Genomic DNA, 115,172 nt, shown 5'->3' on the forward strand with positions numbered 1-115,172 from the left:
CTCTTTGGCTATCTTGAGGCAAAATGGCAATGACCAGATGTTCGGACCATCTCTATTCTGGCTTTGATTGTCTCAATTTAGCTATGGTCAGAAGCTCGGACTAAGTGCCCCCTGAGTCGTGCCTTCATTCGGACAGTTAAAGTCATAAATATTTGTAATAAAGAAATACAAAGGACACATGCCGGGCTACTTATCTTCAGTCAAAACTTGTTTAAACAATACACAAAGAATACAGGGAGATCGAGACCAGTTGAAATGAATCAGCGAGAAAATAAAATGATATTATGAAGCGTATTATTTGATAAGTTAGAATTGTAATGGAGCGAGACCGATTCATCATTCCGCTTAGTATTTCACAGCCTGTTTTGTAACGGTCAGTTGAATGATGTTCTCTTGTTATTGCCCTGGTCATTTTTTTGGTTAGTCCGAGAAAATGGTGTTTCAATAAAACCAATTTAAGTAGTTTACTATAAAACTGTATTCCGTTATTTAATTCTGTAACACTCCAAGCAGTAATTTGCCTCAATCGAGCAATCACATTTTGGTACTGGAATAGACACCTTTCTCGTATCAGAGAATGTAGCGATTTGATTGGATTGTACGCTAGCCAATATAGCCAATCAAAGCTCTTGACAGAAATACATTATGTCTTGCGGTTTACAAAGTGGCTGCATTGGTTACTGTACCATCCAAGCAAATCGCTACATTCCCTGATACCAGAAATGTTGCTATTGCAGTCAAGGTATTAGACGCAGTTCGTTGGTCACGTGATTGTTGCCCACTAATCTACCTTTTTGTTTCCCAATTTGATAGATGTTTTTATTGAGTGAAGTTTATTTACGGAAGAGAACTCTCGAATTACCTGAACAATTCAATCAAATGATAAAATAAATAAATACTTGAGACTTGTAGATTGACGGTGAAATCTGACACTCGCTGATTGAGAAGCCAAGAATTTTAACATGCAACATTTCGTAGAAGTTTGGAATATTCCTACTGTAGATTTCTCTCTCCTGTCCAGAGAAGCCAAGAATTTTAACATGTAACATTTCCTAGAAGTTTGGAATATTCCTACTGTAGATTTCTCTCTCCTGTCCTGAGAAGCCAAGAATTAAACATGCAACATTTCGTAGAGGTTCGAATATTCCTACTGTAGATTTCTCTCTCCTGTCCAGAGAAGCCAAGAATTAAACATGCAACATTTCGTAGAGGTTTGGAATATTCCTACTGTAGATTTCTCTCTCCTGTCCAGAGAAGCCAAGAAATCAAACATGCAACATTTCAGCGAGTTTATAGCCTCTGTATTGATGGTGATATTTCAGGAACCCCTGATGCCACTTCGGCGATGTATGTCAACTCGGCACAGAGAGTCTACATAGCTAATACAGGCCATAATTGTGCCACCATGAGACTGGGCACACCATTCAGAGAGTCCACATTGCAAATATCGTTATTTTGATATTTTGTATAGAAACAAATCGAAGATTTGGCCCATTCAGAGAGTTCACATAGCATATACCGTTAATACCGTTATTTTGGTATCCTATTTGTAGTGAAACAGTTTCACCTGCAAGAATGTAAAGAGAAAAAAATTGACCCGTCTAATTTTATAACAATGAGATACGAGGCAAGCATTTTACACGACGCGCATACATATGTTATGTGTGTGTACACCGATAATACTGGTAGTTGTATGTACATTGTATATGGAAGGCGGGTAGACAGGCAAGGCAAGGTTTAGGTTGTCTATCGCCGTCGTCTCAAGCCATGTGTAAACCTTAGACGAGTTGAGATACAGACCGTCGTTTATAGCTGGACCAACCAAATACTGTCATTAAAGTTAGTCAAACGCCTTGGACTGAGTTTTTAATGTGTGGTTGATTCATTCATTCATTCAGAACTTGACTGGCAACTCGAATTTGTTGGGAATTTATTTTTTTAAAATATAATAAGTGAAAATGTTCTGTGTAGAATTTGGAACTGGTGTATATAATATCGGTGAAATGTTTCTGTATTTGTGGTACAATGTTTAACTACAGTCAGTAAAGAATATCAAGATTTGGGATAACGGATAAAGGGGATGTTTTCTTGGCTAAATTACTTGTTGAAACTTAATCCTAGCAATTTAGTGACTTAATATTCACCAATCACGATGGTCGATTCTATTATTTTAGCGTTTTTATTGTGTTTTTATAGAAGACTTATGAAATAATAATGTGAACCGTCAATCCTAACTCTTCATTATTTGGATTTCGTTCTAGCGAAGGGAATGATGTGACAACAATTTGGATATTTTGTGGTAAAAATTTTGCTACTTCTGAATTTTTGCATTCGTAAAATGTTTGACGAAAAAACTTAGAACCTCAATTTTTTTCTGATTTTGGAATTTTTAATAGATTTTTGAAAATAATTCACTCGAATGTATATAAGCTTATATTAGATTTATAAGTCAAAATAAAAAAATATTTCAAAAAATTTGCAACGTTTATTGACAAAAGAATATTTTCAACGTGGGTTATATAACGTATAAGAAAATTCATCACCGAAAGCAAAGACCGGGCAACGTGAAATTTCTCGTCGAGGGCAAAGGCGAAAAGAAACTCGTAAATTTATCGGACGAATCAAGGAATTTTGCTTTTAAGTAAGCGACAAAGCCAAGGATTCTGTTTCTACGAAGGACCAGGGAATTTAGTGTAAGGCATCGAAATCACACATCAAGGAATCCAATAAAATTCTACGAAAACACAGGCCGAGGATTCTGTGTGAAATTAATAGTGTCTATGTATTAAGAAATTGGAGTATATCGCATCAGTATGAGGAGAGACGGACTAACTTGGGTACTATATCTTGTGATTTTTATATTGTGCTTTCAGAGATATAACTCTATTCGCTGGTTGTAAGTATTCCATTTTTTATTATTAGAAATATTAAAACAGAACCTAAAACATGTTATTTGAGAATTTCACGCTATGCGATCTTATACTGACTTATTTCAGCTTATTAATTAGTATTTTCTATTCCAAAATTCTACCACAAGTCCCTAAAACATTCCTTGGCCCATAATCACATGACTTGATTTACTAATTTCATGTAAACAATATTTCATGTAAACAATATTTCATGTAAACAATTTTTCATGTAAACAATTTTTTTAAACTATAGTTTGTGTAAACTAATTTCATGAAAATTACTTTACCTTCTTTCATGTAAACACATTTGTAATGTAAATTAATTTCATGTCAACCTTAATTCATCTCTATTTCTTATAAATTTTGATTCATGTGCACGTTTATTCTTGTAAACTTTTACTCGCTTTAACTATCTTTCACATAATCTTAATTTCATGCACGTAAATTTTTATGCATTATTTTGCTTGAAACTGTTGGTTTGTATAAAAACTTTACTACCCTCTTGAGCAATATTTCAGTTGAAATATGGCGAGATTTAAATGAAAATCTGCCTTTAAAACTCAAGCTATTTTCTATATCATAAAATTCTAAAACTAGAGAATTCTATCAAATTTGGACGCCTTGAAATGTATTTTTTTTCATGCATTAATTCTTAATATCCAACAAGTAGAAAATAGGTTGTTCGCTCTAACTTAATCCATAAACAACCAATAACTGGCATCAAAACAAACATCATGTGACTTTTCTTTTGTGATATAGAGCAACAACAAGGATCAATTTTCACAAAGTCGTAAAAACTTTCCCAAAAACTTAAAAGCTTGACAAATCTTCATACACAAAGCTACATCATTGAAGGCGTATTTATGATATATTATATTTTATTCTCTTCAGTGAAATAGGACAGTTACACAAAAATGCAAAATCTGCCCAACTACAGTGTAAAAAAGACAATAACATAGATTCTTAGTGATATGTTCAAAATTATAATGTGGTCGAACGTTTTTACAACATTCAGATCCAGAAACACAGCATTAACTAACATAAAACTTTATATAAAGCATTTAAACATCAAATCCCATTGTAAAAGTACATATTTATACTGTATATATTTATAAAGGATTATAACATTATACAAAGCATTTAAGCATGAATTTATAAATGATCGAACGATTTTTCAACATCCAGAAACACAACATCACTAATATGGAACATCAAATCCCATTGTAAATGTACATATTTGTACTGTATATATTATTGAAGGATTATAAATGATCGAACGCTTTTACAACATCCAGGAACACAACGTTACTAATATGAATCTTTGTATAAAGAATTTAAACATCAAATCCCATTGTACATGTAGATATTTGTACTCAGTATATTAATATACGAAGGATTATAATAATACAATATTTTCACTGTTAAAATAGTGCTCAATACATTTTTGAGCGACATAGAAATATAAAACAGAACCTGAAACATGTTGAAAAATAATAAATGTAAATTTTTAGTATTTATATTTTTGACAAGATTTTGACCAAGTCGACCAACCTGTTTTAGTTTTAAGGATAAATTCAAAATTTGTAATTTATCAAAACAAGTCTATATTATGTCCTAGCTGAATCAGTTTTATTACGTAAAAATAAACAAAAAATAAACATATGTATTTAAAGGCATTTATTTATTCCTGAATATATGGAAAATTTGTTCATAGTTTATGTTTGATTTACAACACGGTTTCGACATACATTTTGCCAATGACATGGAAATTGTTGAAACGTTGTTTATACTTAAATCGTTTGGCTAGTGCTCCCCAAAGCCATTGTATTACTGTAATCATCGAAATGTTTCTCACAATAAAAAAACTCGAGCTCAATAGGACGAAAACTGAAGGTGAAAAGGTAAAATGTTGAAACGTTGTATACAGTAGATTGTATGTTGTAAGGTTAAAGTATAACATAATTTTTATAAATGGGATATAAATAATGTATAATAGTTTTCCGTCTTTCACATTTTTATTTTGAAGGGAAGGGTCGATTTGGGTTTGGGAAGATGTGTGAAGCTTAAATCATTTAAGGGAATTCGAGTCTGACGTCATTCTTTGATTTGGGGTATCAACTATTTACATATTAAGTTTCAGTTATCACAAAATGTTCAATTTGAAATGCAAGCATATTTAAATATTATTCTCGCCCAGATGAAAATAAAATTAATAATGTAAAAAATAAGATTAAAAAAAATCGTTTTTAAGAAACGTTTAGCAATTTTAATCCTTTTGAAGTAAAATGCACAAGGGGTTAATAGAACGTAACAAATATGCAAAGAGAAATGTGTGAAAAATGTCGTAAGGTAAACGTTATAGAGCCTGATTTAGAATAAGATTTAAAGGGGAAGTGTGTATCAGAAAATGTTCTCCCTGTGTTCAATAATGTATAGGTTTTTGTTTACACTGATATGTTTTTTTCAATATCAGTAAAGGGATAATCCTTTTTTATGAGCTTCATTTGGTCATGAATATCTTAAAAATTAAATTACCATTAGCTTATGCCTTTAAGGCAGGGCATGTCTGTACGTAGGTTCATGAGAGTCTTCTCAGAGAGTCCACACAGCATATAAAAATGCTTATAAAAACAGCTTTTATACATGTAACCTGTAAATTGAAGAATATACATTGTAAATTGAAGAATATACCATGTAAATTGAAGAATATACCATGTAAATTGAAGCATATCTCCACCATGATATAAATGTTTTTAAATTGTATCATGTAAATTGAAGCATATCTCCACCATGATATAAATGTTTTTAAATTGTATCATGTAAATTGAAGAATATCTCCACCATGATATAAATGTTTTTAAATTGTATCATGTAAATTGAAGCATATCTCCACCATGATATAAATGTTTTTAAATTGTATCATGTAAATTAAAGCATATCTCCACCATGATATAAATGTTTTTAAATTGTATCATGTAAATTGAAGCATATCTCCACCATGATATAAATGTTTTTAAATTGTATCATGTAAATTGAAGCATATCTCCACCATGATATAAATGTTTTTAAATTGTATCATGTAAATTGAAGCATATCTCCACTTTAAGATATTGAAGGGGGAGAAGGTTGTTTATTTAATTCTAAATAACAGTTGTAAAAGATGTTGATTTTACTCGCTACAATTCTTTGATCTGCCTGTCAGAAATAAGCAATTTTAATATATTATCAATTCTGTTTACTTGAGAACATTTCAAAGGATTTTTGACGGTTTGTAAACATTTGCTGCGAGTCGTAAAATAGTTCGAAATACTCCAACCTTTGTCGTCTCCATTAGAGTGTTACAAACTAAAAACTGTCAGTTCATTGAAAACTGTAAACTGTAAATGTAAACTGTAAAACTTTATAAAACTTTATAAAATTTTTGACGGTCTGTAAACATTTGCTGCGAGTCGTAAAATAGTTCGAAATACTCCAACTTTTGTTGTCTCCATTAGAGTCTCACAAATTTTTAAACATTTAACATTTGAAAAATACATGTAAAACGTAAAACTTTTTGCAAGTTCAAAAGTCTCAAACTTTTTCCGTTTCACAAACTTCTAACTTAGACATTAGCAGGAATATTTTCCGAATTAAAGTGCAAAAAAAGCAACATGTGCTGTATGACTTCAATAGTTCGAAATCTTCCCAATTTTCTTATGCCCTTTAAATATAAGAAACTACGAACCTCTTTTATTTTTCATTCGTTAGTGTTGTATAGATTTTAGTCATAAGACAAACCTAATGCTGAGTTATTTGAGAAGATCTTCAGAGATATTGTTATATGAAGGCCCATTATTGCCAAAATCTCTTATAAAACTCATTCCTTTCCATTCGTGTAAACTAGGGTGAAATTGGGTAAAAAGTCAGACCACATGCCGAGAACACCTTTAAAATTCCAACCAAATTAACACGTTAAATGAAAGGCTCAGTATATTGCCAAAAACCTCTAATAATACCTAATCCTAACAGCTATACATGTAAATAAATTTATCACATAGATAACTCGGTGACATATACTTGATAAAAATTGAAAATTATCAAATTATTTGACTGATCCAAACAGCTTCAAGCTCTATAAATTATAATAAGAAAAAAACAATAACAACATAGACTTTAAATACACTTTATATGATATTGAAGGAAATCCAAAACTGTGGCACAATAAATTTGACTTCTCTGTTTCGACCTTAATATTATTGACTAAATTTTATTATTAATTGGACCTTCGGTCATTGCAAAGAAAACTTTCAACATGAAAAGTATTTTTTAACAGACTTCAAACCTTCAAAGAAAAATTACAACTTCAGGAGCACCAATTTTAAAATTGTTATGAAAGCTTAATGCCAGGCAGTGCATGGTTGCACATAGGTTTGAGGCCGTCCTGTCAGAGAGTCCACATAGCTTATACTGTATTATGGTACATGGGTGCAAGCCACCGCTCCCGGAAAAAATATCATCACTGCAACTAAACGCCATTACTGATTGCCCCTCCGAATATACACCCCCTACCCCCGATTAATCAAGTCTAACTTTGAGTCTGACCCTAGGTGGGTCGATGTGATCATTTCCAACTTATTAAAAATCTTATCTTTCATATACACACGACACCCCCACCCTCTTTTTACAAAAAACCACAAAACCCATGTACACTGGGAGAAAGGATCCGGTCACACTTCCCCTTTAACAAATCTTATCTTTCAGCCACAGTCGTTTTTATCTTCAGTTTTCTTTAGTTGTTACAATAAATCCTAGGAAAAACAAAGTGTTGTTAAAAAATGGAGTTTAAGTTGTAAGTCAATCCAGTGTATTGGGTATTAAATTTCAGTTTTTTAATTATTTAAGGAGGGTTGACTAAGATATATGTATCTAAATAGTGAAAATATTTCAAAGGAATGTATAGTTGTGTTGAATGGGCGAAAGTAAACAATGACATAATGTGCTATTTTGTTAAAAACATGACTTCATAATGCAATAAATTGGATAAAATTTCAACAAGGCGATTTTTAAATCTGCACCCAGTTTGACTTTGGTATTTCTGTTACTTAAATATGATTTATACCCGAATTTAAAAACGGTAGTTAGTCTATATTATACCAGACAATTCATGAAATGTTTCTGTTATGAAAGAATAAGTGTAGTCTGTATTATAGTAGACAAATCATGAAATATTTCTGTTATTAAAACAATGTAGTCTTCATTGTACCAGACAAATCATGAAATGTTTCTGTTATTGAAAACAATGTAGTCTTCATTGTACCAGACAAATCATGAAATGTTTCTGTTATTAAAACATTGTAGTCTTCATTGTACCAGACAAATCATGAAATGTTTCTGTTATTGAAACAACATCAGCATTCAATTATGTTCATGAAACTGGTGTAACACAGGGATATTTGCTGTGACCATATCTTTTATGTTATTTGATTATTTTCTAATGTTTTAAGTTAAGATTAGTAACTTTGTAGTAGTACAATAATAGTAGATTGTTTTGTTTTAGCTTAGTAAAATGTGTTTTTATATCGTATGCTATAACTTTGTCCGTGTATTTATTAATATTTCTTAAAGGCAAGGTGATGAACCCGTCCCCCGACATTATTAACCATTTCATTGATGAAATTTACAATTCCCATACAGAGAATTTAAAAATCAAATAAACGTGAGATGTATGGAAATACTTGGTTCAAAGGTGTTCAAGTGCTACATCGCTTTCAATTGAAAACCAGTTTTGTTGAACTTTTTCTTCGTTTTCTTGAAAGCTTGTATAGGCGGAGTACCTTTTCGACATAATTTCTGCCTTGGGCTAAGAAGCTGCGACTAACGAGTGGCTTAACGCCAAACTTTGATGGAGTACACTGAGAAGAATGTGAAGTAGGCCGATAGGTAGAGACTACAATAAAACATTCCCTCGTCAATTGCTCTGAATATTGTAAAAAAGCACACTTGCATCGAGGTCATGACATGGGTAAAAATCCCCGATTAGAGAAAAAAAACCTGAGCTAATTTTGGACTGACATGCTAGAATGTGATGTGAATACAGATTTATTAAGTTTTTTATTAGTAGTAGGAGTTGTTGTGTCTATATTTATGTGTGAATACTATCTTAGGCTTCAGAGCTTTGGTCATATTTCAAATTTTTGGAAAGAAAACTCTGTAAAGAAAATCAATTAATAGTCTTTGTTGAAAAAAAGCATGTTCTGGATGATCAAAAGTTTTTCATGCTCAAATAGGGTTCATATTTAGGTTGAACAATTTGACTAACAATATATTACACCAAATGGTAGTTTCAGCTAAACTAACTAATTAGTTTAACTAATTAAATTTAATTTTGATTCGCATTTCTTAAAAATTCAGTAGCAATTTAGCATGTACCAAGAGTAAATCTTGACTGATCAAAAGAAATATTAGATCACAAAAGGGTTCATTTTGAATCGCAAGGTGCGATGCGATACCGCTTAAATTGGACTCTGTACACAACTCGAGGTAATTATCCACAAAATTATCAAGACAAAATCACAAAAGTTGTCTCCAATCTATCATGGCAAAATCATGAAAACCTAGTTGTACCAAACCATGCTGTGTAATATTTCAAATTTCAAAAGAAACCTCAACAAATTATATAGAATTAATTGTCTACACGGAACATTATCCACAAAACATTCAAGACAAAATCATGAACAAAACCATGCTAGGGCATATTTTGTACACGACGCAACCATCCACAAAACTATCATGGTAAAATCATGAAGTCCAAGATTAACAAACAAATGCTAGGGAATATTTCAAATTTCAAAAGAAACCACAACAAATTATTTAAAATTCATTGTCTATGTTGTACACGAGCCCATCTATCAAGGTAATATATGTATGGTAGTTGAGACAGGTAAATTATTTCCTCGACACGGGTTCAAGTCAGTTACCCCTGTGTTGTAAAGGGTCCACGGCGATAGATAAATATCTCTCGTATTGTTTGAAACTTGTTAAAGGACCAGGTATAATATGATGGATGACTGAAATATTAAAATTCTGACCCCTTTTGTTGATGGAGTTTAAACAGATTGACCTTTTAAGAATTATAACTACATGAAATTTATTAACTACGCTCTACTCTTTGAAATGGTCTTAAAAAATTATGATGCTGCCATGTTTGGCATCTCCGCAAGCTCAGTCTAGTAGTACTTGCTGACCCGGAAGAGTGGGCATACCCTGCTTCGTTGGATGAAGACAAGCAAAGCATTTTAGAATAAGGTCAAATCGTAAATAGATATCAATGTGTAAAAGTCATTAGTAACATTGATGAAAAGACAAGGGCAAAACGTCGCCCTGGTTTACTCCGTAACGTCTTTCATGTTAATTCACCTTTGGACAGGCGTGCTTTAAATGCTTGGATTGAATGATCTAGAATTTTAATTATTGATACTCGAATTGCATATTATGGACAAATCTCTGATTTTGTTTGGAATAGAGTGTCCTGCTTTTTCTCGTGATATCTTGGGGACGCTTGCAAAACTGACTTTAACCCCGAAGTATTTTAATAATACTGTGCATCTTCCCCTCCACTTTCACTAGCTGATCGAGATTGGAACCTACAACCACCATATGAATACCCATACAGCATTTCAGTCTATCTAGACCACCTGCAAAGTATATATAACCCCTAAGTTTTTTTTTGGTAATACTGTGCATGTAACCCGAAATACCCTCTAACATTCCGTACCCTATCTTGGGTGACGGGTTAATAGTCCCTAAAAGTATCCCGGTTATCATTTAAACTGGGTATTATCATGCTAATCGTCCGCCAATAGACAATTTAACATTAAACATATTGTTCGGCTTAACTCGACGTCCCTATCTGAGCGAAATCAGTGTCACTTTAATTCATTTCAATCCTATCGCTCCATCTTGAATATTTCACGCTTTTAGAGGGTCACACTCTCCAACATCTTTTTATCCGATTTTCTGATGAGAAATGAGGCCGAGCTTGGTTTTCAAAAGTTAAAATGCTGTGAGCAATATCGACAAGACCGATGCAAAGGTTCATTTTTTGGCTCTGTGTAGACTTTTGAAAAGGGGTCATCTTTTCTGTAATGCAGTAAAATATTAATGCTTTTTGCGTGGGTTGTTTTCCTACGGGTAACTTTGGAAGTCTTTTAACCTGCAGAAAAAACACCAAATGAAAATCCAAAGCGGAAATTGACTCGGATTGGACATATACAAAGTGTCATTTTTGGGTCAAAGAAGGTTTTTGACTTTGTGGGATAGCTCTCTTTTGGAAACCTCAATACCTCTCTGCTACAGTTCATTTGGTGCTATCTTCCGACGATGACAACTTGATATGTCCTATAGTCGAATGCCCAAAACACCGTCGATGGTAGCAACCTGCTCTCAAATGATCCACCCGTAACCTTTGAGGTCAAAGGTAGATGTATTTCAAGTTTTAAAACGCAATCCCTTTGAAGTTTTTAACTGTAAAAGGGTCTATGTATGAACAATATTCGCTTTACTCTATCTTATACATTACAATTAATTTTTATTGTACAGCCGTGCTTCGTCATAATTTACTTTTAATCAACAATGAGGACTCTCAATGCGTTATCTAATAGTCTACTTTGACTGAAGAGGGGCGTGTCTAATCTTTCATTTCAAATTATGAATATTAATACTCGATTATGACGTAATGATTGACAGTTATTACTAGAAGTGTTAGCCAATAATAATCTGTCTCTGTCGTGTTATAATAAAGATGGCGGCGACTGTAACTAGGGGTGATATATTGGTGCGGGGTGACAGGAAGTTAATCCGTGTCGTTATTATTTAATTCTGTCACCTGACACAGGATTAAGAAGTACATTTGTTTCTGCCTCTGGGGGTCGTTGCTGTTAATTATTGTCACCCTCAGTGATAATTCAAATTTGCTCTTCCCTACTGACGATTAGGTTTCGTACCCAAAACTCATAACTTAAGTGCAGGTAAAAATTGATATAACATTTGAAAAGGTGATTGATAAACATTGCAATCATAGTGATGAATAATCTATCACATTGTATTATCGTGAAAAGATTTATTTTATGATATTTGTGAAGCCGTTGGGCAAAAAAAAATAGCAATATTGAAGGAACTCTAATAAACCTCCTATTTGACAATTTTAATTGCCCAAGAGTGCTAACTTTCCTGGGGCACTTGATGACACTTCTTACCTGAGTTTGTCAACTTGTCAAATCAGTAACTCAGTACACATAGCTAATAATGTTTATTTTGGTAATTTTTATGACATGCATAACCATAAAGATGTCAGCAGTTTTGGGATATCAAAATCTTAACAAAAGCAAAGCAAGGTATGTGGACAACTGACACTACTATGCGATTGGTTTTGTCTTCTAGAGAGCTACCTTAATGTCACTAGCTAGCATTCCTTTCGGAGAGTTCACATAGTTATAATTATTAATTTAGCACAACCGCATCCAAAGGTCTTATATAATGAAGTCTGTATTGTGTGGACATAGTCCCTATATGGTAGATAGGTCGGAGTTGCGAGACAAGATCTGCGAAAGCACAAGGAGTCAGTGTTCGACGAGGCTTGTGAACCTCTGATAACAATCGCTGTCAATTACGGGCATTAACTTGGCTTAAACTACAAATAACCCGGGCTTAACGCCTGTCATATATATATATATGTTAGCATACTCATTATTTATTACTCTCTTTAGCTTTAAAACTATGTTGACACTGAATATGTACTGCGGGGTAGAGTTTAGTCATTTCCATAGATGCTTCCTTTCAGGTCCGCGTTTGCATAATTGATTACAGTCCGTGTTTTTAAAACTTTTTTGACACTGAATTTGTACAACAGGAGTTTCCATGGATGCTCCCTTTCAGGTCCGCGTTTGCATAATTAATTACAGTCCGTGGTTTTAAAACTTTTTTGACACTGAATTTGTACAACAGGAGTTTCCATGGATGCTCACTTTCAGGTCCGCGTTTTAGATTTTTGATATGGATGCATACTGACATAGTTCTAAGTCAATGCAAAATACCAACGAAACATTCTAACCAGAGCCTGTTAGTAGGATAAGCACGCCCTGCATCGGCTCTATGATGATTTGAAGAATGCAAAAATGTTCAATGCTTAAAGCTTATAGTTCGAAGAATATAGAAAAGTTTGAAGAATGTAATTTAAAGCTGATGATTTGAAGAATGTACAATTGTTCAAGGCTTAAGGCTGATATTTTTAAAAATGCCAAAAAAAGCTTAAAGCTTAATAGACAATGTATGTTTTTTATAACATGTACAATATGAAGTCTATTTATTTTGACTCATATTGAAATGGGGTAGGCCAGACTTTGACCTCACTTTCAACTTTCAAAATATTTTAATATTAAATATTGGCTTATTTAATGAATACCTCGAGTTCCTTTGGGATAAATAGCTAAGGACATGGAGTTTTTAATTTTAAAAGCGTTATACCCACCATCAACTGGTGAACCCCGACTACCCATTTAAGGTATAAATTGTGACAAAACAGACCTTGAAATGATGTAGTGTATTTGTTCAACTCGAGGGTTTTCTAAACATCTTCAACTGATATAATTTTAGCTATAGAAAGATAGAATAAACATTATCTATTACAAATTCTTCTTTAAGCATTCCGGGGCAAAGTGGCTTAAAGGTATTGCTACCTGTAAATTTATAGTCGATTTTAGCAATAGAAAAATGGAAAAATTATGCATTACCAATTTTTCTTCAAAAAATGGACGAATAGCTTAAAGGTTTTGCTTTTCGTAAAAATGATTGATGATACAATTGGGTAGCATATATTTGGTTAGCTTGAAGGTATTGCTTCCCGTAATATTTGAGAGTCGATGCAGATGGAACATAAATTGAAGGTATGGCTTCCCGTAATATTGGACTTGATGATACGGTTTGGGTAGCTAGAAATATAGAATACAAATTATTCTCAAAAATACAGTGGACAAGTACCTTTAAATAGTCTTTAATACTGTCTGAAGTAGTTAATGCGACTCCTTTAAAGCGGTGCAGAATTAAATGTAGACTATTTATAAAAGTCCACTTAGTTTGTACCCCCTTCAATATTATTAAAAACCGACGAATTTGTTTGCATTCATTCAATTCTACTATTGCTATGTACTTTACCTCAGGCAACGAACGGCTTCAAAATAAATATTCATTTTTATAATCCTATTCTGTTTTCTCATTTAAAATTAATATGAATTTTGATATATTTTGAGCGTAATGCAACATTTTTTTGATATAAGTATAAATACGAGGAGGAAGTTTACATATTTTTAAATAAAATTTGCAAATAAAAAGCAATTAATCTGCATCTTATTAGCATATAATTTGCATAGCTACTCTATGAGTATTTTATATGAGTTTACTCGCATTTTAAGCGTAATGCCATTTTTTTTTCAATATAAGTAAAAATTACAAGGTAGAAGCTCGCGTCGTAGTACTCGTACATACAATTAACAATTAATTTGCATATCATTAGCATATACTTTGTATAGCTACTGTATATTGTACGTCTGCAAATTATAAGGCTCGGTATATTAGAATACCTACCTTATAATACTCTTATTTAAGCTAATTAAAAGAAGGTAATTTGAATAAAATTTGCATATAATAAACATATTAACTAGTATTCTACTCTGCTACACTTTGGACCAATGCTTTATCAAATTACAATACGAGATAGCTACTTATTAGCTTATTCAATCAATAATATTTTTTAAGTAAACCAGCAATCACGTAACACCCTATTAGCATATAATTTGCATACCTACAAACATAAGCCAACTATATATTTTGCTTTTAATAATTGCAAAGTAGCAAGTAATTAGCAAATTAACCTTATATAATTTCTGTAAATTACTACCAATTAATTTGCATAAAATTAGCATATAATTATCTGACACATAACTCGACTATATATTTTTCTTCTATAAATTGCAAGGTAGCAATGGATTAGCATGTAAGCTCAGTGAATAACCAGCAATTAATTTGCGTATAATTAGCATAATTATGATTATTTGGCACATAACTCCATATTTTGATTCAGCCAATATTGCAAGTAGCATATGCACAGCAAGTAAGCTCTACAAATAACTAGTAATTAATTTGCATCTTATTAGCATATTATTTGCATATCTACAAACATAAACTAACTATAAATTTTGCTTCTACTTATTGCAAGGTGGCAAGTAATTATCATATTCACTTCATTTTCACCTTATGTAATCTCTGCAAATAAAAATCGATTAATTTGCATATTATTAGCATATGATTAGCATATCAAGGTAATAAGTGTCTTTGATGTGATGTAGATTATGTAAGATGTAAATAGAAAGGTGAAATGTGGTAATTATTTATGAAATAGATTCTAGTTTATTTAAAAGAATTGTGTATTGTATTGTCAGGTCGAGGGCTAGATGCCATTTATCTCATTTTATTTTATCTCGAGAGTTTTGGCTATGATAGATCGCTTTCTAAGTGAAATATATTTCTAAACGTGAAACAAACTGATAAAGCCAAGAATCTTACTAATATATAGCTTTAAACTTAAAACCTTTTCTCTTTTCAAAATAGAATAGTTTTAAAACTAAGACTAGGTCTTCTACAGACTATATTAAAATATCATAGTTTTACGTTTGAAAAAACAATAGTTTTAAAACTAAGACTAGGTCTTCTACATACTATATTAAAATATCATAGTTTTACGTTTGAAAAAACAATAGTTTTAAAACTAAGACTAGGCCTTCTACAGACTATATTAAAATATCATAGTTTTACGTTTGAAAAAACAATTGTATATAGTAGATAGTAGACTATATCTAGATGTTACAAATTAGTAATCTATACAGACAACTGTACAAACATCAGATTCAAAGAGAGAGTGATGTCAGGTGTTCTAGAGCGGCCACATTCCCTAGAATATAGCTGAATAAAGAGTAGACTAAATCTAGATGTTACATCAGATATAAATTAGTAATCTATACAGACAACTCTATGTACAAACATTGGTAACTTTAATTAACTGTACATTTGAATTAACTTATTAGGTCACGACGGCTGTTGGGTTTATTTATCACAATGTGTTGGATTTTCTCGGGTTGGATTTTGAACTAATATCTTGCATGCCAACTCTTTAAAGTAATCCTACCTCTTAGAATTTACATAAAATTCAAACTAAGAACTAAGTAAATAAGAGTATATATTCATCAGTTAGACTTACCAGGTACCATGACTAAAGAATAGAATTTCTAAGCGTGTTTCAAAATTACTTAGTTCAATAAAGTATAACTTAGTTTTATGGATTTAATGGATTATAGAGACATTCTGTCATATGGTTTTGACACCAGACCGCGTATTCTCGAAACGATCTTAGTGCTAAGATGTCCGAGAATCAATGTTAAAAGATAAGAACCTAGGACATCCTAGCGCTAAGATCGTTTCGAGAATACGGGGCCAGATAAGTCCACTGATGAACTCATTTGACCAATTTTTAAAATTCCATCTTAGGAGGAAGTACACCTTTAAACCAATGATAATAAATTGTTAGAGAAAATATTTAGAATATAAATAAACTTAACAGGTAGATAAATACCTAACAATTCGCTACACGATTTGCTTTCAAATCTCGTACATTGAATATATAACAAGTCCTTCACATGTACATGTAGTATGGAAATCTTTTATAGAACAGAACATTTGATTGGTTAATTTTTAAATAACCCAGAACGGAACTTGCATAACAATCTCGTAAGATCACAAACGAGAAGTGGAGTCACCCCCAGGAAGAAATATGAATATTTTAAATGAAAGTATCCCATAATATTCTGAGATAAAGTAATTCTGACGGTCGACCCATATCGTTACTGCACCTAAACACCAAACCCCACCGCCCACAAGAATATATAACTTGCTCCCCTCCACTATAAAATCAATCAAGTCTTGCTACGGGCTTGATTTTTTGTGTGAGACATTCCCTTTAAACGAAACCTGTATCAATTTTATTATGTAACACAACAAGTATGAATATATGAGTAATTGAAAGTATAGAATATTTTGATAAGTAACATATTGTCAGGTCGGATGTTGATTTTGTAAGGTATACGCATATTTGATACGGTGGTTTATATACGCTGTTGAATGTAGATACACAATAACTCGAGCCGTTGGAAGGTCCCGTGGCCCGGGGTTCAAATAAACAATAGAGTACGGGGCATGGGTGCACAAGTTGCGAAAGTGTGTCAACTTCGTTTCTTTTTTAATTTTCCTGGTAAGAATTCTCTAAGTGAAAAGCTTCTAGGATTTTTTTTAATGTAGGCCTATTTTATTATTTACTATTCCTATATCTATTTGCGCCATTCCGATTTTCCGTCAGACGTTCGTGGCTCCTGCAATTCCATTAAACTATGCAATTTAGGAAACCACTATTCCAAAAGCTGATTATAATATCTATAAGGACCTTTTTAAGTGGAATTGCAGGAACCATAGATATCTGATTAAAAATTGGAATGGTGCAAATTAGATGCCATCAATGTCCCTGATACACTCAAGATGTTTTACAAAACTATTTCAGTCCTGTTAAGAGAGCCTATAACGACCACGGGTACGAAGATCTAGTATGTGAAATGTGATTTTTGAATAGTGGCTTTGGTAGTTAAATGGCTTTTCTCATTTGGATTGTAAAAAATGCACAGTTTGTTGACCGTTGTTTGTTTGTGTCAGTTGTTTATGGGATGCAATAAAAAAAATAACAATAAACCAACTGTATATTATTTACTTATTGTCATAGTTTTATACCGGTTGGTCTACTTTCATTTTTTATATTATTCATTCGTTCATTCGTCTTTCCTACCTTCATTCATTAATTCATTCATTAATTCATTCATTCAACAGGGTTTCGTCATTCATTCATTCATTCATTTATTCAACAGAGTTTCTTCATTCATCCATCCATCCATTAACTCGTCTTTCCTGCCTTCATTCATTAATTCATTCATTAATTCATTCATTCAACAGGGTTTCTTCATTCATTCATTCAACAGGAGTTCTTCATTCATCCATCCATCCATTAACTCGTCTTTCCTGCCTTCATTCATTCATTCATTTATTCAACAGTGTTTCTAAATTTTAGATTAATCTAGTCAAACATGTTAAAGAATATCATTCATTCATTCATTCATTCACGTATTCATTTATTCAGTCATACTAACCCTATTAATTCATTTATTCATTCATTCATTCATTCAAAATTAGTCTAATTCTTTATATTTGAATTTTCACATTCAAAATGAATATTTTCTTAAAACTTTTCGTAAAATCTTCAGCTGGAAAATAAGTAAAAAATAATTTAAGACCTTTTAACTTGGAACAGTAACGTCACGTAGTGGACTAACGGTACTTTGTAAGCTCTATTAAATTAAAACTAATTCAACCTAAATGTGAGAGGTGTGTCGAATTTCTCTGGCCAATTAACGGTATGTAGCTTGACCCTTTCACAGCCCACTAGTCAACTGACTTCAAAGACTTCAAGCTCGTGTAAAGGATTCGAGATAAAGGGGGTTAATTTAAAGGAATTCACTGCACGTTTTGTTTTGGTCATTTGATCATTATGCACTGGAAACATCACGAGCTTAAAGAGGCGGTCGTTTAGAAATGACATACAAAATGGCAGGAGTGCTGAGTTGACAATTCCTGATGTCATTGTAAGTTTTGTGGACTCTCTGCATCATAACTTTATTATTAGCGCTCTGAAGGAGTTGTAAAATCGAATTACCTAATAACCAATAGTGTCCATGTGAACTCTATGAAAGAGATACGGAGTTACTCAATTACGATAGCAACATTATTAGCTATGTGGACTCTCTGAAAGGCTGAAATGAATAACATGTTCGACAAATGACCAACCCAATGATCAAATAAACATTATGAGCTGTGAGTTTATAAACGAAATACCAAAAACATGTATTAATTAATATATATTTGATACCTTTGAGTAAAGTGTCAAGTTGAAAAACCTAGGCACAGGGTGTCATCAAGTGTTTCTTAAGAATAAGATGTTCACTCGCTATTTTAAATTGTTGCAATGAGAAAAGAGTTTTACACCTAAAGATCCCGACAATTGGGGAAATGGGGCATCTTGTTCGAAGGGCAAGCTCCTTTGAAACGGTCAGCCATTTTCTAGCCATGCAACTCACTGAGTTTATCATTTGCTAGCCTATATAACAGTAACCATGCAAGGAAACGTCCAACTCACTGAGCTACACCGGTGCCCAAAGCCCCTTTAAAACAGTCCTTCATTTTCTGGCCACTATAACAGTATAGGGTGTCCTGAGTATAAGGTATTCGTTTGATGTTTCAGGTACTTGAAAACTGTCGAGTTCATTTCGGTAACTTTCTCACATAGCATTGCTATCAAACCTGTTCAGTTTTCTTTACTATGTAAATAATGGTAAAACTACTTATTTGTTTTTACAGTCATCAAAAACTGAATCTGTTTGAAAGTTGCGATCGGTTTTTCTATTTGCATAAAAATGTGATAACAAGTTTCATTTCATAACATTAAGTGATGAATGCAAAATATTATAATTTTGTGATGTAGTTGGCATAAATATACCACATAAATATATTTGCTATGTTGACTCTCTGTAATGTGAAATACCCAGTCGCAAAGTGGCGTGAGGTGTCACAGAAGAGTTAACATACTCTACCTCGCATGTGACACACACCACAATACATAATATAAAGCAACTAAAATTCTAGTCTTTGAAGCTAATAGGACGAAAAATGACCTTTCGTATCCCCTAAGAAAAATTTTCAAATCTTGTGCCGAGATGCTTTAACGTGTTTTGAAAATCCAAATTCTGAGAAAAGTTCAATATTTTTCTAGTTCAGATACAGACCACCCAAAACGTTATTCAGAAAAATTCCATAACATTTGATAAATGGATAGGTTCAGAAATATCCAGTTGCACATTCACGAATTGGATACTCGTATGCACATGCATGCACGCTATCATAATGATTGTTTACAAATACCGACTCCGTGTTGAATGAATGAATTGAATGGAAGGCGTTGTTGACTATTTGTATATCTCAACCATTGTTATCAAACCTCTATAACACCTCAATGCTAGCTGATCTTGTGACGGGGTACAACAAGGATCACTTTTATCCCCCTGTTTCTTTATACATTGTGTACATAACATTGTTAAATCATAGTTAACACGTACTGGAGAACAGGCTTGATGTTTTTAACGATCCCGTATCATAGTCCGAATATATCTACCCAAAATGTAAGACGAATTTATCTTTGACCAAAAAGGAGAGAAATTTTAAAAAACCGGAGCCTTTTTGATATTTAGGTTTATATCAACTCTCAATCATGACTCTGATTTAAAAAAAAATTCAAAGTAAACCCTATATTGCCGTGCATTCCACTTTTAAAAGTGATTGATGACATATGCTCTCTGGCTTTCTAAATGAGTACTATGGTATGAATTATATCTTCTACAGACATAGCATATTATATAATTGAAGACCAACCGAAGGTCTGATTGTCGTTTTGAAAAGTGACATAGATGGCTGAGATTACACTCTGATAGCTGTTAGAAAGAGGAACGGGAGGGGGAGGGGGGGAGGGGGAACAAGCTTCTACTATTTTGTCCCAGGATCAGTTCCTAGGGTCAGTTATCTCGTTAAAATGAACGATGTTGTCTGACCAGTGGCTCAACTACATGAGACTGGCACGTTGACTTAAGTGGATTGGGGGCCCTCCCTCGGAATATTCTTTATATGCTCTCCCAGACTTTCTGGGGTGGGACCTCCTCAGGGGTAGGGGCCCGTGGACTTAGTTCAACTAGTCAGTTTAGATTTTATCTTTGACCAAAAAGTAAAGAAATTTTTTGAAAATCGGAACCTTTTTCCACCATTGGCTTTGTATCATCTCTCAATCATACATACACTTTCATCGGCACCCCCCCCCCCCCCCCTCCCCCTTTAGGGGTAGGGGCCCGTGGACTTAGTTCAACTAGTCAGTTTAGCCACTGTGCCTGACTCTGCAAATGATCACTGTGGATTGTTTCTTCTTCAGACATAACATGTGATATAATGTAAAGTTTCGATTCATAAAATACGTTTATTTCATGTTTTTAACAGCTGTTGTTACAACATAAAAATACTTATTATTTTTATTACTTTAAAGTGGCAAACCAGATTGTCGAGCAGGGCATTAGAATACAATATTGACAGGAGCTCATTTTGTGCTGTTGACACATGTTTCGGATATTAAGTCCTCATCAGGATAACTCGTTTGAAATTTCGATGTAATAATCAAATCCATTTTTGGACTGTAGTATAGTTAACAAATAAGTAAGCAGACTGGTGTTTGAAATAGAGCTGATTTATAACTTCGATATAATGTTTGAATATAGAGCTGGTTTACACTGCTTCAATATAATGCTTCAATATATTGACTTTTTTTTATTGAGCTGGTTTATAGTGCTTAGATATAATGCTTCAACATTATGTTGAAATATAGAGCTAGTTTATAGTGCTTCAATATAATGCTTCAATGTAGTGTTTTGATATAGAGCTTAACGATAATGCTGCAATTGTGTTTTATGTAAAGCTGATTTATAGAGCTTCAGTGTAACATATTTTTTAATAGAGCAGATTTATAATGCTCCAATATAATGCTTGAATATAGAGCTAAAATGTAATGCATAAATATTGCCCTATAATATAGCTTACAAAACTGAATAGAAAAATAAAACTCCGTCGACATGTATCGTTGCTTGATAATCCGGAAAGGCATGAAAGTTTATATTTCTCCATTGATTGTATGTCTTCGTATTCTGTAGTTTGGTAATTAATTGGAGCATTCTTTTAATTTACCATCAATGAAAAATTAGTCCTTGAATTTTGCCTGTCTTGGGATTCTGTAATTGAGTAAGATATTCAGTCTGCTTTTCCCTTTCGTTACATTGTGTATGTTAGTCGTTCGGATGGGACAATAAACCGTGTGCTAAAGGCTGTGCACGTTAAAGATTCCTCGCGATTGGTAGTCGAAAAAGAGCAGGCTAATGCCGCTGTCCTGGAAAAAATTCCTTCATTGCATCTTGTATGGCGTTGTCCGTCTTCATTAGCTCACATGGTGCAGAAAAGTAGGACGTAAAACTCCATTCATTTCATTTTTACATTGTGTATATCTACCGACTAAAGAGTTGCGTCCATCCTTCTCATATTTGCACTTTTGTCATTCCGTAAGAATGCCCGTCTCCGTATTTTTCCTGCTCAGAAATTCAAGTTTCAATTTCAAAAGCCCTTCTCTTTACATGGTGTATATCTACTGACTAAAGAGTGTAAATAGCTCTACCAGATACAATATGTCATCGTACAATTGTTTATGGCTGTAATGGAGCATATCTGCCAAATTTTAACTCGTAACAATCATACAGACGCGGCTTTTTATCAGAGGCAGCTATGCGCTATTACTATTGGATAACATGTACCAAGTAGGTAACAGTGACTGTTTATTGCCTTCCACGTATAAACAATAGCATTATGACAATCTTCCCGCTACATATGGCGGGAATTTGGCCTGGAATTCACGTCTGTACAACTCAGATGTCGGCTGCTAGAGACATAAAGACTTAACTAATGTTTTCAAGTTTTTTTTTCAAAAAGATTTTTCGTAACATTCGTACCAGTTTTGTTCATTCGAAATGTCATCCGGTGCTAAATAGATATACTTATGTCTTGTTCATTTCATTAAGTTAAAACGTCTGAAATGGCTACAAATGATATAATTACATATTAAAGAGGACCTCGGAGAAAGCACCTATATTGCCCTTATCTGTGGAATTAGCAATTTTGTCAAATTTAAAGGCTCTCGGAAGTTAAGTCATGTAATAAGTGATTTGCCATTATGCTGAATCGGACTTCAGAGTGAGCACCCAAAATGTCCATGCAAACTTCATAAATAATTTGTGTGTGATCATACGTCAGCAAGAAGAAATGTTAGTAGTTATGGCTCCCATCTTTCATTTGTCGCAAAGATTGACTTTTTGCTCGACAATTGAAGGTTGACTTTAATATGTCTTCATTATTCGTTTATGAATCCAATGTTTAAATACTTACCGTAAAGCGGTCGAATTTTTGTCTGTTGTCGTAAAAATTCTAAACGTTTTACATAAACCAATAAATATTAAGCCTCGATCAACAGGTGTTAATTTGTGATAAGAATATTGTTGTAAGTCTTGTAGTCAGAGACTATTCAATTATATTTTACGTTTTTACTACGTCTGCTAAAAACGGAAGTTCTCAATGGGATATCGGCCATCTTGGCTATTAAAAGTGCACGTGGATTTTATGTCGTTTGATTTCGTCAGACACTCCCGTCGTTTTATGGCAGTGGGATGAGAAAAGAGTCGACGACATCTGTCAAAACATTCAACACCTTAGATACCTAGATACAGACGTTCTTAAACTCACGAGCTATTTGACGTAAATCAAGGGACATAACTCAGTGATGTAGCATGAAATCCCAAAGTGAGTTTGTATATCTAGAAATATGGCAACCATTCCCGGCCTTTTACATTTTTCCTTCCAATCTTAATTAATATCAGACAATTGTTCTGACTGCCCTCTAGTGGAGTATTTCTGATTAATTCCTAACGATTTATGTCTATTTATCTATTTCATGCCTTGGAAACAAGATGGCGGCCTGATTATGTTTGATGGTTGTCGTTATCGAAGGTGATATCTACCAATGTACAGGTAGAGCTACACACGTGTTCTAATTAAAGTGTTTTTACATTCAGGTGTTCTTACTTGAAATAATTCTGCGATTTGGTTCGTTAAAGGACCACCGCGATGTACGACCACAGATAAATATGGGAAGCCATATTGTTCTTGCGTTAATTGTTTGATTTATTGATGTTTCTAATGAATAATTGAAGTAGTCTTGAGTTTGAATATTGTGTATGGACGTCGAAAAGCTTCGGGAATCCGAGGAACTGAAACTTGGTTTAAAAAAGTTAAAACTACTAGTTGTAACTAGATACATGTAGCTACTCCAAGGGTGTGAAGCCTGAAAAAGGTTGGGAACCACTGATATACGCGGTAGTCTCAAACTTACTACATGTATTTGGAAAACTCTTACCTAGCTATAGATAGTTAGAGAAAAAAGGCTGCAATAAGTTCACAACGAGTCGACATACAGACAAATTAACCCATATTACTGTAGTTTGTTATCACTTAAAATTCATTTCACGTTTAAAATGTATTTCATTATCCTAGTAGTCTACAGTGTTTTTCACAATGGGAGCTCATTATGGCATCATATCTGTCTTCATTTTGACAAATCGTTCCTTCTTTGATAAATGTACAGGTACATTCTGACAGCTTCGTTTAAATTTGACGTTTTACTATTTTCTACGGTGCTCTCGTGCTTCGGTTCTTGTGTGTTTAAAATTGAGTCGAATATTAAAAAAAGTGTATTGAATAGTAATCTTAGTATTTTTTTATTTTTAACGTCTTGTGATGCGTTGAAATCCCATTGGTGCAATCAGGTTCCACGATAAGATAAGGACGTTAAGTTTCATTTTCAAGCGCGGACCTCCGAGTAGGTATCCTAACTTAAGGCTGAGAAAGTGAGGTTACAATGTTTATGCCTAGATTCCTCGATTTTATACATTGTTAAGAACGTTATAGATTGAAATATTACCGACAACAGATCTATGTGGAAAAGCTACTTTGAGTAGCTGGTATTCGTGGAAATGAAATTTGAAGAAAATCATCCTTTAAATGGCGAAAAGCAAGGTCGAATATGTATCAGCTCCTTCTGATAAAACTAAGATTTCACTAATTCCCCCTGACAGCGATGACAAATTTAGCCTCATTTAAACAATATCTTCAATAATTTATCATTAGAAGGGTGTTTATAGTAAAAACTATTGTAAAATACTTGAAAACTCGAACATTAACAGTTACTGCATTGTAGTTTATCTTTTGTTTATAATTTATGTTGTGTTCTTCGTAGATTTATGTTCCTATACATTGAAGTAGCCTTTCGTTTTGAACTCAGTGCCTTGGTGAAAAAAGCAAATTTGGTTTGATAATAGGGCGGACCTCAGAGTAAGCACAATGCATATCGATACAGTTACTGCATTGTAGTTTATCTTTTGTTTATAATTTATGTTGTGTTCTTCGTAGATTTATGTCCCTTTTCAGTGAAGTAGCCTTTCGTTTTGAACTCGGTGCCTTGAGAATTTGATAGGGCGGACCTCAGAGTAAGCATTATGCATATTGATACAGTTACTGTATTGCTTATCTTTTGTTTATAATTCATATTGTGTCCTTTGTAGATTTATGTCCCTATACAGTGAATTAGATCATTCAAAGGTGACAAAAAAGCAATAATGATTTTATTTTGTAGCGGACCACAGAGTAAGCACTATGCATATCGATACAGTAACTGTATTGTGTTTATAATTGATGTTGTGTTCTTGGAAGATTTATGTTCCTTTACAATGAAGTAGCCTATCCGTTTAAACCTTTGCCTTGGTGAAAAGATATGCAATTTTGATTTCATTTAAGGGCGGACCTCAGAGTAAACATACATATAAGCATATCGATACATTTATTGTATTTTTATCTTTTGTTCATAATTGATGTTTTGTTCTCTTTAGATTTATGTCAATTTACAGTGAAGTAGCCTTTTTGAACTCAGTGCCTCGGTAAGAAAAGGCATTTTATTTTTCATTTAAGGGCGGGCCTCAGAGTAAGCACTGTACAAATACTGTATTGTTTAATATTTTTCAGATTATTTATGTTTTAGTCTATTAATAACTATTTTTTTGAGCACGGACCACAGAGTAGGCATGTTAATCTATATATCTCTTTACAAAGCTAATGAACACAAGTTAGATGTATCTAATAAACTTTTGTTTTTTGTGATCAATACCTTTGATTTTTTTGAGACTCTTCGAAAGAATATGTTAAAGTTGCAGTGTGCCTGAACGGAGTTAATGAACCTAGCACTCGCTTTCCCTTAAACATTTGTTCCTTTTCAATAACACCCACAGTCGGTGCTTTCAGACTGAAACTAAGACACCTGAAGTTTTCTGAGTGCAGAACAGTAAATTCTTGGTACTTTGTCTCGGTAGATAAAAGATAGATTAGAAGTTTCAAGTATGTATTATAGTCTAACACGGGGTCAAGGACGTGCTTCTGAAGGCAGATAATCTTAAAGGAGAGGTCAAGACTAATTTTCCTATCATTCGAAGAAAATAATGTTTTTGTATAGTCAGGTAGTTGGAAGGGAAGCTGTCTTCGATCATGTGACCTAATGTCGGAAGTTAATCCATCAAACAGATATCAGTCCAGGCTTAGGCACTAAAAAACATCCAAGGACAAGTTTGGCATCAGTTGCCACCGCTATTGTTTGAAACAATATAAAGCAGAAACGTGAAATTGTGATAAGTTAACCCCTGTGGGTGTCTATAATATTCCAGACATCAAGACTATCACCGACATGGAAGGGTTAATACTTATCTTCTTTAAAACACAATCACTTTACACTTTCTTTATAATCTGGCACATTTTGATATCTTTTTTTGGAAAATTTAGATTTTTGAAGGTATCTTAATTTACTCTCAACTTGTATCTTTAGCTTTTGAATGACTTATAGATAGTTCTTGGGTTCAATTGCCCGTTTAAAAACACTTCATAATGTTCGTTTGTGTCTGAGAGAAATACGGTTATCGTTTGAAAACGTAAGAGTTTTGAAGGCGGCTTAGGTACAATACATGTATATGAATTAGCATCTTTACAATTTCAAGCTATTACGATCTGCGCCTAATACCTTGGCTACAATAGCCACCTTTCTTGTGGTATGGAAGTTTGTAAATGAAGCGATTTGATTGAATTTTATGATTGTGTAGATTAATTTAACGCGGACCACGGAGTAAGCATATCGCATAAAAAGACAGACGTTATTGAACACAACATTTAATATAAAGGAATTTTTTGGTCGAGGAGGAGAGGGGGAGGGGGGCTAAAGTTTTTCGGTTTCTTGGAGTTCACGAGTCGTTGATTTACAGCATCGAAGTATCAATGTATTTGTAGTCTGACAGTAATCAAGATGGTACCTGGAACCAATCAACTAGTAATAAAGATACTATTATTGTTTTAGTACCACGATTCATAAAGTGATACTTGGCATTTACTTCACTCTGATTCCATTCAAAATATATCTACTGGATTTTAAAGATGCACTTTCTCGAAATCTGTTTAGCAAGTTAGCTAATTTTGCGTAGAACGTCTTCGTTTTGTAGCATATTTTCGTTGTTGACTTTTCGATGCTAATTTCTGGTCTTATTTTGGAGAGTTAATCCTGATGAGGATTGAAGACCCAAAACTTAAACGACACCAGAGTGGAGGATACATGCACCAAAACCATTTCTAGGCACAGAGACATGTCAGCTTACCAGACTGTAGTCTAATATCGTATCCATTACTGCCCATAGTTAATTAGTATGGAGGTTACACGCAACAGAAACCGTGTCTAGGCATCGACACATGCCCTCTTACTAGACTGTCTGTATAGTATCGTTTATATTACTGCTCATTGTTTATCACTATGGCGGTTACAAGCAACAGAATTCGTTTCTAAGCATCGACACATGCCAGCTTACCAGACTGTAGTCTGTATAGTATCGTTTACAAGCCATTACGGTGTAGTAGTTTTAACTAATGACAACCAGACCTACGATACATTATCTTATAGAAAACACCTCGAAACCTTTTCCATTGTTTGTATAGTTTATCATCTGTTTATTTTTCAATTCTGTAACACGTAATAAAATGAATGATTACATATTGCCGATTTCCGGGTGGAATTGGAAGTTAAAATGGCATTTTTCTGGTGAACTGCAAATGTAGTTTTTTACCTATGACATATTTATGTAAAAGGTGCCTTTGGGCCATTGGTTTTAACCTATGACGTTTTTAAAATGTGGTTGTCTTAAAGTGGTGAAACAAAAAACGTTGCAAAGCACAACGTTTCTATAAAATGAAATGAAATGGAGGTTTACATCCCATGTCACCATATAAATTTATATATTTTTGGCCATTTTAGAGGCAGGACTAGTACACACTACCCCTTTAAGAAAAAACTTGCCTTTTTGTCATTCGTAGAGAATGTCACATGTCTTGTTTTTACGAAGCCGACACACTTTCCCTTTAAATCAAAACACAATTTTGAATTTATAAAGTCTCAAAGGTTCAGAGTTCATCAACTACCACAGAGAATAGTTGAACCAAGTCCACGGGCTCCCACCCCCTGAAAAAAGGGTCCACAATTTATGCTGGGGCCCTATCAATCTTATGTCTATCTTTATAAAAAACATATTTCCTAGGGAAAAAGGCCCCATTCTGCTTAATACCATGGGCCTCCACTCGAATTAGTAGTTTGCAATATGTGTCTTATAATATGTACGAATTAGCCCTACGTCACCCTATGTGATAATTTAAGTTTGAAGAATGCTTTTCCTGCTAACATCCGGATTAGCACGGCGATTAGATTAATGATAAACATGCGGTATATTGACTTATTGTTTTTAGAATTTCGTCAATGACTTTGTTAAAGATAACGGTAATCTGAACGAGGTTTTAAAAGACTCCCCAGACAGTATTGACTGGTCGACATTCCTGTGAATCCATGCGATGTCAGGTTTTTTTTTACCTCCATTGCCTAATCTGTGGAGATAAACTTCTTACATGTCGGCCTTTGAGGCCCAATGCCCCTTGCTGAGGTTTGACACAGGTGTGCCCAGTTTAGACATTCGCGGGAAGTTGACACCTCTCAACTCGATATCTCGCTAAGGCTATACATTGAGACCCACCACCCTCCACAGATGTGCCAAGTTTCTTTGTTCTAGGGCTAGGGTAAGGTTTTGAAATCTACTGCCCCCCTCCCTCCCCTCGCTGGGGTTTACCACAGATGTGCCCTTTCTCTCGTTTGTGCTCATATTTCTAAATCCACGGGTTTTCTAGGGCTAGGACACCCTCCCACCCCCACCCCCACCCCCACCCCCACCCCCACCCCCACCCTTTGAATCCACATAGCCTAAAACAAGCTCTATGTCTTTTGTTGTTCTCTGAGCACACAGTTCCTTCCGCAAACAAGCAATGTTCACTTCTGGAATGGGGTACATGAATAATAAATCGATCTCTTTGGTAAAAGAGTTCCAGTGAAGGGAGATTACTCTGTATCAAATCTGCCAAAAACATGACGTTATCTTGAGTGTTGAAACTCAGATGGTATCGTGAGATATCGTGAGATAATGCGATAGCGTCATAATAATATAGAACTGTGTTGAGAGGATGGCTTCATTATGTCAAAATATCTCCTTGGTATTTACAGGTTTTGGCAAGGTGAAAGGTCAAGGTTGTTTTCAGAATGATAATAAACTGCACTAACTATGTTTTAGAGGATTTACCATTGCCTGCTAATGGGACTACTTAACAAGGCCGTAGCGTAATGGAGGCAAATGCCGCAAACGCTTTACTGGAAAGATCATGTATTTTAAATCTACCCAGAAACCCCTTTGCCTCATTTTAGTATGGATTTTACCGCGGTCTTGCTTAGTATAAGTGTTATAGGCACTACATCACGTGACACATGCGGAATTCCAATAAACAAAAGAGACGAAACTTTAAGGTCGTTAACAGTTGAAAGTCAAATTGGTACCCAAAGTGTATTTGTAAGACGTAAAACTCCATCTTTGGTCCTAAATTCCTCAAAGATTTTCTACAATGACACACACATAAGTCTAGACAGTTCAAAGGAAATCGAGGATTTAACCCTTTGATGGCTACAAAGCTAATGAGGCAGTGTATTGCGGTTTGTGTATTTTGTATTTGTAAGGTTATGGTTAACCTTTGACCTAGGATAACCCTTAAAGATAATTGGTTGATGTAACTTTTTAAAGATTAAAGGGAGACCACTCCCGATAGTTTATTCACAAATCTCTGTGAAATTTTGAGAGTATGTACCAAGTTGAAGATAACAAGCTTGGAGTTTTTCAATGGAAACGTTTTTCTTTTAAAGTCCTGTTCCCCAACTAGAGATATTTTCACTTTCTTTAAAAATGAATCCAAAAATGACACAGAATACAATCCAATCAAATTGCTGCATTTACCAACAGTGATACAATAAAGGTGTCAAGGTATAAGACACAGTTCATAATAGCTTGACATTGTGGAGATGTCACTTTTGCAGTCAAATTATAAGACGCACTTCATCATAGCTTGATATTGTGAAGATGTGATACAAGAAAGGTGGCTATTGCTTTCTAGGTATAAGACGCGGTTCGTAATACTTTGACATTGTGGAGATGGGACATTATGTAACCCCGGCTTCAATGTCGACAAAATTCGTATCCCCTATAGCAAGTGAATGGGGGAAAGTTTAAACAATCTAACACGTTCTGTCAATATTGCTGCGTACCGTCCAATGTTATTGTATGACAGTCTAGTCATTCAGGGTACATATTTGTACGATAAAAACGGGCCAATATTTGCCTATTAAGAGGTGTATTAAAAGTTTATATATTTATCTTATGTATAATAAAACCCACTTAATTCATATTACTTTGTCTAAACATTCATTCAATATACACTTTTTATTACTAGATATTTTTGAATTTGTAATTCCCTTTCTTTGCTAAAAGGTTCTTTTTTATTTCCTTGCGACCAATTAGGTGCAATATATTAGCTCCTAAAATATTTTTACAATTTCTTAGAGTGGTTGAAAAGGGTGCAGATGCATGCATCGGTCAAGTACTTTTGATATTACTCTTAATACTTTTCCGGTTTAGTGACGTCACGAATCCTTAATTATATAGCGAAGTACTCTCAAATGAATAATGGAAAAACATTTAAATGATTTAAATGAATATTTAAGATTCGGTGTACAAAAATGGCTAAAATTCTTTGATTTTTGACAAGATGAATTGTCGTCTGCTACACAAGATGGCGAACACGATGGCGAACAAGCAGAGGTGACAGGAGTCAAAAATGTCGTGATCGATCATGACTTGATTTGTAAAGAAAAATATTCATGTTGAAAAAAGTTTGTATATGTTTTCTTGACACTGATCGGTCAAAACCTGAAATCTGACATCTGAGGTACAGGATAAACCATGTCGCCATCTTGTCCACCATCTTGTCAATCGAATAGTTCTCTGAATCAAAAATGTTTTTCTTGTTTTTGTTGATGTTTATTAATTTACTTGAAGTAACGATTTAATTCATTTCAAATTTGTGGTCACATGGTAGTGTCTTGGGTATGTTTCAGTGATTGGAACCATCGTCAGTAATGTTTGGATTTAAGAAATATAAGAACAAATGTTTAACAGTACGTGTACATCATTATGAGTTTCGCAATCGATATGCATTACTGGATGTCAAAAAAGGAGTGGTCATGAAATGTTTTATAGAATTATCTTCGTTTCTTTTGTTCTAATATTTGTACGCCACCGGTTTATTAATATCCGAAATATTTTATCAGAAAACGAAACATTTTTTCTCCAGACACAAATACTCGTAAATTCTGTTTGCCCTTGCACAGTATGGAATCATAAATTCTAAATTTTGTCACAGAAATCGACTATAATTCTCCCCTAGAAACGAAGATATCAAAAGCCTCTCTTTGAACTTTTATCTGATCGAGGCGGATCGTTCAACTTTGTGCTGTTTTATGATGTAATTTTTTGTTACAATTTTAATTAAAATCGTAATGTGTGATATAAAACAGAATTCATTAAAGTCACAAAAAATGCTTCTACGAAATAAAAAAAAAATCTCCATCTTTGATCGTCTGTTAAAAATTTCATCAAGCGCACTTCCGGTCGTTAAACGTCATCGTAAAATGCAGTCAATGAGAAAAATGGAAGCTTTTTATGCGGGATTGATCATAAATTGTGAATAAAAAGTCTGATTTGTGATAGAAAATGGCGGAGTTATAGACTTCCTAGGGGTGTATTAAAACAGAATTGAATCAAAATCGCGCCAATCAAAGTTGTTAAATAGGAACTAAGAGATTAATTTGACGAAATTTGTATTTTTTTAATTTTCCATGTCAGGCTGATCGCTCGTCAAATTTTAAACCGATTTCAAATACAGACAAATTTCTAATAAAATCAACAACTCATAAATTTCAAGTCGTAAAGTTTGGAATTTTTGGACGAGTATCAGGAATTTGCCGGTACCAAAAATAGTTCGTCACTCCTAAAACACATTCCAATGAATCCAATAAATTACAATTTATTGAGCTGCAATTTTTGTCTAGCCATCATTATTCCACAAGAATTGAAATGGAGTTTTACGTTCAAATAGCTTTTAATGAGAAAGATTCACACCAAAGGAAAATCGCAATTTGTTTAAATCGATTGAATAAAATGTGTTTACAGAGCGGATAGTTGTTACACAATGCTACTAATCCACTAAATTCAAAATACATTTTCTGAGCATTATATTTACAGTGTTTATTACACAGTGTAATCAATAACGCTATAATAAGCACTATATAATATGTCTCAAAGCCTGGGCACGTATTCTCGAAACGATCATAGCGCTAGGATATCCCAGGAACAATGTTAAAAGGTAAGGACATCCTAGCGCTAAGATCGTTTCGAGAATACGGGGCCCGGTTCCCAACCTGGTCAACTGGTGTAGGAGAAGAATTTATTTTGAATTGAGAGAGCACCCCACATCAACACATGCTGAAATGTGGATGAAACAAATTTTTGGGGTGTGAAAGGTCCATGGGATTGCTCCGGGTTGTGAAGGCTGAAAAAGGTTGGGAACCACTGGTTTATAATAACAATACATGTCTATACAGCACAATCTTATTAATTAATTTTTAATACTTTGTTATCCTTTCGTTTCATGTTATAATAACAGTATTTATTACACCGTGTTATTAACTCACTAAACATGTATTGTATATAATAAACATGTTATGATAACAGTATTTATTACACAGTGTTATTAATTCATAATATTTTGAATTGTTATTTCTCTATCCTTTCACGATATTACCAAAATTGTGTTCTAATATATTATTAATTCTTTATCTTTTCACTATATTTCCAAAATTGTGTTCTAATATTTTGCTATTTCTATATCGTTTCAGAGCATTATATAAATCCAAACACAAAACGTGGGAAAATCCAAAAATGTGTTCGAAAGCTTTAGGATTGTTACCGCGACAAAGGCGTATCTGTAAACAACATTTAGAAATCATGTCTACTATAGTTGGTGCCTCCTTGTTATCAGTGGAAACGTGTCAAAATCAGTTCTCAGATCGGCGGTGGAATTGTTCGTCCATATCTCAGGTTCCTTCCGTTCCCAGAGATTTATCTAGAGGTAAGGAATTGCTTTAATTTTTTTTAAAAAGGTTGCCTCTCTTGGCAGTATTTAAATCAATTATTATTTCGTTTCATGTGTTTTTAAAAATATAACCTAAAATATTAAAAAAAGAACTAATTATAAGAGCTATTTAGAGCAACCATTTGCATCAATATCAAATGGATGTTCGTGGATTCACACTGCTCTAGTCGACGAACACACCACAAGAGCAGCTGATGGCGTATTGTAGTAACTGACAGTTTTCAGTCGTCGGTACGTTTAGGTCAGCTGAATCCAACAATCCATCAGATTCTCTCAGATGGTACCCGCTGAATGTTTTAAACGAATAGGCCCAATATGAACTCAATCGAACCAAATTACGACAAAATCTTAAATAGAGATTCAAAATGCATCTGTAAACTTGAATTTCCATCCTACGTAATTTATAAAATTGAAATGCACCGAAGAACAGCCATAGCTTACGATGTTTTAAAGTTTCTATATACCTTCTTTTGATTTAAACCTGGCAGTTTCACTTGTTAAATTTATTCCAAACAGATGGGTGTGCTTGTATCTTTCAATGTTATTATGAATTTAACTTAATGTATTTTGACGATTTTATTGAAACATGGTACCCATCTTTGCCATTTCTTTTCGAAAATTTCACTTTTTTCTTTTTTTTCATGTGATGGTACATTGTAAATGGCCAATGTAGAAATTTTTTCAATAATTTCCTGAAGGTTCGAATGACCAATCGAGATCGAGACTTTTTTAGAGCGTAAATATACGACTTTCATTGCGGAGTGAGACAAGGCGACGTTTTGACGTTTACGTTATTTTATATAAATGCCAATGAATTCTCCAAAAAATTCAAAACTTCTACTTTAACATTTGTCTTTCAAAAAAACTGTTCCCTCTTGGATCATCAACTTCATCAAAGTAAATGTTGTATGTGCCATGCAAGTGCTTGTCATTAGTTGTCTTTATTTTCAGGCATGTCATAGTTTTTGCACAAAAATGTTCCTTATTTTTTTACATAAACCGTTTTCTTTTGCAGGTACAAGAGAACAAGCGTATGTATATGGCATCGCGTCGGCAGCTCTGACACATTCAGTGGCCAGAGCTTGTAGTATCGGCGTTACCAGGAAATGCAGCTGTGGTGCTCTGCCAAACACTGCTCCAACTGGAGCCTTTAAATGGGGAGGCTGTGGTGATGACCTCCATTTTGGAATGGCTCTGGGCAGAGCATTTACTGACGCTTCTTTAAAATCTAAAAAAGGGAAATCCAAATCATCGAAAAAAGCCATGATGAATCGACATAATTTTGCAGCGGGTAGAAAAGTAAGTACTGGAAAGATTTTAGTAAAAAATAAGTGCAAATTTGTTCATAAATAGATTCTGTAAAAACGTAGATTGATTGCAGAAACCCAAAACTCCCAACACCGGCAACCAATTAAGCAGGAACTTTTCTGAAAATTTCGGCTCTTTAACATGTTGAAGACATTTTTTTCACTTGAATAAGAATATGGAATTGGTTAAAACGTCAAACAATAAAATGAGACAATCGATGGCTTGTTTAACATAGAAAATAATTTAAGATACAAACTAATACCAGTAAGCCAAACTAGATGATTTAAGGGATAAATGAAAACCATATTTGTATCTATTTAAATTGTTATACTACAATATACTAGCGAGCCAGCCTAGAGGTTGTAATGGATCCGGTATAGAATTGATAATTAAGAACCATTAGAACCATTTCTGTATTCAATTCCACTGGTATCACCATTACATAACGCATAAAAATAACACTTAGTCAGTGCACGTTCGTGCATGATGGAATTAATAGACCGAAAGTTTCCGCTGCATCAAACATCAAAGCGGTGATATTTTATGGCCGGGGTTAGATACCAATAAAACGTTTAAAAAACACAGTGTGTAGAAGGCTAGCCTGATAAACACTGCAGATGAAACGTTTATCATTTCTCTATGCCATAACTTATCTAATTGTTACCTTACACATTTTACGACCTCTGTTAGATTAATCATGGTTTGGGAAATTATGACTATTCACAAAGTGCAGTTACTTTGAGAAATTTTTATCGACGTATAACATCTGATATCCTAGCATTATAGCCGTCTTCAAAGGGAAAAGATTATATTTTTTACGTCATGATGAGATATTGCAGAAGTTAGCTGCGGTTTTTACGATGCATTCATTGCTAATGCATCTAATGCACGCACGTTAAATAAAAACGTGTATAACGTCCATGTAAACAGCGTTATGCCTATTTTAAAACGTTATTCTTGAACATGGGGGTAATTTTGAAATTTTGAGGGGGTAACGAGGCGCCTTGTAGTCTAACACATTTTTTTTGACAGGTTGCGCTATTCAGTCAGGCTATATTCTGACGTGAAAATATTGCAGGAAAATGCTAAAGGAAATTAAAGAATAAGTAAGGATTAAAAAGTGAGACGAAATCGATGAAGGATTCGAAAAGGGTAACAGAAAAAAAGGCTGAAAACCTCATCATTGTGCCTTCTTCAAAAAAAAAAAAATTGCTAGAACATGCTGCTTATACTTCTGAGAATAAGTTAAAGTAGCATTTTGCGCTATTAACAGGGTAGATTTTGAAATAAGTTTATCATAAAAAGCTATTTTTTGAACAATTTACAACCCTTTAAAGTTCAAAAAGCAGAAATTATTCCATCTTTTGACATTAATTAAAATTAAAACAAAAATCACAATCCATTATTCAATAAATGGACGGCAAATATCCAAATATAAACAAAATCAAAACAATTTTCTTTTTTATGTAAAAATTGTTCAGCCTAAATTAAAACGTTAATAGATCTTCAGTAACACTTAAAAGATCGAAACTCGGATCTTATGAGCAATCTGATTAACATCAGACCAAACTTACTTACCGTTTATTATTAACTTTTCAATGTAGGCAGTAACTGCAGTGGCTACATTAAAATTAAAAGTGATAAAAGACGGAACGAAAGTTTGTTTGGTTTAATTTTATTAGACTAATCTTACGCATGTCTTTAAATTGATTTGATATGCAAAATTTAAAAGAAAAATGTAACAGAGTATTTTAGATATTAAAATAACGGTCCTTAAAATGATATATTTAGTGGGCAGACGATGGCGGGAATTTATGATCTAATTATCACGTTCTTAACTCCCATTAATCTTTTATCTGGCGCTTTTTAACAACAAGGTGCGATAAATATTATTTTATATTTCTTTATAATAAGCATCTATTATATTTATTTTCATATTTAACAGATATCTGATAAACCCCGCATAATGGCCCTCGATAAATTCTCAAAAATCGGCGAATTTTTGAAGAATTATCGCTAAAATATGTTAATTTTGTCACAAAATATGCATACCTTTGAAAATTGGCCAAAGTAATCAAGTTTTCGCGACTGTGTGCCGAGACTCACGACCATTACTTACCCAGATAACGATCAAATTCAGCCAAATTTCAATTAGATTTTACTTAATAGGCTCACTATGTCGGCGTCTTACAATGTTAAGATCCGATAAAGTCGTTTGACATTTTAAATTAAACGGATCATATTGGGGTAAGATCCGTCTTTGTACCAAAATTGTCTTCGTAAAAAATGGATTTATGATAATAATCGCTCTCATATTTATGAATAAAATAGTTCAGATAGAAAATATCTTCACGACCTTCGATAACAATTCTGAAGGAATCTATATAGCATATGAATGTATGGCCTGATAGTCCAAAGCTACAGCGAATTGTTAACGACATACGTAAGAACCTAAGAAATTACATTTTTGAATTGAAAATGTGTTTCATTTGTTCAAAAGATATCCAATGATATCATAGTCACCTTCTAAATAGTTTCGTTCCGTTGTTTAAAATTTGATCAACCATATTATCAGTAATGCCCATTTTTAGGCCAATATTGGTCCCAACTGACCTGTTTGTGCTGTTAGTCGGTTGGGTTTTCATACCCACCCTGCTTTCTCAATACATGAATACGAGAAGAACATTTGAATTAATCAAAATTATAATAATTTTTAGATATCTTTATATTTTCGTTTCATAAATATACTTATTCCATATTTTTTACTTTTCTCTTTTACAGATAGTAGAGAGTAGTTTAACGACGGCTTGTAAATGTCACGGTGTGTCCGGATCGTGTTCAATAAAAACATGCTGGAAATCACTGCCTGATTTCGACTCTATTGGGGCTACCTTAAAAAATCGTTACGCATTAGCCGTGGAAGTGAAACGAAAACGAAAGAAAAAACAAAAAGTGTTAGTTCCTATTATGAAGAATAAAAAAACAATTAGAAGTGATGAACTTATTTATTATACTAAATCTCCGGATTATTGTAGTCCGGACGCAAAAAGTGGTTCCATAGGAACTCATAATAGGTAATTTGTTTACAATTTTTTCAATTTTCTTATTCAGGATTTGATAAAATTTTTCATTATCCAACATTTCTTCGACAATCTCATATTTTTACAATTCTTTATGTTATTCTGCAATCAATAAATTTGATTTCGAAAAAATCTGTTATATAAGCGTGTCTTGTACAAATCGCGGCTTAAGACAAGGCGACGTTTTAAGCCCTTTTCGTTTAAAACTTGTATCAATGACTCAACAATTAATACGGATAATGTCATCTCAAAATTATGTTTAAAAGCGTACCTAAATTTCACTATTTATTTTCTTTTGCAGGTTATGCGACAAAACTAGTCGGGGTTCTGGCGGATGTGACGTCATGTGTTGTGGGCGTGGTTATGACAGTTTCAAAATGGAGGTTATGGAGCGTTGTGAATGTAAATACTATTGGTGTTGCTATGTGAAATGCAAAACGTGTGTGAAAACGCTCAATCTCAGTAAATGCAGATAAAAAAAACCATGCGTTTTTATACGTTTTTTACCAAGCGACGTGCGACATAATGAATTGAAAACTTCGTACCAGAGAAAAGGAAATTTTCTGGAAAAGTTCATAACTACTGCCAAAGATTCAAGTACGGGAGTTTCGCACAAGACTGTTGTGCGAAGAAGCTTTAATGTAAAAGACAAATATCTTCAGTCGTTCAAGATTTTAAGTGCTTAAACGTTTGATATGAAAATACCACTAAACCTCAAGATCATAACCGGAACGTGACGGTAGGATCACGCTGTGATGATGTGACGGTGTGACAATGTGACAGTCACGCATTGTGTGACGATATAATGATGTGACAAATGTGATGTCACGCACTGTGACAGAGAGATGCATATATTTGTAAATAGTTTTGTATATATATTGAATTTAACAGATATCTTATTATTTATCAAAGAAGGTGTTTCACTGGGAAAAGTTTGACAGAAAATTGGAAGGCATACCAACTCACAACTAGATACATGGGAGTTTTCTTTCTATACATCCATGTGCCACTAAAGACACATTTAGCTATTACTCAATATCGAGTTTAGTCGATGCAGTGCAGTGGCGGAGCCCCGAAAGCAAGTTTATTCGGGCAAAAATCTCATAACTAAGTTAGAAATGCGGGCAATCTCAGATATTTCGCACCTCGGACGTAAACCTGGCTCCGCCACTGATGCAGGGCCCCTAATATCGATCTAAATCGCATTATATGTATTTATCGTTGTTGAACTAAGGCAGGCATGGGCTTCCATATACGCATTGAGTGGGATATTACAAGACTTTCCAAGTGAAACATTTTTAATGACATATTCTTTGATAAAGATGGAATCCAAGAGAACTATTTGATGGTGATATTTATCAGTGTTTGTTGAAATTAGAAATCGTCTAGTATATTATCTTATTTATACCACATGGCCCCCGTTTCCGAAAACACCTTACCTTAGAAGTATGTCGAAGTATGGAATTTTACATTCATAAATACCATACTTACGACAAAAAATTAATTGCAAGATTTTTCGTGAAACAGGGCCCAGTCGTCATTGACTATATCTTATTTATACTGCATTTTTTATAGCGAGAAATTTCGCCATTGGCCATATCTTTCAAGTCCTCCCTATAATATATGAATATATGTGGTCCGTAAAAGGGGATGCATAGTTGTCCAACCCAGTCGGAGAGGGGCATCGGGGATGTACATAATGCCACCTCAAATGTCCATAACATCGCGTTTTCAGTTAAACATTGTTACGGTAACTCAGTTTTCCACTTTTTCACTTTCACTTTCTACGTGAAACGTAACGTTATAGTAACTTATATTTTTTTTAACTGAAACGTAACGCTATGATAACGTCATTTTTCGTCAAAATGTTACGTTATGGTTACGTCAACTTTTAACTGAAACATAACGTTATAGTAACGTCATTTTTCGTTTAAAATGTAACGTTATAGTAACGTCAATTTTTAACTGAAACGTAAAGTTATAGTAACGTCAATTTTTAACTAAAACGTAAAGTTATAGTAACGTCAATTTTTATTTGAAACGTAACGTTATAGTCACTTCTATTTTTAAATGAAACGTAACGTTATGATAACGTCATATTTCGTTAAAATGTAACGCTGTGGTAACTGAAATTTTTCAGTAGTAAAACTTTACGTTATGAATTTTTCAGTAAAACGTAACGTTATTGTAACGTAAAGTTGTCAGTTTTGCGTTACTTTATGGTTACGACAAACATTAAGCTATTTTAACGACATTTTTCAGTGAAACGCAACGCAACGTTGTCGTATTCGTTCATATTAAATACCAATAATTGTGACAATGTTTATGTTGCAATAATAAACGTGTAATATTTCTGTTAAAATGTTATATTGAAATATATAATAAAAAAAGTCATTTGAAATTTTATGATTTGTGTTTATTTTATAAAAGAATTGGATCCTAGGCATTAACCAAAATATATACAGATGGGATTCGAACCCACGTCGCATTAACACTGCGAGAAAGATCACTTTGCGCAGTCGCGTTGTTTCTTCGCTATTTAAATCGGGAATCCTACTTGAACGTTCTCGCAAACGCTGTTTAATGACGCTCTTGTTTTTTTTTTATCTTCACAAATATGACGCCCTTAGCTACAGGGGGCAAGAGAAGGTGGGGGTTGGGTGGAGGAGCAACTTCTCCCCGAGGACATTGGATTGCCTCCCCCCCCCCCCCCCCTCCCTGAAAAATTTTGCCAACCGACCAATTCCATTACTGAATCGGCCAATAGGATGGTATATCACTAGAATAATAAATTCGCTATCTATAAGATAGGTTTTAATGTTGTCTTTACTCCCGAGTTTGATTCCACCATGAAATTGTCTTTTTCTTATCTTGAAACACATGAAAATTGGAAGAAATAAAACTGAGTCTCTTTTCATCTTCCTCGCACTGAGTTAACCATCTTTATTGGTTGTTCTTGATTATTTTGTTTTCATGGTTTTAACATTATAATTAAAAGTTAGATCTATTATGATACAATATGAGTCATTTCGGGCTTAGTGACGTCACAACACCATGATTCAGTAACAAGTTAGCTACCATTTTGGGTCGTTTTAGAGTATGTGATACAAGCATATCCTACACTTAGTAATAATACAATTGCAGGAACCGCAGACGTCTGATCGAACATGGAATGCTGCAAATTGATGCTATCAGTGTACCCGATACCCATAATCTTTCTAGAAAACCTCTTGACAATCCCTTTAAAGAATGCTGTCAAAAACAGAGCTTTTCTGTGAGGTGTATGTACATCAGCATTATTTGCTGTCATCACGACCGCTGATTAGCACCACCATCAAGAACATCGGCGATAAGCCCGTGGGTGGGGTATGACTGTGCGGCTATCAAGAACACCAAGAAGGTGTAGATCTGAATCTGGTTGGAAGGTGTTGTCAGTCTAATTGTAGTGTCAGTTAGTATCTTAGATAAACCCCAGTCGGATAACAATGTCAGTATTAATATGATGTCCGGGATAAGAATGTACTAGGTTCTCTCGAGGTGATAACAGTAAGGCCTATTAAATGATAACACTTGAAGATTGCGATTCCTTTCATTTCCATCGAACCGTCGATTTTTTACGAGTCGACAATCCGGAAGGTCTCGTAAGAAAAATAATGTGTGCGTGAATAATATTTAAACGGAAACGTTGCGACAGGCCTGATCAGACGTAATGAAACGTACTTTACATCCGATCTGACGCCGGGAACCAAGGATGAAACTCCTGTAGGCTATTAACTAGTGAAATTCCTCTGTTATGTTCTTGAACGTGTTCATTGACCACCTGCATCGACCGGTAAAGCGAGGTTACGACCTTAAAACAAGACCGCCATCTTGGATACCGTACAAATTCACTCTTTGATAAAATATTTTTCATGTTTTGTTTACATTAAAGAACACGTGATTGACAACTAGTGTATTTTTTCTCTGTTGGAACATGTAAATAAAAATAATACAGACATTTAATACCACTAAAGCTTCGTTCACATAGATGGACGTGGAAAACTGGTACCGGCTTAGCGAGGCAAAGTCGGACTGTGGATGAGGCGCAAGGCGTGCTACCATATGCAATCAAAACGAATCGAAACAAAATGAAATGGCAAATTTCCAGTCTGAGGAATATTTGATAAAAATTAAGGCATTTTAGTTTGCGTTTGTAGACGTATAAAATGTTGCCAAATGTATGAAATCGACAACACGGCAGTCATTTTCACTCTTCAAGAGAGATAAATTATGTCATTTCAAAGGAGTGTAGGATATCTATATTGGCAAGGCCTACGACACTTATCAGTAATCAAATTATTTCCAGAAAGCCTTGCCTTGTCCTTTCATAGGCTATAACATTTTAGACAAGAACGCATTATCTAAATTGGCAAGGCCTGCGACATCATCTCCTTATTCCAGCCGACCCAGTTCGATACTGAGTGGCCGTCCTTTTATGCTACAGGGTAGAATATAGGTTTATCTAGGTTGTCGAAGAACGAAATCGACGGAGCGGCAGTCATTATCACTCTTCAAAAGAGAAATATGATGTCATTTCATAGGCCGTTAATTCTACTGCTAGACTAGAGTCGTAAATTGTAAATTAAAAGTAGAGGCGTAGATTCTTATATTTTAATCTTCCCATCTTTATTGCTTGGCACTTTAAGTCTTCTGGTGCATTCGAGATCTCGGTTCACATAAATTGGACTACAGTACTTTATAGACTAGTGGGTGGAGTTTTACGTCTTCATGGCAGTGGCGCAGTCATAGGGGGCAGAGGGGATAGATTTTTTGTGTGGATTATCGGTTTAGATTTTTAAGTTCAAAATTAAATACTAACTAAGTTAACTCCACCCTATTTTTATCAGATCTCTTTTATTTGTGACCTCAGCCAGTGCTTCATATAAGAGTTTCTATAAACTTCCTCATTGTTAATACTCGTTTTACAAAAATATGGACTGGATGGAGTTTTACGTCTTTCAATGTTGTTTTATTTCATATGCAACCTATTACATGGTGAACAAAATTTTGATCCGATTCTTAAATGAAATGAAATGAAATGAATGGAGTTTTACGTCCTACTTTTCTGCACCATGTGGGCTAATGAAGACGGGCAACGCCATGCAGAGTGCAATGAGCGAAAATTTACCAAGCCAATTCCCCATTGCACACATCTTACTGTTAACCAAATTCAATATCTAAAACTGTTGGAGAAAAAAGGCCGTTAAATCTCCCTTCATTTCATTTCCGTGACATTATCTATGAATATTATCCAAGGGAGGCAACACATGTATGTATCTATTTATTTCAGACAACAACAATATTACTTGTTCTTTTTCTTAGTTGTTATATGCATACCATTTCCATTAACACATGCAATCTAACCACCCCTTTGTGATCAAGTAGAATCGTCCATAAACGTTTTCTTATCGGATATTACGTCACAACCAGGATACAGCCTTCTGTCGATGGACACACTGTGTGAAAATGTTTACGTTTACGTTTCGAAAAGTTACATTTTGAAGTAGTGAATTGTGGACATAAGTGATTTTTTAGCAACTTCATGATGTGTTTTGAGTCCTGTAGAAACGGTAAGTAAAATTTTGATATACAAATCGAAATTTGTCAATCATCTTTGTCAGTCTCCGACACCTAGTCCGAAACACCTGCCATATTCCAGTCCGTCTGATAGATAATTTTATTGATGTCGGCCGAAGTAGGGTCAGTAAAACTACGCCCTTCTTTATGAAATTCGCCGCACCCCAAGAGGTTTGTTAAGCATATTTATTTAGCTGAGAGACCCATTGAGCCAACCCCAGTCCTTATAGAAGCCAGTCGCTGTAGTTAAACAGATTTGAAATAATACAAGACACAATTTTTTTTTTTTTTCAAAGCTGAAGTAAAAAATATTAAAAAATACACACTAAATAGCAAACATGAAGTGCACTTTGTATATTGAGTTGTATCATGAATGACAGGCGTAAGGAAATTGTTAAGATGTGACTAAATGACACTCTGCGATTGCGTTTGTCAACTAATCTTTACTTTTGACTTTCATCTACAATACACGTACCTATATTAGATTTGATCGTTTTCCGGAACGTCTTTATAATTCCTTCTTGAAGCTCTGAGGAGTATGACGTAATTCAATGATTTTCTATACCCCAAAAATGCTCCCCACCCCCACCCTCCCTTTTGTGCGGTTGAAATATACATCTTCTTATAAAGCTGTGGTCATTAAGTACTCAGTGTTTAGGACGGACAGTTGTCGTTGCTGCAGAGGTTTTCTGAAATGAAATGAATGAGAACATCTTACATATTGTGCAAGATGACAGCCTTGTCCCTTTATCCCTAGCATGTCGTAGACAAATCTCTCATTGAACGCAGCATTTGATTGGTTGAATATTTCAATAACCTAGAACATGTTAAGTTAGAATTTCGTCAGATCATGGATCTATGTTGAGTCACCTATAAAATAAATATAGAAACCAATTACAAAATAAACGAGATCAGAGCATTTAATTGGCTGATAATTAACATGACCTAGAACATGTGTATGGATAGAATTTTGTAAGATCATCGATGACAAGTTGAGTCACTCACAGAATAAAAACGAAACCTCTGGATCTATATTTCTATCCACATTTGAATCAGATTATCTGAGATCTAAAATAAAATCATACCTATTGTAAAGTTCTTTATGCATTCTATCCACCGACGCAAGTGCATCTGTTATTTGGAGGTTGGCCGTAATTGACACAATAGCCACCTCGGCGATTGCATCCAGCGTCCGCACACCCTCCCCAGCCAACACTCATACAGCCACATGTAGAGCAACCCTCAACCTGCAATGGACGTTACAATATACTAAGTGAAATCTTTTCTATGGGTATCGTCTTTGAAGGTCCAAGGTTCAATCCCGGCATAAATCGAAATAATACCTTCAGGTTTCCAACCCGGTTTTGTCAGTGATGTAGGTAGGCTCGTCTTGTCTTTCGGTGGGATAATAAACAGAGGCCCTTTGTGCAACAGGCTGTGTACGATAAAGATCCCTCGACCGTTGGAAATCTAAAAAGTGTAGGCTAATGCTGCTGTCCTGATAATTTTCCTCACTATCAAAAAAACGAATGACTTGATACACTAATAGTTCAGATTATCGGACTAACTGTCATCTCTCCCAAGGTTAGGCATTATCGCTTCATTAGTCGGCCATAAAATCTTTTAAAGACTAAAGACAATCTCTATATATAATATTACAGGCCCTGAAAGTAAACTGCAGTCTTTATCATATTGGTTATTCCAGTGGCCAAATCAAGGGCAATAACTCAGAAACTGTTCGACGAAAACTTATGAAAATAAATACCTCGGTGATCTTTAGATATTTGCAAAGATAAACTAGGTCAAATTTCAGTCAAATTTGAAATTTCGTGGTTTTCAGAAGCTCTTTGAAACGGTCCACGAAGGGCTTGGGTAGCGGGCAACAATCGAACTCACCGAGACACGAGGGCCCTACCCAATTCCAGGTCCACACGAATACACTGAAATTCAAAATTTGAAAAGACATACCTCAATATCATTTTGTCCCAAAAAAACAACCAACAAAATTAAAAACAATGCCACAGTTTTCATTTTGGTTTACAATTTCTGAAAATAGATACGTCACAAATTCCGTTTAAAGAGACAGAATTTTCTGCTTACCACTTCGACACAAGAAATCAAGTGAGTGTGGGTACTGCAAAGCGACTTTGTTTACCTAGATAGGTCCATCGATTTTTCTTACCAGCCACGCAACAAAATACCAGTTCCGCTCTATTTCTGCTGTCTTGTATAGTGGTTAAAGTATACTAAGGTTCGGTTGTTCTAATAGGCTACTGCACTTCTTCTGTACGACACCATAGTCTTCTAGACTCTATTTTGATGACAAGGAACGCGAGTTACATAGGTACAGATTCTCCAATAAGATGCGTTCCTCATCTCTCTAGTTCATGCAAGGTCTATGCAGGCTCCTATTACTATTCTTTGCTTACCTTGACAAATGACGTTCGATGCAATGATCCGATTCTACACGTTCGATTCACCTTGTCGTTTTACCACTAACGCTTTCTTGTGCTTTAGATTATTTCAAAAATAGAGCACGGTTAAATTTTTGTAATTTTTATGGTGTCTCTGAGTCACTTTCTATGTTTATCCACACAATGTGTAATTGGAAACCGTCCAAGGTCTTATGTCGTCGATTTTTGTGGATTATAGTGATGTTGTCCTATAGCAATGGCGGCTGTAGAACTTGTAGATTGTGAGATGCTCGCCAAATTATTTTAAAATCTATTCCAGGGGAAATTTTCTAAATAAAGGGGTTAACCCTGCATTTTTCTATTTGAAAGAGCTTTCTTTCAATACTGATCGCATACTTAAAATTTTTCACCCAAAAATTATACATTTTGGTTCTTTGGGGTAGGCCATGGCACCCATGGTGTCCTCCTGGATCTGCCATACCACTGTAATCCATAGCTTTAGATCCATTGGAAGATTTTCCGACCCTCGCATATGCACATATTGTCGTTTTGAATCCATATCATCCAAAAAGAAAAATGTAATTGTGTTTTTTACAAACACTTTAGTCCCAAATAACCAGTCTATGATGTTTGAAATACCAGAATCCCGTGACCACGTGACAATCTGGAATAGTAAACAGTGGCTGCCATTTTATGTTGCTGCTCACTAGCTTTTCCAGTTCTCCTTTAAAAGCAATTAGATTGAGTATGAAGGTAAAACACATGTACGTTCTGAAAAGTGTTACGGGTAGATTATTTAGGGCACAATATCCCTTTAAAAGCATTCGAGTGGAATAAGAAATCCAATACACCAGTAACAATAACACACTTAATTATTAACTATTACAGGAGGCCTTATCAACATACACAGCAATGTCAATACCACACGACTACTTCAATGGTCTGGTATAATACACCATGCAGTGTGCAATGAGGGAAATTTATTAACAATACCTGCCGTAACAATAGCACACTTGATAATTAACGATTATAGTAATCGCTACTTTCAACATGACACTATATTCAGTGTAGTCAGAGTAACTCTCTCATGTCATGCAGTGTACAATGAGGGAAATATTGCTAGAAATACTTCTAACAAAAGCAATCCCTGCTATCAACATGACACGGCATGATATCCAGTGTAATACACCATCCCATGCAGTGTACAATGAGAAAAAATATTGCCAAAAGTACACCAGTTACATAAGCTTATGTAATTATTAAAGGCCCTTCTATCAACATGACATTGTATTCATTGTAGTCCGAGTCTACGTCTTGCTGACTGTCTTTATTAACTCAATAATGTGTAGAAGAGAAGGACTTCAAAAACTCTTATTTCATTTCATTTCATATATTGCATTACATATTAACTGTCTTTCTTTGGTTATTTATTGGTTAACTATATTTCTGAAAATATTATTTTGATAAATCAACAGGCTTTGTCATATTGTTATGTAAAACATTTTTTAACGTCGATGTGCACCCGAAAACCTAACACAGGACCCCGTTTTTCAAAAATTTTCACGTGACCAAATCGGTAAAGTGACAAATTCGCTATTTTTTGACCAATCACATTTTAGTCTTAGAAAGGGGAATTTGTTTTTAGCTAAGCCAATTAAAAAACGGATTTCCTTATTTTTAGTGTCAAATTAAGCAGACTATTTGATTTATTGGTGTTTCTAATGAATTATCATGTATTCTTCATCATATCATTATGTTTTACCTAATCATAAATGACCATGTATGTACAGTCTGGATAAACAAAAAAAGACTTTTTGACCTTTCTTGATCGGCACTCATTGGAATTCTGCTGGTAATTCTCTTCTAATTTAGCTAATTATGAATTAATTATGGACATGTGAGACAAACTGGTATTTTCCAAGTCATTAGGACATATCTACTTTCTATTCATATAAGTATTAGCATTTTCGTTTTCATAAATGAAAATAAGGGAACCCATCTTTAAGGATAAAACTAATAACTTCGATAGTACTTTCCGTTTTTAATTAACCCTTTAAAACATATTCGGTTTGATTAAGAAGATACATAGATGTAATTATTACTTATCATACTTTAGAAATATTTTCAGGTATAATTTACGCCTTTCGTGATGATAAAAATTTTGCATACCGCCCTTTAAACGTAAACATCGAAGCAGTTGAACTTAGACATTCTTTTTTTTTTTGGTAACTTTCATAAACATTTCTAAAAATTTGATTGAAAACTTCCTTTTAAATTAAAAAAAAATTTATTTCAAAACTATAAAATGAGATTTTACTCAAGTTCTGAATCGACTTACTCAGCGTGGAACGTCCGATTGAACGTTCACGGCAACCATGAAAGCGATTATTTTGTGTCTAGTTTTGCCACTTGCGTTCTCTTTCCCGATTGATTTCATGCTGTAAACCAGAAAACACAAACTAAAGCCAGAATTCATCGTACCTCAGGATTTGGGGGCTAGGTTTATTTCTGGGTCTTCACACCAAGGAACAGCTATTATATTCCATGGGTTTACTGATAGTGGATATGCTCCTTGGGTTCAGGATATGAAAAACGAACTTCTGACGGTAAGTTGAATTTAATCAAAAAAAGACGCTGGATTTCTCAGTGTGCTATTGGAGTGAAGCGATGAGAACTTCAGTTAGCTTAGTGGGGAAGAATTAAGGGGCTATAGCTAAGTGAATTAACGGCTGCTTTAGTGAGTTACATTTTGGTTCAGTGAGTTAAGGGTGTATATCACAGGGTTGGCGTAATGAGCTACGAAGGTGAGGGTCATTAAGTTAAGGGTTAGCTTAATGTGTTACGAGGGGTTCAGTGAGTTAAGGGTTAGCCTAATGTGTTACGAGGGGTTCAGTGAGTTAAGGGTTGACTTAATGAGCTACGAGGAAGGGGGTTCTTTGAGTTAAGGGTTGGCTTAATGTGTTACGAGGGTGGGGGTCATGAGTTAATGGTTGGCGCAATGAGCTACGAGGAAGGGGGTTCTTTGAGTTAAGGGTTGACTTAATGAGCTACGAGGATGGGGTTCTTTGAGTTAAGGGTTAGCTTAATGTGTTACGAGGGGGTTCAGTGAGTTAAGGGTTGGCGGAATGACCTACGAGGATGGGAGTTCATTTAATTAAAGATTGGCGTAATTAGCTACGAGGGAGGAGGGGGGGGGGGGGGTGATTGAGTTAAGGGAGTCGCTTTATAAGCTACAAGGATGGAGGTTTAAAGAGTAAAGGGTTAATTGGCCTTAAGGGTGAGGGTTCAGTGAGCCAGGGTTATTGCCGACAAAATGGCGTCATTGGTAATAACAGTGGGCTGGAATGTTCATGGAAGTGACGACAGTAAACTATATTAAGGCTTTCATTCGGCAATTCTCGGCAGTTTCCGTAAAGCTGAATCTGTTGCAGAGCTCGAGAGTAAATAAAAGCCAGTTTGGTCTAATGTTCGATGCTCGGTGGAAATCGAATCAAAGGTGTTTAGATTTTCACGATAAACCGTTTAATAAGAGTGGTTATTTTTCAGCTTTTGGGTGGAAGAAGAACACACCGTTAGGACACGTAGATTTTTATCCTAATGGTGGAAGCTTACAGACCGGCTGTCCACGATCCAGACGTAAGTGTTTTTAGTTTAAGATAGTTTTGGGGGGAAAAACAAAGAACGTAAAGAACAACCGAATTCTAGTAAGAGGTGGAATGTCACTTAATAAATGTCGATATTTGGCTTGTTCCCTCAGCACCGGTCGGTGAACTGTCGTACACCGTTAGACATGATACTGACGGATACTGTACATTTTTGACTCGCATATAATTTAATCCGGTTTTGGCAAAAGAGCAACAATTCTTCCAGTCGTTCGAATGCGAAACCAAACTGACGTGCTTCGATAAATGAAAAGCAAAATAAAACAAGTTAGTGCACAGACATAGTTTCCCTCATTGTACACAAAATTACGTTGTCTGTCTCCCTTAAAATCCCAATCAAGGGGCAAAAGAATAAGAATGTAATAAATCATTTGAATTCTATTTATATGTCTTCTTCGTTTAGCTGGTTCGTGCAGCCATATCCGAGCTCCTTTGTTATTCACCAATTCCATCAGACGGTGCCAGTATCTACCAAGAGCTGGTGCCGCCAATTGTCCTGCGGGTCCCGTTGCAGATGTTAGAATGGGTTACTACTCTTATACCATCATGGGACGTGCCCCATCAACGTACTGCCTTGAGACAGCCGGCTCTCCTCCGTATTGCTGAACGGTAAGTACGGTTTCGTTTTTTGGATTTCGTTAGTACTTGATTTATTTATTTTCACCACTGGGTGAGCGACTGGTGCTGATGGACTTATGTTCCCAAGGTCACATTCAGTTCAGTAGCTTTAAGTTAATAAAAAGTACTCCTAACTATAATTTTCGTCTGGTAGGCAGTTTCAGGGCAAAAAAATGTAACGATTTTTGTGGTCTTTTGCGGTTCGGATCCTTACGTTTATTAGTTGGTTCATTCTGACAACCGACACATTTCACCACACTCAAATGCCCCTCGTGATATATGATTTCCCCTCCGAACAATCAAGTCTGGCTACGGGCTTCTGCATATCTTGTATCGTTAGAGACAACCACCATTTATATGTGGTGTTCAGATTCTAAATAAAAGAGAATTATTTTATTATGTTGTTTATTTCGGTCGAAATCTTTCTTTTTCAGTAAACTAGAAAGCGGAGGAATAACAGTTTGAACATATTACAATCAAGAACAATAAAGATATTATATAATCATTTGGATTTATAATTCAACCTGAAATCACCCATAAATGGATTTACCTCCCTTTATTCCATGTAAGAAATAATAGGCTACAGACTACATAGTTTAAATAAATGACATTCTAAACTGGCGTTGTCTCCCTTTAACCAAACACCCTGACCAATTAACATCGATAACCATCACAAAATGGTTTTATCTCCCTTTATTCCATGTAAGAAATAATTGGCTACGGACTACAAAGTTTAAATAAATGACATTATAAACTGGTGTTGTCTCCCTTTAACCAAACACCCTGACCAATTAACATCGATAACCATCACAAAATGGTTTTATCTCCCTTTATTCCATGTAAGAAATAATTGGCTACAGACTACAAAGTTTGAATAAATGACATTATAAACTTTAACCAAGAACCTTGACCAATTAACATCGATAATCATCACAACATGGATCTACAAAGACTACAAAGTTCAAATAAATGACATAATAAATTGGCGTTGTCTCCTTTTATCCAAACACCTTGACCAATTAACATCGATAACCATCACAATATCATAGCCATGTACTTCGATTTTTACACCTTATTCACAGTTCAGACGAAGCACACGAAGTCTGTTAGGAATTTTAGGTTGTTAAGTAATGTTGCGGAAGCGCAGGCACAGGCATGTAGGCGTAACCTCCAGTAAGCGAGGATTGTTTGTGTAGTTTGTTTGTTTGGGAGACAATTTATGACAGCCAATCAAATCGCTGATGGCCTTCAGGAAAATGAATTCGCCAATCTTTAGTTTGTTCTACCACTAACAGGGAACGTGAGCTGGTGTTAGACTGTAGTGAGATAGGCTAGTTTTACCTACATATTTCATAATTTTCACTCCTCGCCGATCGGTTTAAAGTTTTCGATAAATAACAAATAGTTAGGGTACCGTTAACTTTATCACCTTCTGCGTATTTGACTTTACAATCATTGAATCGAGGCGGAGGGTTCGACATTGGAAAGTCCTTTTCTTGTGAATTGCATGGCGATCCCGGTCTCCATTAGGCTCAATCAGAATCAGAAATAATAATACCGGGTTTACTTTCCGCGGTGAAACACAGCAAAAAATAATTAGTAATAGTTCCGAACGTGTGTAGAAGCAGCGATCATTTTGGAAGACATTTTGAAAGTAAATTCTGACAACCGACGAAATCCACATATGCAACTAAACACCATTGCTCCTCCCGAACAATCAGGTCTGGCTAAGGGTTTGACTTTAATAATTGTTTATAATTAAGTATGTGGGTTATTGTTACTAGTATATTTGATAAAATTCACTCATTGCACACTGCAATGAATGTCGTGTCATGTCTGATGGAATTTCAATAATATTTCATATATCGATGTCAATGGCAAATGAAGTAGAAACGTGTGATAGAATGAAAATGGAAGTTGTACGTCCCACTTGTCTTCACCATGTGGGCTAATGAAGACAAACAATGACACACAGGGTACAATGAGAGAAAGTTTTCCAGGACTGCGGTATCTTTAACGTACACAGTCTTAATCACACTGTGTTTATTGTAGAATCCGAACGACTAGACTATTCTTTCAATGTCAGCCCCTCTTACCTACATCACCTGACAGGGGGAAATCGGGTTGAAAAATCAGAAGGTTTTATCTCGATCTATGCCGGGATTGAACTTTTGGCCCTCGGGTTAGTCAGCAAGCCTTGACCTCATGTTCACCAATGTGTAGATGAAGGGAGAATTGAAATAACAAACAATGCAATAATAGTTATAATGATAAATTTCAGTAGATACCAACAATTCTTCCTTACCGATCTAGTTTTTCTGAAAAAAAAGACGTCAATGGAATTAAATTATATAAAAACTTTATTAAAACAGACTCACTAAACAGGGCAAGTGAACTCACTAAAAGGAGGTAACTTCATTTTGTGAGTGTCGTCAGTGTAATTGATTATGATTGGTATAGAGGGAGACAACGCTAGTTTACGATGTCATTTATTCAATGTAGTCTGTAGTCTGTTATTTGTCTCGTCTGTGAGCGTGTCGTCAGTTTAAGATTGGTATAGAGGGAGACAACTCCAGTTTAATTTATATAGTCTGTAGTCTGTTATTTGGAACGTCTGTGAGTGAGTCGTCAGTTTAATTAGCTAAGACAGGGATAAAGGTTGACAACGCTAGGTTATAATGTCATTTAGGTTACGGCTTGGAAAGGGGGGGGGGGGCTAACTTCATTTTTTGAGTGTCGCCAGTTTAATTGGCCAAGACAGGGATAGAGGGAGACAACTTTAGTTTATAATGTCATATATTTAATTTATGTAGTCTGTAGCCTGTTAGGTATATTAGCAAAGGAAGCCAGGTCAATGAACATGAACATCGAACAAAATTTAAAAACAATCATACATACCATTCCGCAATACGGTTCGGAGCCGTCTGTCTCAAGGCAATACGTTGACGAGTCATCCCCCACGGTGGCATTAGCATAGTAACCCATTCTAACACCGGAATCCGGACCCTCCGGACATCTTGCAGCACCTGTCCTAGTTTGATACTGGCATATTCTGATGGAATTGGTGAACAACAACGGGGCTCGGTTATGGCTGCATGTACTTGCTAAAAAAATAAATGATAAATACCTGCAGTTTTATGGATAATTAGCTTTTTTATCGGATTATAGATGGATTTTGTTATCTCCTTATGACGTATTTATGGGGTGGGTCAGAGGGCTGAGCCAAGCCCCCTTCCCCTCAGGCCTGTGAAAGGTCTGATTTTAAAGTGAAATTTAAACCCTCTAAAAGGTCAAAAGTCATGGGAAATCCGTTGGCATCTGACAGAAATTTTTCGAAAGAAAAAAATCCCATAGCACTTACGCCTGAATCGTGGACAGCCGGGCTGTTTGCTACCTCCATTAGGATAAAAATCGACGTGTCCTAACGGCGAGTTCTTCTTCCAACCAAAAGCTGAAAAATAACCACTCTTATTAAACGGTTCATCGTGAAAGTTGGAAAATTCCGGAAGTTGCTGCATGCCATGCTAGACAAGATGGAAAGCGAAATAATTCTTGACAGATACAGTTTCAAAATGGAGTTTTACGCCGTACATTTCTTCCCTCGGGCTGATGATGGTGGTCAGCGTTATGCAGTGCGTGCGGGAAATTTTTACAAGATTGTGTCATTACCCTACATTTTATTTCAAGCACCAACGGTCGTGGGACGTTTAACTCACATAGTCTCAAGAAAACGGAGCATCTGTTTATTGTTTTATCCGAATGAATAGACGCTTTTCCCAACTTTTCCTTGCCCCACCCCATTTGATCCCCCACCTGATAACTGTCTGGGGAAAACTGAGTGCTAAGCATTTTGTGCCAAGGTTCTACTGACCGGTCAACCTGAAAATTTCAAGTTATTACGAACTGAGTCTAATAACTTGATTGAGATAGCCACACTAGCGAATACAACCAATCAGGGAAAGAAAGCTGTATAGGTAATCGGCGGCTATGATTGGCTGTATACGGTAATATACAATCCAATGAAATCGTTTCATTGACAAACTGCCATGATACAAGAAAGGTGGATATTTCACTTAAGGTTGTGAAGATACTTACCGAATCTAAAAAACAAATTCCCGTCGTTAGTATGGATGATGTCAACAAAATTAGCATCAGTTATAAAGAGTCGTTGATCAGGTTTACTGTTTGCGAACCGTGGACCAGCTGGATCCAAAGCACTGATTCTACCAATTGTTTTTCCCATCAGTCTCTGTAAGTTTTTACCCGCAAAGCCTGAAGCATGAGCTCCAAGACTGTGTCCAATCATATGTATCAGTCCTTCGGGAATACCCTTTTGGTTAAACATAGCTCGTATCAACTCAGCAGTTCTTAAGCCAACATATCTCGTGTTTTGGGCAGATTTAAGGTATGACCAAAACCTCAAAGCAGAGCCGGCCCCGGCATTCCAGTTGACGACAATAACGTTAAAGTTATCAACCTTGAACATTAAAAATACAGTCTCAATATGTGCCTAAATGTCGTTGAAAATCCAGCTGCCAAGAGAATCTTCCAGCTGAAGCCAGCTTCTAGCAGTCTTTGAAAATACAGCTGCTAACAGGTTCTACCGGCTGCAACCAGTTGCAAACCGTTGAAAACCCAGCTCGTTGAAAACCCAGCTGCTAACAGAATCTACCAGCTGCAGCCAGTTTCTAGCAGTCGTTGAAAATCCAGCTGCTTTCAGCATCTGCCAGCTAATTCAAAGAATCTGCCAGTTGCTCCCAGAATGAGTCCTCAACTTACCTTAAGAAGTTCGCTTTTCATATCCAGTACCCATTCACCATATCCACTGTCAGTAAACCCATGAATAATAAAAATCGTTCCTTTATGTGAAGATCCACTTATAAACCTGTCTCCCAAATTGTCTGGTCCTATTAATTCTGGTTTTATTTTGTTTTTTCGTGTGTACAGCATGAAATCAATCGGGAAAGGACCCGAAGGACCTAAAATAAAATGAAATCGAGTTTTACGTCCGATTGGTAACACTTCAAGTTTATGGCAGACATTTTTGGGCCTTGCAATTTCATAATAAATAAATTCAGAGCCATATAGTGACGTCATAGAACCCTTAGTTTGAGTGGTATTACAAGAACCACAGAAATCTGATTGAAAATGGGAATGATGCAAATCAATGCTTACAATACACATAGAAAGTTTAGAAAGCCTCTTTACAATCCGTTTAAGAGAATATAAAGGGTACGATTAATGAAAATGTTCTCACTTAAGAATGTAAAAAAAATCACAGTATGTCGACCCTTGTTTAGAAAACCTGTCAGTCTAATTAAGATTAGTCCAAACTTTCGTTCCGTTATTTCATTAACATTTATATTTAATTAAGCCACTTCAGTTGGGGTCTTACGACAGCCCTCTTATCAAATTTTGTCTGCTTTAACCAATCAAATTCCTACCCTTTCCGGCGTTATCATTTCTTGACGCGGTGTTTAAAAGGTTAGGTCAAAAGGTTAATTTGACGAACGTTCAAGAGGACTGTAGTTAGAATCAGACTTCATAATGTCAAGCTGTTTACAAACTTCGTCTTATACCTTGACTGAAATGGCCACTATTCCTGTATCATAGAATGAAGCCAATCAGAGTCCTCGACAGAAAGTCTTTGAACAAAAAGCCATAATGTTTACAGCCTTTCTGTCGAGTGATCTGATTGGCTGAATTCTCTGGCTTAAAGTCCAATCAAATTGCTGCATTCCCTGATACAAGAATAATGGCTATTGGCATTGACATATGTACTCACCCCGTTTGCCTTCCTCTTCACTCTCTCCCGATTCGCTCTCAGAAAATGATTCATCCTCAAATAGATTCTTCATTGGAATCATCGTCATCATTGGAATCATCGTCTTCATTGGAATCATCGTCATCATTGGAATCATCGTCTTCATTGGAATCATCGTCTTCATTGTCGCCATCACGTTCTCTGTCCTCATCGTAATCCTGTTCGGCGTATCGGTCTCCTTGGACAACAGTTACTCCATCATTGTTATCGCCCGCATCTTGTTCGACGTATCTAACAGGATTGGATGATGCTAAAGGTCGCGAGGGTTGCACGGCAACGTTACTGGGCAAGGAAACCCTTGTATCTAGTCCGACTGGAATTTGGGGTAGCGCCAAACCGTAAACCGGCAACAACACAATCAAAATAATTGCCCGCATGGTAACGCCAAATAGGTTCCGTCTTGCCTTGAACGTTAAATCGGACGTTCAACTGCGAAACCTTGCAGGAATAATCTCTGCAATGAAAACTGTTTTAAATTACATCTGAATTGCATTTTATAGTTTTCATGAGTTCTTTGTCGTCCCAATTTTCAAGGAAGTGTTCAATCAAATTTGTAGACATTTTTATGAAATTACCACAACAAAAAAATATGCCACCGTTTCAAAGAAGCACTTAAAGGCACAGTGTTAACCACATTCTGTCTAGTTTTTCCTATATTGCCGTCTCCCATGTAGGCCTACGCCGGTCCACAATTGCTTGTACATACTCTTCTGGACATAGTCCTTAGCAGATTTTAATGAAACGTGGTGAAATTGTTTGAAATCACCCAAGGGTGAACCCTGTTGAAAATTAACAAAATCGGACAGTATTTAATGTGAGTTATTGCCCTTGTTCTTCAAAACGCTTAAGTTTTTGGCTTGTAAACATACAAGGCGGTACATTTCTTAGCGGATTCTGATGAAACGTGATGAAATTATTTGTAATCACCGAAGGATGAACCCTATTGAAAATTAACAAAATCGGACAATATTTGATATGAGTTATTGCCCTCTAAGTTATCGGATTAGACGGACAATTCTTGGCTGATTTTGTGAAATTTGTTATTATTGCATACTGCCCCTTTAAGAAGTATTACAATAACCCTTTTAAAACTAATTCCGTTTGATCAAGTAGATACATAGATGTAAATAACATATTCTAAAAATACTTTTAGGAAGGTATAATTCATGAGGTTATAGACTATGAAAATTTGTCCCTTGAACGATTATAACACTTTTAATCACTCATTTTAGACAAATTTATTTTGATTAAGTAGATATATAGAAGAAAATAGCATATTATCGGAGGGTTCGTCACGTACAACCTATAACGTTTTCAATAATCATTTCATCTTTTTTTTTTTTGCACACCGTCTCTTTGATATGCATTATTTTTGGTTGCCGATTGCAATCGCTCCCACTGAAAACAAAGCTGTAAGTGGGTGTGCCTTTCGGCTCAACCTTCGCCAACGTTCGTAAGCTTCATTGAGAGTGGGAGCACTCTCGTCCCTATAGTCCCTATAGCGTTTCTATGCCATGCAACCCTCCCTTGCCCTCTCCCAAGATGAAAATTTTGGATAGTGAAAGAATGGTCTGTGCCCCCTTGGATAATTTTGTGGCCCTTCCTCGCCCCAACCCTCCCTCACATAGTGTTTCCTTCAAACGCCACTGGCGTCTATCTTCTTGAAGTAGTACGGGTGGCGAACTGGTTGAATTGATATAACAAACAAATAAAAAATAAATTTTATGACAAAACACTACATTTCTTACATTGTAGTGGAACAAACAATCTGATTCAAATTAGGTACAATTTCGCTTCTTTATCTCTTTATAATTTTTTATTATGTAGGTCTCCTTTGTGATCTATCGAGATTTACACCAAGGTCACATACTGGCTGGTTAGGTGGTAGATGACAAGTTAACGTTCGCTCCCAGCGGATGCTGATATTACAAACTAGGTAGTTGTTGGTAGTCGTAGTAGTTGGTAGTTGGATTGGTTCAAATTGGATGATTCTGTGTTGTTGGTTTGGTTGTTGATTCTTCATTAGATCTGGTCTGGTCGAATGACATGGCGGTGAAACTTGGCCTGGATGGTGTGGCGCGAGTTACTTGATCTCCTTCATTCTTCCAAACTCGTTCTGATCATGGTAATTCTTGTTGATTGGTAGTCGTATGGTCACATACTGGTGACGTTTCAAGCTATTTATAACCAATCATGTGCCACTCTCTGGCCAATTAGAATCAATTACAAGCAAATATCGGCAGTCTCATAATCTCATTGGTCATATTAGCTCTACTTTGGGTTTCGCTATCCCATAAGTCATAGCTGATGATTAGGCATGACACGCTTCAGTAGGCCCAACGCGACCCTGGTATAAAATCTTTTTAGATTGAGAGACCGACAAGAATTAAATGAAACGAAATTGTAATGTTAAATTTTAATTCGATTGGTTCCAGCAATTTTTCCTTCCCATTTTAGGCTTTCTGAAATAGAAAGATGTCAATGGAATTAAACCTTGTAATATAAAAACTTTGTTAAATGTTGTGGTGGTTGTCGCTAGAGATACGGGATATGTTGATTCATCTGGCACACCTGATGTCATTTTCCGACCATCTTTCAGAGAGTCTACATAGCTCATATTGGTCATTTCTGTATATTTATCATGCACGTTCATTCCAATATATGATCCTTGGCCTCCGTAGCCTATAAATTGTCACGGCTTAGGGGAAGTAACTTCATTTTGTGAGTGTCGTCGGTTTAATTGGCTAAGACTGGGATAGAGGGAGACAACTCCAGTTTATAATGTCATTTATTTAATTCCTATAATCTGTACCCTATTATTTGTCACGGCTCGGAACAACGGGAAGTAACTTCATTTTGTGTGTGTCGTCAGTTAATTGGCTAAGACTGGGATAGATGTAGGCGTTGTTAATCTGGTTTAGGTCAAAAGGTTAATTTTACGAACGTTCAAGAGGGCTGTCGTTAGACTCTAACTGAAGTGGCTATATTCAAAATTAAAGCTTATATAAAAAAAGGAACAGAAGATTGGTCTTATTTTAATTTGACTAAATGAACTTGAGGCTCGAACAAAATTTAAAAACAACCATACGTACCGTTCCGCAAAACGAAGCGGAGCCAGTTGTCTCAAGGCAGAACGTTTTTCCTTGTGTTCCGATGAATGCAAGATCCTCGTAAGAGTGGTAACCCATTTTAACACCAGTATCCAGACCATTCGGACAATTTGCGGCACCTGCCCTAGTTTGGTACTGGCATATTCTGATGGAATTGGTGAACAACAACGGTGCTCGGATATGGTTGCATGTACTTGCTAAAAAAATATCAAAGTTTTTTGGATGAATACCTGTAGTTTTATGGATAATTACCTTTTTTATCGGATTATAGATGGATTTTGTTATCTCCTTATAACACCCCGTGACGTATTTATGGGGTGGGTCCGAGGGCTGAGGCCTGTGAAAGGTCTGATTTTAAAGTTAAATTTAAACCCTCTATAAGCTCAAAAGTCATGGGAAATCCGTTGGCATCTGGCCTTTATTTCTCGAAAAAAAAAAAACCAAAGCACTTACGTCTGAATCGTGGACAGCCAGGCTGTTTGCTACCACCATTAGGATAAAAATCTACATGTCCTAACGGCGAGTTCTTCTTCCAACCAAAAGCTGAAATAATACCCACTCTCATGATGAAAGTTTCTGCGTGGCATTTAAAGACAAAGACTCTTGCAAGCTACCGTTTTTAAATGATGTTTTACGCCCTACCTTCTGCTCCAGTTATGCAGTGTGCGAGAGAAATTTTATAGGATAGTGTCATTGGAATCTTTAGGAACGTACAATGTCTGTTGAACTTCAAAATTGCAAGCTATTACGAACTGCATCTAATACCTTGACTTCAATAGCCACATTGTACGTATGCAAGCGAATACAGCCAATCGACAGAAAGACTAAACAATTTGACTTCGTATGTAATCGACGGCTATGATTGGCTGTATTCGGTAACGTACAATGCAATAAAATCGCTACATTTACTAACTTCCGGAATACAAGAAAAGCGGATATTGCAGTCAAGGCATAAGACGAAGAATACATAATAATGTTAATTGTTAATAGTAATAGATTGTGAAAATACTTACCAGATCTGAACAAATTCCCGTCGTTAGTATGGATGATGTCCACAAATTTGGCGTCAGATTTATCGAGTCGTTGATCAGGTTTACTGTTTGCGAACAATGGGCCCGCGGGATCCAGTCCACTGATCCTACCAATTATCTTGCCCGTCATACTCTTTACGTTTTTACCAGTGAAGCCTGAACAATGAGCTCCAAGACTGTGTCCAATCATATGTATCTTGCTTTCAGGAATAAGCTTTTGGTAAAATATAGCTCGTATCAACTCAGCAGTTCTTAAGCCAACATATCTCGTGTTATGGGCAGCATTGACGTACAACCTCCAACCCGAACGTTTAGCCCCTTCTTTCCAGTTGACGACAATAACGTTTAAGTTGTCAAACTGGAACCATAAAAAGGGATACAAACTAAATATTTGCCTAAATGTCTTTATCTAGCAGTCGTTGCAAATCCAGCTGCTTTCAGAATATGTCAACTGCTTTTAGAATCTACCAGCTACCGCCAGTTGCTAGCAGTTGTTCAAAATCCAGCTGCTTTCAGAATATGCCATCTACTGCCAGTTGCTATCAGTCTTTGAAAATCCAACTGCTTTCAGAATCTGTCAGCTGCAGCCAGTTGCTAACAGTCGTTGAAAAACCAGCTGCTTTCAGAATCTGCCAACTACTGCCAGTTGCTAACGGTCGTTCAAAATCCAACTGCTTTCAGAATCTGTCAGCTGCAGCCAGTTGCTAACAGTCGTTGAAAAACCAGCTGCTTTCAGAATCTGCCAACTACTGCCAATTGCTAGCAGAATCTGCCAACTACCGCCAGTTGCTAACGGTCGTTCAAAATCCAACTGTTTTCAGATTCTGTCAGCTGTCGACAGTTGCTAGCAATCGTTGAAAATCAGAACCGCCCTCCCCAAACTCACTGAGCCCCCTTCCCCACCCCCTCTTTACTTTCTCAACTTACCTGTAGAAGTTCGCTTTTCATATCCTGTACCCATTCACCATATCCACTATCAGTAAACCCATGGATTATAAAAACGGTTCCTTTATGTGAAGACCCACTTATAAAATTCTGTCCCAAATTGTCTGGTTCTATAAATTCGGGATTTTCTTTGTTTTGCCGTGTGTACAGCATGAAATCAATCGGGAAAGGACCCGAAGCACCTAAAATAAAAGACACTGGCAGTCGTTTTGGGGTCTTGCAATTTCATTAAAACGATTTATGACGTCACTTTTGCAAAAAACTGCAAAAACCACAAACCTCTGATTGATGCAAGTCAATGCGAACAATACACATAGAAAGTTTAGAAAATCTCTTTACAATCCCATTAATGTTTTTACTTTAGAATGTAAAAAAAATCACAGAATTTTAACTCTTGATTAGACAAACTCTTTACAATCTCCTTATTGAGTTTACAGTACTCACCCTGGTCTTCCAAATCCTCCAGTTGGTCGTCTCTCAATTCGTCCTCTAAAGATCCGTCATTGTAGCCATCGTCCTCATAGTCGTACTCGTTATTACCTTCGCGTTCCGCGACACCGTCGACCTCATAGCTGCTATCGCCCCCAGCACTATATTGCGAGTCAATCACCGTTATACCGGGATTGGGTATTGCAAAAGGTGGTAAGGGATTATATGGAAGGATTCCGGGTCTCAATGGCTGAATGGGCCTTAATATTGGTCTTAAAATCGGCCCGGGTATCGCCAAACTGTCAACAATCGGCAACAACACAATCAAAAAAATTAATTGCATGGTTGGTTGCGTCGAATAGATTCCGTCTTGCCTTGAACGTTAAATCGGACGTCCAACTGCGAACCGTTGCAGGAACAACCCAACCAACGAAGAACTCCTTTCTCTATGATAAAAAAATCGAGATGTTGAGAATTCCATTTTATAGTTTAAAAAGACAAATGATTTATATTTCTTTATGAAGTTTCGAGGAAGTTTTTAATCACATTTTTTTTGACATTTTTACGATAATAACCAAAAAATAATCAAATTTCCATCGCTTCAAAGAGGCATCATTAAAGGCACAAAAACTCATATTATGTTTGTTTTTTTATATATATATATATGGACGTCTCTTATGACCGAAAGGAGCCGCGGTGGCTCGGCGAGTTAGACGCATGCTCGCTAACCTGAAGGTCCGGGGTTCAATCCAGGCATAGATCAAGATAAAACCTTAGAATTTTTTAACCCGGTCTCCCTATGTCAGTGATGCAGGAAAGAGGGACTGCCGTTCAGATGGGACAATAAACTGAGGCCCCGTCTGCTACAGGCTAATGTCGCTGTTCTGGCAAAATTGTACACTACACAGAAAAGAAGGACGTAAAACTCCATTCATTCTATTCCATTCTAATGCACAAGCGAATACAGCCAATCATATTCTTCGATAAGAAGCGCAATCAAATTGAGTACCGTTATTCTATCGAGGGCACTGATTGGCTATATTCGGTTGCGTACAATCCAATCAAATCGCTGCATGTACAAAATCCATGAAACAAAAGTTCCTAACGCAAGTTTGTAATAGTTGTGAAGATATCTTCAACGAAAAAAACACGAAAAGTGCCGGATGATGTCAAGGTTTTAGACGGAGTTCGTAAAACCCTGACAAATAAGTCGATGGGCTTAAGTGTTCATATCGTCTTACGCAATTTTTATATAACAAGCTGTCAGGTTCAGATGACTTATCAAAATCAAAACCGTCACTATTGTGGTCATAAGGATATACCAAGTGAAATAATAGTATTAACTTATCAAAATACGACAGTCGGATATTTCGTAATAATGCGAGGGTCGACTGAAAAGTTCTCAACATAAGTGGGATATCTGAATCACAGTTCAATCCATCCAGTGATGGCTCTGAGATCGGGGGTACAAATAAAGGGAGGGGTAGACTGACTCAATGGGGGGTGGGGGTAGCAGGGTGCTGACAACTGTCGAGGCTGAGTTAAAACTCTGTGGAGTCCCTAGGCTCCCATGGAGCATCCGAGATTTTTGAAAATTTGAATTGATTTGGTGCATTCGGACATATTTGTAGGCAAAAGCGTTTAAAAATCCCTTTTTTGAATTTGTCAAAAATAAATTGGGGTACAATTGAGGGTTCGAACCATTTTTCTATGGGAGCAAGTTCGCCACACTCGCACTCTGCCATCTGCGGTGGAAATGTAGTTCCGACTCTGTAACCCTGTAGCACGCGGGGCCTTGGCTCATTGTCCCATCCGAACGACAAGACGCTTTTCCATGTCAGACCCGCTGACCTGCATCACTGACAGGGGGAACTGGGTTGAAAAATACGAAGTTTAATATATATATAACATACATGCCGTGGACTCATGTTTCGGATAAACCATCCTATTCAGGATAATTTTTTATTAGAAATGGGGTTATCTTTTCAAAATGAAAAAAAAAATATAAACCATTTCACATAATTCATTTGATAGACGCTTGCTCACTAACCTGAAGATCCAGGGTTCAATCCATGCATAGGTCGAGATAATACCTTCAGATTTTTCAACCCGGTTTCCCCCTGTAAGTGATGTAGGTAAGGGGGGCTGACATGGAAAAAGCGTCTAGTCTTTCGGATGGGACAATAAACCGAGGCCCCGTGTGCTGCAGGCTGTGCACGTTAAAGATCCCTCGACAGTTGGAAATCGAAAAAGGGCAGGCTAATGCCGCTGTCCTGGCAAAATTTCCCTCATTGCACCCTGCATGGCGTTGCCCGCCTTCATTAGCCCACATGGTGCAGAAAAACTCCATTCATTTCATGATTTATTTGATATTTTGATTGATATACATAATGACAAATATAAACTTAAAGTAAAGTTCAAATTTAACAAAAGAACAAATTTCAGACATTTAAAAAAACATGAAATAGATAAGACAGTTAAAAAAAATTGAAAGTTCAACACATTCTCAAAATACAATTTCATTTTTAATGTCAATTTTAAAATCATAGTTAAAAAAAATTGCATAAGGTATGCTACGCATAAATTACCCAAGGGGAAACTAAAATTGTTTATACATAAAAACGAAATTATGTTTCATAACTTTTTTCATTCTGTGAGTAACTTTCCACCTGTCATTCACGATCTGTATAAATTCTTTTGCAGTTCATGTTCAAGGTCACTGAAATATTCAACAAATCAAATAATCTTGTTAATATTTATTCTGTAGCTTTTTGTATGTTTGGGTTTTTTTTTGTGGATGACTTTACTTGCTATTCATAATCTGCAGCAACTGTTTAGAAACATATGTTCAAGGCCACTGACATATTCAACCAATCAAATGCTCTGTTATATAAACTACTGGGTAGACAAGGCTTCTATCTCTGACAAGGGGAGACTACTGGGTAGACAAGGCTTCCATTTCTGACAAGGGGAGACTACTGGGTTGCCAAGGCTTCTATCTCGATAAGGGAAGACTACTGCCTTGCCAAGCAGTGGCAGAGCCAAAGGGGGGGGGCAGAGGGGGCAGGCCCCGAAAGCAAGTTTTTCGGGCAAAAATCTCTCAACTATATTAGAAATTCAGGCAATTTCAGATATTTCGCCCCCCTCGGACATAAACCTGGTTCCGCCACTGTTGCCAAGGCTTCTATCTCTGACAAGGGGAGACTACTGGGTTGCCAAGGCTTTTTTCTTTGTCAAGGGGAGGCTACTCACCATAATATCCAATTCACCATGGTTCTGCTAATGTCCAATAAAAAATGTTTTTCAATTCTTAGCATATTCGAAATTCTAAAATAATAATAAAGATCCAGATTTTCAAATGAAATGAGTCTCTGCAGTTCATTGGCTTAAAGAGCATCAGCAGTGAGCAATGAGGTTCATTTTGTCAAAACATTAATCCAACTCTTCATAATTTCCAATTGTTGAGGAATTTTTTATATGTCTGTAGCATGGAGAGCCTGTTTATTGTCCCATCTGAACGACGAGACGTCAGTCCCTCTTACCCATATCATATGGAACATACAACAGAATGAAGGTCAAGGCTCCAATTTTAAAGTGATTAGGGTTAAAGAGAAATTTCAAGGCACGTGTCTCTTTAATCTTACCTTATTACTCCAGCTTGAACCTGTGAAAAAAAGATAAAAGAATTTTGTGAGTCATAGTTTAGTCTTACACTCTAAGCTTGAGAGCTATTATTTTTAGGAGATAACTGCACCTAATTGGGCTAATAAAGACCGCCAACATCATGCAGTGTGCAATGAGGGAAATTTGGCCAGGACAGCAGCATTAGCCTACTCTTTTTCTCCCAGTGGAGTAGTAATAATAATTGGAAAATTTTTGAGCCATATTTTCAAACTTTCCATGAATAAATTCTTTACCTATGGAAGGCGGATACAGTCGAGGATCTTGGTTACCATTCTTTAATCTGGCCCCTCTTCCAATTCCCTCAAATTTAAGAATCAAATCTTCTTCATCATCAGACTCTTCGACTCTTGAGATCTGTGTGTCAGGATTTGCAAGACCCCTTTTGCTGCCAAGCCATCCATGACCAAGCACTTGTGGTACACTTGCTAGTTCCATTACTTTGGGTTCAGAATTTGCAGGGACTTTTGGTGTACCTTTTCGAATTTCTTTGGGTTCAGAATCTGTAGGAACTGTTTTGTCATTCAAATTTTGGAAAAGCTTTTCATGATCAAGTACTTTTGGTACACCTTTTGGGGTCGTTGCTATGGGTTCTGAGTTTTCAGGAACTTGATTTTGTCGTTGTGAAGTATCTGCTGTCAGTGTGCTTTTGAGGTGAGTATTTGCAGGAACTCTTTTGTCATTCAAGATTTGGGCAAGCATTCCCCGACCAAGCCCTTGTGGACTGACACCAGGAGACCGTCTGGTGTTCAAGGATGGTGTAGCGTCCAAGCCAGACTCTGCTGGGATTTTACCCAAGATGTATTGCGCTAAAGCCCCACGACCAATGCCTTGTGAGAGTGGACCATGAGGAGAAAGAGTCTCGGGCTTTGGGGCATGACCTGTTGGAGATAGATTTGGACTGTTATTTGAAATAAGGTATTGGAGAATGGCTCCACGACCTGCTCCTGGAGAAAGCTGACTGGAAGGAATTTTTGGTGGTACAAGATTACCACAATTTTCTGATGAAGAAATGTCTTTTTTATGTTTATTTTCAGGCGAACTGAAGTCGAAGTCCCTAGATTGAAAGGGGCTAACTTTTGGTAGTACGTCTGTTTCCAAATTTTTGTTCGTCTTTGAAATTGCCCGAGAATTCAGCCCAGTATTTAGATGGTGTCTTGAGCCCTTATCTAGGCCCTTCCTGACTTTTGCCCTTACATCTTGTGTTTCATGTTTAACTTTTGCCCTTACATCTTGTGTTTCGTGTTTAACTTTTGCCCTTACATCTTGTGTTTCATGTTTAACTTTTGGTCTCACATCTTGTGTTTCGTGTTTAACTTTTGGTCTCACATCTTGCGTTCCATATTTCATTTTTGGTCTCACATCCAATGGTTTGGAATCGGAAATTTCATGCTCCAAAGTTTCACATGCCAGTGTCTCACGAATGCCGGAATTGTTTTGATGCCCAAAATTCTCAGGTGCTTTGCATCGGCCACTTGGTCTTGCATCTGGTAGTTTGGAATCCAAAATTTCATCCTCAAATGCTTCACTAGCAAGTGACTCTCCAATACCAGAATCTTGGAGGATTCGAGGCGCTGGTTGTCCTGGAAGTGAGCGACCCTGTTTGACGCCTGCCATTCTTAAGGAATATTGAAAGACGCTAGGTGCCTGCTTCGGTTTCCTGACTGGCGTATTTTGACGTCTGTCTCGCCCTTGATGAGTTCTGGTAGATCTCCTGTCTTCTGGGTCGTTAAATTCTACTTCTGAAAGATCTTGGACATCAATGCCGGAATCCATCTCAGATTTTTCACTGAAAAAAATAAAGCAGATTCTTAGGTAGGGTTAGATAATAAAACTTGAAAGCTGAAACTTGGTTGACTCTCAACAGAGCTGGCTGAGGCATACGGAATATTGGGGAGGATTTTTGGAGATATATTGGACTCGTTATTATCCTTTGTAATATCATTAGGCCTACAACTAATTTTCAAGATAAGGGATCTGTTTTTTTTTTGTCAAATTACATCCAGGCATGGCTTAATGGCACCAAACTGAAAACGGTCAGTCCTACCTGATATTATCAGGAACCATATTGGGCGCTAACTGGTAGATATTTGGTTTTACATCATCAACATCATCTGGAAGAAAGAACAATTTATGCCAGAAAATAACATAATGTTCGACCATATTGCTTTAGAAATTTACAAAAAAATTATTTGGTCTTTTGTTTTGAAGACCAAAAAAGTATTAAGAGTCTGAGATTGCAGTTTAATTGATGAAAATGCCAACCAATGAAAACAAAAACTTTCCGAAATATGAATTTGTAGAGGGGAATGTTTAAAACTGAAAGTAAGTGTATAACTAAAGTAAAATGAACATGTGTTATATCCACGGACCCAAAGACATTCAATGACACAAGATTGACAAATATTATTTTGAATATTCATGAAATTATCGAGAATTTTCTTTTTTTCAAATGAAACATAAGACGGCTCTCATCGCTATGTTTTACGCTAAATTAAAAGCGACCTACCATCATCCCAATTTTCAGAGCATTTTATATCATATGTGTTGTATTCTGGGATATCTGTACAGCCCTTTAATTTCACCCTGCCGAAGTTATCACTCTGTTTCTCTAATTCTGAAAATTTAAATTAGATACATTTATTGTAGAAATTTTTATCTTTGAATTGAATCAGAAGAGCATGAAGTCAAACTACTCAACAAAGACGGACTGAGCCAGTCTAGGTTTCATAGGGCCCTCATCCCAATGGCCAACTAAGTATCTCATCCCAGCCTGGTCATTTCTGTAACCTTACCCTATCTATACTCAATTTTCTCATTGGATTTGGGCTATTATATTGAGAATTACTGTCCTTCTGACCCTTCTAAGTCTGCAGACTGTGTCCAGTGGTCTAACACCTCAGTTTGGCTTGTTTGGCCCAACTACTCACCGTAATTTATGGCCTTTTCTGCCACGACTCTAGTGGGGCAGGTAGTTAAATGTTGTCTGTAGTCTGATCGAGGTATAATGTGTATAGCATTGTATGGACAGGTTTCAAATTCTGTTTCATTTTTCTACAAAATATTAAATAAATAAGAAAAATCTTAAGTACATCATGGACAATTTCTTCTATCATATTAGTTGTCCTGATGAGGTTCTTATATCTGAAACATGTGATAGCAATAAAATGAACTCTGTCTTTTTCTTTTAGTGTTCTTTTTTTCCAGTTAAGACTTACCTCTTTCCCTTTTCTCCTCCAATCGGCCTCACCCCACAAGTTTCCTTTCCCTCTTGTTTTAACTACCCCTTGACCCTTTCTCCACTCAGTTCTGTCTTCCTACCTGAGCTTATTATTGAACCGCATGCCCCCTCCTCCCTCTTTGCACCTCTCATGTCCTCTATTTCTACTCACTCCTTCAACCCTGCCTCTCTATCCTAAAGTCCAAAACAGGCCTATTTATACAGAACCCTTCCGCTTTCAATAAATGTTATGCACAAGTACTATGGTTTGCTGCCCAATAGGGGTGAACAAAACAATACAATATCTATCTTTCTGTTACTTTTGTTCTCCCTTTGTACCCTCCTCTTCCCTCGCCCAGCTCCCCTCGGACCCCACAAAAGCTCCTCTCCGAACCCCCCCCTCCACACACACTCTGTACTTACATGAGGACATCTAATGAGGTGTTGTGGCATACGTCGAACTGTTATCATCTCAAATTTATTGTATGGACAGGGAATGCGTTCATCTGTATCTTGTTGATTATAATGAGCCATTTTGTATTTAGACTTTTTTTTAGTTTCAGTCATCAGCTTAAGCGTAAAAGCCTGTGCAGCTGCAGCATCTGCTGTGATCCATATCCTTATTTAAAAGAAAGCTTTCAATTAAGGCATAAAGCATTACTTTGATGAGTTGTGGTAGAGCATAGGGGCTTACATTATATCGTTTTCTTCAAACAAATAGTGGTCATGAGTTCTTGACTTGGTCAGTGTACAAACTCTGCGGACCTTGAACAAGTCATCTTTCTTCATTATAAGAGTCAAAGCAGCTGTAAATGGGTACAGATAATCTGAGTCGGAACAATGCTTGACCAAGTTGTTTGACCAAGGACTGCAGGTCCTGAGGAGGACCAGCTGGTAGAAAGGATCCTTTTAAGTTGTGAACTTAGTTATTTTCTTTATTTCTTTATCAGTGCATTAAGGATGAGTCAGAAACCTTCATAAGTTTGGACTTTTGGATTAAGATCACTTAACCTTATGTTTCTATTTTTATTTTTTTGCTAAAAATGAAAGTAGAGCGCAAGAGATTGATATGTTTCGGACTAACAATGAAGTTTTCATGACGATTCAATAGCTGTGGTCTCAAAATTCAAAAACTAGAGAATAGATAGAATATACCTTATGTTATTTTTGTCTTTGATGGAGCATGTTTTCTCTCAGATCCCTAACATTTGAGAGAAAAGGGGTAACTTTCTCCTTTCTTCGTGGCCAATTTCAAGGAAAGATAACTCTGATTGAACTTTACGAAGGGAAGTAACTCTCCTTGAAAAAATCAGACCACAATGAATTTCTTTTCATATCGTTTTTTGGGGAATATTAATGGGGCCACATTTCGCTAACTATTTTCAACCCAATAATTTCAAGGCTACATAAGGAATTTGCAACCTCTTGATTAGCTGCAACAACTTCAGCTGTCAGAAATCCATTTATTGAAATATGAAGCAGGTTGCTAACCACTGGTATTTGTGCACATTTAGGGACAATTCAAAATGAACATGACCAGTCCACTTTATCTTTGGGTAGTATAAGTAGTAATAAACACAATATTGTCATACTTGTAAAACTATTCATTCCCATATTCTACCCCCAATTAAAATAGACCATTCTGTGGCTGCACCCACTTTGGAGAAGAAAAAAAACAAAGGTTTTGTGTAAATTTTATTAGAAAAAAACACTCCTGCCCTTTTCCCAACCCCCCTTCATATTTCATTCATTCATTCATTCATCCACAGTATACAAAATAAATTATACAATTCCAAACTTAAGACTCTTCTAATATACTTACCAATATTCAAAACTTTGCCAAAAGACAAAAAATTAAAATTGAAGAAAAATTGGAAAAATTTACAAAAACATAATTAGTTTTAAAACTACATAGAATGTTTGCTATGTGCACACATGTCAATCACACTGTCAGTCATTCAGCTCCTCCCCCTTTGCCCCGCCTCCAAGATGAAAAGTTGTTGTCCCTGAAGTAAATATTCATTGCATGGATAACATTGTCGTAGTCTAATTTTTCCCTGCCCTACCTACTATCCCCACCCCGAAATTTAAAGTTCCTTTTTGTCAACACAATGTCAAAGTGGTGAAAAAACATGGAAAATATGTCGCAAATCCATAAGTTTTAAAGCCTCCAACCAAATTCCTAAACTTTTTCGAACATTTCCCATTGAAATCCGCCTCTTCAAATTCTTATCCTCGCCCCAATTTTCTTTCATCCAATACAAACATCGACAACACATTCTTAGGTCTTGTAATTTGGCGCCATTGTCTTGAACATCCTGAAATTGTTGCAGATTCCATAAAGTAACCTCTCTTTCCACACATTTTTGATATACAATTCAACGAGTTGATAAATTTTCACGTTAAGAGCTCACAAAATATTTTTGGATTCCACAATTACGCTTTAAAGCTCTTTCATTTCCCGAGTCCACATTTTTAAGAGCTTAAATATGGTTCTATAAACAAATGAACTATAGGGTGAAGAAATAGTCTCACAAAGTCATTGTGTGATAACCTAGGCTACTGGTAGTCATGATTATCACTTAAAGGAAAACGAGAGTTTGGGTCGATTGTTTTTCTTGTTTAAAACCATATCTTGTTCGCGTTTCGTACGTTTCTTGTCCTCCTCCTCAAATTTTTGTTTTGCTTCCAACATTTTACGCTGCTCTTCGACTAATTTTAACTGTTCCTCGGCCTGAAATTTAAAAATTGTGAATTTTTTTATCAAAGCAACAAAAACATCCCACCTGTCGAAAGATTTCGAACGTGGACACAGGCCTCAAATAAATGAACAACTATTGGCTATTTCAAGCTCTTTAACCTGCATCACTGATGGGAGAAACTAAGGTTTGCGTCATTGCTGCCATTTCTGAACTTGCATCCCATGATGCAAATCTCAAATGACAGAGACAAAAACGTACCAATTTTTTCTGAGCCTCTTCCATTTTGCGGTTGTTTTCTTCCATAATTTGTTCCAATTCCAACCGTTTTTGACGTTCCTCCTCCTACAAAAACCAAAGTTGCAATGCTAAAATCCAAGTCAGAATTTTACATCCATAACAAATTTTTCGATGCAGACTTAAGATTATTTCTTTAATGGTTTTTTAAATTCATATTACTTAGTTGCATGCTAACATAGCTAAATTCAAAATGGGGAAATTTAACGGAAATAAATGACTAGATTCTAAGAGGGGTTGGAAAGATTTCAAATCCTTGAAATATATTCTGATTTTGGTCGAATGAAAAATGAGATTAGAAAATTTTCGAAGATTTGAATCTTTTCGAAATAGAAACCTGAAATAAAACAGAACATATTAGTGAAACGAAATGTACAAATATCTGTTTATGGTTGTTTTGCGTGCAATATGTAAATACAGGGCTCATAGTGTTACCTCTCTTCCATACCGGCGTACATACCAAACGGCCATTTTCTGCAACAGTGTTTTCTCATTAACCATCCTGCAAATCTTTCTCACTTTCTCATTGAGGTCAAGAGTTCATGATATGTAGGTCAAGTTCATAACAAGTAGGTCAAAGTTCATTTAGACTTGAGGTCACAGTTCATAACATGTAGGTCACTGAGATTCAAAGACACTGCCATGAGTTCTTAACTTGTGAAGGTCAAAGTTCATTACCACTGTATATGAAGGTCAAAGTTCATAGCTCTAGAGTCAAAACTGAAGTAATGAACACTCAGCAAATACCAATTGATGCATAGGTTCAAAGTTCATGGCTGATGAATGTCAAAGTTCAAAAGAAAAGGTCAAAGTGCAGATCAATCTCAAATGAGTACAACAAAAAACGAAAAAAATCCCTCTGACTGTACAGTCTTGAACACAAACACACAAACCGCCTTTTTAAAAGAGTCTTTGTTCCTTTGTGTCGATGGGAATGCAAAATGACGAAACATAGCAAGCAAGCAAGCATACTTTCTTTTACTCGTATCTGACAAAAAATTTAAGGCTTATACTTGCGTAACATTTGCGTATTAAAATTCTAACAAAAATAATCCACTTGAGACAGCCAAAAGTTGTCTTTTAACCTACAAAACTCTTTGGTCAAAATTAGTGAAATCTTTTAAGCTTATAGCTTTGAAGTGATAAAAACTTATTTTAAAATTTGTGATACGAGCTAAATGCTCATTTGCTGAAAAGAATTGGGTTTAATTAAGGCATTAATTCATTATAACAATGGCTAGCTCAGAATGCGATTCAGGACAGAGTTCTTAGAATTTTTTAATTTTGGCTTTTGGGTCAAAAATGGAATAATAATGCTTATGCTTAACTCTTACCCAAAACTGCAAAAATCTTGAGCATAGCCCAAGGAGCATACTTTTGGCATACCTTATTTTCAGGCCACAAAATTTTGTAGTATTTAAATAGCTATGCATTGATGAGTTGGCCTTTGCATTTTCTAGAATACAAATCCGACAAAGTTAATATTCTTGTGATAAAAAAAATCTTCAAAAATTTTGTGGCCCATCAGAAATATAGAATTCGTTGCAGTGATCCAAGATTACAAAACAAAATTACAAAAAAAAAAATGTACAAAATAGTCATTTACAAATATAAATCTACAAAAACTTAAATGCTGATTTTACAATTTTCTTAAAAGTCTACCATTACAAAATCTTTAAATATCAGAAATTCTTGGATTAATGCAGAAATAAAATGTTATCAGGGAATCGAAATTATTCTTTTTAATTTGGGACAGAAAAGAAAAAGTTTCAAGGATTGCCAAAAATATCTCGCATGAAAATCTGTCGGAAGTAATACCTCTTTCACTTTCTGGGCTTGCACCTCCGCCTCCCGTTGTTTCTCCAGCTCTGCCAACATTTGTTTTTCCATGATGGCCTTTGCTTCCTCCACCCTCCGCAATACTTCCGCCTCTATCTCATCTTTCCTTCGTTCTAACTCCTCCTCAACTCTCTTAGCAACCAATTCCTCCACCCTCCTAGCAACCTCTTCCTCGATTAGTTTTTCTTCTAATTCTTTTTGACGTCTGAAAACAGATACCAAAATATTAGTCCAGTATATTAGAGCCCTTTAAAAAGAACATAACTGCCAATGTTCGCCAGAAGCTGTAACTAACTAATTAATGCCATGGTAAGTGTGCAATGCTTAGCAGTAGAAGAGTTTTAGACTTACGGTACTAATAATGGTCAGAGCAAGTAAAACCGCAAATTAAACTTTAAATGCACAAGCACAAACATTCTCATTCTAGGACATATTCAGCTCACAGTTACAAACTATTTGGAATTTTGGCATGGAATTGACTAAACTGGGCTAAAACCATTCCCAACAAGCTCCCTCTATTTCCATGATCTAAGCTTATAGAAAGCACCTGAATGTCTGTTAGATATCGAGCTTGACACTTACATTAACCTCTGCTTCTCAATTTCTGCCTTTTTCTCCTCCTCTTCCCGCCTCTTAGCTCGTAATATCAGATCATCATCACTGCTGGAACTACTGGAGGATATAGATCTCTGTTTTCTGAAGAAAAAAACATGGAGAATCTTAGGATGAAACATAACACAAGTCTTATAAAAAAACTGCATAAAACCCAAACTCGAAATTCAAAACAGCTTAGCAATACATTAGTAGCAGCAAATGAACTATTCATATGAGGAAGTATATCTTATTCAAGGTGCGTGAAAGGGCATGTAGTGATACCCACTTTTTCAATTTCCATCCCTAATGTTCTCTCTCCAGTTAAAATTTCCACCCTTCTTATTTCAACAATAATAGTTATTTCTTCACTGCCACTTGAATGAATATAAGCTGAAGACTAGAGTGTCTAGAGTATATATCTATATAACCCCCAAATGTTATAAACCTTTCATAATTTAATGTGACAAGTGTTTATATTTGACATTTAGCTGTCAATCAAAAACTCGGCAAACTGCATTTGAATACTGCTATATAATATGCTGCATGCATAGCCATTAGCATATCAAATCACTTTTGAAAGACACACCCATCATTCACTGAATGAATGAATAGGGTATGGAATCAAAATCCCCCTTCAAAGTTCATCCGGTCGGGATATCTTAATCTTAAATCTTTCTAAAAGACTGGCGCAAATAACAAAATGTTTACTTTTCGGCTCTTCTTTTTCTTTCTCTTTCCCGATCTCGATCCCGTGACCTCGATCTGTAACGACTACTTCCATGGCGACTACTTCGTTCTCTAGACTGCGATCGCGATGTATTTCGTCGTTTTTTCTTATTTCTGCTATGTCTGTGCCGACTTGATGATCTGCTCCTACTTCGCGACCTACCCATGGCGATTTATGTTGAAGAAATGACACAAAACGTTAGGAAAATTCTCTTCACGTCCTTCTTTCAACAATCCAATATGGCGGATGAAATTGGGACAACAAGTCTAAACAAATCGACAATTTAGGAAATTTTTAGAAAATATTCTTTGAAAAAAGGTCCAAAATGTTAATTAGTTTGAAATAATTTTGTTTTTACGTTTTTTCTACTCAAATTATCATTGACTTTGCTCTATTTATTCAAAAAATTTCAATGAAAATGTTACTTTTATCGGATAGTTTGACTGCCAATTCAATTTAGAGTTATTTCCCTTTACCAACATGGAGGATAATCTGATTAAAAATCGACCTTTTTTGCAGATTAATTGGCAAGTTTCCCTAATTGATCAAATGCTATTAGCTGATTAGTTGTCCCTCTGTGTTGATTTAGTTATTGTTGTGAATTTCCAATTTATTGAAATCCAATCAGATCAGTCGTCATGCTTTGACTTGCAATCAAAGAGCAGATCTCAGTCCTCGATTCAGTACAGTTCATTATAAAACTCCCAAGCAACACTGCGAACTGATTCAAAACTTATTTCAACTCAACACTGACAGTGGTTCAACTATGTCGCAATACAATGCCCTATGGTAGATTTTGGTATTTATATTAGGTAAATCAAACTTATTTTGGTGTTCATTGTTTAAGATAAAGTAATGCCTAAAAGGACATGGTAACTGTAACTAAAAGGTGTAAGACTTAGCAATAATAACAATCTATCCAAGTTTTAAATGCAAGAAGCAGAGGAGAATTTTGGGTGATTTAGAATGAATTATTTAAAAAAATAGACACTTCTAAGGCTTGGTTGCCATTTCAAAAGTGAGGCACTTTAAAGTTGATAAACTGAAGCACACTGTGATATATGTGCCATCCTTTTCATTTTTCAGATTTAACCTGGAAGGTCAGCAATGTTCAGAGTTCGTCAGAAGCTGATAAGAAGAGCAGTTGTCAATCAAACTCGAAGCAGACACGCATATCCTAGCAAAGATGTCCGAAGGCTGTTTATAGAATATTTCCAAAATCAGCATGACCATCTGTTCGTTCCCTCGTCGTCTGTTATTCCTCAGCGGAAAGGAGAGGGAACTTACTTTACAAATGCTGGCATGAATCAGGTAATGAAAACGGAATTGGGAAAGTAAAGAATCATATTCTTGTTTGCATACATCGTCTCAGATAAGACGGTAATTCACTTAATCCAAATAGCTTTGTATGAGGCAGCGAATTTTAACCATGACACTTTATCAATAAAGAGATTGGATTATTGTTCTCTTTATGCAAACAGCGTTCATATGAGTTTTGCATGTGTGTTCACATTTACAATAAAAAAATAAAAAAAAAGCTAGGGCAGGCTGTGATTGGCCTTTTTAAAGATCAAGTAACGTCATGAATATTTATTAGCAGGGCCTCTATTCAACTGCATCATCACTCACCACCACCCATAGCAACGGCAGTAAGTGAAATCACCTCAAATATTTTTATTTTCTTTAGTTCAAGCCCTTGTTTTTGGGAGCTGTTCCACCAGGCAGCCTAATGGCCAACTATAAACGAGTGGTCAACAGCCAGAAATGTATCCGAGTTGGCGGCAAACACAATGACCTTGATGACGTAGGTCATGACCTTTCACACCACACTTTCTTTGAGATGCTTGGCAACTGGTCATTTGGAGATTACTTTAAGGTAATGTTTTTGATATGACATGGCTAGTTAGTAGTCTATGAAAAGTAAAATCAAAGAATAGGACAAGATTTTTGGTGATAGAGCTTGAAACTTGACTGTGGCATCATTAATTTTCTTACCTTAAGAAGGATTCCAATCCACCTAGCAGACAAAATCCCAAATCTCCACTAACTGTGATATTTCACTGCCATAATTAGACCGTGGTCAGGAGTCTAGAATCATAGCCTGGCATTTGTAGCTCTAGATCAGACATGTCTGGCAACTACAACTAAATGAAAATCCCTGTTTGCCAGAAGGCTTATTTCATAGCTTGTCAGTTTTTAGCTTCGAATCATGATTGACAACTATGGCCAAATTAACAGCCCTGTTTGATGTTTGTTATTCTTATTTAGAGAGAATCCTGTAAAATGGCGTTAGAATTACTCACTGATGTTTACAAGTTACCAAGGGAAAGGCTGTATTTTACCTATTTTCATGGTGACGCTACTCTAAATCTACCGCCAGATATTGAATCTCAAACAATATGGTTGGAATTGGGGTGAGTTCTGGACAATTTTCTGGAGGTTTTTTGTGGGAAACTGTCAGCCAAAAATCTACTTTAATAGCTGACAAAGCTGAATATCAGCTATCTGTATCACTTTTCAGAACTTAAATCAAATGTCCGATTCAACTGACACATGTCAATTGACACATGTTGTGGACACACGTTTCAGATAAACAACCTTCATCAAGACAGCTTTATTGAACATAGGGGCTTACTTGCTAAAATTGGACTAAAATGTACATTATTGATAGTTATCAGACTGACAGGTTTTCTCATTGCACACTGCATAGCATTGCTAATTTCTATTAGCCTAATAGGTTTCGAAAATGGGGATGTAAAACTCCTTTTCATGCTTGAAAAGGTTTCCATAGATTTACAAAAAATGCAGATGTATGCAAATTAATTTTTTTTGAGAAAAAAGAAATTTAATGTCCATATACTGAATTTTTATTCTTTTTTTAAGGATTCCAGAAAGTCAAATCCTACCATTTGGTATGAAAGATAATTTTTGGGACATGGGTGATACAGGGCCCTGTGGTCCGTGTACGGAGATCCATTATGATCATATTGGAGAAGGGGGCGGAGCTAAGTTGGTCAATATGGATTCGTCAGATGTAGTTGAAATATGGAATTTAGTCTTCATGCAATACAACAGGTTTGAAATTCTCTTGTTTTATTTGTCAGAATTTTGTCAAATATCCGTAAGATCTTGGACAAGTTTAAATTGGAGTATGATTTGACTAATATTGACAGACGCTAATGGCTGCTGTCCGGACAAAATTTCCCTCATTGCACACTGCATACCATTGTAAATTTCATTTTCCCAGTCAGGTGCAGAAAAGTAGACATAAAACTCCATTCATTTCATCTTCCTTTCAGACAACCTGACCAAAGTTTACGCCCACTGGCCAATCATCATGTAGATACTGGGTTGGGCTTAGAAAGATTGACAGCTGTCTTAAAGGGAAGTAAATCCAACTATGATACCGACTTGTTCTCTCCCTTGTTTGAGACTATCCATGATGTAAGTAACTGAAAGGTCTTCTTAGTAATAATAGAAAATAAAGGGAGACCTAGTAATTAGGTCATTTTGGTAGTGCAAGACATTAAGACCCCCCTGTCTACAAATTGTGCACATTGAAGACAATGGTAGGGCTCGATTGGTGAGTTCTGAACATGTTCTGTCTGTTCCAATTCTGGCCTCAATCGTTGACAAATTGTTCATATGTATACAGTCTTATGTTTATCTTTTTCAGATTAGTGGTTCTCCAGAATATGGAGGTAAAGTAGGTCCGGAAGACGTGAACGGGCTAGATACAGCATATAGAATATTAGCAGATCATTCTCGGATGTTAACTGTAGCTATTGCTGATGGGCTGATACCAGGCAGAGAGGATCTTGGGTAAGGATGCGTTCTATTATTGTTTTGGACTCCGCTCTTTGAATGAGTTAGTTAAAAGAAACAACCATTCTAACTAGGATAGCATCACTAAGTTCCCAAGGCGCTGATCCGTTGACTTGGCTTAAAATGAGCTCTTATCAATGGTGTTTAAGGCAAGTAGGGATGCCGATTTTGGCTTTATTTGCTGGACATGTCTGAAAGAGTTGCTGAAATGTCTGACAGTTTGGATTTTGATTCTTTTTAGGTCTAAGTTACGTCAGATTGTAAATCGTGCCTTACAACAAACTACTGATGTTTTTAACTGTGATACTAGTTTATTGATCAGTCTGGTTGATCAAGTCTCAGATAGTCTGGTATGTTCTAGCCTTCTCTACTTTTATCTTATATGAAGTCTTATACACTCCAAGTATGAGTGAGAAAATGCTTCTGTCCTGGCAATATTTCCCTCTTTGCACACACTAAGGCCACTGTCCTGGCAATTTTTTCCTCATTGTACACTACATAACATTGTCTGTTTTTCTTTCTTTGGAGCAGAAAAGTAGGTTTATTTCATTACTTTTACCAATTTATACTGATATATTTTTTTTTCACAGGGTGAAAGTTACCCAGAAATCCCTGAAAATCTTCCAAAGGTAAGAAGTTTGTTTATTTTTTGATGAATGCAAAGTTGATTCTATAACTGTACCATACATGTGACACACACTGATCGATTATTTTGGCTCAATGTTCGAGGATTTTAAAACTTTACACTGAACCAATTTATCACTCACATATATTCAGAATTTAATCTTTCGATTTTAATCCGTTCAACATTAGCAGCCACATATGAGGAGTTATACCAAGTTTGATTTTTAACGAAATTTTATGGTTTATTTTCAGATTAAAGAAGTGATAGAGAAAATCTGGTGAAGTTTATCAGGAAAATAAACAAAAAACTGTGAAATGTTTTGATAAAATGATGAACAAATATGGTGGTGATATTAACACAATTTCAGGTAATTTCTAAAACTAAATTTTTAAACATTGTACATTGCTGTAATTAAGGGCTCTTGCTGTAAGTTTTGCCATCGCACTTCCCTCAATTTCAAAATCTACAGTAGCTGTCCTGATGATGATTGTGTATCTGAAACACATGTCAAATGAAATGACACATTCTTAAACACGTAAGCAGCAGATGATGAGCTCTAAGTCAATTAGGTAACATTAAGTCCTATATTAGAAAGTTAACCTCCATTTCTAAAACAAGCTGTCCTGATGAGGATCGTGTATCTGAAACATGTGTCAGCAGTATGAGATGAGCTCTAGTCAATTAGCTAACATTAAGACCTCTATTGGAAAATGAAACTCAATTTCTAAAACTAGTTGCCCTGATGAGGAACTTGTATCCCAAACTTGTGTCAGCAGCAAGAGTTGAGCATTTATCAATAAGAGTTGAGAGTACTGAAGAATATTCTCATTGATGAATTCTCGCCTCTGATCAGTGAGTTTACTTACTTTTACTACTTCAATTTCTAGTGCTTTAAACTTTTCTTCTGAAATATTGTTGCAATACGTCTTGCCAAATCAAAAGCCTAAAGCAATTTTCCAAATATTTTTCAGGAGAGATGGCGTTTGAAATCTTTGATGGGCGTTATGGTGCTAATATTCCAATAGACATGATACAGGACATAGCCCAGAGTAAAAATATAACAATAGATATGGATGGTCTGAACAGTATACTTGATAAAGTTAAAGAGGTTTGTTGTATTTTCCTACGACCAGCTGGTAGACAAGATCCTTGAGAACCAAAGTTGTTATCCTAGTAAAGTCATTTCGAAGATGTTTAAGCAAGGACCAGCTGGTAGACAGGATCCTTGAGAACCCAAGTTGTTATCCTAGTAAAGTCATTTCGAAGATGTTTAAGCAAGGACCAGCTGGTAGACAGGATTCTTGAGAACCCAAGTTGTTATCCTAGTAAAGTCATTTCGAAGATGTTTAAGCAAGGACCAGCTGGTAGACAGGATTCTTTAGAACCCAAGTTGTTATCCTAGTAAAGTCATTTCGAAGATGTTTAAGCAAGGACCAGCTGGTAGACAGGATTCTTTAGAACCCAAGTTGTTATCCTAGTAAAGTCATTTCGAAGATGTTTAAGCAAGGACCAGCTGGTAGACAGGATTCTTGAGAACCCAAGTTGTTATCCTAGTAAAGTCATTTTGAAGATGTTTAAGCAAGGACCAGTTGGTAGACAGGATCCTTGAGAACCCAAGTTGTTATCCTAGTAAAGTCATTTCGAAGATGTTTAAGCAAGGACCAGCTGGTAGACAGGATTCTTGAGAACCCAAGTTGTTATCCTAGTAAAGTCATTTTGAAGATGTTTAAGCAAGGACCAGTTGGTAGACAGGATTCTTGAGAACCCAAGTTGTTATCCTAGTAAAGTCATTTTGAAGATGTTTAAGCAAGGACCAGCTGGTAGACAGGATTCTTAAGAACCCAAGTTGTTATCCTAGTAAAGTCATTTTGAAGATGTTTAAGCAAGGACCAGCTGGTAGACAGGATTCTTGAGAACCCAAGTTGTTAGCCTAGTAAAGTCATTTTGAAGATGTTTAAGCAAGGACCAGCTGGTAGACAGGATCCTTAAGAACCTAAGTTGTTATCCTTGTTATATTTCTCACTTTATTAATGTTTATTTTGCTTTGTAGAAATCCAGCCAATCAGTGGATCAAAGAAAGCAGAAGCCGTTGCTGTCCAATGATGTCATGGATAGATTGAGAGCAGACGCCATCTCGACAGACGACTCGTATAAATACAGCTACAAGAAGGAGAACCTGTCTTTTAAATATAGATATGGGGTTCATAAAGAGGCTTATGGTGAGTAAACTCAATCTAGTCACCTTAAAGCTACCATGATTTAATGTCAAAAATCATAATTGATAAAATTTATAAAACTAAATGCAGTTGCCCGTCATAACTGGGTTTTAGGTTGTTGGCAGCCATGTTTATTTCAACTGCTTGTAGTTATTATGGCTGACTAATAGCAGACAAGCAGTCTTAATTTCTTGTTTTTTTACTTTTCATGAAAGCATGATAGCTTTAAGTAAGTTATTTATGATTAATCATTATTGTTGTAGTATATGAACAGCCTAATGATGTGGAGGTAACCGCCATTGTATACCAGGACGACCTGACGGATAGTTTGGCTTCTGGGCAGACGGGCTACATTATCCTCGACAAAACTCATTTCTACAGCGAGGCTGGAGGTCAAATTGGTGATAGGGGTCAAATTTTTACACAGGTAATTTTGGGATGATTAATATTAATTTCAACTCATCATGAGGCTCAAAAGGGGAACCACTCTCATTACATAATGGCTTCAGACCACAAAATAACATATAATCTTTTTTGCTTCATGATATTCTTCTATGATAAATATTTTGTCTTTTTCAGACTGGAAAAGGCGTAGTTTCAGATGTCCAGAATTATCAAAACTATATTCTACATCAGGTCCAGGTCACGGAAGGTCAAATCAATGTCAAGGATGTCTGCAATTTACTTTTAGATGAGGTAAATGAAATAATTTTTGGTAATTTGGCTCAGTTGATAGCGAGTTGGATCGTCATCTGCCGGGCACCTAGATGTCTTCGGTTTGAATCCTGCTCCAATTTGAAAAATATTGGGATAGCAAAGCCCAAACTCCTTTTCAAGAATTCTTTATTAGTGTACCATTGAGAGACATATAAAATAAAAATATTCTTTTGATTTTTTACTAGGAACATCGACTGGGTTGCATGCAGAACCATACAGCTACTCATCTACTGAATGCTGCATTACAGAAGGTACTGGTTAATGCCAAACAAAATGGTTCAGTTATCCAGCCTGACAAATTCACTTTTGATTTTACTTCAATGGTAATAAATTTTTTAGATCATATTGCAATCACTATTAGAGAATCATCTATCAAACCCAGGAGCAGAGTGACATCTTGCTTTGCGGGTTTTCTTGCTTTGGGAACCACCATTTGAGCACTTGACCATCGGGGATCAAATACAAAATGGCAGACGTGAGTGTTGACATGAAAAATTCCTAAAGTTTTTACCTCTGTTTACAATGCGCACCTCCATCGGAATAGCTCAGTAGGTAGCGAGTTACGGTTTGAATCCTCCTTAAGGTAAGAAATATTCTGATACCTGTACCAGTTCTTCTGAGAGTTGTCCCAGTGTCGGCTTACACCCCCTTAGAACCCCAGTTTGGCAATTCCTTATAAGAGCAAGATATGTGCAATATACTCACAACTATACAGTATATGGTATTCATATTTGAATTCTAGAATTCACTGAGTTTAGATGACATTAAGGCTGTGGAAGAGATAGTTCAAGGTCAAATTAAGGTCAATTGTAAGGTCAGAAGGGAGGAGTTGACCTTAGAAGAAGCAGTAAAAATACCAGAAGTGGAAGCCTTGACTTCCTTAAAAAATGTAAGTACTTTTTAGTCATTAATATTGTTCTTGATTTACTTTGTCTAACTTACATCTAGCTTTTACATGCCTCAGCCGTGCATTTAGTTCCTTGCAAATTCACAAAATCCAGTGGAGACGTCAATGAGGGTACAGGGAGAGCATTTACCCCCCTAGAAAAATAGTTTGCACCCCCAATTGTACCCCACTTTATTTTTGACAAAATTAAAGATATGATTTTTGTACATTTTTGCCTCGAAATATGTGTCATAATGCACCAAATAAATTCAATTTTTCGAAAATTTTCTTGGAAGGACCCTCTCAGAAGCTCCATGAGAGACTAGAGTCAAGATGCCTCCATCAGAGATGCAACACATTGAATTTAACTTCAACAGTTGTCCCCCCCCTCATTGTCAGTTGAGTTTGTACCCCCAGTCTCGAGAGGCTAGTGCTGCCACTGACAAAGCCTTTTGTCATGCATCAAAAGATTAGTTAAGTATCGAAGATTCCAGCAGCTTGTTCCATGAACAAAATTATAAAAAACTTTTATACTTTGCCAATTGAAAGAAATTTTTGTACTAAAGAAACAAAATCATCGTTGCATTCAGTTTTGGTTAATTTTTATCTAGGATCTACCAGAAAAGATTTTTGTAGTTTCTGTGGGGAAAGATTACAGTCTGTCTGAGCTATGTTGTGGAACGTAAGTGTCTATTTCTATTTCCACAATTTGTGAGGATTTTTCCGTAGCACACTGCATGATGTTGCCTGTCTTCATTAGCATCAGACAACCTCTTTTGTGTTTTTCAGGCACGTTAGAAACACCAGTGATATAAAAGACTTCTGTATTATCAAATTATCAGGCGTTTCCCAAGGAACCAAGGGTATAACTTGTGTCACAGGTCAACTTGCAGTTCAGGTGAGCTAACGGGTTCAAAGTGGAGTTGGATGGGGCAGGGAATTTGCCTGTTATTAATTCCAAGCAGTAGTTGAGATTCCTTAAGGGGATGGGACTATCTAAACTAAGGCCCCACTAGCTAGAAAAGGTAAGAGTAAAACCATGAGGTTTGGCCAAGGACCAGTTAGTAGAAAGAATCACCATGGACTCAAGTTGTTATCCTTGTTAAAAATTGGTTGTCTTTCTTTACCGTCTGCTTGCAAATCATCATAGACATAACAAAATCATTAATTAACCATATTGATTGAGAGCGTTTCTTACAGGCACGAAAATCTGGCCAACAATTGCAAGAAAGTTATGAAAAATTAGAAGCACAGGTTGAGACAGGGCAGGACTCTGAAAGCTGGTTAGCAGACATCAAAGCTATCAATAAGGTAGGAAATAAAAGATACTATGAAAGCAATCTATTCTTTGGTTGTAAATAATGAAAGTGGTCATGAGTACAGGATGCAAATGACACTCCACATCGCAAGTAACTGAGCTGTTCCACTGTCCTAGCAGACGACAATCCAACTCACTACTGACTGAGCTGTTCCACTGTCGTAGCAGACGACAATCCACCTCGCTACTGACTGAGCTATTCCACTGTCCTGGCAAACGACAATCCACATCGCTACCGACTGAGCTATTTCACTGTCCTAGCAGATGACAATCCAACTCTCTACCGAATAAGCTATTCCACTGTGAAATATTTGTTTCTCTTTTTCAGCTATTTAATACACATTTGTTGCCTAAATACAGCCGTGATTTCTATCAGATGAAAACAGATAAGCTACAAGCCACCATCAAAACTAAACTGAATCAAATGAAATTTGAATCTTTGACGAAACAGGTAACCTAAAGTTCAGACAATCGATACATTAGAAGTGAATGAACACGGAACAGTTCTGTATTTGGACCTGATAACTTATCGTCCTTTCCGGAGAGTTAATAATGTTTATTTGGTATTTTAATTTGTCAACTCAGCATTCCTTTCAGAGAGTTCACATAGCTGATATTGTTTATTTTAGTAGGGTTTGTCACCTCATAGTCAACATGGGTATTTGGGTTTGTCGATTTGCCATGCCCTTCCGAAACCACAAAGCTAAAATTGTTATTAAGGGTTTGTAATCTCATAATCACTTTCAGAGAGTCATAGAGCTCAAGTCCAGCTATCTGTACAGTTGTCTGAATGTTCACTTTACCAGCCGATAAAGCTCAGTTTTAGCTTTCTGTATAGTTGTCTAAATTTTCGATTTTCCAGCCAATAGAGCTCAGTTTCAGCTATCTTTTAGTCGTCTGAATGTTTACTTTACCAGCGGATAGAGCTCAGTTTCAGCTATCTGTATAGTCGTCTGAATGTTTACTTTACCAGCGGATAGAGCTCAGTTTCAGCTATCTGTATAGTCGTCTGAATGTTTACTTTACCGGCCGAGATAGCTCAGTTTCAGCTTTCTGTATAGTTGTCTAAATTTTTGATTTTCCAGCTAATAGAGCTTCTTTTCAGCTATCTGTATATTCGTCTAAATATGTGATATACCAGCCAATAGAGCTCAATTTCAGCTATCTTTTAGTCGTCTGAATGTTTACTTTACCAGCCAATAGAGCTCAATTTCAGCTATCTTTTAGTCGTCTGAATGTTTACTTTACCAGCCAATAGAGCTCAGTTTCAGCTATCTTGTAGTCGTCTGAATGTTTACTTTACCAGCCAATAGAGCTCAGTTTCAGCTATCTTTTAGTCGTCTGAATGTTTACTTTTCTAGCTGATAGAGCTCAGTTTCAGCTATCTGTATAGTGGTCTAAATATTTACTTTACCAGCGGATAGAGCTCAGTTTCAGCTATCTTGTAGTCGTCTGAATGTTTACTTTACCAGCCGATAGAGCTCAGTTTCAGCTATCTTGTAGTCGTCTGAATGTTTACTTTACCAGCTGATAGAGCTCAGTTTCAGCTATCTTGTAGTCGTCTGAATGTTTACTTTACCAGCGGATAGAGCTCAATTTCAGCTATCTTTTAGTCGTCTGAATGTTTACTTTACCAGCCAATAGAGCTCAGTTTCAGCTATCTTTTAGTCGTCTGAATGTTTACTTTTCTAGCTGATAGAGCTCAGTTTCAGCTATCTTTTAGTCGTCTGAATGTTTACTTTATCAGCTGATAGAGCTCAGTTTCAGCTATCTGTATAGTTGTCTAATGTTTACTTTACCAGCAGACAGAGCTCAGTTTAGTAGTCTAAATGTTTGCAATACCAGTCGATAGAGCTATCTGTATAGTTGTCTAATATATAGTTGGTTAAATGTTTGTTTTACCAGCTGATAGAGCTCAGTTACACATTTGGTACATGAGCCAAGTACACGTACATGAGTTTTGTAAGAAGTCAAGTACATGCAAGTGTGTCAAGTATGTGTACTTGAGTTTTGATATTCAGGTGATTCAAGTGCCTATGAAAAAACGTGTATGAAATGTTAGACTTGAATGAGTTTTGGTACTTGAGTCAAGTACGTGTACGAGTCAAAAAATGTTTGCGAGTTTCGGTACGTCAGTCAAGTACATATTACACAAATATATATAGAATGTTGCATTTTAATAATTTTACATGAGTCAAGTACGTGTACGTGAGTTTTGGTACGTGAGTCAAGTACATACGTACGCGAGTAAAGTACATGTATATAAGTACATAGTACATATTAAAAAAATGTATAAAATAATACACTTTGATAATTTGGTACGAGTCAAATACATGGACGTGAGTTTGGCGCGTGAGTCAAGTACTTGTACGTGTGTTAAGTACGTGTACTTGAGTGAAATGCGTGAGACAAGTACATATAAGAATAAAGGTCACAATTTAATTATTTGGTACGCGAGGCATTTATTTTTTCGTGAGTCAATTACTTGTACGTGACTCGTACGTGAGTTTTGGTACGAAAGTCAAGTACATGTACGTGAGTCAAGAATATATTTTTAAAAATGTTGCAATTTGGTACGTGAGTCAAATACGTGTACGTGAGTTTGGTACGCGGCTCAAGTACTTGTACGTGACTCGTACCTGAGTCTAGTACATGTACGTGAGTCAAGTACATATATCAAAAAAATATATAAAATGTTCCACTTTAATAATTTGGCACGTAAGTACTTGACTCAGGTACTCACGTACACATACTTGAATCACGTACACGTGCTTGACTCACGTACCAAATTGTTATAGTGCACCTTTTAATCTTATATTTTAAATGTGTACTTCACTCACGTACAAGTACTTGATTCACGTACCCAAACTCACGTACACGCACTTGACCCCCATACCAAACTCAATACACATATTTGACTTATGTACACGGACTTGACTCACGTACACACACTTGACTCGCGTACCAAATGATTAAAGTGGACTTATCTATTTTTTTAATATGTACTTGACTCACGTACATGTACTTGACTCACGTACCCGTACTTGCATCACGTACACGTACTTGACTTACGTACCAAATTATTAAAGTGGACGTATATATTTTTTTAAAATATGTACTTGACTCACGTACATGTACTTGACCCACGCACCAAAACTTACATACACGTACTTGACTCACGTACAAGTACTTGACTCACGTACAAGTACTTGACTCACGTACAAAATTGTTAAAGTGAAACTTTTAATCTTTTGTTTTAAATATGTACTTGACTCACGTACACGTACTTGACTCACGTACCCAAACTCACTTACACGTACTTGACTCACTTACACGTACCGTATTTCAGGTTTCCAAAAACCTTAAACAGTGTATCTTTGAAACAACCACTTATCTTATATTCAAATATGCATAATAAGATTTCAATTTTTCTGAGCTTGCCCAAGGTATGTATGTACTAGCTGTACCAGCTAATAGAGCTTATTTTCAGCTTTCTGTATAGTTATCTAAATATTTACTTTACCAGTTGATAGAGCTCAAGTTCAGCTATCTGTACAGTCTGTACTATATGTACTTGACTCACGTACATGTACTTGATCCACGCACCTAAACTCACATACACGTACTTGATTCACATACAAGTATTTGACTCACGTACAAAATTGTTAAAGTGAAACTTTTAATCTTTTGTTTTAAATATGTACTTGACTCACGTACACGTACTTGACTCACGTACCCAAACTCACTTACACGTACCTAAACTCACTTACACGTACCAAAACTCACGTACACATACTTGACTCACGTACCAAATTGTTAAAGTGCAACTTTTATTTTATATATGTACTTGACTCACGCACACGTACTTGACTCACGTATCCAAACTCACGTACACGTACTTGACGCACGTACCAACCTCACGTACTCGTGCTTGACGCACGTACCAAATTGTTAAAGTGCTACTTTTAAACTTTTATTTTAAATATGTACTTGAGTTAATTTAATAATTTGGTACGTGAGTCAAGTACATGTACGTGAGTCAAGTACGTGTACGTGAGTCAAGTACGTGTACGTGAGTTTTGGTACGTGAGTCAAGTACGTGTACCTGAGTCAAGTACATATTTAAAATAAACATATTAAAAGTTGCACTTCAACAATTTGGTACGTGAGTCAAGTACATGTACGTGAGTTTTGGTACTTGAGTTTTGGTACGTGAGTCAAGTACATGCACGTGAGTCAAGTACATATTTAAAATAAACATATTAAAAGTTGCACTTCAACAATTTGGTACGTGAGTCAAGTACATGTACGTGAGTCAAGTACATGTACGTGAGTTTTGGTACTTGAGTTCTGGTACGTGAGTCAAGTACGTGTACGTGAGTCAAGTACGTGAGTCAAGTACATGCACGTGAGTCAAGTACATACTTAAAATAATCATTTTAAAAGTTGCACTTCAACAATTTGGTACGCGAGTCAAGTACGTGTACGTGAGTCAAGTACGTGTACGTGAGTCAAGTACGTGTACGTGAGTCAAGTACGTGTACGTGAGTCAAGTACGTGAGTCAAGTACGGGTACGTGAGTCAAGTACATATTTAAAATAATCATTTTAAAAGTTGCACTTCAACAATTTGGTACGTGAGTCCAGTACGTGTACGTGAGTCTAGTACGTGTACGTGAGTCTAGTACGTGTACGTGAGTCAAGTACATGTACGTGAGTCAAGTACATGTACGTGAGTTTTTGTACGTGGGTCAAGTAGTACATATTTAAAATAATCATATTAAAAGTTGGACTTCAACAATTTGGTACGTGAGTCAAGTACATGTACGTGAGTCAAGTACATGTACGTGAGTCAAGTACATGTACGTGAGTCAAGTACATGTACGTGAGTCAAGTACATGTACGTGAGTTTTTGTACGTGGGTCAAGTACGTGTACGTGAGTCAAGTACATATTTAAAATAAACATATTAAAAGTTGCACTTTAACAATTTGGTACTTGACTCAAGTACATGTACGTGAGTCAAGTACATGTACGTGAGTCAAGTACATGTACGTGAGTCAAGTACATGTACGTGAGTCAAGTACATGTACGTGAGTTTTTGTACGTGAGTCAAGTACATGTACGTGAGTCAAGTACATATTTAAAATAAACATATTAAAAGTTGCACTTCAACAATTTGGTACGTGAGTCAAGTACTTGTACGTGAGTCAAGTACGTGAGTCAAGTACGTGTACGTGAGTCAAGTACGTGTACGTGAGTCAAGTACGTGTACGTGAGTCAAGTACATATTTAAAAATTACATATGTCCACTTTAATAATTTGGTACGTGAGTCAAGTACGTGTACGTGAGTCCAGTACGTGTACGTGAGTCCAGTACTTGTACGTGAGTCAAGTACGTGTACGTGAGTTTTGGTACGTGAGTCAAGTACGTGTACGTGAGTCAAGTACATATTTAAAATAAATGATTAAAAGTTGCACTTTAACAATTTGGTACGTGAGTCAAGTACGTGTACGTGAGTCAAGTACGTGTACGTGAGTCCAGTACATGTACGTGAATCAAGTACGTGAATCCAGTACGTGTACTTGAGTCAAGTACATAGTTAAAATAAAAGATTAAAAGTTGCACTTTAACAATTTGGTACATGAGTCAAGTGCTTGTACGTGAGTCAAGTGCTTGTACGTGAGTCAAGTGCTTGTACGTGAGTCAAGTACGTGTACGTGAGTCAAGTACATGTACGTGAGTCAAGTACATGTACGTGAGTCAAGTACATGTACGTGATTCAAGTACGTGTACGAAGTATGTGAGTTTTGGTACGCGGGCCAAGTACGTGTACGTGAGTTTTGGTATGTAATAGAGTACATGTACTTCACTACTTTCCGTTTCTATATATTTCAGGACATGGTTCCGAAGAATTTCCAGGAACAGTTATCAGATTCGGTGCCAGACGAAGATATTCAATGCAAAAGTGTTAAACATGTCCAAATGTTTTACTGGACGTTTAAATCTACCCCGCCCTCAGAGACACTTACTCAGTTTCAAAATTGTGTGAATGGTTTAATTATGGAAAATTCTCAAATAAAGAATTGAATTTGATTTTTTGGGGTGTTTATTCTTTCAACATGAACTTTTTGGGCAAAGATATCCATGCACATGCAGATGAAAGAGGAGCAGTCCTCTTGGTTTAAGGTAGAATAAGAAGTAATTGAAACTATATAGACTAAACTTCCATTGTGTTCAATATTACTTAAACTACCTAAAAAAAAAAATGGATTTGCTGGTGTTCGTGTTTGAAATCAGACAAATGGCAAATGGCAAATCAAAACACAAGACAGAAAAAATATTTAATTTTGATTAAAAACAAAAAATAGATGCTAATATTTGGTGTAAAAGTTGAAGACATTCTATAAGCATATTATATATCACATTTTTAGCTCTAAATAGTAACTCTGATCCCCTTGTTGTTCCATTCCATACTTTAAAGAGATTGTTAAGAGCTTTACTAAACTTTGTATGTGTATCGGGGAACACTGGTAGCATTCATTTGTACTATTTCAATTTTCAGTCAGACGTCTGTGGTTCTTGCAATTCCACTAAAATAAAGCATTTTATGACCTCACTAACACAAAATTTGCTTACATTATAAGACCCTTTGCGATTAGTGACATCATAAAACGCTCAGTTTTAGTGGAATTGCAAGAACCACAGACGTGGAATGGAGCAAATAAGTTGCTAACAGTGTCCCCAATGCACATGAAAAGTTAAGTAAACCTCTTTTAATTCCTTTAATTTCACTTGCGTAAGGAAAACTCTCCTTAACTACTTAGTTTCACGTATAGAATCAATAACTGATTCTGATTGGTTGCACTGAGAATGTTAAATACAAATCAACCAATCAGATGACATAAAGAAAATCAACCAATCAGATTTGTTTGTGGAATTACTGAATAACTCAATTAAAAATAGGTTTTTTTCAAAGCAACCAATTGGACATGACTTTACTTATGACGCCAAAAAAAGCAATGTTCCCTGAAAGTTAGACAAAGACCATCAATATTTTTGTAAAATTTTGTAAGTTTCCGAACGCAAGTCTATGTGGTATGGAATGGAACACCAATGGGTTTCGGAGGATATCTCTACATATACTATTAAACATTTGAAAATAATAAATTGGAATGGTTCTGTTTACAAATTAATGATAAAAATATAAATATGAAATATTCGAGGCAGTAAAATTCTGGGCAAAAATCATTTTTATGTCCAAATCTTTTGGGCTCGTCAAATATTTTCTAAAAATTTTGAGCTCCTATATCTATTACCTTAATTATTTACACATTCAAATAGGCATTCGCAAAGCTGGTAATATGCAGGGCAGTCAATCAATTGGGCTGTATTTGCCAGGCATGTTTGCTAAAGTTACAAAATGGCTGGGAGTGAATTTCGTCTGAAGGACAATATGAACATAACAAAATTTAGCTACCCATATTACTTTTTAGAATGATAATGTGACATTTAGTTCATCTACAATAAAATAAAAATGGCATAGAATGCCTTCTATTGTTTTCTATTTGTTTTATCTATTCCTATACTCAAAGATGAAAAAAAGTCAGCGTAAATCAACGACTACATCCCTCTAAAATGGTACATGATATAAAAATATTTATTGAGATTCAAACTAAAATATTAAAAAAATTGGAAGACATTTCTACTATCCTGGCCATGTATTCTCAAAACGATCTTAGCGCTGGGATGTCCTAGGGTCTTAACTTTTGACACTGTTTCTAGGACATCCTAGCACTAAGATCATTTCGAGAATACGTGGCCTGGTTATCGCCAAAATTTTCAAAACTATTCAATTCTGAATATGAAATTTCAATTTGGCTAAAAAAAAGTTTAAAAGAGTAGCAAAGCTGCAAGTTTAATGGTTGCTAAATTTTTGAAAACAGCAAAGCTTGCAAAAAGCAATAACATAGCATAAGCCAAACTAATAATGCTTGCATGAAATGATACGATGTTTATTTTCCAAAAAAAAACAGTTTTTGGAGGCAAAATAATGACATATCACATTATTTTCAAATAGGCCATCTTCTAAAAATAGATTTTTCTTGCATAAATAGGTCATACTTTATTAAAAAGGTCATCTATTAATAGGTCATCATCCAAAAATAGATTTTATGACCTAAGTAGGTCATTCTTTAAAATATAGGTCATATTTCAAAAGTAGGTTATCCTTAAAATTAGATTTTTTTTATATATAAGAAAGATTTTATTTGTACATAATTAGGTCATTCTTTAAAATATAGGTCAAATTTCTAGGTCATATTCTATTTATAGATTATCTTCCAATATCGTGCATGTTTGGAACCCAATATCTTTCCTAATATAACACATCACCATTGTCGTCGACTGCTGGGTAGCGTTGAGCCTCTGGTGAGGTTTGGAACCGTTCCAGTTCCTCCTGGTCTGCCGCCAATAAGACAGTGAAGGGACTGCCCTCGATATGCTGTCCGGACCACATGACATACACAGTATAAATTCCAGCCTCAATGGGGTTGTAGAAACACTGGTATAACTTGCCATGTTTCTTGGCTTTACGCATTTTTACGTGGAAGGCACCTGAAATCAGTATATATTTTGAAAGAAACTTTCTTAAGATGTATATGGGTGTCAATGAGAGAGGCTAACAGGTTCAGCTGGTTTGATGTTTGCCAGAAAGTTTAATATACCTTGAAAGTTTGATAACTAACCTGAAGGTCCAGGGTTCAATCCCTGCATAGGTCGAGATAATACCTTGGGATTTTTCAACCTGGTTTCCCCCTGTCGGTGATGCAGGTAAGAGGGGCTGACATGGAAAAAACGTTTTGTCGTTCGGATGGGACAATAAACCCAGGCCTTGTGTGCTATAGGCTGTGCACATTAAAGATCCCTCGACAATTGGATATCGAAAAAGAGCAAGCTAATGCCGCTGTCCCGGCAAAATTTCCCTTATGGAACGCTCCATGGCGTCGCCCGTCTTCATTAGCCCACATGGTGCAGAAGAAGCTCCATTCATTTCATTTTTGATTGCAAGTCAGAGGGCAGAAAGGAAAAAGACTTCATGGACTGATGGGACAATAAATCAAGCCTGTTTTTGATACTGGCTATAAAAATCTAAAAAGAGTAAGCTAATGATGCTGTCCTGACACAATTTCTATCATTGCACACTGCATGGCATTGTCTATCTAATAGCCCAATGAGCTTCAGAACAGTAGGATATGAAACTCTTTCCCAAAACATTGGAAGAATCTCTTCAACAAAATCAGGAGTACTTACCTTTCGGTCCCATGATTTTAACCCGAAGTTCTCCAGCTCCTGCACCATCAGCTTCACACCAGAAATGAGACTGGAAGGCACCGAGAATACCACTCTCAATACCTGGCCCCCAAACACGGACCTCGCCAGAGGGTAGAGTAGCTTCTATATCAATATAATAGGGACTGCCTACAATACACAAATAAAAGTCAGTTTAATATTGGACAAGATAGTGCCTGGTATCTATCCAAGTATTCTGCTACCAGCCAGTCCTTGGGACAATAAACCAAAGCGGCGTGTGCTACAAGCTGTATACCTTGACACTTGGAAATTGACAAAGAGTAAACTACTCCAACCATATGGGCAAAATTTTCCACCAGCATAACAGCTACCAGCTGGTCCTTGGGCATAGTTGTTCTTGTATCAAGGTTTGCATGTCATCTGACTCATGCTTCTTTGAAAATTCAATACCGAGTAAAAAAACCCTAGTACCAATGATCTGAACCGCAGATCTAAAACGAAACCAGAAATCCAAAACAGTTTGGCAATGCATAAGTTGCTAAAAACCTTTTCATATCAAAATTAGAACTAAACAAAACTCACCATGTATGTGAACGTCATCATATAAGATATCTACAATATGGCGGCCAATCATTTTAGGTAAGAACGTCAATCTACGGGTTCCGTCTGGATTGTTGAGGACACGATGCTCCATCAAATTACCGTCTGGTGATATCACCTTGGTGATCAGTTCACCTTGAAATAAAATGTCGGTAAATTAGATAATCCAATTATAAAAACAATTTGATTCACAAGTTATATTTCGTGTTATATTTTAAGCATGTGCAGAAGAGTCCAATAAAAATTTCAGGGATGTTAAATACATTATTGCCACATCTCATCCAGAATGGTCATAAACACTACTTTTGATTTAAAGAATGCATGCGTGGAATAGTTCAAAAGAAAGCTGAGGGGTGTCAAGTACATGACTTTTTCACCTTGGTAGAAAACAAGAAAAGTAAAAAATTTCTTAGATTCATACCTGGGCCAGCGTCTCTGGTGTCAATATGAATATCCACATCTTTTCCAACTCGTGTTTTCTTGACATCATCGACAACAAATCTGACACGATGAGCTTTATGTTGACCTTTGACATTAATCTTGAAAGGTGAACCTCGTAGCGGTTGATTGTCCCATTTAATATACAGTAAATAGGCCCCTGGGACTTTGGGAACGTACGTGCATCGGTACACTCGAGGACCGTGTTTTTCTATTTTTATTGGTATGGATGCTTTTTGGCTTGACATCTTGGCTTCTGGTATTCCTGTAAAATTAAAATATCAAGATAATCAACATGAAAAAAGAAAGAGCAAACATAAGGAGTTAACTTGGGTTCTTGAGGATCCTTTCTACCAGCTGGTCCTTGACCAAACCTCTTGGTATTGATCTTTACTGGTTTATCTGTACTCAATTTTAGCTATCTGTATAGCAACTTAGATACAAGAGCATCCTTTCCACTAGCTGGTCCTTGGTCATTTTGCTTTACCAGCTGATGGCTTAGCTCAATTCTAGCTATCTGTATCACTAAAATAAGTTTACTTCTAAGAAGTGGTATGGACAGCTGAAATAGCTGGTGAAGCAAATTTTAAGACAGCTATATTCCTTTCTGAATTTGAAAAAAAAACCTACCATCATTGCATTGTGTACCATCAATGTAAAACTGAGCCTCTTTATCTATGAAAGCTTCCTTTAATCCTTTGCCTCGTAAGATAACTTTCAATGGACCACGAGTCATAACTTTATTTGGTGGGGCTCCATTTGGTAAAACTTGGACCATATTGGGATGTTTTATCGGTTTAGCGTATATATCCATCTCGCTGCCATGGACACTGACCAACGGGTAGTCAGAGCGTACTGAACCAATGTCTGATGGAGGCGGGGATCTGGTATAGGCATAACGGACTGGAGGAGGACCTATGTTAAGTCTGTCGATGTCCACGTCTGAGCGATAAGTTGCCCATCCTGGATACGGTGAGTTCCTCAACTGGAATCCTCCCCAGAAGACATCTATATCGTGATGACCTGCAAAAAAAATATTGAAATGAAATGGAGTTTTACTTCTTATTAAGGGGAGATAAGCTACAGCTCTGACTGAGATATGTTTTGGGATTGAAAGGAACACAGTTTTCACCATCTAAACTTTGCCCTGACTTCTACACCGAGCCTTACTCCAACCTTAATATCCACAGAATCTTGTAAACATTCCCTCAAGATTATTTCCAAAATCCAAAATATTGCCCACAGCCTTCAATCCAACCGTTTGTTTAAAAAAAAACTCACAAACCAATTCTTACCTTCTGCTCTCGGTGTAAAGATGACGGTATTTCTCCCATCATTCCTAGCATCTATAGCAACGGGTATTTTACCAGTTGGACCTCTAACTTCTGCTGTCAGCTCACCTGAAATATGAAGTAGAGTTGTCCACCCTTTGTCCAATCTAAACAGTCTGGAATCTAGTTATTTAAACCAAACAACATAACATCTTCACACTGTTAATTATTGCTGGGTTAAAAATACTGCATATTTTTTGTCTTGCCATAAGGCACCCATGCCATACCAAGATTTTAATATTGAATGCATTGTTTCTGTACATGCTTTGAATTCAAAAGCTGGTTTCCATAAGGTTTTAGGCTGCCAACAAAAGTCATAAAAATAACAGCTCATCCAACAAAAAAAGTTACCCAACCTACCTGGCCCAGCCTCAGAAGCATCGAAAGGAATATGTTTTTCTTTGTTGACCACCAAGGGAATGAAACCACCATCATTCACGAATGATCTCCAGCCTCCTGATACTCGTACCAGCACTGGGTCCACTACCCATGGTTTGAAGGGTGATCCTAAAAAAAAAACACGGAAGTTCATTGGATACTGAGACTAAGGTGGTCTTCAATTATTTTTTTTCATCAAATGAGTGGAATAAAATTTGAATTAATATTTTTCTGCACCTGATTTGGACAATAAAAACACCAAGCAGTCTGCAATGAGGGAAATTTGCCAGGACAGCGGCATTAGCATTGTTTGATCAACAAGTGTGACCTGTAGTACACAGGACCTTGGCTTATTGTAGACTACTATCCATACGACTAGCACAGCACCAATCGCAGACAGGGGGAAACAAAGTTTAATTTTGACCTATCAACATTGCAAAATAATTTCAGCGAAATAAAATTCCAAACTAGGAACCACAAACAGTGTTAAATCATTTAATTAGTCCACAGTCTATAGAACACAGGACTTCAGTTTAATGCATTATTTGTCCTATGTTTTTGGCTTTAGAAAAAGCAAAATATATTTGAATTTTCCACAAAAGTGATGTTTTCATGTGCACAAAGAGAAGTTACGTACCCTCTAAAGGTTTGTTGTCCACACGGACATCTATATTGTGTTGTCCTTTCTCTACAGCTGTATAATATACCTTATAAGTACCATTAGATTGGGTTTCTATATAACTTTTTACTGGATGTCTGGGACCTACAACATCACAAAAAATTTTGATTATTTGATTAAATAATGGAACAAAATTTCATGGTGTCCACTACAAATAAGGAAAATATTTTTACTTGTGTAAAAAAAAATTTTTGATTTTCCCCTAAAAATGAAAAACAAGGGCTTAACTTTTGCATTGGCACAAAAATTAAAGGATTAGAAATATATATTAGTTTCTCACCTATGACATTAACAGACACAGGGCCTTGAACCCCTCTTGGATCAACAATAAATGTTGAAGGTTGGTTGGGTAAACCTCGTAGAAGTCCTTCACCTTGAGCCATCGGTAATTCTAATTCATCAATTTCTTGGATAAATGGAGACCCTAAAATACAAAATGAAATCATGTACAGTTGTGTACCATACAAGTTTAATCTAATGAATTTGAGATTTATGTCCTACTTTTTTGCCAGATAACAAATTAACAGAACTTGAGTTCTAGTCAAACATGACTGGCAAATACAGCAATATCAACAGCATTGACCAGTGACTGTGGGGGGTTGACACAAACATAGTTTGTACCAACATTATTACTAATAAATTTCGAAATATTATTTCTATGTTTTTGCCCAAAAATATGTGTCAGAATTCCCCAATTTATTTTTTACTTTTCAAAATTTATGTAGGGTGTGTGTTTGATTTATACCTCAGTCAGTCTACCCCCTTATTTGTACCCCAAGTTCCAGGAGATTAGGAAGATTTCTAGGGTCTTTATATAAACAACCATTCAGTAATATGCATACCTTTAACAGGGGAGCCATTATAAGTTAAATGTATTTTATAAACGCCAGGACCACTTGGTTTAAATGTGACTCTGTAAACATTTGGCCTTTCTTCTGTCATCTTAGCTGTGTAAACTCTGTTATTACAGACCACTTCCACGTGTAGATGACCTCCTGGTCCCTTAGAACAGTCAACTGGAAACAAAATATTCAAGGTATTGAGTATCTACACATGAAATTGATATTCATGAATGAAAAATATGAAATCAATAAGAATTGTGGTTTACACAAATAACAACATCACAGTTGTTAGTTAGTACACTTATGGATTAGTTCAAACCATGAAATGTTATTTTTGGGGGTTCTTTTTTGGCACCCTGCCAGTCAGTAATTAGGCACGCATAAAAGGAAAAACTATTCAAAGAAATAAGAAATTAGTAAGAATCATGGTTTACACAAATAACAACATCACAGTTGTTAGTTAGTACACTTATGGATTAGTTCAGTCTTTGAAATGGCTTAGTTGGTTTGTTTTTTGGATCTTTTTGGCACCACTGATGGAAAAAACTATTCAAAAATACGGAAATTAGTAAGAATCATGGTTTACGCAAATAACAACAACACAGGGGGTAAATAAACAAATACAGTGAGGACACTAGTTGAATAGTGAAATGGCCAAGAAGTTTTGCTTTTAGGTTCTTTTTTGACACCAAGCCAGTAAGTAATTAGGCACACGTAAAAGGAAAAACTATTCAAAGAAATAAGAAATTAGTAAGAATCATGGTTTACGCAAATAACAACATCACATAAACAAAAACAGTTTGTACACTAATAGTTCAGTCCATGACATGGCTCAGATTTTGTTTTTGGGTTCTTTCTGTGGGTGATTATATTGACCTTTGACCCTATAACAACAGAATTGTCCAAATTTTTACTAACCAATCAAAACACTGTTAAAAGTGGTTAGATGATGTTTTACAATGAATTTCAGAAATCTCACATATAGTTGGTAAATACTTTATTGATCAAAGCATTTCATTGGTTGAATATCCTAATGACCTAGAACATGTGTTGCATTTAAATTTCTCCAGATCATGAGAGACAAATGGAGTCACCCAAAGAAAAAACATGAAACATCTAGATTTGCATTTTGAAAAACACTAAGAGAGGTTATACAGCCTTTTCCCTAATCCCTTTCATTTTTTAAGTGAAAAACACTACTGTTTACAAAAAAAACCTAAACAATAAGAAATAATATTTGTAAAGACTTACCTATTAGCTGTGGTGTAGCACAAATAGTACCGTCATTCATTCCATAGACTTGTATATCAGATCCGTCAGTCACATGACAAATAAACGGTCCGCCAGTCATATAGTCTATCTCCCAATCACCTACAAAAAAATAGGATTTCATTTAATCAGAAATAAAGCAGTTTTACAACCCAATGCACCATATAAATGAAATGAATTTAAAATTTTTGCAGTGTGCAATGATGGCAATTTCTGTAAGTCAACAGCATTATCATATTCTCTACACTTTCAAACTTTTGAAGAACGTTTACATTCCACAGCTTATAGCACACAGGTCCTTGGTTTATTGTCCCATCCACACAACTAGATCCTCCTGAACCAAAATTGTAATCCTTGTAATGCTGAGTTGTTTCTTTCTTCACTTTTTGAGTGCAGGGACTATCTCCTCAAAAAATCTGTGTCTACTTACATGATGTTTTAATTTTAATCTTATCGTTTTCAGCCTCTTTTAATTCTGTATAAAATACAGCTTTTCTCTGTCTTTCTTCAGGGTCAGATGGGTTGGTATCAGATTCTGTAAAAATAACAGATAAATTTTACAGTATCTCTCACAAAAAAATGAGAAATTTGAATGACAATGTAGTGACAACAGTCTAAGTGTTCAAGGTATATATTTGTTGAATTGCCATTGATCCCGATGTCAAATTGTAAAAATAATAAGTGTTACAGGAAGCTGAAATTAAGCTCAATCAGCTGGTATGTTAAATTTAATAATGGACCACAATGTATCGTATCTTACTCCTATGTTATTTAAGGATAAAAACTTTAGATGACTGCAGCAAGAAAGAAATTTTGGGAAGCAAATTATAGATAATGTGTCAAACATCTGAGTCAGTTTTAACAACGTTAGATGCGCGTTACACTCAAAACATTATAGTATATGATTAATGATTCAGATATGGAAATAACAAAGATATGGAAAGGAAAAAAGGAAAGGAAGAAAAATGCAAAATATTACTCCATTTCAATGTGTCAAATTAAGGAAGACCCACAAAGATGAACATTTTTGTAAATGGTAAAAGAAAAGATTTGAAAATGCTTAAAGCCAACTTTCCAAATAAAAAGAGAAACTTAAGGAAAATGGATCCATTTTGAAAAAAAAGAAAAGAAAAAAGTATTGAAACTGGAGAAAGGGTCAATTACATCACTAGAAACCATTTTGAAATTATTTTTCTAACAGAACTTCTCCAAGAAAATGATAATTTTGGAAGAAATTTTGGAAAAAGGAAAATGAAAGAAATCGAAAACCAAAGAATTTCTTCAAAGAAAAGACAGACATATATGCATAGAGGCATAATTGTTAAAGAAGAATATATATTCAATACATAAAATTGGACTAGTTACTTAGATATGCATCTAGATATTAACATGCAGTTAATTCGTTAATTAGTTTTGACTAATTATGACTAATTACCTGAATATAAGCCTGATACTTAAAATATTAATTACAAAAAATTATCATTAGGCTAACGAGTAAAATTAACGAAGGACACTACACATAGCATCAATTACAAATCAAAAATTAAGAAAAAAAATTAATTTGAACATTATTGGGTATTAGAAAAATACTACAATCGAGCAAAGATATTCGTGCACATCTGGATTGAAAAAATATGAACACGAGCAGTCCACTTTTATTTTGGAAGTGTAAGTAGTAATGAACACAATATAAATCTGTCTTGTATAGTTTCAATTACTATTTGTTCCACCTCAAAACCAATGGACTGTTCTAATGTTTTGAACCTGACAGATGCAAAATATCTTTGCTGGACTAATCATATTACAAAACACAAGTCTACATCAAAACACAATACAAGGACAAAATCTACTACTAACACAAAAGTTTAACGTTAAAATTAAATGGCCACAGCACAATCAAACACAGCAAAAATTAAATGAAGATTTAAATTGTATGCTTACCTCGGACTTCTGCTCCGTTAAAAGTGACATCAATGGAATAAGGTCCAGGATCATATGGTGTGTACGAAACTCGATACACGCCAGGTTCTATTTTTGATAAATTGGTAATAACTTGACGGCCATTGTGTTTGATGTCTGCTGCAATTTCACCATCACCTCCTTTTGAGGCATCAACTGTAAAAAAAGGACATGGAGTTTTACATCCTACTGTTTTGTACCTGATTGACCTATTGAAGACAGCAAACACTATGTAGTATGCAATGAGGGAAATTTTGCCAGAACAGCTGCAATAGCCTTCTCTTTTTTTAATTGCCAACTGACAGAGGATCTTGAACCTGCACAGTCTGCACATATTTTGGTTGGTGGGGATTGCACCTGCCCCCTCTGCCCCCTTGTCTACTATGCCTATGTCTGGAGGTATTATCTCGAACCTTGCCAGGATTTAATCCTAAACCTTCAAGTTGGCAGACATATGTTTAACTCACTGAGCCATCTTGGCTGCTCCCTATAATTATTTCAAAACATACTCCTGTAACTTGCAGACTACCACTTTAACCTGTTTTTATTCAAACAAAGCACTTACTTTTAAATTCTTGTCGTTGACCAACAATTCCGCCTTTTAATCCCAAAACTCGGACCTGACTGGGATCACAAATATCCATAGCACATCCATCGAGGTAGCGGTCTTTATAGTACAACGACACTCGCCATTCTCCAATCTCTGTGTGTGTAAATTGGGCAGAGTAATGTCCATCTCCGGTAACCTTGACCACACGTCCATTGGGAGCGACTGCTTCCACTCGGACCTTATCTGGATCAAATGGCCTGGTTATCTGGAAATATATTTGAAGTGATAAAGTCGTCCAAACATTTACTTTACCAGAAAATGTGTCCCATGAAAATGAAAAACAAATTTGGAAGTTGTCCTTGGGTGAAACCTGAACAGTGAAATACATTTAAAGATCTATAATACAACAAGAGCAGTAAGATGGAATTGCTTCTGTTTGAAAACTTGAGGGAAATATTTTGAATATATTTCGAATTGCAAAACAAAATGGCTGAATCTACCAAAAAGTGGTTCAAAATTTGAACTTCATTGGGTTTACAGACCACCTCCAATATCCCCAAACCAATTTATTCCCCTGTTAAGCATTACTTGTCAAACCATAGGTCTAGACTCCAACTTTTACACTCACTTATTCTAAAAGAGCTGTCCTTTGCCTCCATATAGACAACAGAATGTCCAGTCATAAGTTAAGCCAAACTTCAAATGAACAGTTGTCTGAGCACTCATCGCTTTTACAATTTGTCACTGATTCTTTCTCAAGTGTTTTGTTCGAGTGATTAGCATTCAGGTTTAACAATTGATTAAAGCCAATCAGACCTTACAAGGGTTACATTTGACTTAATTCTCAATCAACAATTAAATACATGAGCTAATAGTCTAATTAAGTGCTCTGGTTACTACTGAGGTCTTGTCTGATTTGAAGTCAGATATAGAACTTTGCTGACAAATCTCTGAACTCTTATTTTGAAACCTTTCTCAATTTTAAACTTCAACTTAAAGGGATACAGTTGTCTAAAAATTTGATGTTGATACTGATACAGCTCAATATAGTTGTCTAAATATTTACTATACCAGCTGATAGAGCTCAATTCCATCTATCTGTATAGTCATCTAAATATTTACTTTACCAGCGGATAGAGCTCAGTTTCAGCTATCTGTATAGTCATCTAAATATTTACTTTACCAGCTGATAGAGCTCAATTTCAGCTATCTGTATAGTCATCTAAATATTTACTTTACCAGCGGATAGAGCTCAATTTCAGCTATCTGTATAGTCATCTAAATATTTACTTTACCAGCTGATAGAGCTTAATTTCAGCTATCTGTATAGTCATCTAAATATTTACTTTACCAGCGGATAGAGCTCAGTTTCAGCTATCTTTTAGTTGTCTGAATGTTTACTTTACCAACTGATAGAGCTCAATTTCAGCTATCTGTATAGTCATCTAAATATTTACTTTACCAGCTGATAGAGCTCAATTTCAGCTATCTGTATAGTCGTCTGAATGTTTACTTTACCAGCTGATAGAGCTCAGTTTCAGCTATCTGTATAGTCGTCTGAATGTTTACTTTACCAACTGATAGAGCTCAGTTTCAGCTATCTGTATAGTCGTCTAAATATTTACTTTACCAGCTGATAGAGCTCAATTTCAGCTATCTGTATAGTTGTCTAAATGTTTACATTACCAACTGATAGAGCTCAGTTTCAGCTATCTGTATAGTCGTCTGAATGTTTACTTTACCAACTGATAGAGCTCAGTTTCAGCTATCTGTATAGTCGTCTGAATGTTTACTTACCAACTGATAGAGCTCAGTTTCAGCTATCTGTATAGTCGTCTAAATATTTACTTTACCAGCTGATAGAGCTCAATTTCAGCTATCTGTATAGTTGTCTAAATGTTTACTTTACCAACTGATAGAGCTCAGTTTCAGCTATCTGTATAGTCGTCTAAATATTTACTTTACCAGCTGATAGAGCTCAATTTCAGCTATCTGTATAGTTGTCTGAATGTTTACTTTACCAACTGATAGAGCTCAATTTCAGCTATCTGTATAGTTGTCTAAATATTTACTTTACCAACTGATAGAGCTCAATTTCAGCTATCTGTATAGTTGTCTAAATATTTACTTTACCAGCGGATAGAGCTCAGTTTCAGCTATCTGTATAGTCGTCTGAATATTTACTTTACCAGCTGATAGAGCTCAATTTCAGCTATCTGTATAGCCATCTGAATATCAGCTCTATCAGCTGGTACAGTAAATATTTCGATTACTTTACTCTTTTACCCTCTGGAGTACAGGGGGAGCTCATTGGTACTGGCAATTCAAGGTATTCATTGTTGTTTTTAAGAAACTAATTGACATAAGCGAAACATGTTGATTGCTTACAGAAAGCAGCAAGGCCAACAGCTTACCTTAGTTTCAAAAATTACTCCAACAGAGTAGCAGTCTATTTTGTATGTTTCTGGTGCAAACTCAAGGCTGTTAGTTTCTGTGTGACGCACCATACTGAAGTTGCCATGGTTACTGTTGTTGAAATGGTTACTATGGTGGCTCTGTGGTTGGATTGAGTTTGTCATTAAAGAAGAAGTCCGAGTGGAATAATTCGAGTCATCGTCAAACACTGATATCTGAAATAAAAATAAAAACTTTAACAGAAGAAAATTTCACAGGCAGACGACAGACATTTTAAAGGGATTGTAAAGAGATTTTCCTAAACTTGGGACACTGATAGCAAGTAATATCTTTTTGTGATAGCTTAGTTTTAGTGGAATTGCAAGAACCACAGACGTCTGACTGAAAATTGAAATGATGCAAAGTTTCAACTACATTAGTTATTAATCATTTTTAATTTTCATAACAGTTTTTTTTTTCATATCATTTGCTGCTAATAATATTATTCATAAAAAAAAAACCACCCCTGAAACAGTATAAATATTGCCCTTTCTTACGGCCTCAAATTTCCTTTCACAACATGAATATTTTAAAAACAACATCTTATGTACAAGTACAGGTTTTTTTTCAACCTGAGGGTAATTTTGGGAGGTAATGAGACACGACAGAAAAAGATTGCAGGGAGAATCTAAGAGAAATCTTGAAATAGTAAGGAATCACAGGGGAATTGGTTGGAGCTATCAATGATCCTGAAAGGGCTCAAAAGAAAGAAAAAAGTTGAAAACCCCAGCACTGGTGTTACAGTTATTTTCCTTTCTCGTGGCCTAAAATTCTCCTTTTTCATTTATATTCACTGAAATCTTTTCTCTAAATAGTTTTGATCCACTTTCACCTTGAATAGCTGGAAAGACTTTATATTGTATACAATACTATTTTCTCTCTATACATATTATATTCATACATATTTGTACAATATCATTCAATACCGGCTAATTTATTTGTAATGAATTGGAGTTTTATCGAAATGTAGACCTGGATTTGAAAAGAGGTCTGTCATGTTCTCAGGCTGCTATTGATTTGTATCCCCCCCCACAAAACTACAAAATGTATCACATGTATGTTAAAGGGATTGTAAAGACATCTTTGTTTGTGTATCAGGGACACTTATAGCTTCTATTTACACCATTCTGATTTTCTAGTCTTTATATGTGTATCAGAGACACGTATAGCTTCTATTTACACCATTCTGATTTTCTAGTCTTTGTATGTGTATCAGAGACACGTATAGCTTCTATTTACACCATTCTGATTTTCTAGTCTTTGTATGTGTATCAGGGACACTTATAGCTTCTATTTACACCATTCTGATTTTCCAGTCTTTGTATGTGTATCAGGGACACTTATAGCTTCTATTTACACCATTCTGATATCAGGGTACAATTATATCTTCTATTTACACCATTCTGATATCAGGGTACAATTATATCTTCTATTTACACCATTCTGGTATCAGGACACTTATAGTTCTATTTACACCATTCTGATATCAGGGTACAATCATAGCTTCTATTTACACCATTCTGGTATCAAGGACACTTATAGTTCTATTTACACCATTCTGGTATCAGGGCACTTATAGTTCTATTTACACCATTCTGATATCAGGGTACAATTATAGCTTCTATTTACACCATTCTGATATCAGGGTACAATTATAGCTTCTATTTACACCATTCTGATTTTCTAGTCTTTGTATGTGTATCAGGGACACTTATAGCTTCTATTTACACCATTCTGATATCAGAGACACTTATAGCTTCTATTTACACCATCCTGATATCAGGGACACTTATAGCTTCTATTTACACCATTCTGATTTTTCTAGTCTTTGTATGTGTATCAAGGACACTTATAGCTTCTATTTACACCATTCTGATATCAGAGACACTTATAGCTTCTATTTACACCATTCTGATTTTTTAGTCTTTGTATGTGTATCGGGGATAGTTATAGCTTCTATTTACACCATCCTGATATCAGGGACACTTATAGCTTCTATTTACACCATTCTGATTTTTCTAGTCTTTGTATGTGTATCAAGGACACTTATAGCTTCTATTTACACCATTCTGATATCAGAGACACTTATAGCTTCTATTTACACCATTCTGATTTTCCAGTCTTTGTATGTGTATCAGAGACACTTATAGTTTCTATTTACACCATCCTGATATCAGGGATACTTATAGCTTCTATTTACACCATCCTGATATCAGAGACACTTATAGCTTCTATTTACACCATCCTGATTTTCTAGTATTTATATGTATCAGGGACACTTATAGCTTCTATTTACACCATCCTGATATCAGGGATACTTATAGCTTCTATTTACACCATTCTGATTTTCTAGTCTTTGTATGTGTATCAGGGACACTCATAGCTTCTATTTACACCATTCTGATTTTCTGTTTGACTTTCATGAAGCTATAAGCATTACCTAGCCCAGTCATCAGGAATGAATTGGTGCTGGGGCTCAGATTTTGTACTCAGAAAATTTGAAGAATTAAAGACCTAGAGAACTCATTTCTGATAATCAAAATCTAGATCTTTTTGATTTTGTACAAGACACTGTAAATGAATCAATCTCTGCTGAACTGAAGAAGGTTTTGCTAGGGCTTAATTCTCACTTGCTGAGGCCCAGCCCCCACACACCCCACCCCCTTAAATGAATCTATAAGCAGAAATTGGCAGTACTAATTTCTATTTTCCCTTGATTCCATTTTACCTGTGGTTCTTGGCTTCCACCAATACTTCTTGACATTGAATATGACTGAGAACTCGTTCCTTTACCATCAGTTACCTCCTCTTCTTGAAACGTGACCTTTCGTGAATACTGTTGATTAACGTATACATGTTCATTGGAACTATTTGATTCTCGCATTCCGAGATGAAGAACAGAAGGCCGCATGGATGACATGACGAGCATTCTATTTCTTCCTCAAATTTTTTTATAAAATTTCAAACGCAATTTCACAAATCACGACTTTGTTTGCTATTAACGAGTTGACACACTTGTAAATGGGTACAGATAATCCAAGAAAGATCAATGCCACGAGGTTTTGCCAAAACTAGCTGACTGAAAAGTTCCTCATAAACCAAGATTGTTATCCTAGTAAAATATTGGTGCAGATAATCCAGGAAAGATCAATACCAAGAGGTTTAACTGAGCTGATATCAAGGATCTTTAACTGTAAACCTAAGTTATTATCCTTATAAAATATAGATAATCCAGGAAAGAGCTGGCAGATAAGATCCTCGTGAACCTAAGTTATTATCCTTGTGAAAAAACGGGTTGTTTTCTTTTTAGATCTGCTATCCAAAATTCACACACAAACATCGAATCTAAATTTAATCCCAAGTTTAAATTTAAACTATTCAGAACTAGGTCTACATTATCCAATTCATTGTGAACTCACACAAACATTTTGAAAAACTTTTTTTTCATTTTGAGTTCAAAACACAATTACAACACATCCGTTTAAGAAATGTACAGTCAACTAAAAAACGGGGTCTTAGGGAGTCATAAAAGGTAAAAATGTGACTTAACAAGCCTCTCTCCTAAACTAATAAAATATCAATACCAGTTTATTGTTATTCCCCATTCAAAACAAGTTTTTCACAATTCATGGCTTTAAAAAGCAAAATGTTTTGTCCCAACCTAGACCATAAAATGGTTGCATAGCACCCCAAACCTTAAATGAGTTTTTGATTAAACTGGTTTAGGCTATTTATAGATATATTAGGGGCTTTACTGGTGGGTTCCCTTTCTGTGGGGTGCTAATAGGCATAGGACAAGAAAATTTGGGGTGTGTGGGGAATATATAGCTGCAAAACTTGAGATTGTGACATAGTTCATCTTATTGTAGACAAACCAAATGCAAGATTTTTCATTGTGGAGAGTGATATGGATATTTTTAGATTGAACTCTATTACTTTGTAAAATCAACATTTACATGACAAAGTAATTATCGGTCAATGACCTGCTTATACAAGACCCACAGACATCTGATTGAAAATTGGAATGGGGCAAATTGATGCTACCCGTGTCCCTGATACGTATAAATTTTTTTAGAAAACCTCTTTACAATCCCTTTAAGGGAAATATTTTTTTGATTATTATGCAGAAACATAGCAGGAGATAATGAATTATTTTCAGGCTGACTGAGGTTATTGTTAATCATTTATAAAGAATAGCATATATTTTTCACATTGGGCAATATTCTAGCTCATAAAAGGTTTTGATTATCTATGTAAGACCTTATATTACAAATTGTTTGCTTATGAATGAAGTTTTACACCCTACTGTTCTATATCTTATTGGACTTAGGAAATGAAACTGCCTTCGCCTATACTTGTTTTCAAATTTGCATCGTTAAAAAGGGAAAACAGGAGCTCTCCCTTTTAAAATGGAAAAAAGCGAATTTGGTATCTTACCTTGCTCATAGAAATATCATGAAAATTGTTGATTGTCTGCTGCTGGGAGTATGTTTGCGTGCTGCGGTACATGGAATTCTGGGAATAATGCGATGATGATGATGGAGGTTCAGGATTTATCGGCACAATTGTCTTGTACCCTCCTGTATTTGACAACACTGGTTTATAATCTGGTGGCGATCTTGACCTGTGGTGCCCTGGATTTGGTGACAGAGATCTAAACTGTACTGGTGGGGGTGAGGCCGAACGATAATTCCCAGGATTGGGCGATATTGACCGAAAATGTCCTGGGTTGGGGGACAGGGAACGAAATTGAATGGGAGGGGGTGAGGATGATCTGTACTGGGTTGAAGAAGTATTCATTATGTTTTGGGAGTTGTGGGGTAAAAACTGGGCGGCGTAGGTCATGATCCCCAGATGTTCCTTGTTTTCTTCAGTGATCTCTTCTGCCGTTAGAATCGGTTCAACGCCTAAAAATCTTCCTACATTAATACCTGTAATAACAAAAAAGATGAATTTATGCATAAAACCAGCGGAGTTTTATAACCTACTGTTCTGAGAGGGAAAACCATTCAGTGTGCAATAAGGGAACTTTATCCAGTACAACTGCACTAGTCTTGCCTGCTGTTATCAATCTACAATTACCATTTTTAATAATCTTATGATTTTAGGTCTTTGGACTACCAGTACGAATTTCCATTTTAGCATATTAACCTTAACATTCATGAACATTGCTTTAACCCTGTGCCAGTGCCTTCTGATGGATAGTAACTTGTAACCTTTCAACTATCCTAATCTCTCATTTGAAAGATTATCATCAAAAAGTTTCAAAAAAATCAAATTTTTCTCACATTGTGCACAAAATGTCAGTTCAAGGTCAAATAAAACTTTCAAGGTCGACCATAAAAATTTGCTAAAAATGGCTCCACTTACATTTTTTGATTTTTTCAACCGGTGTGTCCTCATCTATGATTGGTAGATCTCTCCCAGAACTTGTTACCAATTCCTCTAGCACCTCACCATCCTGCCAGTCAGTCTGTGAATCAAAGAGTTCCAGATTATCAATATGGAGAGGGCTAATGTCGGCCATTTTGGTGCCAAAGATGGTTAGTTTGATTTGAGTTTTGATTGACCAAGTTTCAATTTTTTCTAGGCCAATGTTTTAGTGGATATGCGTATAAGTCACTTTATACTTGTGTCCAAGGCCAGCTATCTTTTCAACTCAAATATCTTCCGGATTCCCCATATATATCGAGTTTCAGAAAATATTGAGTGACATTTCAAATTCAGCAATTCACCACAAAATATCATCTCAGTTCCATTTTAACAGTTTATATCAAAGTTTATAGAACCATTTCATATATCAATTATTTAAAATCATTCCTTGCACTTCCATGGTCCAAAAAGTGCCTGAATATACTCCATCCTAACATTAGTTTCAAACTTCCTCAATCTTAGAGTTTCTGCTTTCAAGGTCATTGGAAGCTCCTTCTTTCCAAGGTCAACCGATTTACTGTAAACAAAACACTAGTAAATTTACACAAAAGGAACGGCAACTTTAAACACATATATATGTCAGAAATATTCACAGACTACACTGTAAGCAAAAGCCTGACAAATTTACACAAAGGGGATGGCAACTTTACAATTAAAATTCATCGCAATAAATCTTTAATCGGAATCAGAATCCTTATTCCCAACTCAATACCACAGTCATTGTCAACTAATTTGTAGACCATATTATGCACTGTAAACACAACTCTGGCAAATATACACAAAAATAGTGGCACCTAAAACCAATGACACGGAGATTTACGTCGTATCTTTTTCTAACTTACTCTATTGCTCTAATGAACAGAATTGCAATTTTTCGTCAAACTTTTCTGTACTTAACAGGACTAATGATCTAAAATGGAGTTTTACATCCTACTGTTCTGCACCTTATTTGACAACAATGACCAACCAATAAACTGTGACGAAAATATAACATTAGACAATGCAATCTCTTTAAGATCTCCAATTCTCACAAATACCTCTCTTTGTATGAGTAGTATTTTATAACAAGGCGTTCTTTGTTTGTCTTCTGTGTGTCGACTATCTTCAGATATTTACACGCAATTCACGAATTTTTATGAACTTTAAGAAACATTTACGAATTAGATTCCTTTTGAATATCAAATTACGAATTATTTTGATACTGTTTTAATACGTAAGACGAAACAAATACTATTATCAAGCTCAACTTTAATCAAACCACAACGAAACTCAAAATATAATGAAACACACGCTACAATTAACCAATAATGACTGCCTGACCGTCAACACTGACAGGGGGAAACGGGTTGAAAAATCCGAAGGTCTATCTCATTCTATGCTGGGATCGAATCCTGAAATTTAAGGTTAACAAGCAAGTGCGAAACTCACTGACTCAACGCATTCCTCGTTTCACTTAGTATCTCTGTTAGAGAGTTCAAACGGATAACAATATTTATAAGGTCCTACACTTTTAGTAATGTAAACCTCAAATAGTCAAAATATGCAAATTCTACCATTACAAATATAAAGATCTCGAAATGAAAATAAATCTGTCAAAAACCGAGTCAAGACAGTGCAAAACTATAAAACTATTCGTTACATTGAATTTATAAAAACGGTACAGAATGACACAGGCACGATGACAAAATGAGTCAACTTTCTTCACAAGATGAAACCCAGTGAATTAAATATCAGTTTAGAGTCTTAATACAGAAGACTATCCTCAATGCCTAATTCAGAAATGATTGTTGTGTAGAGGTGCCTTCACACCATTGTGATCACCAGTTGTGTATGGTTGCCAATAAGAATAGCGATCAAATCTTAGTTACATGAGAGTTGCGTTCGAAACTTCGGAATTCATGACCACTTTGATTATTGGCAACCATACACAACTGGTGATTGCTATAGTGTGAGGGCATCTTAAGGTAGTACGGTAAGAGAACGTTCACAGTGGACCAATTGATTCAGTTTAGATCACTAAACCAACCTAACTCTCATCCCCGAAGTTGATGACTTAAGTTAGTCAACCCACAATCCAAACAATCCAAAAGAAAAACCAATATTCACAGATTCAAGTGTAGAGTGCACCTTCTGTCAAATTAACTAGACCAAACATAACAGCATCACGTTAGTGAATTCATGCTGCCTTAGCGTCACAAATAATCCAGAGAAAACCAAAATTCACAGATTTAAGGGAAAAGGAACCCTTTAACCAATTCCCAAATGGCTTCACATCAAAGAATTCTTAGCTGCCTTAAAATCCAAAATGTCCCCAGGAAACGACACTTGTCACAGGTTCAAGGGAATAGGCACCTTCTGTCCAATTTACCAGACCAATCTCATCTGCATCACTAATGATTCCAAACGTCCAAATGTCAAAGTATCAAAAAGAAAAGACACAATTCAGCAACTTGAGAAGCTGAATGACAAGAAAGTCACAAAGCAAACAGACAATCCTTGACAAACACTATATTCAAACTTCAGATTCATAAAAAATATCCTCTTTATAAAATAGCCTCGAGCAGAATAAAATGCATAAAGTTAAACTTATATATCTTACTTAAAATCATTGCATAAGACATTACAAAGATGTCAATCAAAGCTGACATTTTGAAATGACATAGACTAAGAAAAAATTGACATATGTATTCAAAAAGAAACACACGAACAAACGGAACAACAACATGTGAATTCTTAGAGAAAAGGATAAAGAACTAACACACGAGACCATAAACACAGCACAAGGGAAACAGTGATCACAACACAAGAGACCATAAAGTACAACACACGGTACATTAACCTACATAAACACAACACATGGGTTCATAGAATACAGCACATGGAGGCACACATAAAACACGGCACATGAACACATAAACAGAATTCAGTGAAACCCCAAAACACAACAAATGAGACCACCAAAACTTAACATATTAGAACAAAAATACAGCCAATGGTAACCTCGGAGAAGATCACAAGAGATCATAAAACACATGGAGCCACGTAGTAAAATACAGCACATGAAACCACGTAAACATAACACATGTGATCCTAAAGAATACCACATTAATTCACCAAAAGAGAACACAGAAAAGCCTGGCAAACACATGAGAAAAACAAACCACGGTTCACATTACAAATACACGTAAGAAGCCAATTAAAATCATATAGAAATATGAGAGTTGGGCTACTTTTTCAAGGACAAAATAATTCTCACAAAACCCATCACCTAATCCGACATGGGTGGATTAGTCCTTCAGATAAAACCACCCCGATATACGATGCATCATTGAACTTAATATTTGATTTTAGGTGGAGAAATTATTTCTATGGGAATTAAAATAATCCTAATAAATGTATCAAAATATAGACACATTGAAGGAAAAAACCACATTCAATAAGAGACCGTTTTAGATTATTCCCATGAGTGGTCTCTTACTACAGTTTTTACTGTAGACTATTTAAATTGGTGATAATTATAAATACTATGGCGCGTCTCGATCGCAGCAAAGCATCCTGACCCTGCCGGGGCAGCCGATTACCCGATGCGGACGAGTTTGTCTCTTCCGAGAGTTCACAGAACTAATCATGTTTTGTGGTATATTCATAGAATAGGATGTAACCCAATAGTTCCATATCATTCACACATTCATCAAATATAAAAGGGCACAAAACACATCCTTGCAGCACCCCCAATTCCTAAGAACAACTACCAAAAACACAAAACAAAACTCCCGCTTGCAACATTTGCCAGTTTGCCTTGATTCTTGTACATACTCCACGAAGTTAAAAGGGCACAAAACACATCCTTGCAGCAACCCAATTCTTAATAGTGATTTCCAAAAACTCAAACGAAATTGTACACATTCCATGAAGATAAAAGGGGACAAAACACATCCTTGCAGCAACCCAATTCTTAATAGTGATTTCCAAAAACTCCAACGAAATTGTACACATTCCATGAAGATAAAAGGGGACAAAACACATCCTTGCAGCAACCCCATTCCAAAAAAGTCTTCCAATGGTCAATGTCCGAAATAGAACGCAGCACAAAACCTCTCAAAGGGCTCTTTTTTAAAATGAGAGAGGTTTGCCTTAGGTCAAACCTTTAAGAAAGGGGTCTGACCAAATTACTACTAGGGGTATTAAAAGATAAGTTAACTTCAGTATTTTATGAAATTTTAGCCAGTAATACGGGGGTAGTATATAATTTTGTTTAATTTGGGTTGAGTCAACAAAAGAAGTTGAAATTCAATGGAGCTCTAAGCAAAGGTACTCCGAAATTGTTAATACATGTACATGTATATACTAAATAGGGCAATTCGCACTTGGTGTTCCACTATAATATGTGCTGTTGTTGTTCGTAACACCTGATTCTGATGTGTATCTGGGTTTCTATCAAAAGGTTCACAATGTTATTTTGATATCTTATTTCGAAGGCATTTCTTATACATAGGTAATCATGCCAGATTTGTATTTGGGCTTGACATCTCTTTCAGAGAGTTTACATGGCTAATGATGCCATTTTGGTATTTGCGACATTTTATTTGGGTTTATCAAGTATTCCTTTCAGACAGTCCACATGGTAAATATTGGTTATGGTTTTTTTTCTAGGGGCATTCCTTTCATAGAGTTCATATGACCAAAATCGTATGTTTTGTGTAAAGTGTAGGATTGTCCTTTTCAGAGAGTCCACATAGCTACTAATTTTAGTTTTGTATTTAGGATTGCCAACTTAGTATTCCTTTTAGAGTCCACATATTTGCAGCTGCATGTCATTGGATTATGATTCTGCTCTTTAAGTTAGGATTGACAACTCTCGTTACATAAAATAAGTATATGGACCCTTAAGCTGTACCAACCTACATTTAATGCACAAAACATAAAGCATATATAAGTAAGGTAGACAATATATGTTTGTTCCCATATTTATCTTATACCTTGGTCTATTTATATGCTAATTAGGGTATGTACCCGTTAGTACAATACCATGTGTGGGAGCTTATATCTATTGACTTAAGCTGCGAAAAAATTATATGTAGGACTTCAAACAATCTACATGTCGAATATCGGATTTAAATATAGATCTTGATGATCGTTTCATTTTTATTCTGTGGGTTATTACACTAGCCGTCTGTGATCAGACGACATTCGTCTTTGAATTCTGTTCAAGCCATTTCAGGTTTTGTCCCGATAGTACAATTCATTCTTTACTGACTTTCTGTCGAGGATTTTCATTTGCTGTATTCGCTTACGTACAATCCAATCAAACGTCAATGATATAAAGAAAGGTATCTATTGCAGTCAAGGTATAATACAAAGGTGTAATAGCTTGACATTGATGTTGTCATACGTACATATGTTTTCATGTATTTTTATTGTCAGGTATCAAGATAACATCTAAAGGTGAAATTTGAATAAAAACTCGAATAAACAACTTTTTTTCTTCCTTTTTTTGGCTTGTAGTTGGGGACATGCGAGCTTCCGATACTTAAAGATGGGTTCCCTTATTTTCTTTTATGAAGTAGTGGTATTCTAATGACTTGGAAAAATACCAGTTTGTCTCACATATCCATAATTAATTCATAATTAGCTAAATTAGAAGAGAATTACCAACTGAATTCCAATGAGTGACCGATCAAGAAAGGTCAAAAAATCTTTTTTTGTTTATCCAGACTGTACATACATGGACATTTATGATTGGTTAAAACTCTTAATTATATGCATTAATAACATAATGATATGATTAAGAATACATGATTATTCATTAGAAACACCAA

General features: G+C 35.8%; 10 protein-coding genes across 10 annotated transcripts; 4 read left to right on the forward strand and 6 right to left on the reverse strand.

Moving 5' to 3' along the window:
• Nucleotides 1-33,187: 33,187 nt before the first annotated feature.
• LOTGIDRAFT_109316 (hypothetical protein) lies at nt 33,188-38,292 on the forward strand (the record flags this gene model as incomplete). The annotated part of the gene is made up of 4 exons (XM_009046175.1): nt 33,188-33,404; nt 34,444-34,727; nt 37,518-37,810; nt 38,118-38,292. Coding segments are annotated over 4 exons (969 nt in total), but the record flags the coding sequence as incomplete, so codon positions are not given.
• A 10,867-nt stretch (nt 38,293-49,159) lies between these two features.
• Nucleotides 49,160-50,746, forward strand: LOTGIDRAFT_229990 (hypothetical protein; the record flags this gene model as incomplete). The annotated part of the gene is made up of 4 exons (XM_009046176.1): nt 49,160-49,211; nt 49,393-49,482; nt 49,912-50,117; nt 50,561-50,746. 3 exons carry the CDS (start codon nt 49,160-49,162, stop codon nt 50,112-50,114), a joined length of 345 nt encoding a protein of 114 aa, XP_009044424.1. The 3' UTR covers nt 50,115-50,117; nt 50,561-50,746.
• Nucleotides 50,747-53,416: 2,670 nt separating this feature from the next.
• Nucleotides 53,417-55,076, reverse strand: LOTGIDRAFT_109426 (hypothetical protein; the record flags this gene model as incomplete). The annotated part of the gene is made up of 3 exons (XM_009046177.1): nt 53,417-53,591; nt 54,236-54,603; nt 54,906-55,076. 3 exons carry the CDS (start codon nt 55,074-55,076, stop codon nt 53,417-53,419), a joined length of 714 nt encoding a protein of 237 aa, XP_009044425.1.
• A 4,450-nt stretch (nt 55,077-59,526) lies between these two features.
• On the reverse strand, nt 59,527-61,201 carry LOTGIDRAFT_96166 (hypothetical protein; the record flags this gene model as incomplete). Its single annotated transcript, XM_009046178.1, has 3 exons — nt 59,527-59,620; nt 60,085-60,449; nt 61,019-61,201. Coding segments are annotated over 3 exons (642 nt in total), but the record flags the coding sequence as incomplete, so codon positions are not given.
• Nucleotides 61,202-63,816: 2,615 nt separating this feature from the next.
• On the reverse strand, nt 63,817-69,610 carry LOTGIDRAFT_229992 (hypothetical protein). Its single transcript, XM_009046179.1, has 9 exons — nt 69,522-69,610; nt 68,790-68,985; nt 68,077-68,200; nt 67,656-67,763; nt 67,194-67,260; nt 65,383-66,935; nt 65,110-65,129; nt 64,718-64,792; nt 63,817-64,184 (listed from the first exon to the last, which is right to left on the reverse strand). Exons 2-8 carry the CDS (start codon nt 68,931-68,933, stop codon nt 64,769-64,771), a joined length of 2,040 nt encoding a protein of 679 aa, XP_009044427.1. The 5' UTR covers nt 68,934-68,985; nt 69,522-69,610; the 3' UTR covers nt 63,817-64,184; nt 64,718-64,768.
• Nucleotides 69,611-70,944: 1,334 nt separating this feature from the next.
• On the reverse strand, nt 70,945-71,386 carry LOTGIDRAFT_109391 (hypothetical protein; the record flags this gene model as incomplete). The annotated part of the gene is made up of 2 exons (XM_009046180.1): nt 70,945-71,100; nt 71,327-71,386. Coding segments are annotated over 2 exons (216 nt in total), but the record flags the coding sequence as incomplete, so codon positions are not given.
• Nucleotides 71,387-71,604: 218 nt separating this feature from the next.
• On the reverse strand, nt 71,605-74,757 carry LOTGIDRAFT_211719 (hypothetical protein). The gene is made up of 3 exons (XM_009046181.1): nt 74,504-74,757; nt 73,784-73,897; nt 71,605-73,406 (listed from the first exon to the last, which is right to left on the reverse strand). The coding sequence occupies exons 1-3, from the start codon at nt 74,686-74,688 to the stop codon at nt 73,082-73,084; spliced, it is 624 nt and encodes a 207-aa protein (XP_009044429.1). The 5' UTR covers nt 74,689-74,757; the 3' UTR covers nt 71,605-73,081.
• Nucleotides 74,758-75,629: 872 nt separating this feature from the next.
• LOTGIDRAFT_109240 (hypothetical protein) lies at nt 75,630-77,978 on the forward strand (the record flags this gene model as incomplete). The annotated part of the gene is made up of 5 exons (XM_009046182.1): nt 75,630-75,833; nt 76,210-76,398; nt 76,791-76,936; nt 77,406-77,612; nt 77,837-77,978. 5 exons carry the CDS (start codon nt 75,630-75,632, stop codon nt 77,976-77,978), a joined length of 888 nt encoding a protein of 295 aa, XP_009044430.1.
• Nucleotides 77,979-79,948: 1,970 nt separating this feature from the next.
• Nucleotides 79,949-90,204, forward strand: LOTGIDRAFT_229995 (hypothetical protein; the record flags this gene model as incomplete). Its single annotated transcript, XM_009046183.1, has 11 exons — nt 79,949-80,080; nt 81,023-81,191; nt 81,452-81,615; nt 81,768-81,884; nt 82,091-82,156; nt 82,648-82,794; nt 83,403-83,473; nt 83,581-83,689; nt 83,992-84,102; nt 84,438-84,560; nt 90,007-90,204. 11 exons carry the CDS (start codon nt 79,949-79,951, stop codon nt 90,196-90,198), a joined length of 1,401 nt encoding a protein of 466 aa, XP_009044431.1. The 3' UTR covers nt 90,199-90,204.
• A 2,281-nt stretch (nt 90,205-92,485) lies between these two features.
• On the reverse strand, nt 92,486-109,447 carry LOTGIDRAFT_229996 (hypothetical protein; the record flags this gene model as incomplete). The annotated part of the gene is made up of 18 exons (XM_009046184.1): nt 92,486-92,724; nt 93,421-93,588; nt 94,003-94,155; nt 94,442-94,723; nt 95,089-95,481; nt 95,754-95,858; nt 96,150-96,296; nt 96,805-96,930; nt 97,127-97,270; nt 97,689-97,862; nt 98,940-99,059; nt 99,388-99,492; nt 100,899-101,072; nt 101,482-101,731; nt 103,881-104,096; nt 106,649-106,756; nt 108,358-108,851; nt 109,291-109,447. The coding sequence occupies 18 exons, from the start codon at nt 109,445-109,447 to the stop codon at nt 92,486-92,488; spliced, it is 3,555 nt and encodes a 1,184-aa protein (XP_009044432.1).
• Between the last annotated feature and the right edge of the window lie 5,725 nt (nt 109,448-115,172).

This window comes from Lottia gigantea (genome assembly GCF_000327385.1).
Source record: "Lottia gigantea unplaced genomic scaffold LOTGIsca_10, whole genome shotgun sequence".
NCBI lineage: Eukaryota > Metazoa > Mollusca > Gastropoda > Lottiidae > Lottia > Lottia gigantea.

Coding starts and splice junctions, on each gene's coding strand:
- LOTGIDRAFT_229992 (XM_009046179.1), bottom strand. CDS start 68,933: ATGACTGAAACTAAAAAAAAGTCTAAATACAAAATGGCTCATTATAAT. Junction 67,261..67,655: donor CTCTGAAAATTGGGATGATG/GTAGGTCGCTTT, acceptor TCTTTCTTCCAG/ATGATGTTGATGATGTAAAA. Junction 65,130..65,382: donor ACTGTATCCGCCTTCCATAG/GTAAAGAATTTA, acceptor TTTTTTTCACAG/GTTCAAGCTGGAGTAATAAG.
- LOTGIDRAFT_211719 (XM_009046181.1), bottom strand. CDS start 74,688: ATGGGTAGGTCGCGAAGTAGGAGCAGATCATCAAGTCGGCACAGACAT. Junction 73,898..74,503: donor AGAAAAAGAAGAGCCGAAAA/GTAAACATTTTG, acceptor TTTTTTCTTCAG/AAAACAGAGATCTATATCCT. Junction 73,407..73,783: donor ATTGAGAAGCAGAGGTTAAT/GTAAGTGTCAAG, acceptor ATCTGTTTTCAG/ACGTCAAAAAGAATTAGAAG.